This window comes from Mytilus californianus, unplaced genomic scaffold (assembly GCF_021869535.1).
Source record: "Mytilus californianus isolate M0D057914Y unplaced genomic scaffold, xbMytCali1.0.p SCAF_36, whole genome shotgun sequence".
Taxonomy (NCBI): Eukaryota; Metazoa; Mollusca; class Bivalvia; order Mytilida; family Mytilidae; genus Mytilus; species Mytilus californianus.
The window spans coordinates 1,770,221-1,877,071 of NW_026262686.1; the positions used below are offsets into that span (position 1 = coordinate 1,770,221).

At 35.3% G+C, this 106,851-nt stretch overlaps 4 protein-coding genes across 6 annotated transcripts; 2 read left to right on the forward strand and 2 right to left on the reverse strand.

Moving 5' to 3' along the window:
* The first annotated feature begins 10,661 nt into the window (after nucleotides 1-10,661).
* On the forward strand, nucleotides 10,662-13,420 carry LOC127736728 (uncharacterized). Its single transcript, XM_052247311.1, has 3 exons — nucleotides 10,662-10,669; nucleotides 11,135-11,424; nucleotides 12,175-13,420. The coding sequence occupies exons 1-3, from the start codon at nucleotides 10,662-10,664 to the stop codon at nucleotides 12,888-12,890; spliced, it is 1,014 nt and encodes a 337-aa protein (XP_052103271.1). The 3' UTR covers nucleotides 12,891-13,420.
* A 3,961-nt stretch (nucleotides 13,421-17,381) lies between these two features.
* Nucleotides 17,382-20,785, reverse strand: LOC127736730 (uncharacterized). The gene is made up of 3 exons (XM_052247313.1): nucleotides 20,674-20,785; nucleotides 18,662-18,955; nucleotides 17,382-18,250 (listed from the first exon to the last, which is right to left on the reverse strand). Exons 1-3 carry the CDS (start codon nucleotides 20,783-20,785, stop codon nucleotides 17,382-17,384), a joined length of 1,275 nt encoding a protein of 424 aa, XP_052103273.1.
* LOC127736733 (uncharacterized) lies at nucleotides 20,624-22,554 on the forward strand. The gene is made up of 2 exons (XM_052247316.1): nucleotides 20,624-20,903; nucleotides 21,580-22,554. Exons 1-2 carry the CDS (start codon nucleotides 20,867-20,869, stop codon nucleotides 22,293-22,295), a joined length of 753 nt encoding a protein of 250 aa, XP_052103276.1. The 5' UTR covers nucleotides 20,624-20,866; the 3' UTR covers nucleotides 22,296-22,554.
* A 10,695-nt stretch (nucleotides 22,555-33,249) lies between these two features.
* On the reverse strand, nucleotides 33,250-73,530 carry LOC127736783 (sodium/calcium exchanger regulatory protein 1-like). 3 transcript variants are annotated; one of them, XM_052247380.1, is made up of 5 exons: nucleotides 73,493-73,530; nucleotides 73,196-73,300; nucleotides 44,675-44,862; nucleotides 39,086-39,187; nucleotides 33,250-34,384 (listed from the first exon to the last, which is right to left on the reverse strand). In XM_052247380.1, exons 2-5 carry the CDS (start codon nucleotides 73,263-73,265, stop codon nucleotides 34,334-34,336), a joined length of 411 nt encoding a protein of 136 aa, XP_052103340.1. In that variant the 5' UTR covers nucleotides 73,266-73,300; nucleotides 73,493-73,530; the 3' UTR covers nucleotides 33,250-34,333. The 3 variants fall into 3 exon arrangements, with proteins under 3 accessions (XP_052103340.1, XP_052103342.1, XP_052103341.1); XM_052247382.1 differs by lacking the exon at nucleotides 73,493-73,530 and having other exon boundaries at nucleotides 73,196-73,352; XM_052247381.1 differs by lacking the exons at nucleotides 73,196-73,300; nucleotides 73,493-73,530 and adding an exon at nucleotides 58,746-58,858.
* Nucleotides 73,531-106,851: the final 33,321 nt, after the last annotated feature.

Here is a 106,851-nt window from a genome sequence, read left to right on the forward strand (position 1 = left end):
CAGAATAACGACGAATAGACAAACAATAAACGATACAGGCATCACGGCAATACATGTACAGAAGAACGACGAATAGACAAACACCAAACAATACAGACATCATGCCAATACATGTACAGAATAACGACGAATAGACAAACAATAAACAATACAGACATCATGGCAATACATGTACAGAGTAACGACGAATAGACAAACACCAAACAATACAGACATCATGCCAATACATGTACAGAATAACGACGAATAGACAAACAATAAACGATACAGGCATCACGGCAATACATGTACAGAATAACGACGAATAGACAAACACCAAACAATACAGACATCACAGCAATACATGTACAGAATAACGTCGAATAGACAAACAACAAACAATACAGACATCATGGCAATACATGTACAGAATAACGACGAATAGACAAACAATAAACGATACAGACATCATGGCAATACACGTACAGAATAACGACGAATAGACAGACAATTAACGATACAGACATCATGGCAATACATGTACTCAATAACGACGAATAGACAAACAATAAACAATACAGACTTCACGGCAATACATGTACAGAATAACGACGAATAGACAAACACCAAACAATACAGACATCACGGTAATACATATACAGAATAACGACGAATAGACAAACACCAATTAATACAGACATCATGGCAACACATGTACAGAATAACGACGAATAGACAAACACCAAACAATACAGACATCACGGTAATACATGTACAGAATAACGACGAATAGACAAACAATAAACAATACAGACATCACGGCAATACATGTACAGAATAACGACGAATAGATAAACACCAAACAATACAGACATCACGGCAATACATGTACAGAATAACGACGAATAGATAAACACCAAACAATACAGACATCACGGCAATACATGTACAACATAACGACGAATAGATAAACACCAAACAATACAGACATCACGGCAATACATGTACAGAATAACGACGAATAGACAGACAATAAACAATACAGACATCACGGCAATACATGTACAGAATAACGACGAATAGACAAACACCAAACAATACAAACATCATGCCAATACATGTACAGAATAACGACGAATAGACAAACAATAAACGATACAGGCATCACGGCAATACATGTACAGAATAACGACGAATAGACAAACACCAAACAATACAGACATCATGTCAATACATGTACAGAATAACGACGAATAGACAAACAATAAACAATACAGACATCATGGTAATACATGTACAGAATAACGACGAATAGACAAACACCAAACAATACAGACATCATGCCAATACGTGTACAGAATAATGACGAATAGACAAACAATAAACGATACAGGCATCACGGCAATACATGTACAGAATAACGACGAATAGACAAACACCAAACAATACAGACATCACAGCAATACATGTACAGAATAACGTCGAATAGACAAACAACAAACAATACAGACATCATGGCAATACATGTACAGAATAACGACGAATAGACAAACAATAAACGATACAGACATCATGGCAATACATGTACTGAATAACGACGAATAGATAAACAATAAACAATACAGACATCATGGCAATACATGTACAGAATAACGACGAATAGACGCCACCAAATAATACAGACATCATGGCAATACATGTACAGAATAACGACGAATAGACAAACACCAAACAATACAGACATCATGACAATACACGTACAGAATGACGACGAATAGACAGACAATAAATGATACAGACATCATGGCAATACATGTACAGAATAACGACGAATAGACAAACAATAAACGATACAGACATCATGGCAATACACTACAGAATAACGACGAATAGACAGACAATTAACGATACAGACATCATGGCAATACATGTACTCAATAACGACGAATAGACAAACAATAAACAATACAGACTTCACGACAATACATGTACAGAATAACGACGAATAGACAAACACCAAACAATACAGACATCACGGTAATACATGTACAGAATAACGACGAATAGACAAACACCAAACAATACAGACATCACAGCAATACATGTACAGAATAACGACGAATAGACAAACACCAAACAATACAGACATCATGGCAACACATGTACAGAATAACGACGAATAGACAAACAACAGGTCAGAAAATACTAATGGGAGAACTAAATATTAAAACACGAACCCAGTAAAACAAACCCGGGGAGAACTCCAGTTTTCTGGAAGGTGAACAGATCCTGCTCCACAAGCTACACCCGTCGTGTTACTCATTGGAAGTGAAATTTAAGTGGTATCGAACGGCATTCTTTGATACTGAATTTTTCATTTTTGTTTTATTGGTATCTGTACTTTTTATATTTAAGGGTTATCGTATACTACAGTGCTTTACTACACTGGTTTAATTGTATGTACCGTTCGTTGGTACATTAGACTGGTTTTTCGTTAGAACATAAGATTGGTTTTATTTTTGTACCTTTTGTTAGTAAATTAGGCTGATTTTATTGTATGCACCTTTCGTTAATAAATTAAACTGGTTTTATTGTATGTACCTTTCGTTAGTACGTTAGGTTGGTTTTATCGTATGTGCCTTTCATTAGTACATTAGACTGGTCTTATTGTATGAACCTTTCGTTATTACATCACACTGGTTTTATTGTATGTTCCTTTCGTTAGTACATTAGGCTGGTTTTATTGCATGTACCTTTTGTTAGTACTTTAGACTGGTTTTATTGTATGTACCTTTCGTTAGTAAATTAGACTGGTTTTATTGAATGTACCTTTCGTTAATACGTTAGGCTGGTTTTATTGTATGTACCTTTCGTTAGTACGTTAAGCTGGTTTTATTGCATGTACCTTTTGCTAGTACATTAGACTGGTACTTTTCGTTAGTACATTAGACTGGTTTTAGTGTATGTACCTTCCGTTAGTAAACTAGACTGGTTTCATTGTTTGCACCTTTCGTAAGTACATTAGACTGGTTATAGTGTATGTACCTTTTGTTAGTAAATTAGACTGGTTTCATTGTTTTTTACCTTTCGTAAGTACATGAGGCTGGTTTTATTGCATGTGATTTTCATGAGTACATTAGACTGGTCTTATTGTATGAACCTTTCGTTAGTACCTCATACTGGTTTTATTATATGTTCCTTTCGTTAGTACATTAGACTGGTTTTATTGTATGTGCCTTTCGTAAGAACATTAGGCTGGATTAATTGAATACCTTTCGTTAGTACATTAGGCTGGATTTATTGTATGTACCTTTCGTTATTTATTTAGGATGGTTTTATTGTATGTACCTTTCGTTAGTACATTAGGCTGGTTTTATTGTATGTACCTTTCGTTAGTACGTTAGAGTTGTTTAATTGTATGTACCTTTCGTCAGTACATTAGACTTGTTTAATTGTATGTTTTTTTTCGTCAGTACATTAGACTTGTTTATTGTATGTACCTTTCGTTAGTACATTAGGTTGGTTTTATTGTATGTACCTTTCGTTAGTACATTAGACTGGTTTTATTGTATGTACTTTTCAATGGAACATTAAGCTGGTTCAATTGCATGTTCCTTTCGTTAGTACACTAGGCTGGTTTTATTGTATGTACTTTTCAATAGAACATTAGGCTGGTTCAATTGTATGTTCCTTTCGTTAGTACATTAGACTGGTTTTATTGTATGTACCTTTCGTTTGTACATTAGACTGGTTTTACTGTATGAACCTTTCGTTAGTACATTAGGCTGGATTTATTGTATGTTCCTTTCGTTAGTACATTAGACTGGTTTTATTGTATGTACCTTTCGTTAGTACATTAGACTTGTTTTATTGTATGTACCTTTCGTTAGTACATTAGACTGGTTTTATTGTATGTACCTTTCGTTAGTACATTAGACTGGTTTTATTGTATGTTCCTTTCGTTAGCACATTAGACTTGTTTAATTGTTTGTACCTTTCCTTAGTACATTAGACTGGATTTATTGTATGTACCTTTCGTTAGTACATTAGACTTGTTTAATTGTATATACTTTTAATCAGTTCATTAGACTTGTTTTATTGTATGTACCCTTCGTTAGTACATTAGGCTGGTTTTATTGTATGTACCCTTCGTTAGTACATTAGACTGGATTTATTGTATGTACCCTTCGTTAGTACATTAGGCTGGTTTTATTGTATGTACCCTTCGTTAGTACACTAGGCTGGTTTTGATGTATGCACCCTTCGTTAGTACATTAGCCTGGATTTAATGTATGTGCCTTTCGTTAGTACATTAGACTGGTTTTATTATATGAATCTTTCGTTAGTAAATTAAAGTGGTTTTATTGTATGTTCCTTTCGTTAGTACACTAACCTGGTTTTATTGTATGTACTTTTCAATGGAATATTAGGCTAGTTCAATTGTATGTTCCTTTCGTTAGTACGTTAGGCTGGTTTTATTGTATGTACCTTTCGTTAGTACATTAGACTTTTTTAATTGTATGTACTTTTCGTCAGTACATTAGACGGGTTTTATTGTATGTTCCTTTCGTTAACACATTAGGCTGGTTTTATTGTATGAACCTTTCGTTAGTAAATTACAATGGTTTTATTGTATGTTCCTTTCGTTAGTAAACTAACCTGGTTTTATTGTATGTACTTTTCAATGGAATATTAGGCTGGTTCAATTGTATGTTCCTTTCGTTAGTACGTTAGGCTGGTTTTATTGTATGTACCTTTCGTTAGTACATTAGACTGGTTTTATTGTATATTCCTTTCGTTAGTACATTAGACTTTTTTAATTATATGTACTTTTCTTCAGTACATTAGACGGGTTTTATTGTATGTTCCTTTCGTTAGCACATTAGGCTGGTTTTATTGTATGAACTTTTCGTTAGTAAATTACAATGGTTTTATTGTATGTTCCTTTCGTTAGTAAACTAACCTGGTTTTATTGTATGTACTTTTCAATGAAATATTAGGCTGGTTCAATTGTATGTTCCTTTCGTTAGTACGTTAGGCTGGTTTTATTGTATATACCTTTCGTTAGTACATTAGACTGGTTTTATTGTATGTTCCTTATGTTAGTACATTAGACTTTTTTAATTGTATGTACTTTTCTTCAGTACATTAGACGGGTTTTATTGTATGTTCCTTTCGTTAGCACATTAGGCTGGTTTTATTGTATGTTCCTTTCGTTAGTAAATTATAATGATTTTATTGTATGTTCCTTTCGTTAGTACACAATACTGGTTTTATTGTATGTCCTTTTCAATGGAACATTAGGCTGGTTCAATTGTATGTTCCTTTTGTTAGTACACTAGGCTGGTTTTATTTTATGTACTTTTCAATGGAACATTAGGCTGGTTCAATTATATGTTCCTTTCGTTACAATGTAGTACTTTAGGCTGGTTTTATTGTATGTTCCTTTCGTTAGTAACTAGGCTGGTTTTATTGTATGTACTTTTCAATGGGACATTAGGCTGGTTTTATTGTATGTACTTTTCAATAGAACATTAGGCTGGTTCAATTGTATGTTCCTTTCGTTAGTACATTAGACTGGTTTTATTGTATGTACCTTTCGTTAGTACATTAGACTGGTACCTTTCCTTAGTACATTAGACTGTTATCTTTCGTTAGTACATCAGGCTGGTGATTGTTGGTTTACCAATAGTACTAGCATCTTCCCAACTGTAGTTTAACAAAATTATTTTATCAAATACATTTGTATGTATTATCTCTTTAGTTGTGTATATAAATTGTAACAAAAAATATTTATCTTTAACATACCTATGTTTAACCCCTGTATACAAATACACTAACCTATGATATGTTTATCACATAGCCATACATCTCTTAAACACTAGATACATGGATAGGTGGGTAAATATTTAACGTTCTTTAGTTGCTCCGAGTACAGTTTTTTATGAGGCGCGGATTTAGTCAACATTATTGTATTAAAGGAGATCATGAAATATTTCATGACCTCCACAAATCAATTTAAAGATATCCTGAAATATTTCATGACCTCCCTGATTTGATTTAAGGACATCCGGAAATATTTCATGATCTCCACAATTCAATTTCAGGACATTTACAATCTGATTTCTGGATATCCTTTATTCGATTTACAGCCGATTTCAACGAGTGTGTAGCTAAAGGTAGAATCTTTGGTTAGCTTCCTTGCTAGCTCAACCATGAAATCATTAATGGTAAGGCACATCCAGCCTTTGGGTGGAGTCAATAGTTAAGCAGAGAACCAATCAGAATTAAGTGACAGAATATAAACATCGTAAAACTAGTTTTACAAGTCAGTTTAAAAATAAGTTTTCAATCTAAATTTAAAATTTAGTGATACTTATAAGCTCATTCACAAGCATGCATGTTGTAGGTGAGTTTGATTTGCCAAAATGATGAAAAGTTAACTAAAAGCTGAAATTCCTTATTTTTTTCTTCTTCGTCAGAATAAAAGTGAATACGGTCAGCGCTTGTCTGTTGAATTTGTTACATCAAGTTAATAAAATGTAGTTGGATATGATTGACAAGCGCTGACCGTATTCACTTTTACACATACACACAATTAAATATACTCTAAATATTACTTAAAATACACCCGGACAAGTAAAAAAGATTGGAAGGTGTCCAAAAGTACATATGACCTGATCATTCAATCTAGGTCAGATTAAAACTGAAGTAGAGACATAAAAATTGTTCTTCATGGCTGCATTATTTATCTAAAACTAATAAGTAAGGTAATGTTAACGGACCAAGTGGATGTTGATAAACTCTGCAATATTTTCAATTCCAGACTGCAGTTGTTTGCTGTTTTTTTTTTCGTTGCATTTTTAACTAAATAAAAGGTCCACAAATGCAACCGTGCATGATATTAAGTAGTATGATATTTTTTTCTTTTCTGTGTGAATATAAAAGATTTTAGTTCTAAAAACTATGCATATATATGAAGAAAAGACACCAAGACCATAACAAATTGAATGTTTTTTTGTGTGCACCTAAAGACACTTATTAACTATTCACGGCGTAAATATTTAAAAAAAACCAAAACGTTACTCCGCTTCTAATTTATTGTAATAAAAAGATTTTTTAATTCAATCAAAGACTAAGAAATGAAATTTTATTTGCAAAGTAGTCTAGGTAAACCTTTGTATGAAACATACATATATCATAAATAATAAACAGGCCATTGATATAAATGTTTTCATTGGATGATAAAATGGTGCTTTGCTCCTCCCAATTTTAAGGTAATAATCATTTCATGGTTGAGCTAGCAAGGAAGCTAACCAAAGATTCTACCTTTAGCTACACACTCGTTGGAATCGGCTGTAAAGATAGACTGAAGTCGATTTATGAATATCCTGAAATCGAATTGTGGAGTTCATGTGATATTTCAGGATATTTTGGAATCAGTCATGTATATGTCAGTCCGAGATTTACAGTTAGGTTAGAGACTTAAGGTTACATTTAGGTTAGATATTGAGGGTTACAGTTAGTTTGGATACTGAGGGTTACAGTTAGATACTGTGGGTTACAGTTAGGTTAGAGACTGAGGGTTACAGTTAGGTTAGAGACTTAAGATTACAATGAGGTTAGATATTGAGGGTTTCAAATAGGTTAGAGACTGAGAGTTACAGTTAGGACAGAGACTGAGGGTTATGGTTATGTTAAAGACTGATGGTTACAGTTAGGTTAGAGACTGAGGCTTATGGTTAGGTTAGATATTGAGAGTTATGGTTAGGTTAGATATTGAGGGTTTCAGCTAGGTTAAATGCTGAGGGTAACAGTTAGGTTAGATATAGAGGGTAGCATATAGGTTAAAGACTAAGGATTGAAGTTAGGACAGAGACTGAGGGTTACAAATAGGTTAGAGACTGAGGGTTACAGTATTGGCAGAGACTAAGGGTTACAAATAGGTTAGATACTGAGGGTTACTTTAAGGGCAGATACTGAGGGTTATTGTTAGGTTAGATATTGAGGGTTATGGTTAGGTTAGATATTGAGGGTTACAGAAAGGTTAGAGACTTAAGGTTACAGATAAGTTAGAGACTTAAGGTTACACTGAGGAAAGATATTGAGGGTTACAGTTAGGTTAGAGACTGATTGTTACAGATAGGTTAGAGTCTGATTGTTACAGATAGGCTAGAGACTGAGGGTAGCATATAAGTTAGAGACTGAGGGTTACAGTTAGGTTAGAGACTGAGGTCTATGGCAAGGTTAGAGACTGAGGGTAACAGTAAGAGCAGAGACTGAGGCTTATGGTTAGGTTAGATATTGAGAGTTATGGTTAGGTTAGATATTAAGGGTTACAGCTAGGTTAAATATTGAGGCTTACAGTTAAGTTAGATATTGAGGGTTACAGTTAGGTTAGAGATTGAGGTTTACAATTAGGTTAGAGACTGAGGGTTACAGTTAGAGCAAAGAGACTGAGGGTTACAATCAGGTTAGAGACTAATGGTTACAGATAGGTTAGAGACTTAGGGTAGCATATAGGTTAGAGACTAAGGATTGAAGTTAGGATAGAGACTGAAGGTTACAAATAGGTTTGAGACTGAGGGTTATGGTTAGGTTAGAGACTGAGGGTTACAGTAAGGGCAGAGACTGAGGGTTACAGATAGGTTAGAGACTGAGGGTTACAGTAAGGGCAGAGACTGAGGGTTACAGATAGGTTAGAGACTGAGGGTTACAGTAAGGGCAGATACTGAGGGTTACAGATAGGTTAGAGACGGAGGGTTACAATAAGGGCAGATACTGAGGGTTACAAATATGTTAGAGACTGAGGGTTATGATGAGGTTAGAGACTGAGGGTTACAGTAAGGGCAGATACTGAGGGTTATTGTTAGGTTAGATAATGAGGGTTATGGTTAGATTAGATAATGAGGGTTACAGATAGGTTAGAGACTTAAGGTTACACTGAGGTAAGATATTGAGGGTTACAGTTAGGTTAGAGACTGATTGTTACAGATAGGTTAGAGACTAATTGTTACAGATAGGTTAGAGACTGGGGATAGCATATAGGTTAGAGACTGAGGGTTACAGATAGGTTAGAGACTGAGGGTTACAGATAGGTTAGAGACTGAGGGTTACAGATAGGTTAGAGACTGAGGGTTACAGATAGGTTAGAGACTGATTGTTACAGATAGGTTAGAGACTGAGGGTAGCATATAGGTTAGAGACTGACTGTTACAGATAGGTTAGAGACTGATTGTTACAGATAGGTTAGAGACTAACTGTTACAGATAGGTTAGAGACTGACTGTTACAGATAGGTTAGAGACTGATTGTTACAGATAGGTTAGAGACTGATTGTTACAGATAGGTTAGAGACTAACTGTTACAGATAGGTTAGAGACTGACTGTTACAGATAGGTTAGAGACTGATTGTTACAGATAGGTTAGAGACTAACTGTTACAGATAGGTTAGAGACTGACTGTTACAGATAGGTAAGAGACTGATTGTTACAGATAGGTTAGAGACTGATTGTTACAGATAGGTTAGAGACTGAGGGTAGCATATAGTTTAGAGACTGAGGGTAGCATATAGGTTAGAGAATGAGGGTTACAGATAGGTTAGAGACTGAGGTATATGGCAGGTTTAGAGACTGAGGGTTACAGTAAAAGCAGAGACTGAGGATTATGGTTAGGTTAGATATTGAGAGCTATGGTTAGGTTAGATATTGAGTGTTACAGTTATAGGTTAAATACTGAGGGTTACAGTTAAGTTAGATATAGAGGGTTACAGTTAGGTTAGAGACTGAGGGTTACAATTAGGTTAGATACTGAGGGTTAGAGTGAGGTTAGATATAGAGGGTTACAGTTAGGTAAGTGTCTGAGGGTTACAGTTAGGTAATGTATTGAGGCTTAGAGTTAGGTTAGATAGTGAGGATTACAGTTATGTTAGATACTGAGGGTTACAGTTAGGTTAGATACTGAAGGTTACAGATAGGTTAGATACTGAAGGTTACAGTTAAGTTAGATAATGAGGGTTACCGTAAGTAATATATTGAGGCTTAGAGTTAGGTTAGATATTGAGGGTTACAGTTAGGTTAGATACTGAGGGTTACAGTTATAGGTTAAATACTGAGGGTAACAGTTAGGTTAGATATAGAGGGTTACAGTTAGGTTAGAGACTGAGGGTTACAATTAGGTTAGATATTGAAGGTTACAGTTAGGTTAGAGACTGAGGGTTACTGTTAAGTAATATATTGAGGCTTAGAGTTAGGTTAGATATTGAGGGTTACAGTTAGGTTAGATACTGAGGGTTACAGTTAGGTTAGATACTGAAGGTTACAGTTAGGTCAGAGACTGGGGGTTACAGTAGGGTAATATATTGAGGGTTACAGTTAGGTTAGATATTGAGTGATATAGTTAGGTTAGAGATTTAAGGTTACAGTTAAGTTAGATATTGATGCTTATTTTTAGAATAGATATTGAGGGTTAGAGACTTATGGTTACAGATAGGTTAGAGACTGAGGGTATCATATAGGTTAGAAACTGAGGGTTACATTTAGATTTAGGACTGAGGGTTATAGTTATGTTATAACCTGCGAGTTATGGTAAGGTTAGAGACTGAGGGTTACAAATTGGTCAGATATTAAGGGTTACATTTAGGTTAGCGACTGAGCGTTACAGTTCGGTTAAAACCTGAGGGTTATGGCTAGGTAAGAGACTGAGGGTTACAGTTAGAACATAGTCTGAGGGTTGTAGTTTGGTTAGATATGGAGGGTTATAGATAGTTATTCTGAGTGTTATGGTAAGCTAGAGACTGAGGGTAAACTGAGGCTAACCTAACTGTAACCCTCAGTCTCTAACTTATTGTAATCCTCAGTCTGTAACCGATCTGTAACCCTCGGTCTCTAAGCTTAATCTCACGTGCACCCTAAGTCTCTAGCCTTTCCTTAACCGTAAGTCTCTAACCGAATTGTAACCCTTAGTTTCTAATCTTAATGTCACATGCACACACAGTCTCTAACGTAACTGTCACTAGAAAAATAAAAGATGAATCCTGAAAAGCTGAGGTAAGGTATAAATGTAGGAGGCCAAAACTGTCAATCTAATTATGAAGATACAGAACCTATCCACATTTAAAAGTATAATGACTCATCTTAATTCTAATTTTATGTCAGAAAACGAGTGTTGTCAGAGCTTGAAAGCAAAGGCTACAGTATTGTTACCGATATCCTTACCCATGAGGAATGTAACCAGTACATAACGCAATACAAGGAATGGCTCAGCAGATTCGGCGATGAACGTCCTTATCGTGATAAATCGTTGACTCATCAGTTCAGGGTTGCACATGCTGAACCGACATGGAATGTCCGGCTCAAATCCAGACCAATTTTTGCGTCTATTTGGAAGACAGAGAATTTGTTAAGCAGTATGGACGGCGTGGCAATGGAGGAGCCACCAGAACTAGGTAAACAGATTTTGTACATGTAAGCGTAGAACATGTTTCTGAACAGAAAATTAAATAATCTCTTCCGGGACTTGAAACCGTGAACTTTGTGATACTAGACAGCGCTCTATCAGACTGAGCTAGGAACCTCCATAGGGTGGCTAAGTATCCAATCCTCTAAATAAAAAATCCCGTCACATTTCCCACACCCCAAGAGTCATCATATCATTATGACTCTCACAGCATGCAACCTGGATAGATATCATCTCTATTCTGATTTTACCATGGATTTTTTTTACTTCGGTGCCAAATGTAACTTTATTAGAAAATCACCTGAAATCAAACCCGAGACTTCTTTGTTACAAATCAGCGCTCTAATCGACCGAGCTAAAGCTCAACCGCTGTATCTACTACTCAAGGGAAGCACTTCCGTCACACACATCTATTCTCAAAAATAAAATTATCAGTACACCGTAAATGTTGTTCATTGAATCAAAAGGTGGGGATGAACTATATGCTTAGTTTACTGTGGCACATATGTATTAATATATAATTATTATGAATTAATTATAATATAGTTTTCAATTAAACAAAAAGTTTATTTGCTTAACATTCAAATTCATTTTATATGAAGAAAAGATGGTTCGTTCACTTTTGAAAGATAGAATTAACATTAAGATATATGTACTTTCTTATAGAATTGACATAATAATATATGCACTTTCTTATAGAATTGACATAAAGATATATGTACTTTCTTATATTTTACAGGTCGCTCTGCTTTTGGCAATTATGACTACTTTTGGTTACACACTGATCAAGGCTCTTGGAGAGAAGGATTGCATGCCTATCAAGGAGCTGTCTATCTCGAAGAAACGTCAGAATCAGATTTCTGCTTAAGGGTGTTGGAAAATTCAGTTCAGTTTCACAAAGAATTTTATGAAAATTTTCCCACTGCGAAAGAAAAATCTGCAGGCGAAGATTTTTATATTCTCTCAAAAGAAGAAATCGATTGGTTTATATCTAAAGGATGTGAAATTAAGAAAATTCCGGTTCCAAAGGGAGGAATGGTATTATGGGATTCTAGAACAATACACGATAATATTGCTCCGACGAGAGGTCGGCCAAACTCCGATAGATGGCGATTCGTAGTATTGGTGTGCATGGTTCCAGCAAAATGGACTACATCAGAGGACATTGAAATAAAAAAAGAAGCTTATGATAAAATGGCAGCAACAGCACATTGGCCGGCACAAGGCGTATGCCTATTTCCGAAAACCTCCGAAAGAAATAAAACAAATAAGTTTTCTCACCTAGAAATGATTCAAGAACAACCAGATATTGCCAAAAGAAAAGATGTTTTAAGGTTAGTTGGTATAGAGAAGTATGCTGTTGAGGAAAATAAAGAAGTTATATCAAAAAGACCAAAGTGGAACATTTTGTTTGATTCCGATGCATGGAGGAAGAGAGAGACACACCGAAATTGATATCTAAGAGACCAAAATGGAAGACACGTAAATTCCACTTCATTAAGAAAATACTGACTTTTGATACTTAAGGTTGATAACTCTTGTAAGTTATTGACATTTTAAATATATTGTTTACATGAACTATAATATCTATAACTTGAAAACACTGCTGTTGACATGAACTATATAATGTTCAAACATAAAGACACCTATTGTTTTATCAAAGAAACCTATTGTTAATGACTTATTTATGCATAATTGATGAAATAATTTTATTCAGTAAAAGTATAAATGTTCTTTTTTCTTCGAAAGATGATTCAGTATGGTTAATAGTTAAAATTGTCAAAAAACGAGAATTTACTAAGTTTTCAGGCTAGACCACACGATCAATCGTGTATAAATAGTGCCGTAATTGAAATATGTAAAGATATATATGAACTTTTTACCGTAACTGTATTCATGGCTGCCATTTTGCATATCGAGAACAATTACCTTGAAAGTAATCACGGCTGTCATTTGGTATATCGAGAACATTTATCTTGATAGTAATCACTGAAGTGCCAGTGGAATGGCCGTTTGAATATACATATGACTAAATGTAAATAAACTCTTTATTTGTAATACAGCATCAACGTTTCATGGCATACATCGCAATAAAATTACAACGCATTTTCAAACTTTTCCATACAAATACTGTTAACAACCTGAAAACTACAAAAAATAAAAGTAAACAGTTCTTAGTTCCTTATAGAATCGTTAATTACAACAAAATACAATATTCTATTGTTACTCAAATATCAACCTAATTATACAAGAAATTATAACCTCTTTGGGCCGTTGATATTGCAACGCAATTTACGCACATCATTAGTTTCTGAATCAAGTAACAAAAAGTGAAAGATACGAAAGAGATTCTACAGTGCTATGCTATCCGTACCTTTCTCCTACTCTCCGGCGGTAACAATCACGACTGTCATTTGGTTTATCGAGAACAATTATCCTGAAAGTAATCACGGCTGTCATTTAGTATATCGAGAACTATTATCATGAAAGTAATCAAGGCTGTCATTTGGTATATCGAGAACAACTATCTTGAAAGCATTCACAGTTGTCATTTGATATATCGAGAGCAAATATCGTGAAAGTAATCACGGCTGTCATTTGGTATATCGACAACAACTATTGTGAAAGTAATTACGGCTGTCATTTGGTATATAAAGACCAATCACCTTGAAAGTAATCACGACTGTCATTTGTTATTTCGAGAAGGATTATCATGAAATCAATAAAGGCTGTCATTTGTTGTTTTGAAAAGGATTATCGTGAAAGTAATCACGGCTGTCATTTGGAATATCGAGAACAATTATTGTGAAAGTAATCACGACTGTTATTTGGTATATCGAGAACAATTACAATGAAAGTAATCACGGCAGTCATTTGGTATATCGAAAACTATTATCGTGAAAGTAATCACGGCTGTCATTCGGTATATCGAGAACAATTATTGTGAAAGTAATCACGCCCGTCATTTCGTATATCGAGAACAATTACAATGGAAGTAACCACGACAGTCATTTAGTATATCAAGAACTATTATCGTGAAAGTAATCACGGCTGTCATTTGGTATATCGAGAACAATTATTGTGAAAATAATCACGCCTGTCATTTGGTATATCGAGAACAATTACAATGAAAGTAATCACGGCTGTCGTTTGGTATATCGAGAACAATTATTGTGAAAATAATCACGCCTGTCATTTGGTATATCGAGAACAATTATTGTGAAAATAATCACGCCTGTCATTTGGTATATCGAGAACAATTACAATGAAAGTAATCACGGCTGTCGTTTGGTATATCGAGAACAATTTCCATGAAAGTAATCACGGCTGGCATTTGGAATATCAAGAACAACTATCTTGAGAGTAATCACGACTGTCAGTTGGTATATCGAAAACAATTACCTTGAAAGTAATTACGGCTGTCATTTGGTACATAGAGAACAATTATCATGAAAGTTATCACGGCTGTAATTTAGTATATCGAGAACTGTTATCGTGAAAGTAATCACGGCTGTCATTTGGTATATCGAGTACAATTACCATGAAAGTAATCACGGCTGTCATTTGTTATAACCTGAAAGTAATCACGGCTGTCATTTTGGTATATCAAGAACAATTTCCATGAAAGTAATGACAGCTGTCATTTGGAATATCAAGAAGAATTATCTTGAGAGTTATCAAGGCTGTCATTTGGTATATCGAAAACAATTACATTAAAAGCAATCACGGCTGTTATTTTGTTATATCGAGAACAATTATCATGAAAGTTATCACGGCTGTCATTTGGTATATCGAGAACAATTATCTTGAAAGTAAACAGGGCTGTCATTTGATATATCGAGAACATCCATGAATGTTGATATTTTGTATATCGAGAACAATTACCTTGAAAGTAATGACGGCTGTCATTTGGTACATAGAGAACAATTATCATGAAAGTTATCACGGCTGTAATTTAGTATATCGAAAACTGTTATCGTGAAAGTAATCACGGCTGTCATTTGGTATATCGAGTACAATTACCATGAAAGTAATCACGGCTGTCATTTGTTATAAACTGAAAGTAATCACGGCTGTCATTTTGGTATATCAAGAACAATTTCCATGAAAGTAATGACAGCTGTCATTTGGAATATCAAGAAGAATTATCTTGAGAGTTATCAAGGCTGTCATTTGGTATATCGAAAACAATTACATTAAAAGCAATCACGGCTGTTATTTTGTTATATCGAGAACAATTATCATGAAAGTTATCACGGCTGTCATTTGGTATATCGAGAACAATTATCTTGAAAGTAAACAGGGCTGTCATTTGATATATCGAGAACATCCATGAATGTTGATATTTTGTATATCGAGAACAATTACCATGAACGTAATCACGGTTGTCATTTGGTATATCGAGAACAATTGTCTTGAAAGAACAAGTATTTAGATCGGGAAATGAAAGAACTTATCGGATCGTTAAAGCAATTAAAAACCTTTTAACTTCAAGATTTGTTAACAAATTTACATTGTTTCATCGGCACTAATACCACATCTTTTTATATCTATTGTAGATGTACACCTCACATTCCATAATGTTTGTATTAAGATTGAAAATGCATATTTTATAGTCTTATGGTTATAATAGTGACACGTACTAACAGTTTATATAGATCTTAGTTATAATAGTGACACGTACTAACAGTTTATATAGATCTTAGTTATAATAGTGACACGTACTAACAGTTTATATAGATCTTAGTTATAATAGTGACACGTACTAACAGTTTATATAGATCTTAGTTATAATAGTGACACGTACTAACAGTTTATATAGATCTTAGTTATAATAGTGACACGTACTAACAGTTTATATAGATCTTAGTTATAATAGTGACACGTACTAACAGTTTATATAGATCTTAAAGTTAGACAAGACCATTTACCAATTCACTATTTTATGGTGATTCGTCACCGGAAATGTGTTATGAACGAATAACACGACTGTCGTAACAACTGAAACAGGGGCTACTTACTCTCCGGAGCACCAGACTACACAACAGGGTTTTGTGGGGTTCGCGTTGCTCAGTTTCTTGTTTTCTTTCCGTTGTTTGTCTGTTCTTCCCGGAGCACAAGACTATACATCAGGGTTTTGTGGGGTCAATTTTTTGCCAAGTCTTTATGTTTCTGTACTGTTGTAGTCTGTTCGTTCCGGAGCACCAGACTACACCTCAGCGTTTTATGGAGTTCGTAATGTTCAGTCTCTGTGTCTGTACTGTGGTTTGTCTGTTCATCCCGGAGCACCAGACTACACCTCCGGATTTTGTCGGGTTCATGTTTCTTTTGTTCTGTACAGTTGTTTGTTTGTTCGTCCCGGAGCACCAGACTACACTTCAGGGTTTTGTTGGTTTCATGTTTCTCTGCTTTATGTACTGTTGTTTGTCTGGTAGTCCCGGAGCACCAGACTACACCTCCGGGTTTTGTTGGGTTCGTGTTTCTTTCATTTCTTGACTGTTGTTCGTCCCGGAGCACCAGACTACACTTCAGGATTTTTCAATGCTTTGTTAGGTTTATGTTGCTCAGTCTCTAGTGTTTTCTACTGTTGTTTGTTTGTTCGTCCCGGAGCACCAGACTACACCTCAGGGTTTTGTTGGTTTCATGTTTCTCTGCTTTATGTACTGTTGTTTGTCTGGTCGTCCCGGAGCACCAGACTACACCTCAGTGTGTTTATGGACTTCATGTTACTCAATCGCCGGTTTTCTGTCATGTTGTTTGTGTTTCTGGATGTAGGTGGTTGTGTTACTGGGTGTACGTTGGTTGTGTTTCTGGGTGTAGGTTGGTTGTTTTTCTGGGTGTAGGTTGGTTGTTTCTTGTGTTTTTGGGTGAACGTTGTTTGTGTTCTTGTGTAGGTTGATTGTATTGTGGTGTAGGTTGGTTGTGTTTCTGTTTGTATGCTGGTTGTTATTCAGGGCGTAGGTTGGTTGTGTTTCTGGGTGTAGGTTGTTTGTGTTTCTGGGTGTAGGCTGGTTGTGTGTCTGGGTGTATGCTGGTTGTGTTTGTGGTGTAGGTTGATTGTGTTTCAAGGTGTAGGTTGGATGTGTTTCTGGGTGTAAGTTGGTTGCGTTTCTGGGTGTATGTTGGTTGTGTTTCTTTGTGTAGGTCGGTTGTGTTTCTGGGTGTAGGTTGGTTGTGTTTCTGGGTGTAGGTCGGTTGTGTTTCTGGGTGTACAATGGTTGTGTTTCTGGTGTAGGTTGGTTGTGTTTCTGGGTGTAGGTTGTTTGTGTTTCTGGGTGTAGAATGGTTGTGTTTCTGGGTGTAGGTTGGTTGTGTTTCTGGGTGTAGGTTGGTTTTGTTTCTGGGTGTACGTTGGTTGTGTTTCTGGGTGTAGGTTAGTTGTGTTTCTAGGTGTAGGTTGGATGTGTTTCTGGGAGTAGGTGGGTTGTGTTTCTGGGTGTAGGTTGGTTGTGTATTGGTGTTGGTTGTTTGAGTTTCTGGGTGTAGGTTGGTTGTGTTCTGGTGTACGATGGTTGTGTTTGTGGTGTAGGTTGGTTGTGTTTCTGGGTGTAGGTTGATTGTGTTTCTGGGTATAGGCTGGTTGTGTTTCTGGGTGTAGGTTGGTTGTGTTTCTGGGTGTAGTTTGGTCAGGAATCTAGGTATTGGTTGGATGTGTTTATGGGTGAAGGTTGATTGTGTTTCTGGTTGTAGGTTGGTTGTGTTTCTGGGTGTAGGTTGGATGTGTTTCTGGGAGTAGGTGGGTTGTATTACAGGATGTAGGTTGTTTGTGTATTGGTGTAGGTTGTTTGTGTTTCTGGGTGTAGATTGGTTGTGTTCTGGTGTACGATGGTTGTGTTTGTGGTGTAGGTTGGTTGTGTTTCTGGGTGTAGGTTGATTGTGTTTCTGGGTATAGGCTGGTTGTGTTTCTGGGTGTAGGTTGGTTGTGTTTCTGGGTGTAGGTTGGTTGTGTTTCTGGGTGTAGTTTGGTCAGGAATCTAGGTATTGGTTGGATGTGTTTATGGGTGAAGGTTGATTGTGTTTCTTTGTGTAGGTTGGTTGTGTTTCTGGGTGTAGGTTGATTGTGTTTCTGGGTTTAGGTTGGTTGTGTTTCTGGGTGTAGGTTGGTTGTGTTTCTGTTGTAGGTTGGTTGTGTTTCTGTTGTAGGTTGTTTGTGTTTCTGGGTGTAGGTTGGTTGTGTTTCTGGATGTAGGTTGGTTGTGTTTCTGGGTGTAGGTTGGTTGTGTTACTGGATGTAGGTTGTTTATGTTTTTGGGTGTAGGTTGGTTGTGTTTCTGTTGTAGGCTGGTTGTTTTTCTGGGTGTGGGTTTGTTGTGTTACTGGATGTACGTTGGTTGTATTTTTGGTGATTGTTGGTTGTGTTTCTGGGTGTAGGTTGTTTGTGTTTCTGGTGTGGGTTGGTTGTGTTTCTGGGTGTAGGTTGATTGTGTTTCTGGTGTGGGTTGGTTGTGTTATTGGATGTAGGTTGATTGTGTTTCTGGGTGTAGGTTGATTGTGTTTCTGGGTGTAGGTTGGTTGTGTTTCTGGGTGTAGATTGGTTGTGTTTCTGGGTGTAGGTTGGTTGTGTTACTGGATGTAGGTTGGTTGTATTAGATTGTCAAAACTGTCAACAGAATCAAAAGGACCATCAAAAGCATGTAATTTATCTAAAACATCCAAAGAACTTTTTACTCTCCAAATATAGTCATTTCACTATTTTCATGTATTGTATTACAAAAGTTAATGATAAGTTCTTTGATAGAAGTTAAGAAACTACGTTTCTTTTCTAGGCGGGTACCGTTTTATTGTATGTCCCTTTCGTTAGTACACCAGGCTGGTTTATTGTATGTACCTTTCGTTAGTACATCAGGCTGGTTTTATTGTCTGTACCTTTCGTTAGTACATTAGACTGGTTTTGTTGTATGTACTTTTCGTTATTATATTAGACTGGTTTTATTGTATGTACCTATCGTTAGTATGATAGACTGGTGTTATTGTATGTACCTTTCGTTAGTACATTAGGCTGGTGGTGATTGTTGGTTATCAGTTACTAGTATCTTCCAAGCTGTGGTTAAACTAAATTATAATATCAAATACATGTGTAGGTATTATCTCTTTAGCTGTATATAAATATTGCAGATAACTAAAACGTGTTACACGAGACCACTAACAATATTTATCTTTAACATGTGTAACCTATGTGTAACCCCTGTAAACAAATATACTTACCGATGATAGAGTTATCACGTAATAGTCATACATCTTTTGAACACTAGCTACATGGATAGGTGGGTAGATATTTAACGTTCTTTAGTTGCTCCGATAGTACAGTTTTTTTATGAGGCGCGGATTAAGTCAAAATTATTGTTTTAAAGGAGATCATGAAATATTTCAGTACCTCCATAATTCGAGTTCAAGATATCCATAAATCATTATGGACCTTCGTATTGCGATCTCAGGATATCCTGAAATATTTCATGACCTCCCGAATTCGATTTAAAGATATCCTGAAATATTTCATGACCTCCACAATTCGATTTAAAGATATCATGAAATATTTCATGACCTGCACAATTCGATTTAATGATATCCTGAAATATTTCATGACCTCCACAATTTGATTTAAGGACATCCTGAAACATTTCATGACCTGTATAATTCAATTTCAGGACTTCCAAAATCCGATTTCTGGATATCCATTATTCGATTTCAAGACATCCTGAAGTCGATTTAAGAATATCCTGAAATCGAATTGTGGAGTTCATGTAATATTTATGATTTGGCAAGGAACGTCTATAACCTAACTGGGATATTAAGTCTCTAAAAACTTAACTGTAACCATTTTTCTCTAACCTACTTTAACCCTCAGTCTCTAACATAACTGTTACTTCAAATCTCTTACCTAACAATAACCCTAAGTCTCCAACCGAACTGTTACCCTCGGTCTCTGAGCTTAATGTCACGTGCACCATTAGTCTCTAGCCTTTCTGCCACCCTAAATTTTGTAACTCTGTCTCTAGGATTAATGTTACATGCACCCGCAGTCTCTAACGTAACTGTCACTAAAAAAACAATATATAAATCCTGAAAGGCTGAGGTAAGGAATAAATGGAGGACAAAAATGTCAATCTAATTAGGAAGAGACGGAACTTGTCTACATTAAAAAGTATAATGACTCATCTTAATTTTCATTTTATGTCAGACAACGCGTGGTATTAGAGCTTGAAAGCAAAGGCTACAGTATTGTTACCGACATCCTTACCCCTGAGGAATGTAACCAGTACATAACACAATACAAGGAATGGCTCAGCAGATTCGGCGATGAACGTCCTTATCGGGAGGAATCGTTGACTCATCAGTTCAGGGTTGCACATGCTGAACCGACATGGAATGTCCGGCTAAAATCCAAACCAGTTTTTGCGTCTATTTGGCAGACAGAGAATTTGTTGAGTAGTATGGACGGCGTAGCAATGGAGGAGCCACCAGAACTAGGTAAAAAGATTGTGTTGCACATGTAAGCGTAAAACATGTTCTTATCACCAAATCAAATTCCGGGACTTGAAACCGTGACCTCTGTGATACTATACAGCGCTCTATCCGACTGAGCTAAGAACTTCCCTAGGGTGGCTAAGTATCCACTCCTTTAAGAAAGAAATCCCGTCACACTTCCCCCACCCCAAGAGTCATCATATCAATATGACTCTCACAGCACGCACCCTGGATAGATATCATCTCTATCCTGATTTTACCATGGGTTTTTTACTTCGGCGCCAAATGTAACTTTATTAGAAAATCATCTGAAATCAAACCCGAGACTTCTTTGTTACAAGTCAGCGCTCTAATCGACTGAGCTAAATCTCAACAGCTGTATCTACTACTCAAGGGAAGCAATTCCGTCACTAACATCTATTATCACTTTAAAATTATCAGTACACCGAAAATGTTGTTCATTGAATCAAAAGGTGGGGGTGAACTATATGCTTAGTTTACTGTGGCACATGTATATTAATATATTATGAATTAATTATAATATAGTTTTCAATTAAACAAAAAGTTTATTTGCTTAACATCAAACTCATTTTATATGAAGAAAAGATGGTTCGTCCACTTTTGAAACATAGAATTGACATTAAAGATATACTATTATGTACTTTCTCATATTTTACAGGTCGATCTTCTTTTTGCAATTCTGACTACTTTTGGTTACACACTGATCAAGGCTCTTGGAGAGAAGGATTACATGCATATCAAGGAGCCGTCTATCTCGAAGAAACGTCAGAAACAGATTTCTGCTTTAGAGTGCTGGAAAATTCAGTTCAGTTTCACAAAGAATTTTATGAAAATTTTCCCACTGCGAAAGAAAAATCTGCAGGCGAAGATTTTTATATTCTCTCAAAAGAAGAAATCGATTGGTTTATATCTAAAGGATGTAAAATTAAGAAAATTCCGGTTCCAAAGGGAGGAATGGTATTATGGGATTCTAGAACAATACACGATAATATTGCTCCAACGAGAGGTCGGCCAAACTCTGATCGATGGCGCTTCGTAGTATTTGTGTGTATGGTTCCAGCAATATGGACTACATCAGAGGACATTGAGTTAAAAAAGGAAGCTTATGATGAAATGGCAGCAACAGCACATTGGCCGGCACAAGGCGTATGGCTATTTCAGAAAACCTCCGAAAGAAATAAAACAAATAAGTTTTCTCACCTAGAAATGATTCAAGAACAACCAGGTATTGCCAAAAGCAAAGACGTTTTAAGGTTAGTTGGTATAGAGAAGTATGCTGCTGAGGAAAATAACGAAGTTATATCAAAAAGACCAAAGTGGAACATTTTGTTTGATTGTGATGCTTGGAGGAAGAGAGAGACACACCAAAATTGATATCAAAGAGACCAAAGTGGAAGACACGTAAATTCCACCTTATTAACAAAATACTGACTTTTGATACTTAAGGTTGATAACTCTTGTAAGTTATTAACATTTTAAATATATTATTGACATGAACTATTATATCTATAACTTTGAAGACACTGTTAATGACATGAACTATATAATGTTCAAACATAAAGACACCTATTGTTTTATCAAAGAAACCTATTGTTATGCAGAATTGATGAAATAATTTTGTTCAGTAAAAGTATACATGTTCTTATTTCTTCGAAAGATGATCCAGTATAGTTGATGGTTAAAATTAAAAAATACGAGAATTTATTAAGTTTTCAGACTAAACCACACGATCAATCGTGTATGAATAGTGCCGTAATTGAAATATGTAAAGAATATGAACTTTTACCGTAACTGTACTCATGGCTGCCATTTTGCATGTATCGAGAACAATTACCTTGAAAGTATTTACGGCTGTCATTTGGTATATCGAGAACAATTATCTTGATAGTAATCACTGAAGTGCCAGTGGAATGGCCACGTGAATATAAATATGACTAAATGTAAATAAACTGTTTATTTGTAATACAGCATCAACGTTTTTCATGTCATACATCGCAATAAAGTTACAACGCATCTTCAAACTTTTCCATACAAATACTGCGGATAACGTTAAAACTACAAAAAATAAAATAAAAAAGTTCTTAGTTCCTTATAGAATCGTTATTTACAACAAAAATACAATATTCTATCGTTATTCAAATATTAACCTAATTATAAATGAAATTATTATCTGTTTGGGCCATTTATATTGCAACGCATTTTACGCAAATCATTAGTTTTAGGATCAAGTGACAAAAAGGGAAAGAGTTTCTACAGTGCTATGCTATCCGTATCTTTCTACTACTCTACGGCGGTAACAATCATGACTGTCATTTGGTATATCGAGAACAATTATCTTGAAAGTAATCACGGCTGTCATTTGATATATGGAGAACAATTATCATGAAGGTAATCATGCCTGTCATTTGGTATATCGAGAACAATAACCTTGAAAGTAATCACGGCTGTCATTTGATATATCGAGAACAATTACCTTGTAAGTAATCACGCCTGTTATTTGCTATATCGAGAAGGATTTTCGTGAAAGTAATCACGGCTGCCATTTGGTATATCAAGAACGATTATCATGAAGGTAATCGCAGCTGTCATATGGTATATCGAGAACAAGTATCGTGAAAGTAATCACGGCTGTCATTTCGAATATCGAGAACAATTATTTTGAGAGTATTCACGGCTGTCATTTGGTATATCGAGATGGATTATCGTGAAAGTAATTACGACTGTCATTTGGTATACAGAGAACAATTTCCATGAAAGTAATCACGGCTGTCATTTGATATATCGAGAACAATTACCTTGAAAGTAATCACGCCTGTTATTTGTTATATCGAGAAGGATTTTCATGAAAGTAATCATGTCTGTCATTTGGTATATCGAGAACAAGTATCGTTAAAGTAATCACGGCTGTCATTTGGATTATCGAGAACAATTATCTTGAAAGTAATCACGGCTGTCATTTGATATATGGAGAACAATTATCATGAAGGTAATCATGCCTGTCATTTGGTATATCGAGAACAATAACCTTGAAACTAATCATGGCTGTCATTTGATATATCGAGAACAATTACCTTGTAAGTAATCACGCCTGTTATTTGTTATATCGAGAAGGATTTTCGTGAAAGTAATCACGGCTGCCATTTGGTATATCAAGAACAATTATCATGAAGGTAATTGCAGCTGTCATATGGTATATCGAGAACAAGTATCGTGAAAGTAATCACGGCTGTCATTTCGAATATCGAGAACAATTATCTTGAGAGTATTCACGGCTGTCATTTGGTATATCGAGATGGATTATCGTGAAAGTAATTACGACTGTCATTTGGTATACCGAGAACAATTTCCTTGAAAGTAATCACGGCTGTCATTTGATATATCGAGAACAATTACCTTGAAAGTAATCACGCCTGTTATTTGTTATATCGAGAAGGATTTTCGTGAAAGTAATCATGTCTGTCATTTGGTATATCGAGAACAAGTATCGTTAAAGTAATCACGGCTGTCATTTGGATTATCGAGAACAATTATCTTGAGGGTATTCACGGCTGTCATTTGGTATATCGAGATGGATTATCGTGAAAGTTATTACGACTGTCATTTGGTATATCGAGAACAATTTCCATGAAAATAATCACGGCTGTTGTTTTAAGAGAAATCACGGCTGTCATGTGGTATATCGAGAGTAGTTATCTAAAGTAATCACGGCTGTCATTTGGTATATCGAGAACAGCCATGAAAATTATCACGGCTGATATTTCGTTTATCAAGAACAATTATTGTCAAAGTCATCACAGCAGTCATTTGGTATATCGAGGATAATTACCTTGAAAGAACAAGTATTACGATCGGAAAATGAAAGATCTTTATCGGTAATTAAATCAATTAAAAACCTTTTAACTTCAAGAGCTGCGAACAAATATTCATTGTAGATGTACACCTCACATTCCATAATAATTGTATTTAGATTGAAGTTGCATATTTTATTGTCTTATGATAATAAGTAATAGTGACAGGTACTAACGGTTTATATACATCTTAAAGTTAGACAAGACCATTTGTCAATCCACTATTTTATGGTGACTCGTCACCGGAAATGTACTATGAACGACAATACGACTGTTGTAACAACTGGAGCAGGAGCTGCTAACCATTCCGAGCACCAGCCTCAACCACAGGGTTTTGTGGGGTTCGTGTTGCTCAGTTTCTAGTTTTCTTTCCGTTGTTTGTGTGTTCTTCCCGGACCACAAGACTACACATCAGGGTTTTGTGGGGTCTGTTTTGTTCAGTCTTTGGATTTCTGTACTGTTTTAGTCTGTTGGTTCCGGAGCACCAGACTACACCTGAGTATTTTTATGGGGTTAGTTTTGCTAGTCTCTAGTGTCTGTACTGTGGTTTGCATGTTCGTCCACAGCACCAGACTACACCAGCGTGTTTTGTTGGGTTCATGTTTCTCTGGTTTCTATATTGTTGTTTGTCTGTTCGTCCCGGAGCAGCAGACTACACCTCAGGATTTTTCAAAGCTTTGTTAGGTTCGTGTTGCTCAGTCTCTAGTGTGTTTTCTACTGTTGTTTGTCCGTTCGTCCTGGAGAAACAGACTACACCTCAGGGTTTGTTTATTTCGTGTTGCTAAATTTTTTTTTGTACAATTGTTTCCTGTTCGTTCTTAAGCACCAGACAACACTTTAGGGATTTTTGGTTCGAGTTTTCATAATTTGGTTTCTGTGCTGCTGTTTGATGGTCGCCACGGAGCACCAGACTACACCTCAGTGTGTTTTTAAACTCTATGTTACTAAGTCGCCGGTTTTCTGTTATGTTGTTTGTGTGTTAGTCCCGGAGCACCAGACTACACCTCAGTGTGATGTTTGTGTGTTCGTCCCGGAGCACCAGACTACACCTCAGTGTGATGTTTGTGTGTTCGTCCCGGAGCACCAGACTACACCTCAGTGTGTTGTTTCTTTTTTTCGTCCCTGAGCACCAGATTACACCTCAGTGTGTTGTTTGCGTGCTCATCCCGGAGCACCAGACTACACCTCTGTGTGTTGTTTGGGTGTTCGTCCAGGTGCACCAGATTAGACCTCAGTGTGTTGTTTGTGTGTTCGTCCCGAAGCACCATGCTACATCTCAGTGTGTTGTTTGTGTGTTTTGTGTTTGTTGTGCATTTTCAACAAAGGACAGTCTCCAACATTGTAGACGAGAATAGAATTCATGATAAAAATCTCTGTTATGTTGATCTTGTATTGCTGATCATTAAGTCTGTTTAGTTTCTCTCTATATTCAGTAGTTTTTGCTCAAAACACAAAAGAGGGTTAAAAAAAATCCTCATTTAAGGGCAATCACTCCTATAAAGAATGATAGTCTACTAACTATATCGGCAAAATTTGACTTGTTAGTAGATATCTTGCCTTGCTGATCATTTTTGTGATTTAAAGTGTCTATTTATCTATTATAATTTTATCTTATAAGGCTATTATTATTATTATTATTATTACAATTTTTCTATAGCGCTAAATCTAAAACAATATTACTCAAAGCGCTTTACATCACATGTTAAACGAAATATACACACAGACAGTGATAAAAATATAAAACATGAACACACAAAATAAATATTTAAGTGTTAAAACTTTTCTAGATAAAAGGATTAATAATGTGGAAATTTTTACAAAAAAGTGGAATATATATATCAATGAATCAAAATAAAATTATACTGAATAAAGTTGGTAAAATAAATAGCCAAAAAAAGTCTAAAATAAGATTGCTATTAAAAATTATCAAATATTAGTTAAAAATTTGAAAACGTATTCAAAAGATGAAAAAGGAATATTACCATGTAAAAATATAATTACTGAAATGAAAAATATGTGTGCTACTAAAAACATACAATGTACATATTATAAATGAAACATATCTCCAGTTAAAAGAAAGGTTCGATAAATCAAAAGCAGGCTAACGTCTATGGCACAATGTATCACAGAAACGAATTTAAGGGATTAAAAATGCTTGTCGAAAAAAGTGAGTTTTTAAGTTCTTTTTGAATACAGGCACCGACTTTGCATTTTGAAGTTTTTTTGGTAATGCATTCCAAAGGATGGCCGCTGCTTGATCAAATCTTCTATTGCCGTAGGTTTTGGTTCGCACAATAGGAGTTACGAGTGTTAAGTTGTTTTCAGACCTTAATGATCTTGATGGCGTGTATAAATTTACAAGTTCACTAAGATATAATGGCGCTTCATGTTTCACGGACTTGAATACATATAATAATATTTTGTATTGCACCCTGTATTGCACAGGCAGCCAGTGAAGAGACTCAAGTGTCGAAGTAATGTGTTCGTATTTCTTTTTTCTTGTAACCACTCGCGCAGCAGTGTTCTGAACCCTTTGTAGTCTCTGAATCATGTAAGCTGGTAGTCCATAGAGTAAAGCGTTGCCATAATCCAATCTAGAAATGATTAACGAATTGACCAGAGTTTTACATGCATCCTCGTTGATGTACGGACGTATGCGACCTATATTTCGTATTTGATAAAAACATGATCTCGAAACTGAACTGACTTGTTGGTGCATTGACAGAGTCTTATCAAAATGAACACCCAGATTTTTAATACACTCAGAACTTGTAATGATGTTTCCTTTAAAGGTGAGATTGCAATCCTTCAAATCTTTCACTCGGTTTTTCGGAGCAAATAGCATCAGTTCCGTTTTGTCCTCGTTCAGTTTAAGCATGTTTACACACATCCAGGAACTTATATCGGCCAAACAGTCCTCAATTCGATTCGATGTGTTTTTCCAGTTATCAAGAGGTTCGAAAACTAAATAGATCTGCGTATCATCGGCGTAGCATTGATAAGACATGTTGTGACGTCTACAGATTTCGCCGATCGGCTTCGAAAATATAGTATATAGCTTTGGGCCAAGCACGGAGCCCTGCGGCACACCGCAATTAAGACGAAATTCGTTGGAGTGGGCCGAGCCTACTGCTATACGCTGTGTCCTATCTCGGAGGTAAGAGAGTAACCATTTCAGAGCAGAACCTGAGATTCCAAAAGCATATTCTAATCTAGCTTCGATAATGTTATGGTCAATCACATCAAACGCCGCAGAAAGGTCGAGCATCAATAAAACGGCACAACAGTTTTTGTCTAGCGCACTTGCAATGTCATGGTGAACTCGAAGTAACGTTGTTTCGGTTGAGTGTCCCGCACGATAGGCAGATTGAGCAGGGTCATGAAGAGTGTTTGACAATAGATGCTCTTCTAGACGACTTTCAATAACTTTTTCGAGAACTTTAGAATCGAAAGGAAGGTTCGAAACCGGGCGATAGTTTTTCAGTGTGTCTTTATCTAAACCGGGTTTCTTCAACAGAGGTCGCACAATAGCCTCTTTATACGATACTGGTACAGTAGAAGTTGATAATGACTTGTTTATGATCATCGTAATATTGCTGGCAATGCTGTTTACACAAGTTTTCAAAAGCGTAGTCGGGATTGGGTCGAGTTCACAAGATTTACTTGACACTTTTAGATTTATTTTCGACACTTCATCAATTGACGCAGGGTGGAAGTTGGTGAGAGTGTTGCCTTCAAAACGTATATCTGCTCGTAGAGGGTCAATATCGTCGATAGAATTATTCGCCGAAAGTAAACTTGTCCTGATGTTTTCGATTTTCTCAAGAAAAAAATGTCCGAAACGATTTGACAGTTCAAACTCGCTTTGATGTGATGGAAGGATGACGTCATTACTATTTCCCAAAAGTCCGTTGGTTAATTTGAAAAGTTTTTTGTGATCATTTCCAATATCCGAAATTTTGTTTGAATAGTAATTAGTTTTACTTTGTATCAGTATTTTATTTGATGTGACACATAATTCTTTGTATATCAACTTGTGAACCTCGAGCTTTGTTTTCCGCATAGTTCTCTCAGCTTTCCGACGCTCGACCTTTGCTTTGCGGATTTTGTCGCCATACCATTCCGTGTTCGGTCGCATCGTTATGATTTTTGTTTGAACCGGTGCATGTTTGTCTAAAACTGCCTTGAGATCGGAATTATGCGATTTAACCAAATTCTCAATGTCAGGATCATTGTTGTGAATGAAACAATTCGTGTCGATGTCAGCCTTAAAACTTTCAACGTCGATATTGTTTATCTTTCGGATTGTCAATGATTTTTTCAGTCTTGCTGGTTTGCTAAGATTGATTCGGCTATGAACAGCAAAATGATCTAAGGACGCATTGCTTTTATCGTTGTATATTTGCGTGTCTTCGATTGACGGTTCACCCAACAAGATTGAACTGTTTTCTCTACTTATGATAACATCGAGCGTGTGTCCACGGATATGTGTGGGTCCATCAACTTGTTGTACTAGTCCACGATCGCTAAGTGACTCAGTGAACCTTCGCCCACCGCAATCACTAACGTCATCAAGATGGAAATTAAGATCACCTACGATGATGATTTCACCTGAAAATTCCGTAGTATAGTCTAGGAATTCTAACCATTCTTCGAAAAAAGTGGTTGTTTTCAGTTTATTGTTTCGGGATGGCGGGGGACGATACACAACAAATAGTCGGAACAGGTTGGAATTAATGCTACATTCGAGAAGTTCAAATTGCGTGAGCTGTTTTTTGCGCTTGATTGGTTAAACGCTAAACGCAAAAAAAGGTAAAAATCGTCATTAAAGGGCAATAACTCTAATAAGGAGTCGACTGACGATTTCGACCATGCAGAATTATTTGTGGAACTTGTCTTGATGGTTATTTTTGCAATTTAAAGTTTCTCTCTATCTATTATAATTTTCAAGATAATAGGCAAAAATATAAAAAAGGTAAAATTTGTCATTTAAGGGAAATAACTCCTATTAGATTTGGCCCAGTAGTTTCAGAGAAGAAGATTTTTGTAATAGTTAACGACGACGACAGACGAACGGACGCCAAGTGATGAGACCTTTTAGGCCACGTGAGCTAAAAATACTGTTAAAAGTCTAAAAATGAAGCTTTATTGAATCCACCAAGGCCGGTATAAAGTTGAAAATGCCTTAAAATGTTTTTGGAGCACCTTTTAGGAAAAATTTGGGCAGGGGTTCCCCCGACCCCGGCTAACCCGCCAGGTCTGGGGGGCATTCACCTAATATAAGTATGTTGAAAGAAAAGGGCATTCACCAATAATAAGTATATGCTAAAAGAGAAGGGCATTAACCCACTATAAGTATATGCTATTAATTCCATTTGGCCCAGTAGATTTTTTGTAAAAGATTACAAAGATTTGAAAAAAATGTAAAAAAAAATGACTTTAAAGGGCAATAACCCCTTAAGAGGTCAATTGACAACTTTGGTGATGGTGACTTGCTTGTAGATGTTACTTTACTGAACATTCTTGCTGCTTACAGTTATCTCTATCTATAATAATATTCAAGATAATAACCAACAACTGCACAATTTCCTTAGAATTACCAATTCAGGGACAGCAACCCAACAGCGGGTTGTCTAATTCGTCTTAAAATTTCAGGGCAGATAGATGTTGACCTAATGAACATTTTTACACCATGTCAGATTTGCTCTAAATGCTTTAATTTCAGAGATCAAAGCCAAAATCTGCATTTTACCCCTATGTTCTTTTTTTTAGCAATGGCGGCCATCTTGGTTGATGGGCAGGGTCACCAGATACATTTTTTAAAGTAAATATCCTAAGGATGATTTAGGCCAAGTTTGCGTTAACTTGGCCCAGTAGTTTCAGAGGAGAAGATTTTTTGTAAAAGTTAACGGTTGACGACGGACGACGGACGCCAAGTGATGAGGAAAGATCACTTGACCCTTTGGGTCAGGTGGGCTAAAAAGCAATGCGTAGACAGGCCAACTCGATAAAAATATGGTGATGTTCAGGTTGAATTGAGTAAAATGGGCTTGAAAACAGAGAAAAATAAGAATTTAAAATTAAATTCCACAATTAAAACACTTGATTATCACACAGAAACGTCATGTACAACGTTTCAATTTTGTGTGCAAAAGATCAAAGTTTATGCCTTTTTATCGCGTTTTGTTAGATGAACGACGGAAACCAAGGGCATAACGTTTTTTGGTCCTCTAATAAAGTAGCAAAGGTTATGTCAGTTGATGATGGATGCCACGGAAGATGCCTTATTTATCTGCTTTCTAATCTGATGTACTGCTTTTTTTACAGTTGCTCTGTAAAGCCAATGCTCTTTATTGCTGTTGCTCTTAATTACTGTTCAAAGCCGATGTTCATACTTTGCTAATTAAAGCCGATGCTCTTAAATGCACATTGAAATGTGTCAATGCGTCAACTAAAGCCAATGCTCTTAAAATAGGTCAATGATTCAAGCTGAAGGCAATGTTTTCCCTTTAGCTAATGCTTTATGCTACAGCCAAGGCTTAACTCGGATGCCACTGCTTCTTTAGCAGCTACTTCTTTATATAACTAAGCACTGTCCCATATGAAGATTGGAGATACCGTTTGGTTTGTGTAATGGTCTATCGTGATATACCGTATGGTTTGTGTACTGCACTATCAGGGGATACCGCTTGGTTTGTGTACTGGTATATCGTGGAATACTGTATGGTTTGTGTACTGGTTTGTCGAGGGATACCGTATGGTTTGTGAACTGGTCTATCGAGGGATACCGTATGGTTTGTGAACTGGTCTATCGAGGGATACCGTATGGTTTGTGAACTGGTCTATCGAGGGATACCGTATGGTTTGTGTACTGTCTATCGGGGGATACCGTATAGTTTGTGTACTGGTCTATCTAGGGATACCGTATGGTTTGTGAACTGGTCTATCGAGGGATACCGTATGGTTTATGTATTCATTTGGTCTATCGTCATAAACCGTATGGTTTGTGTACTGGTCTATCGTGATATACCGTATGGTTTGTGTACTGGTTATTCGTGGGATAACGTATTGTATGTGTACTGGTCTATCGGGGGATACCGTATCGTTTGTGTACTGGTCTATCGAGGGATACCGTATGGTTTGTGTACTGTACTATCGAGGGATATCGTATGGTTTGTGTACTAGTCTTTCTTGGGATATCGTATGGTTTGTGTACTGCGTTATCGCGGAAAACCGTATTGTTTGTGTACTGCACTATCGGAGGATGACGCATGGTTTGGGTAATGGTCTATCGGGGGATACCGTATGACTTGTGTACTCCACTATCGGGGGATACTGTATGGTTTGTGTAATGGTCTATCGAGGATAACGATGTTTTGTTAACCATTCTATTCGGTGAGTACCGTATTGTTCATGTACTGTACTTCGAGGGATGACGTCTGGTTTGTGTACTGCACTATCGGGGGATACCGTATGGTTTGTGTACTGGACTATCGGGGGTTGCTGTATGGTTTGGGTACTGGTCTTTTAGTGGAATCCGTATGGTTTGTGTACTATTTTATCGGCGGATACCGTATGATTTGTGTATAAACTGGTCTTTCTTGGGGTACCGTATGGTTTGTGTACTGGTTTGTCGAGGGATACCGTATGGTTTATGTACTGGTATTTCGTGAGTTACCGTACGGTGACTTTTAATTCCACTTGGTCGATGCCACTGCAGGTGGACGTTTCGTCACTGAGGGTATCACTAGCCCAGCAGTTAGCCCTCTTGTATCGATATCAAATATCATTGATTTTGTACATTTACAATTTATAAAATGTTGGTTTTAAATTGGTATGATTCAAGCGTGAATGATGAGTCTTATGTTGATGAAACGCGTCTATAACGTACCGAATTATAGCCTGGTATCTTTGGTGATTTCTCTTACGTACCGAATTATAAGCCTGGTATCTTTGGTGATTTCTCTAACGTACCGAATTATAAGCCTGGTATCTTTGATGATTTCTATAACGTACCGAATTATAGCCTGGTATCTTTGATGATTTCTATAACGTACCGAATTATAGCCTGGTATCTTTGGTGATTTCTATAACGTACCGAATTATAGCCTGGTATCTTTGATGATTTCTATAACGTACCGAATTATAGCCTGGTATCTTTGATGATTTTTTTTATACAGTTGCATTATGGCAACAAGAGATGCATCCAAGTCGTAGAAAGCAATCGTCATAGCAACAAGAGAAGCATTCGAGCCGTAGAAAGTAATCGTCATAGCAACAAGAGAAGCATCCAAGTCGTAGAAAGTAATCGTCATAGCAACAAGAGAAGCATCCAAGTCGTAGAAAGTAATCGTCATAGCAACAAGAGAAGCATTCAAGTCGTAGAAAGCAATCGTCATAGCAACAAAGTTGCATTCAAGTCGTAGAATGCAATCGTCATTTTTCAATCCTCATACCAAGAAAAGCAAAAACTAACTGTGTAAGCTTGCTCCCACATTTATTTAACAATTAAAAACTTATATCTGAACATAAATTACTACTCAATTTATTTATCAAACTTATGCATTTATATTATAAAAAAAAGTAAAATAGCAGTTTATCCTGTTTCGTTTAGACCGTTAGGAAATAAATGTAGTCCCACATTGAAGGCTGGAAGAAATTGTAATCTTTAATTCCTGTAAAATTGCAGAAAGAAATACATACAGATATGGCGTAAGTTGAACATTGTACTTTTTAACCGTCCATTGAAGGAACAAAAACATATCCGACAACCCATGGGTATAGAGATGTTGATAAAATGTATCCATCAAATTGCTTTCCGATGTTGATGCTAATTTGGAAATTGTCATAATCGAACCGGTCATAATCGACTAACCATTTTTTTTTTTAATTAACAGGTAACATAGCAACGCCTTTCCACGTACACAATAAAAGATATTTTCACCCGTCAATTACCAATTATTATCATGTAAAATTTATGTTGCAAAAACGCCTAATTTTGTAGGTATGTTCTATTCCCTCATCGTAATAAAAGTCATATCTACGTATGTTTCTAAGCTGAAACGTTGCTATTTGGATGTGTAGTTAAGAAACGAATAATAGTTATGTTCATTCCTAACATTTTTACAATTGCTTAGATCCAGAAACACACAGGTTTGGAAAAGTCGGTGACGGATTTTATACTTTTGGTTCAAAGGTTGTTTCCCCATGTCAAAAAAGCGTCAATTTTTTCATGGTTTATAGGTGTTCCTACCAAAAACGGAGTCACACATTTTAAAAATTCAAGAATAGATGGTCCAAACATGGTAAATATATGTCCTACTTTTTAAACAATGTTATATTTAAACTGTGTAGAATGTTCGACAGAAACGTATGTTCATCAATGACCTACAGGATAATTTATAAATCAGATATTCACTTAAAATAACATAAGAACATTTATTCACTAGTATAATATTACAGTCATAAAAATAATTCTGGTCGAAAACACATTTACGTAACAAAATAAACAAGCACAACATATTTTTGCTTCTTACACACATGCGCATTTAGACAGTTCAGAACTCAATTTTTTTTGTACTTCCGGGTGCAGCTCACTCCATTTCCTGTCATCACCTGTAAAATAAAGATGACAAAATACTACCACGGTCAGTGAAATGTAAACATACGCTTACTAATTACTACCACGGTCAGTGAAATGTAAACATACGCATACCAATTACTACCACGGTCAGTGAAATGTAAACATACGCTTACTAATTACTACCACGGTCAGTGAAATGTAAACATACGCATACCAATTACTACCACGGTCAGTGAAATGTAAACATACGCATACTAATTACTACCACGGCCGGTGAAGTGTAAACATACGCATATTTATTACAACCACGGCAAGTGAAATGTAAACATACGCATACTAATTACTACCACGGTCAGTAAAATGTAAACATACGCATACTAATTACTACCATGACCGGTGAAATGTAAACATAGGCATACTAATTACTACCACGGTCAGTGAAATATAAACATACACATACTAACTACTACCACGGCCAGTGAAAAGTAACATACGCATTCTTATTTCTACCACAGTCAGTGAAATGTAAACATTCGCATCTCTATTACTACCACGGACGGTGACATGTAAACATTCGCATACTAATTACTACTACGGCCAGTGACATGTAAACATACGCATACTAATTACTACCACGGCCATTAAAATGTAAAAATTCGCATACTAAATACTACCACGGCCATTGAAATGTAAACATTTGCATCTGCATTACTACCACGGCCAGTAAAATGTAAACATACGCATACTTATTACTACTACGACCAGTGAAATGTAAACATACGCATACTTATTACTACTACGGCCAGTGAAATATAAACATACGCATCTCTATTACTACCACGGCCAGTGAAATGTAAACATTCGCATACTTATTACTACCACGGCTAGTGAAATGTAAATATTCGCATCTCTATTATACTAATTACTACCACGACCAGTGAAATGTAAACATTCGCATACTAATTACTACCACGGCCAGTGAAATGTAAATATTCGCATCTCTATTATACTAATTACTACCACGACCAGTGAAATGTAAACATTTGCATACTAATTACTACCACGGCCAGTGAAATGTAAATATTCGCATCTCTATTATACTAATTACTACCACGACCAGTGAAATGTAAACATTCGCATACTAATTACTACCACGGCCAGTGAAATGTAAATATTCGCATCTCTATTAAACTAATTACTACCACGATCAGTGAAATGTAAACATTCGCATACTAATTACTACCACAGCCAGTGAAATGTAAATATTCGCATCTCTATTATACTAATTACTACCAAGACCAGTGAAATGTAAACATTCGCATACTAATTACTACTATAGCCAGTGAAATGTAAACATTCGCATCTCTATTACTACCGGTAAACATTCGCATACTTATCACTACCACGGCCAGTGAAATATAAACATACGCATACTACTTACTACCACGGCCAGTGAAATGTAAATATTCGCATCTCTATTATACTAATTACTACCACGTCCAGTGAAATGTAAACATTCGCATACTAATTACTACCACGGCCAGTGAAATGTAAACATTCGCATACTAATTACTACCACGGTCAGTGAAATGTAAACATTCGCATCTCTATTACTACCACGCCCAGTGAAATGAAAAAACAGAATCGGTACCAATTTGTCTGCACCAGATGCGCATTTCGACAATCAATGTCATTTTAGTGATGCTCGAAGCCAAAATATTTGTAAATACAAAGCTTATAAAAAATATGAAGAGCTATAAACATTCGCATACTAATTACTACTCCGGCCAGTTGAATGTAAATATTCGCATCTCTGTTGTACTAATTACTACCACGACCAGTGAATTGTAACATTCGTATCTCTATCACTACCACGACCAGTGAAATGTAAACATTCGCATACTAATTACTACCACGGCCAGTGAAATGTAAACATACGCATACTAATTACTACCACGGCCAGTGAAATGTAAACATACGCATCTCTATTACTACCACGCCCAGTGAAATGTAAAGCTGCGGTCACATCTTAACGGATAGCTCGAACGGACGCCGAACGGATGAAAAAAAGTTTTCCGTTGACAACATTTGTATCCGTTGGGAGTCCGTTGGTGTACTGACCATATAAAACGGACGCATAACGAATGGTTAACGAACACACACCGGATATGTAACGTTCGAGAAACGGAAACGTACCGGACAGAACGGATGTCGAACGTACATCCAACGGACGAGTACCGCATAAAACGGACACCTAACGGAAGCGTACCGGATAAAACGGATGAACAAGATAAGAGGGAAATTAAAGGCGGCAATATTAATACATGTAAATCACATAAACGTGACCTTAAAATAATTAAAAAGTTTTCGTGTAACTGGTTGTAGTTTATAGTCTAGAAGGTTTATATTTGCAACATTTAAGTTCAGTCTGGCCTAAATAAGAGCTGTTTGATAGTGAAGACGAGCCTTACTCAGCGATCCATTAAGAATAATAAACATTCATGACATTCAAGAAATCTGACATACCAATAATTGGCATTTCTAACGCGAAATTTTCAATTGGCATTTATTCGTTTTACATTCGGTACGTATCCGTTTTATCCGTTATCCTCCCGTTCATGTCCGTTTCACATCCGTTTATCATCCGTCTTATCCGTTATACGTTCGTTATACGTCCGGTAGTAGTCCGTTGGTGAATTGGTCTACCGGACCATCAACGGATGTATAACGGACAGGTAACGGATACAAAACGGAAACGAAACGGACGAGTACCGTTAAAAACGGACGACTACCGGACGTTAAACGGACACTTTATCCGTTGGACGTCCGTTCGAAGTTTTGAACATGCTCAAAATTTTCTACCGGACAGAACGGACGTCGACGGATAAAACGGAAGCTGAACGGACATGAAACGGATATTGACGGAAGTCTAACGGATATGAACGGACTTCTAACGGACATGAACGGATTTAAAAAAAAAAGTTATCCTTTCGGCGTCCGTTCGCGCTATCCGGTAAGGTGTGACCGGGGCTTAAACATTCGCATACTAATTACTACCACGGCCAGTGAAATGTAAACATTCGCATACTAATTACTACCACAGTTAGTGAAATGTAAACATTCGCATACTAATTACTACCACGGCCAGTGAAATGTAAACATTCGCATACTAATTACTACCACGGCCAGTGAAATGTTAACATTCGCATACTAATTACTACCACAGCCAGTGAAATGTAAACATTCGCATCTCTATTACTACCACGGCCAGTGAAATGTAAACATTCGCATACTGATTACTACCACGGTCAGTGAAATGTAAACATTCGCATACTTATTACTACTATAGCCAGTGAAATGTAAACATTCGCATACTAATTACTACCACGGTCAGTGAAATGTAAACATTCGCATCTCTATTATACTAATTACTACCACGGTCAGTGAAATATAAACATTCGCATACTTATTACTACTATAGCCAGTGAAATGTAAACATTCGCATACTAATTACTACCACAGCCAGTGAAATGTAAACATTCGTATCTCTTTTACTACCGGTAAACATTCGCATACTAATTACTATAACGGCCAGTGAAATTTAACAGTCGCATACTAATTACTACCATGGCCAGTGAAATGTAAACATACGCATCTCTATTACTACCGGTAAACATTCGCATACTAATTACTACCACAGCCAGTGAATACTTAATAAGAACTAACAAAGATGTTACAATAATTCACAAAATGGTGTTCCCATCCAATCAAGCACAGCATGTTGTGCTTCTTAATTAATGTAGAAGGCTTCAAGTGGAGAAATAACTAAATTATATGTGGTTTATGTGCAGAAGGGAAATCAGTTATTCACAACACATATTTAATGAGTTACATGTTAAAAGCTTTACCTTTAAAACAGTTGAACGCATGTTATACATACGTCATCAAAGTTACAATGACTAGGTGTACTAATGTTATACATACGTCATCAAAGTTACAATGACTAGGTGTACTAATGTTATACATACGTCATCAAAGTTACAATGACTAGGTGTACTAATGTTATACATACGTCATCAAAGTTACAACGACTAGGTGTACTCATGTTATACATACGCCATCAAAGTTACAATGACTAGGTGTACTAATGTTATACATACGTCATCAAAGTTACAATAACTAGGTGTACTAATGTTATACATACGTCATCAAAGTTACAATGACTAGGTGTACTAATGTTATACATACGTCATCAAAGTTACAACGACTAGGTGTACTCATGTTATACATACGCCATCAAAGTTACAATGACTAGGTGTACTAATGTTATACATACGTCATCAAAGTTACAATAACTAGGTGTACTAATGTTATACATACGTCATCAAAGTTACAATGACTAGGTGTACTAATGTTATACATACGTCATCAAAGTTACAATGACTAGGTGTACTAATTTAAGGAGTTCGAAGCGCTTTACTGAATTTACCTCCATCAGAAATCCAAAAGTTGAAAGCTAAGGATGTATAACATCTTGAACTACTGAGGAGCTTATAACAAAAATGGACATGACAAGGAAAGTCATATGAATCTATGGTCAACTTGCCTGATACACGTACTTTACCTTACAAAGTTCGCCTGTTAACTATAAAAGTTAACAGATCGGATTCATATTTTTTTCAGAAGTGGGTATAGGTTCGTTCGAATTTGTTATTTGTATCCGGAATACTTACCATTGTCATTGTATCTCCGTCAACAGTCCGAACATTAACAGATTCAAAATCTGGTCCCGTTTGTTTCTCTGTCAGCTTGTTTCCGTCCAATGTATACAAAGCCTACAATAAGAAGTTTTATTTTAAAATACAGTACTAAATAGCCATTAGCTTTTCAACTACTAAAACATCATATTAAGATGAAGTGATTTACTTAAGGAAGCGAACACGATTTTCACAAAGCATATATGAGATGAAAATGGCACTATATATATTTTGTGCGTCCGAAGTGCTTTTCTGGATTTACCTTCATCAGGAACGATCAAACCCCAAAATATTTGAAACCCAAGGATGAATAAATAGATGAATCCTCAGGGAATTAAAAAGAATAGCCAAATCCACCTAAGGTTAACTTTGCCTGAAAGTATTAGAACCTTATGCTGCGTTCACACGTAACTCGAATTCGATTCGCATTAACTAATTCGAATTAGTTTAATTCGCATTCGAATCGTTTTACGTCCAAACGTTAATTCTAATTCGAATTGCAATACGCGTCAATTTTGCTTTACTGTCCGAACGATGTTAACTTTTAATTCGTATCAACAAAAACGGATTTCTAATGCGAATTGGTTAATGCGAATTAGCCAATTCGAATCAATTCGAATTAAAAAGGAAGAGTGTGTGAACGCGATTAGCGAATTCGATTCGCATTCGATTCGAATTCAATTCGAATTAAATGTACGTGTGAACTAGGCATTAGTTTCCTAATAATTTCTAAATTTGAACCGACGCACTGACTACTGAGTTAATGATACTAGCAGTACACCAACAGCGGTATCGACTCACTTCTATAAAATAAAACAATCTATTAATCTGATGTATCCGAAAAGCTTTCCTAGATATATCTCCATTTCTATAATAATAATTCTGATTCTTAGCAATTGTTTGTCGTATTATTTTGTCGTTGATACATGCAGTATGTATGGAAAGGAGTCTTCATATTCTTACTGAGTTTATTTGTTACTTGACAATACAAATGTAGGTGTGGAGTACAGTTATACAATATGACAACATCAGTAAAGGCTATTCGAAAACATATCTTAATCACACACTTATTTTAATTATATCCTGTTACTATCGGTCGACAATAGGTAACACATATTACCATCTGCTGTACACGATGGTACACTCCATTTTATTGCAAATGGCAACCGTAAACAAAGACAAAAACCTTGTGTACACGCTACCAACAACAGTCGTTTTAATTATCAATCGGGAGCACATATCCTATTGTATCTGCCGTATCGATAGCCGGTAATAGAATGTGTTAATTTTTTTGATAGAAAATGCCTATGAAAAATTGACAACGCCATGACAAAATACGAAAAACGACAAAAAGACAAAAAGACACAACAGTATTTAAAACACAACACTGAGATGTGAATTCGAACATAGCACATGGTAGGTAGGTTCGAATCAAATATTAATTGGCTATGATTGTCAGCTTCCTTGTCGAAGTTCGGTGGTTCTCTCTGGGTACTCCAGGCTCTTCCATCAATAATAACTGACCGCCACGATATAGACAAAAGTGCTGAAAGTGGATTAAAACACCAACAATAAAACAATCAAGTACACAACATTAATTAAAGAGAGACGTGATATACAATAGTGATGTTCAAATTCAATAGTAGATGACAAATAAACAACGCCATGGCAAAAACAAAAAAACAACGAAAAGACACAACAGCATTTAAAACACAACATACATACTAAGTTACACGAACCCCACATGGATACGGGGGTCATCTCAGGTGCTCTGGAGGGGTATGCAGATTTCAAGTTATGAACTGGTATTTTGCAAACAAATGTTTCATTTAAATTATGTCATTCTCGAAGCACAGACTATTGGACGGGTTGTACACTCGGAAACCGATATTCCTCACGCAAGAAGAGAAACCGAGCCATGTGTTGTTTACGACACGTGTTTCTGTAATAATCTTCTACAGGTAAGATTCGGACCAACATTTTTGAATTAATATATAATAAACATTTGAGAGCATAATACGAAAGAAGCTTAACCAGTAAATCCGAAATAGTCTATTGTCAACAGGTTTGATAGACGTATGAACGTAGTTTAAGTATAAATATTTAATTATAAAAGAGAAGCGAAAAACAACAAAGGGACATTCAAACTTATAAGTGGAAAATAAACTGACAACGCCATGGCTAAAAATGAAAGAGACAAAGAGACAAACAACAATACACAAAATACAACATATAAAAACTAAAGACTGAGCGACACAAACCCCACAAAAAACTGGGGGTGATCTCAAGTGCTTTGGAAGGGTAAGCAGATCCTGCTCCACATGTGGCACCTGTCGTGTTGTATATAAACTATACCAAACACAGGTATACAACAAATGCTGGCAGTACTGAAGCATTGTCTAATTGGCTGATGATACAAACCGACGACCTAAGATGCCGACCATCCACATGCAGTAAAACCAAAGTAGTCCACATGTAACGGTACCGTAGCACTAACAAGGGCTGGTGATACCCTTCGACGACGAATACAGTCCACAAGTAAAGGTACCGTAACACTAACAGGGGTAGTGAAACTATTCGACGACGACAGTTCATAAGCAGCGATACCGTAGCACTAACAGGGGGTGATGATAATCTCCAGAGCGACAGTCCATAAGTAACGGTACTGGAGCACTAACAAAGGCTGGTGATACCCTTTGACGCCTACAGTCCACAAGTAAAGGTATCGTAACACTAACAGGGTTAGTGAAACCATTCGTCGACGACAGTTCATAAGTAACGGTACTGTAGCACTAACAATGGCTGGTAAAACCCTAACACGCCGACATTTCATAAGCAGCGGTACCGTAGCACTTTATAGGGGGTGGTGAAACCCTCCCACGCCGACATTTCATAAGAGCGGTACCGTAGCACTATATAGGGGTGGTGAAACCCTTCCACGCCGACACTTCATAAGCAGCGGTACCGTAGCACTTTATAGGGGTGGTGAAACCCTCCCACGCCGACACTTCATAAGCAGCGGTACCGTAGCAATAACACGGGCTGGTGATACCCTTCGACACCGAAATTCAGCAGCGATACCTGTACCGATGCCTTGGCTAGAAGGCGGATGTTTCCCTCCGATGCAGACAGTCAATAAGCAGTGACACCGAAGCACTGACTAATGTGTGGATAAAACATTCCGACACCGCCAAACAACAAGCAGTGATTTCCAAGTACGTACTAGGCGGACCATACCCCGACAAACCACAATCAGCGATACCAACAATGCGGATGATAGCCTCCGACGCCATCGGTTCACAAGCAATTGCGACGAATCACTGACTTGTGAACGGATGATAGCCTCCGACGCAATCGGTTTACAAGCAATGGTGCCGAATCACTGACTTGTGAGCGGATGATACCCTCTGACGCTAATAGTTCAACAGCAGTTGTACCGAAGTACTGCAGTTAATTTGGCGGATAAAAATCTTCGACTCGAGCTCCCACAGTCAACAAAACAGCCGTACCGACGTACAAACAAGTGGGCCGCTTTTACCCTCCAACGCCGAAAGTTTACAAGCAGCGATACATGTACCGAGTCACTGGCTAAAGGGCGAATAATACCATCCGATACCGACAGTCGACAAGCAGTGTTGTCGACTCAGGAGTAAATCGACCCGGTATATTTGAATTTCTATTTGATTGACGTCTCACTTTAATAATGACGAGAAAAAACTGAACATGGGCTCAACATATATATATACCAGGATTGGTCATATTAGACCATAAGCTCTACACAACAGATAGATGGTACCATATCATTTCTCTTACATGTTGAGTCATCATCTGTCAGTGAAAGCCAATACTGTCAGTTTAATTATGAATATGGAAATTGTCTTGTTAATCACAGGATATAAAAAGTATCATGCTTAAAGTATGCATAGATTCCAGTCATTATTGATAAAAACATTCAGTGTGCAATTTGCTAATCAATATATGTCTATATGACAAATTTCTGTGGGACATTATATCATTCAAGATTTTATTGTTTTGCTAACCATGCAAAAAAGAGGCGAAGGATACCAAAGGGACATTCAAAATCATAAGTTAATAAATGTGGATAGTGTCCACATGACAGATGATGCCCCCGCTTGTATATCATATAGTTATAAAGGGACATAACTGAAGAACGGTAAAAGTGACGCTACCCAAATTTGAACTTGATCTGAGTTTTGTGGTAATAAGCATTGTGTGACTAAATTAAGTAGAAAACAGAAACTACAAATTCAGCAATTTTTCTATTTGTAAACACGCATAACTCTAGAACGGTTGTGTATAAGTTTTATTACATTTGGTTGAGACAAACTAAAGTTAGAGAACAGGAAACGAAAAAATCAGCATTTTCTATGTTTATAAAGGGACATAACTCATTACAAGAATGGTAAAAGTGTCGCCACCAAATTTCGTACTTAATCTGTATTATGTAGTAATAAGCATTGTGTATAAGTTTCATAACATTTGGTTGAGGCAAACTAAAGTTAGAAAACGGAAACAAAAAGTTTGTCCTTGATCGTAGTTTTGTGTTAATGAATATTGTGTATAGGTTTCATAATGTTTGGTTGGGGCAAACTTAAGTTACAGAATGGAAACTAAAAATTTAGCAATCTTTCGATTTATAAAGGGGCATAACTCAATAATGGTTAAAGTGACACTGCAAATTCAACTTGATCTGTGTTTTATCAGTGGAAGTCAAAATTAAACATTGCATTGTATAAAGCATTGATTGTAGTTGATTCAACTATAATAATGGACAAAGGAAGATAACTCCGATTTTGAAAATTACTTGATATTTGGAAGAAAATAAAAATTTTGCAATTTTTTCATTTATAAAGGGACATAACTCTAGAACGGTTAAAGTGACGCCACCAAAATTCAAACTTGATCTGTGTTTTGTGGTAATAAGCATTGTGTATAAGTTTCATAACATTTGGTTGAGGCAAACTTAAGTTAGAGAACGGAAACTAAAAAAATTGCAATTTTTCCATTTATAAAGGGGGATAACTCTAGAACGGTTAAAGTGACGGCACCAAAATTCAAACTTGATCTGTTTTTGTGGTAATAAGCATTGTGTTTAAGTTTCATAACATTTGGTTGAGGCAAACCTAAGTTAGAGAACGGAAACTAAAAATTTTGCAATTTTTCCATTTATGAAGGGGGATAACTCTAAAACGGTTAAAGTGACGCCACCAACGTACGTACAGACGGACAAGGGTAAAACTTAATGCCCCACCGCTACGGCGGGGGCATACACATGTTGTTGTTCGATATCTTGACTTTTTATATTGTAAATTTACATTGATATGAAGGAACATAATTTTTTTGTATGATCTTTATTACCCGAAGTATAATTCACGCTACCTGTCCTATATTAGATATCTGAAATTCTCCAATGTCAGTTACTTGCATCTACCATAGATTGTCCTCAGAAAATAATAATAATGGTTTAATTGCTTTCTTTCGAACGTTACAGAGATTCTCTACTTTCCTAGTTACAGTGTAAATACCATTGTATCTCTGATATACCTTAAGTGGTCTTCCATCTAAAGTGGTTGTATCTATTTCTGTTCCCAATGTAAATTTGATATCTCTAGATCCAGCTGACGTTGTCACTCCAAACGTCCAATTATCGCCATCGCTAGATATTTTATATGTCATTTTAGAGGAATCTCCCAAAGTCTGCATGGCCTGCTGTCGCCTGTCATCCGGGACACCTGAAATACATGTATAAGCTTTTTAGAGAAGCTGATCTGACCATGTCAACCATAAATCATTGTTACTGTGTTAGTAATATTCTGATGATTATAGAAACCAAGGTGGTGGATAATTACGAAATTATTTGTTGATCTGTACACTTAATAATTGACCAAAATTTTACAGCTATTGCACGAAAATCGAACACAATTTCCGGTTCATTTTTTTCATCCACCTTTTCTGTGTTTCAATATTTAACAGTACTAGTATCAAAAACGACATAAGAGAATTAATATTAAGAAAAGACTTCTTTATCCACAAAAAGCGTTGTATTTAATCACCAAAACGGCAAATATTGAATCATATAGATATCGAGCTGGTCATTAAGAATTTCCCACGAATTTCTAGTTTCTGTGTCAATTAGCAGAACATTTATCGGATTTAATCGTTTAAAAGGGGATTGAGTTAAATAATTAAAAAAAACATAATCGTTTTAAGCTGCATATCAGCTTTTTAAAAATTAACCTGTATATAGTAAAGTGTAATATGAATTGTATTATTTGACTTCATCAAACTAAAAGCTTGCACACATCAAGGCATCTAGAACACCATGTAGCACAATAACAGAAAGAATCATCATTATGAATTACACAATTACACAATTCATAATTTACAAACCAAAATCTAATTCTTTATGATTTGCATATTATTGATGATGTTGACGAATATTACATGCATATCAGGCCGAGAACATGTTAATGTAATATGAATATGACGAATAGTACATGGCTATCAGGCCGAGAACATGTTAATGTAATATGAATATGACGAATAGTACATGGCTATCAGGCCGAGAACATGTTAATGTAATATGAATATGACGAATAGTACATGGCTATCAGGCCGAGAACATGTTAATGTAATATGGATATGACGAATAGTACATGGCTATCAGGCCGAGAACATGTTAATGTAATATGAATATGACGAATAGTACATGGCTATCAGGCCGAGAACATGTTAATGTAATATGAATATGACGAAAAGTACATGGCTATCAGGCCGAGAACATGTTAACATGTTAATGTAATATGAATATGACGTATAGTACATGGCTATCAGGCCGAGAACATGTTAATGTGATATGAATATGACGAATATTACATGCATATCAGGCCGAGAACATGTTAATGTAATATGAATATGACGAATAGTACATGGCTATCAGGGCGAGACCATGTTAATGTAATATGAATATGACGAATAGTACATGGCTATCAGGCCGAGAACATGTTAATATGTTAATGTAATATGAATATGACGTATAGTACATGGCTATCAGGCCGGGAACATGTTAATGTAATATGAATATGACGAATAGTACATGGCTATCAGGCCGAGAACATGTTAATGTAATATGAATATGACGAATAGTATATATACATGGCTATCAGGCCAAGAACATGTTAATGTGATATGAATATGACGAATATTACATGCATATCAGGCCGAGAACATGTTAATGTAATATGAATATGACGAATAGTACATGGCTATCAGGCCGAGAACATGTTAATGTAATATGAATATGACGAATAGTACATCGCTATCAGGCGGAGAACATGTTAACATGTTAATGTAATATGAATATGACGTATAGTACATGGCTATCAGGCCGAGAACATGTTAATATAATATGAATATGACGAATAGTACATGGCTATCAGGCCGAGAACATGTTAATGTAATATGAATATGACGAATAGTACATGGCTATCAGGATGAGAACATGTTAATGTAATAAGAATATGACGAATAGTACATGGCTATCAGGATGAGAACATGTTAATGTAATATGAACATGACGAATAGTACATGGCTATCAGGCCGAGAACATGTTAATGTAACATTAACATGACGAATAGTACATGGCTATCAGGCCGAGAACATGTTAATGTAATATGAATATGACGAAAAATATGATTTTGATTTGTTATACGGTGACGAATATTACATACCTATCAGGACGAGAACATGTTAATGTAATATGATCTTGTTTTATAATATAGTGACGAATATTACATTCCTATCAGGACGACAACATGGTAATGTAATATGATCTTGATTTGTTATACAGTGACGAATATTACATTCCTATGACGACAACATGGTAATGTAATATGATCTTGATTTGTTATACAGTGACGAATATTACATTCCTATCAGGACGAGAGCATTGTTAGATAATATGATCTTAATTTGTAATACAGTGACGAATATTACATAAAAATAAGGAGATGTGGTATGATTGCCAATGGGACAACTATCCACCAAAGTTCAAATGAAGTGGATGTAATCAATTATAGGCAACTGTACGGCCTTCAACAATGAGAAAAACCCATACCGGATGGTCGGCTATAAAAGGCCCCGACACGAAAAATGTGAAACAATTCAATTGAGAAAACTAACGGTCTAATTTTTACCTATCAGGACGAGAGCATTGTTATATAATATGATCTTGTCGGTAATACAGTGACGAATATAACATGCCTTTCAGGACGAGAACATGTAAATGCAATGTGATCTTAACAGTAATACAGTGACGAATATTACATGCCTATCAGAACGAGAACATGTTAATGTAATATGATCTTGATTGGTAATACAGTGACGAATATAACATGCCTATCAGGACGAGAACAGGTTTATGTAATATAATCTTGATTTGTAATACAGTGACAAATATTACATTCCTATCAGGACGAGAACATATTAATGTTATATGATCTTGATTTGTAATACACTGACGAATATTACATGCCTTTTAGGATGAGAACATGCTAATGTAATATGATCTTGATTTGTAAAACAAATAGCAAAAATACTGAACTCCAATGAAAATTCAAAACGGAAAGTCCCTTATCAAATTCCAAAATTAAAAGCTCAAACACATAAAAAAAAATGGAAAACAACTGTCATATTCCTGACTTGGTACAGTCATTTCTTTATGTAGAAAATGATGAATTAAGCATGGTTTTATAGCTATCTAAATCTTTCACTTGTATGACAGTCTCATAAAATTCCATTATATTGACAACAATGTGTGAACAAAACAAACAGACATAACAGGGAAAAAATGTCAAAAATAGGGGTACTGCAGTCAACTTTGTGTTATACTTTTAATCACTATAAAAACAAACAAAAATGTCAACAAAGAAAAACAAAATGGCATATAGACATAGCACATAAGCAAAAATGAAAGACAAGAATACAACAAATGGGGAATGTGTCCATGGAACACAGATGATGCCCCCGCTTGCATATAAGGTTATAAAGCGACATAACTCAAGAACGGTAATAGTGAGCTACCCAAATTCGTACATGACTTGAGTTTTGTGGTTATAAGCATTGTGTTTAAGTTTCATAACATTTGGTTGAGGCAAACTAAAGTTAGAGAACGGAAACCAATTTTGGGACGTACGGACGTAAGGGTAAAACTTAATGCCCCCTCCGCAACGGCGGGGTCATAAAAGTGACCATAGCTCAATAACATGGTAATGTAATGCAATGTATGATCTTGATTTGTAATACAGTGAGGAATATCGCATTCCTATCAGGACGACAACATGGCAATGTTATAAGATCTTGATTTGTTATACAATGACGAATATTACATGCCTATCAGGATGAGAACATGTTTATGTAATATGATCTTGATTTGTAATACAGTGACAAATATTACATACCTATCAGGACGACAACATGGTAATGTAATATGTAATATGGCTGACAACTTTTGTTCATATTACTAGTTGCCGAGTGCTTTGTGGAGTTAAATTAAAAACCAATTTTAAGAAATTATGTAGATCCGATCGGAAATTGAGCCCACGCCTTCCTTATACCAGTCAAGCACTCTATACCACGAGACCATCGAGTTGGTCCATGCAATAGCACATGCAATACAAGCGCTAGATATTTATATGAGATAAAATGAGATAAACTATATTATGGGCACATTATGAGTCTTCAGTCTGCCAAATCAGATTTGAAGCAACCGCTGTTGCATGCATAATGGTACATTTGTAAGCCAATGAAAGTTAGTTTAAACAAGCATTCTGTGAGTATTGCATGGCAATACATAGTCCCCTACCGGTTAAAATTCATTGCATTGGAACAAAATTCTAACTTGATCTATAACTTGTCATGGTGTAAACTATATAACAAATATCAAGTCAATATCTTCAAGCATGTCGAAAAAAAGTGTTGAAACTGATTATTTAAGTGAATTTTTTAAGTTCAAGGACCATAACTCTGCACTAAATCATCAGACCGAAACAAAATTCGAACTTGATCTGTAACTTGTCATGATAAAAATATATCCCAATTTTCAAATCAATATCTTCAAGCATGACGACAAAAAATGCGGAAAACTTATTATTTGCGTGAATTTTCTAAGTCCAAGTACCATAACACTGCACAAAATCATCAGACCGGAACAAAATTCGAACTTGATCTGTAACTTGTCATGATAAAACATTACACCAAATATCAAATCAATATCTTCAAACATGAAGAAAAAAAGTGTGGAAAACTGATTTGCCGGACTGACGGATGGACGGACAAACGGAGTGCAAACCTAAAGTCCCCTTCGACTTCGTCGGTAGGGGACTAATAAACGCTATTCGTAATCGTTTAAACACAATATTAGTTGGACTCCATTAATTTATAACTGTAATCATGCTAAGGTATCTACAGTTCTATGACCATTTTTCCGATATAAACGCTTTCATGCTTCACATTATCGCACTGATGGCAGATTAGAAATATTTACATAATTACAAGTCTTCATTATTCCTGATCATTGATGTATTTACTGCCCACAATTATATATTCAATATTACTATGAAGTCGATACTTAAGTTAAAACGGAAATATGTGCTTATTTGTTGTACTTGAGCTTGATGGCTTTATTAACATCAGTTTTAATCAATGCCTTTAAAAGAGAAATAATAAAAGCTTCATTACTAGTATTCTGTTACACGTTTATCAAGCTTTCCGAAAGGTTTTTATTCAATAATCCGTACAATCATTTAAAGTAAATCAAAGAAATAATGTTTTCAACAAAATAAGGAGATTTACATAACTAAAATATAATTCTCGAGTTATGATATATCGTTGACAAAGGTTTGGGTGTATATCTGAATACCATCTTACTTCTAGCTATAGGGCCCAGACATTGGGCATGGGTGTATATCTGATTACCATATTACTTCTACCGTAGCTGTAGGGTTCATAAATTCGGCTTCGGTGTATTGCTAATTGCAATTTTAATTCTAGTTGTAGGGTCCAAGAATTGGGCTTCGGTGTATTGATGATTATCATCTTATTTCTAGATGTAGGGTCCAATACTTTTGGTGTGGATGTAATGCTAATTGCCATTCCACTTTTAGCTATAGGGACTAAATTCTGCGCGGTTGTAATGCAGATAGCAATCCTATTTTAATTATAGGGACCAAGAACTGGACGTATGTATACTTCTTAAGACCATCATATTTTTAGTAGTAGGCCAGGGTCAGAAGAATTAGATGTTGGCGTATTTCTAATAACCATCACACTTCTAATTGTAGGGTCCAATTTCTTTGTGTGGGTTGTTTGCTGATAGCTATCCTATTTCTCCAGTTTTAGGATCTAAGAATAAGGCGTGGGTGTATTGTTTTAGGATCTAAGAATAAGGCGTGGGTGTATTGTTTTAGGATCTAAGAATAAGGCGTGGGTGTATTGTTTTAGGATCTAAGAATAAGGCTTGGGTGTATTGTTTTAGGATCTAAGAATAAGGCGTGGGTGTATTGTTTTAGGATCTAAGAATAAGGCTTGGGTGTATTGTTTTAGGATCTAAGAATAAGGCGTGGATGTATTGTTTTAGGATCTAAGAATAAGGCTTGGGTGTATTGTTTTAGGATCTAAGAATAAGGCGTGGGTGTATTGTTTTAGGATCTAAGAATAAGGCTTGGGTGTATTGTTTTAGGATCTAAGAATAAGGCGTGGGTGTATTGTTTTAGGATCTAAGAATAAGGCGTGGGTGTATTGTTTTAGGATTTAAGAATAAGGCGTGTGTGTATTGTTTTAGGTCATACTACTTCTAGTTGAAGGGTCTATAAAAAAAAGGCGTACGGGTATTTTAAATGACCATCATACTTTTAATCATAGGGTCCAACGATTTTGAGACTCAGAGTATGCTTTTTTGCTCATATCCATCCTATTTTTAGTTATAGTGTTGGTATCCTACTTCAAGTATGTCTTGTCATGCTAGTAGCAGGGTCTAAGAAATGCGCGTACTTGTGCATTGCCGATGGCCATCCTACTCATAGTTGAATGGTCTAAAAATTGGACATACTTGTGCATTGACATTGGCCATCGATCACGCGTATTCTTGTATTCTTGATGTTATTTCCTCGGGCTCTAGCGCTCCCGATACGACTATTAAGGGGTTGGTTTTTAGTTCAATTTGGTGTAGCATGTATTCCCCTGTAAACATGCGCTCATTTGATGTTTTTGGTGTTATTTAGTGCTTATTGCATACCAACGTCTGGATCAGCGAACAGAATAAGAAAATTACTAGTTTTGATGGCACAAATCTGCAAATAACACTATCTATAAAGTTATGTCAATTATCTAGACGTAATCATTTATATGCTAATTAAAGATATGCCAGATTTATTTGTAAATGATATGTATTACCACTCCACAACGTGATGTAATCAATGTAATTTGTACTTTGTTCTTTGTATAGTTTATTTGGATTGGGATGAGGATATAAACCATGTGTGTACAGACAATATTTAATAAACATCATGATGAAGATTTGAACCATGCAGACATTTTAAATGTATGAGTGTATACAAACAGACAATACGGATGTTAGGTGAATTACATAGGTTATCGCATTGATATTATTAGAGATCGCGCAAGTCACTTCATTGATTCATTAGAAGAAAAGTCACACGACATGTCTACTATTGTATAATTTTCAGTCACTATGGTGGTAGTCCCATTAAAGCGAAAACGCGAGAACAAACTCGCAAAAAGTCATGATAGTTTCCATTATACGATTTCTCGTTTTCGTTTTATGAAATACCAAAGGCGAAAACAAACGCGTAATGCCAAAAGAAAAGAGAAATGACCGCATCTGGTCACCAAAGGTCATCATCGGTCACAAGAAGTCTACTGTTGAACAATTGTCTGGTCTAGTAGAGGAAATCGATAAAATTCCAGACATTTGAAAACTTAACTTTCACATTAATTCCATGTCACATTTTCTAATTGCATACATTATATTCATTGTTTTCCGATGTTATGAAGCGCAGAAAGCTGTTGCAATTAATTGCTAATACTTCAACATTGTATAGGTGCAAACAAATTAATTCACTATAAATTCTCAATCCTTCTGTTTTGTGCATGCATTCTGCTCGTAAAAAGTGGGAGTGGTAAAATACTTATAAAATGTCTAGCAACTTATAAACAATAATGTGTCTAACAGATCATAGTCATATTCGGCTTTGAGCGTTCGCAATGAAGGTACATCCATAAAAGCGCTTCGGACGCATGAACTTTATAACGTGTTGTTTTCAGTTTTTGGTTGTCAAAAATGATTTATGAAATCCAAGTTTAACTAAAAATAGGAGAGCAAACACCAAGGGATAACCAATAAACTGCTTCGCTGAGTGCAGCTGGATACGCCCGCAGAGGTCCAACCCTGAACAGTTGGGGCAAAAATGGACGCAATATTCAAGCTTGATACAGGTCTGAATTTGGATTGTAATTAAATATTTGACATATTATAGGTTTCTGAATAAATGTAGTCAAAGAACTTGAAATTGGTTATATAAATTGAATTTATATTCAATTAAAGATTTATTGCTGTTGTGCAATACACTGTGCTGCTGCGCAATACTTAGTAAATCTGTTGACAGACTATAAACAAATAAAGTTCAATTTCTTCTCAATGTCATATTTGAAATTTATGAAAATCAATAGGGAGATTACATCAACAGCTATAAACAATTCACCAAAGTTTCATGAGAACTGCTGAAAGCATTTTTGAGTTATTGTCCAAAAACTGGAAAATCCCCCCTTTTTTAATGAATAAAACCTCATAACTCAGAAATGTAAAATCTAAAATTTATAAAATTCTAAAGGGAGTTTACACCAACAGATATAGACAATTCACCAAAGTTTCATGAGAACTGCTGAAAGCATTTTTTAGAAATTGTCGAAATCTAAAATTTATAAAAATCCAAAAGGGAGCTCATGTTAATAGATATAAACAATTCACCAAAATTTCTTGCAAGTTGGTGAAAGCATTCTTGAGTTATTGTCGGAAAACTGGAAAATCCCCCCCCCCCCCCCTTTTAATGAGTGAAACCCCAAAACTCGGAAACGGTAAATCTGAAATTTATAAACTAGAGGCTCTCAAGAGCCTGTGTCGCTCACCTGACTCTACTTTGGTTTTAGAAATCATGTAAAGATAGATAAAAATCATAACAGATACCCAAATAATGATTGAGGCCAAATTTTGATTAATATTGGTCCCATTATTTAATAAAATATCCTGGTGGCCATCTTGAACAGTAAATCGGCAACAAAGTAGCAACACTTGGTCAGCACTTCATAAGGAACATTCATGCCATGTTTGGTTTCATTCCATTCAGTGGTACTCTAAAAGAAGACATTTGTATGTATTTCCCATAGGGTCCTATGTTAAACTAAGCCCCCCCCCCCTAGCGGCCATCTTGGATGATGGATCGACTGCAAAGTAACAACACTTGGTCAGCAACTCATAAGGAACATTCATGTCATGTTTGGTTCAAATCCATTCAGTGGTTCTCTAAAAGAAGACAATTGAATGTATTTCCCATAGGGTCCTATGTTAAACTAAGTCCCCCGCTGTCGGCCATCTTGGATGATGGATCGGCTGCAAAGTAACAACACTTGGTCAACATCTCATAAGGAACATTCATGCCATATTTGGTTCCGTTCCATTTTTTGGTTCTCTAAAAGAAGACATTTTTATGTATTTTCCAAAGGGTCCTATGTTAAACTAAGTCCCCGGCTGGCGGCCATCTTGGATGATGGATCGGCTACAAAGTAACAACACTTGGTCAGCATTTCATAAGGAAGATTCATGCCATGTTTGGTTTCATTCCATTCAGTGGTTCTCTAAAAGAAGACATTTGTATGTATTTCCCATAGGTCCTTTGTTAAACTAAGTCCCCTGCTGTAGGCCATCTTGGATGATGGACAGACTGCAAAGTAACAACACTTGGTCAGCACCTCATAAGGAACATTCATGCCATGTTTGGTTTCATTCCATTCAGTGGTTCTCTAAAAGAAGACATTTGTTTGTATTTCCCATAGGGTCCTATGTTAAACTAAGTCCCCCGCTGTCTGCCATCTTGGATGATGGATCGGCTACAAAGTAACAACACTTGGTCAGCACCTCATGAGGAACATTCATGCCATGTTTGGTTTCATTCCATTCAGTGGTTCTTTAAAAGAAGACATTTGTATGTATTTCCCATAGGGTCCTATGTTAAACTAAGTCCCCCGCTGGCGGCCATCTTGGATGATGGACCGACTGCAAAGTAGCAACACTTGGTCAGCATCTCATAAGGAACATTCATGCCATGTTTGGTTCCATTCCATTCAGTGGTTCTCTAAAAGAAGACATTTTTATGTATTTCCCATAGGGTCCTATGTTAAACTAAGTCCCCCGCTGGAGGCCATCTTGGATGATGGATCGGCTACAAAGTAACAACACTTGGTCAGCACCTCATAAGGAACATTCATGCCATGTTTGGTTTCATTCCATTCAGTGGTTCTCTAAAAGAAGACACTTGTATGTATTTCCCATAGGGTCCTATGTTAAACTAAGTTCCCTGATGGCGGCCATCTTGGATGATGGATCGGCTACAAAGTAACAACACATGGTCAGCACCTCATAAGGAACATTCATGCCATGTTTGGTTTTATTCCATTCAGTGGTTCTCTAAAAGAAGTCATTTGTATGCATTTCCCATAGGGTCCTATGTTAAACTAAGTCCCCCGCTGGCGGCCATCTTGGATGATGGATCGGCTACAAAGTAACAACACTTGGTCAGCACCTCATAAGGAACATTCATGCCATGTTTGGTTTTATTCCATTCAGTGGTTCTCTAAAAGAAGTCATTTGTATGCATTTCCCATAGGGTCCTATGTTAAACTAAGTCCCCCGCTGGCGGCCATCTTGGATGATGGATCGGCTACAAAGTAACAACACTTGGTCAGCACCTCATAAGGAACATTCATGCCATGTTTGGTTTCATTCCATTCAGTGGTTCTCTAGAAGAAGTTCAAAATGTAAAAAGTCAACGCCGACGACGGACGACGACGGACGACGCCGGACGACGCCGGACGACGGACGACGGACGCCAAGTGATGAGAAAAGCTCACTTGGCCCTTCGGGCCAGGTGAGCTAAAAACGAAAGGGAGCTTACGTCAATAGATATAAACAATTCACCAAAGTGTCATGCATATTGGTTAAAGCTTTTTTGAGTTGTTGACGACGAACGGACGGACAGACGGACAGACAGACGGACGGACAGACGGTCAACGGTATACCATAATGCGTCCCGTAAACGGGCGTATAAAAACCATAAGTCTACAAAACTTAGGTCGTGAAGACAGTAAAGGCTTCATTTACAAATTGTTTGGCATCAGAGGTAACAATACGCTTGGAACAGGTAATACCAGATTGAAGATATAGAATCGAATCTTTAAAGGGGACGAGAATAAGTAAATAGTTAGAAGATATAGAGCAGACACCAAGGGGTAACCAAAAACCATAAGTTTACAAAACTTGGGTCGGGAAGACAGTAAAGGCTTCATTTACAAATTGTTTGACATCAGAAGTAACAATACGTTTGAAACAGGTAATACCAGGTTGAAGATATAGAATCAAATCTTTAAAGGGGACGAAAATAAGTAAATGGTTAGAAGATATAGAATCAAATCTTTAAAGGGGGCGAGAATAAGTTAATATTTAGAAGATATAGAATCAAATCTTTAAAGGGGACGAGAATAAGTAAATAGTTAGAAGATATATAATCAAATCTTTAAAGGGGACGAGAATAGGTAAATGGTTAGAAGATATAGAATTAAATTTTTAAAGGGGACGAGAATAAGTAAATAGTTAGAAGATATTGATTCAAATAGTTAGAAGATATAGATTCGAATAGTTAGAAGATATAGATTCGAATAGCTAAAAGATATAGATTCAAATAGTTAGAAGATGTAGAATCAAATCTTTACAGGGGACGAGAATATGTAAATAGTTAGAAGACACAAAGAAGGAAGTCAAATCACATCGGCTTGATAGACCAAGGCCAATAAAGGAAGCTTCTTTCACGGAAATCCCAATAGCAACTTAAGAGCTTTGTGATCGTGTCAACTTGGAGATATAAATTGTGTATGCAGCTCGACTACGGATTCAGAAGGGGGAGGGGGACCGACCAGTTACTTCTTATATCCATCAAACTGAGGCCAAACATATCATTTGCAGGGGCGGGTCCAGGTGAGGGCGTAATTAGGGTACGCCCCCCCCCCCCCTTTCAAAAAAAAAAAAAGAAAAAAAACTATCGTAATCTGCTAATATTGTAATGAATATGGCAATTTATGCATTTCACAATTATTTTATGTTTTTTAGCAAAAAAAAGGTCCAAAAAAATTAAAGAGTTGATTCTACGTCCTCTCTTTCAAATATCCTAGAAACGCCCCTGATTTATATATCTGTCAAACAGAGACCGACCAGTTACTTCTAATATCCATCAAACCGAGGCCAAACATATCATTCTTATATCTGTCAAATAGAGACCGACCAGTTACTTCTGATATCCTTCAATTAACTGAGGCCAAGCATATCATTTTTATGTCTGTCAAACAGACACCGACCAGTTAACCGATATCCATCAAACTGAGGCCAAACATATCATTCGTACATCTGTCAAACAGAGACCGACCAGTTACTTCTGATATCCATCAAACTGAGGCCAAACATATCATCTGATATCAGTCAAATAAATAATTCTGATATCAATCAAACGGATCCTTCTGATATCAGTCAAACATATCCTTATGATACATGTATCAGTCAAACAGATCCTTATGATATCAATCAAACGGATCCTTCTGATATCAGTCAAACATATCCTTATGATATCAATCAAACGGATCTTTCTGATATCAGTCAAATATATCCTTATGATACATGTATCAGTCAAACAGATTATTCTGATATCAATCAAACAGACCCTTCTGATATCAATCTAACAGACCCTTCTGATATCAATCAACCGGATCCTTCTGATATCAGTCAAACATATCCTTATGATACATGTATCAGTCAAACAGATCCTTCTGATATCAATCAAATAGATCCTTCTGATATCAGTCAAACATATCCTTATGATACATGTATCAGTCAAACGGATCCTTATGATATCAGTCAAACAGATCCTTATGATATCAATCAAACGTATCCTTCTGATACATGTATCAGTCAAACAGATTCTTCCGATATCAACCAAACAGATCCTTCTGATATCAATCAAACATGGATCAAAAACATACTTCTAATATATAGGTTTGACAGACACCAGATTGATCCCATATCCGTCAAACAGAGACCAAAGAGACCATTCACCTTTCTGTCAGAATCAAAGAAAACACACGGTCACCATTTTGGTATTGATCAAACATAGATCAAACATACCATACTTATAACTTTAAAACAAAGACCAAACTGATCACTATGAGACCAATCAATTCTTATATCATTCAAGCACAGACCAAAACGATCCTTCTAATATCCGTAAACAGGGAATGAAAACCTCACATTCATTACATGAATCAGTTTAGTGACCTCGACATAGTGACATTTCAACTAACTGTTGTTAATATTGAATCGGTATTACTAGCATTTCTATTCTATTTATAAAAACAAGTGATATGATTAGTTAAACACTACCACATAAAAAGGGTTTGTATTCAGTTCACTTCAAGTTGCGTTCAAGCGTAATGTTGTAGAGAGCGAAAAATGTTCGCGTTAATTAAGAGGAAATTATGAATAAAAGATAGACGTGGTGTATTTGAAATGGGAAGAAAAGTTGAATTTAATGACAAAATTCTCTGAATTGAAACAAAAATCAATCCTAACATAAAATATTACTGGTACAACTCATATCAGGAAAACTTCGGTGGAAAATATATCGAGTATATCACAGTTTCGAATTCACTAAGTAGTTAAAACAAAAATATCTCTACGAAATATAAAACCCAAAAAACTCAGAGGTAGACCAGTACAATCAATCAAAATAATAACATTGTCAAAACTTAATGGAATCTTATTATTATTGAGTTTATACATTATATAATTATACAATTTTACGTATTCTATAACATGCATAAATTTTATATAAATTAGCATTGATGATGAATACAATTTAATACACCATGAAAATCTATCACATTTTTTTTTTAAAATTTGGCATCGAAATATTTCTTGAACCTGTATCTATTCATGAAAATAATCATATACATCTTTGTTTCCAAAATCTTTATTTGATTCAGAACATCCTTATCATATATAACTTTTTTTTTATATAAATACTGCAAATTATAATTTTATGAAAGCATTCTTAATTTGATCGTACGTTTAACATTGACAAAAATACCCAAAGAACTGCAAAGTAGACCGTACTATATTAATTTTAGCACGTTTAGCATTTTTGAAATATCTGTTGAAAATGGCATCAATAAATTAGGGGAAATAATTAGTGTTACCTCTTTTAAAAAATTTAGAAAGACTTACCAATGGCAATCATATATTCATTAAAATTTTCACTAAAAAATATTTCCCAGTTTCCGTTAAATATTGCCATGTTGCTCCTACCAGTGAGAGATTTACATATATATCAGATAGGATTGTAGAGTGATAAATAGTGTGTTTGGTTGTCATAAATCATAGCAGTGATTTTGTTGTCGGATGCCAGTGATATACATATAACATCGCATTATTAATACAATTCCACAACGTACTGCTTGCCATGCCCCTAATTAACTTAATCATTTAACGCGTAAATTCATATTAAGGGGAACTGTTCCTATCTTACATTAAAAAAAGTCTGTCAGTAGAAATTTGATTTTACACTTGGAAATTTGAACTTCGTTGTCGTTCCTTAAAGGTTACTTACTTCTCAATAATGAGACGTTAATAGTTAACATGTCAAATAGGTATTTAAAAAAAAAATAGGGAATGTGTCATGGGACACAGATGATGCCCCCGCTTGCAAATACAATATAAAGGAACATTACTCAAGAACAGTAAAAGTGATGCTACCCAAATTTGTACTTGATCTGAGTTTTGTGGTAATAAGCATTGTGTGTAAGTTTCATAACATTTGGTTGAGGCAAACTTAAGTTAGAGAACGGGAACGAAAATTCAGCATTTTTTTCCTTTTGTAAAGGGGCACAACTCTAGAACAGTAAAAGTGATGCCCCCAAAATTCACATTTGATCTGTGTTTTGTGGTAATCAGCATTGTGCATTAGTTTCATAACGTTTGGTGTAGGCAAACTAAAGTTAGAGAACAGAAACAAAAAATTCAGCAATTTTTCCATTTGTAAAGGAGCATTACTCTAGAACGGTAAAAGTGATGCCACCAACATTCAAACTTGATCTGTGTTTTGTGGTAATAAGCATTGTGTATAAGATTCATAACATTTGGTTGAGGCAAACTAAACTTAGAGAACGGAAACAAAAAATTCAGCAATTATAAAGGGGCATAACTCTAGAACGATAAAAGTGACGCCACCCAAATTCAAATTTGATCTGTGTTTTGCGGTTATAAGCATTGTGTATGGACGGACGGACGTACAGACGGACAAGGGTATAACTTAATGCCCCCTCCGCTACGGCTGGGGCATAAAAAACACTTTTACGATTTAGAAGGCCCTTGCCCCCTCTAGGAATATAAGACGCCACGGTCTCCAAAACACCTAGAAATTGAAAATAGACCGTAGAGTATTACCATGTCATATATATATATATATATATATATATATTATATAAAAATTGCGGTTTTTGTCCAACGCAATCATAGGTTTGAACGTTGTTTTAAATTTAGACTTGTATATATACATGTATATATATATAAGTCTAGAGATTTGCACAACGATACTAATAATATATATATATATGCGAGCATATTTTATACTTTATATACTAGTTATTAAAGTTTGTTTGTAATTTTTCTTTTCTGTACTGGTTAATAACGCGTTCTTTTGTGTAGGCATACTTTTTGTTATTCCAAAGATTAAAGGGGCACTGCTATCAAGTATAGTTCTAAACCTCTCTCATCCTCTACTGTATATAATATTTCTTTATCGAAGGTGCAGTAATTCAGAAATTAGTTCCATCGACTTAAAATGTAATTATAAAAAAGGTTATCAATTACTTACGATATTATAACGTATCTTCATGACTGATAACGATATGATAACTTTTCAACAAAACATAAAAAATACGCACATGTTTATCTTGTTATGATCTGTCTGCTTTATTTCAAAATAATCTGGGTAATAATAGATAGATCAGTATTTTACCAGATGTTGTATTTGTCTGTAAAGTTGGCTTGTAACAGTTTATATATTAGATACACCTTAAGGGTGTTAGCCCGAATAGGTGTATCTAATTTACACCAAGATATATCTGTCAATGCAGAATGATTAAACTTTGAATTTACTAATAAGAGAACATTATCTATATAGCGGAAAGTGAAGGTAAAGTTTATAAATGCGTTCTCATAAAGTAATAACCCCCATATAATGTATGACGAGTAAAAAGTTCTCTTAAATATTGTTGACATACATGTATATTGATACGGTTCCTAAAATAGTATATATGGCATTGCCTTAAATCGGTATCAATAGTAAATAAATTTCCCTCAAAGGAATAACCCCCGCATCACTATAGGGATAACCACCACATCACTATAGGAATAACCACCATATCACTATTGGAATAACCACCATATCATTATACAGTCCTACAACTAAGCCCAAGAAATCACTACAAAATGATGTTGGATTGAAAATCAGATTATCAGCTACACCACTTAGAAAACACAAAGTTTTCAAAAAAATTTGTCACTTCAATTATACGTTTGTTTGTTGATGAATACCACACGTTTCGTATTCTTGATAATAGGTGGTAATTGTTGCATGAAGGAATTAATAGTAAATACACAACACGTTTATGTATATTTATAAATGTGTATATATATTTAGTTAATTACAAACATAAACATGTAATACAAAATTATAAGAAGACAAATTCAAATTTCATTTTTTTAATGTGTAGGGAAACATTACATCACAAACTTTCCTTCGTCCTTTTTAATATTTAATTTCCACGATTAGTTATAAAAATGTTAAAATAATCAAAATTTCAATTTATGTCATTGTTCCCGTCCTGGAGTGGTAATATCAGAAACTGGAGACATTGTGTATTATCATCTCTACTGTTAAGAAACTCAGCTATTTTTGTTTTAAACATCTGTGTGTTAAGTAATATTATCTGTCCTTTTATCAGCGTTAGAAGACAGATTTACAGCTCTAGTTAACCATTTTATAATTGAGAGAAGATATGACATTTTCACTCTGAAGGGCTTGATGCAAAACTGTATAGGAATAACCTCCATATCACTATAGGAATAACCACCATATCACTATAGGAGTAACCACCATATCACAATAGGAGTAACCACCATATCACTATAGGAGAAACCACCATATCACTATAGGAATAACCACCATATCACTATAGGGATAACCACCATATCACTATAGGAATAATCACCATATCACTATAGGGATAACCACCACATCACTATAGGAATAACCACCACATCATTATAGGGATAACCACCACATCACTATAGGAGTAACCACCATATCACTATAGGAATAACCACCACATCGCTATAGGGATAACCACCATATCACTATAGGGATAACCACCATATCACTATAGGTATAACCACCATATCACGATAACCACCATATCACTATAGGAATGACCACTATATCACTATAGGAATAACCGCCATATCACTATAGGGATAACCACCATATCACTATAGGAATGACCACTATATCACTATAGGTATAACCACCATATCACTATAGGGATAACCACCATATCACTATAGGAATAACCAGCATATCACTATAGAAATAACCACTATATCACTATAGGGATAACCACCATATCACTATAGGAATAAACACCATATCATTATAGGGATAACCACCATATCACTATAGGAATGACCACTATATCACTAAAGGAATGACCTCTATATCACTATAGGAATGACCACCATATCACTATAGGGATAACCACCATATCACTATAGGAATAACCACCACATCACTATAGGAATAACCATCACATCACTATAGGAAAAACCACCACATCGCTATAGGGATAACCACCATATCACAATAGGGATAACCACCATAGCACTATAGGAATAACCCCCATATCACGATAACCACCATATCACTATAGGAATGACCACTATATCACTATAGGAATAACCACCATATCACGATAACCACCATATCACTATAGGAATAACCACCATATCACCATAGGAATAACCACCATATCACTATAGGAATAACCACCATATCACCATAGGAATAACCACCATATCACTATAGGGATAACCACCATATCACTATAGGAATAACCACTATATAACTATCTGAAAAACCCCCATATCACTATAGGAATAACCACCACATCACTATAGGGTTAACTACCACATCACTATAGGAATAACCAACATTTCACTATAGGAATAACCAACATATCACTATAGGAATAACCACCATATCACTATAGGAGTAACCACCATATCACTATAGGAGTAACCACCATATCACTACAGGAGTAACCGCCATATCACTATAGGAGTAACCACCACATCACTATAGGGGTAACCAACACATCACTATAGGGGTAACCACCACATCACTATAGGGGTAACCACCACATCACTATAGGAGTAAACACCACACCACTTTAGGAGTAAACACCACACCACTATAGGAGTAACCACCACACCACTATAGGAATAACCACCACATCACTATAGGAATAACCACCACATCACTATAGGAGTAACCACCATATCACTATAGGAATAACCACCATTTCACTATAGGAATAACCACCATATCACTATTGGAATGACCACTATATCACTATAGGTATAACCACCATATCACTATAGGGATAACCACCATATCACTATAGGAATAACCACCATATCACTATAGGGATAACCACCATATCACTATAGGAATGACCACTATATCACTAAAGGAATGACCTCTATATCACTATAGGAATGACCACCATATCACTATAGGAATAACCACCATATCACTATAGGAATAACCACCACATCACTATAGGAATAACCATCACATCACTATAGGAAAAACCACCACATCGCTATAGGGATAACCACCATATCACAATAGGGATAACCACCATAGCACTATAGGAATAACCACCATATCACGATAACCACCATATCACTATAGGAATGACCACTATATCACTATAGGAATAACCACCATATCACGATAACCACCATATCACTATAGGAATAACCACCATATCACCATAGGAATAACCACCATATCACTATAGGAATAACCACCATATCACCATAGGAATAACCACCACATCACTATAGGGTTAACTACCACATCACTATAGGAATAACCAACATTTCACTATAGGAATAACCAACATATCACTATAGGAATAACCACCATATCACTATAGGAGTAACCACCATATCACTATAGGAGTAACCACCATATCACTACAGGAGTAACCGCCATATCACTATAGGAGTAACCACCATATCACTATAGGGGTAACCAACACATCACTATAGGGGTAGCCACCACATCACTATAGGGGTAACCACCACATCACTATAGGAGTAAACACCACACCACTTTAGGAGTAAACACCACACCACTATAGGAGTAACCACCACACCACTATAGGAATAACCACCACATCACTATAGGAATAACCACCACATCACTATAGGAGTAACCACCATATCACTATAGGAATAACCACCATTTCACTATAGGAATAACCACCATTTCACTATAGGAATAACCAACATATCACTATAGGAATAACCACCATATCACTATAGGAGTAACCACCATATCACTATAGGAATAACCACCATATCACTATAGGAGTAACCACCATATCACTATAGGAATAACCACCATATCACTATAGGAGTAACCACCATATCACTTCAGGAATAACCACCATATCACTATAGGAATAACCACCATATCACTATAGGAGTAACCACCATACCACTATAGGAGTATAAGGTGAATGCACCAAACTCAAAATAACGTGGATATAGGCAACTATATGTCACTGACCGTAAGGCCTTTAACAATGAGCAAAAACCATATCGTAAAGTCAGCCGATATAACAAAATATGAAACCATTCAAATTAGAAGACCAACTGATTGGTAAATGACAAAACAAACGAAAAAGAAATGAAACAGACAGCAAGCAACGACAGGCACTGATTTACAGGCTCATGCAGAACTTGGTGAAGTTAAACATGTATTTGAGTGTTCAACCCTTGCCTAACCTTGGACAGTTGTATAACATCTCAGCATAAGAACAAACTGTCAAAATCTGTTGGAAATAGCTTGGCTCATCACGAAGCATAACAAAAAAGAAACAACTAACATTAAGACAAAAGACACAAAGTACTGATCTAAGAGTACTCGCGATTACTGAAAGCTAAACAATTAAAGAACCTTTGTGAACACGCTCACATACCCCACGTCCCCACATTGTCACTGGGCAAACAAAATCTCACCAGATTCCAAAGTTCAAAATCTCATAACTCCTACAAAGTCAACTGATCAAAATTTAGTGTGAATATGCACATCTTCATGTCCTTATTATCTACAAAGTTTCATAAAATTCTGTTTTGTGGTTTCAGAGGAGTTGCGATGACAAAACGTTGCAGTAGCATATTTAGACCAAAGTTCTAAGTTCAAAGGAGCATATCTCCTAGAAAAAAAGTTGAATCATAATTTCCTGTCGATATGCACATCTACATAGTATGTCCTAATTAACTGTAAAATTTATGTTGTGTGGATTCAGATGAATTGCGAAGACAAACTGTTGCAGTAGTATATTTAGGCTAAAATTCTAAGTTCAAAGGGGCATAACTCCTAGAAAAAAGTATACAGTTCTAATACATCCAACGGATTTAATGTACAGGTATCATGCGATAAGTTTGCAAAAGTATGTTCTTACCTCAAGTAATAAATAAATGCAGAATGTGTCCATGGGACACAGATGGCCCCGCTTGTAAATATACGGCAAATTCTGCAATATTTCAAATTTACAAAGGAACATAACTCTAAGAAGAGCAAAAGTGACGCCACCCGCATTCGAACTTGATCTGTGTTTGGTAGTAATTAGAATTGTGTATAAGTTTCGTACCATTTGAAGCAAGCTAAAGTTAGAGTACGGAAACGGCAAATTCAACATTTTTTTTCATTTATAAAGGGACAAAAGACGAGGACGGTGAAAGTGACGCCACCAAAATTCAAACTTGATCTGTGTTGGGTGGTAATAAGCATTGTGTATAAGTTTCATAACATTTAATTGAGATAAACTAAAGTTAGAGAACAGAAATTAATTTTGAGACGTACGGACGGACAAACGGACGGACATACAGATGGACAAGGGTAAAACTTCATGATCCCTCCGGTGGAGGAGGCATAAAAATCTGTTAAATTTGTATAAGATGATAAAAATAAAGACGAGGGAAGTGATTGTCCTAAAACATATTTAGTTTAAGGTTTACATACGAGATGATCAAACAAAGACGAGAGAAGTGATTGTCCTAAATCATATTGTGTTTGAGGTTCAAATACGAGGTAAAATAATACTTTATTGTACCAGTATTATATTTCACAGAGTATTTACTTGATTCTGTATCATTAATCTTGTCATTCTCAAATATAACATTTTTGAAATAACTTATTCAACGTGAAATGTTGTATATGTTTGATAATTGTATCCAAAATACACATCTAGACATTTAATAATTACATAAATAGCTTTATAAAACGAATAATTTCCCTAAGAGGTTCAAAGGTTATAGACATTAACTTATTACATAAATAGCTTTATAAGCCCTAATGATTTCTCTTAGAGGGTCAAAGGTAACAATAATACATGACAATATATACCATTAAATAGAAAAACTTTATAGAACAGCTCCAGCGGATAGTATTTGTTTTTGATGAGTACATATAATATTTTATCCCAAAATCCTTAATATATTTCCTCATACGATATTCTTATAAAAAAAAACAGGAACACAAAAATGTATATATAGGTCGATAAACTAACGCACACTCAACATATTTTCTCAACAATTGAGTGACATGTATATTTGTACTTTTATATGATTTTATCTGATGGTAATTTGGAGGAAATATAATAACTGTGTAAAATTAATTTCCGTAAAGACTTCATTGTATCAGTTTGGATAATGACAGTAAATAAACTGCTTCGCTGAGCGCAGCTGGATACGCCCGCAGAGGTCTAACCCTGAACAGTTGGGGCAAAAATGGACACAATATTCAAGCTTGATACAGGTCTGAATTTGGATTGTAATTAAATATTTGACATACATCTATTATAGGTTTCTGAATAAATGTAGTCAAAGAACTTGAAGTTGGTTATATGAATTGAATTTATATTCAATTAAAGATTTCTTGCTGTTGTGCAATACACTGTGCTGTTGCGCAATACTTAGTAAATCTGTTGTCAAGACTATAAACAAATAAAATTTATAAAATTCTAAAGGGAGCTTACATCAATAGATATAAACAGTTTACCAAAGTTTCATACGAATTGCTGAAAGCATTTTTGAGTTTTTGTCTGAAAACTGGAAAATCCCCCCTTTTTTAATGAATAAACCCCATAATTCGAAAATGTAAAATCTAAAATTTATAAAATTCTAAAGGAAGCTTACATCAATAGATATCAACAATTCATCAAAGTTTCATGAGAACTGCTGAAAGCATTTTTGAGTTATTGTCCGAAAACTGGAAAATCCCCCTTTTTTTTATGAATAAAACCCCATAACTCGGAAACGTAAAATCTAAAATTTATAAAAATCCAAAGGGAGCTCATGTCAATAGATATAAAGAATAAACCAAAATTTCTTGCAAGTTGGTGAAAGCATTCTTGAGTTATTGTCCGAAAACTGGAAAATCCCCCTTTTTTTAAATGAATAAAACCCCATAACTCGGAAACGTAAAATCTAAAATTTATAAAAAACGAAAGGGAGCTCACGTCAATAGATATAAACAATTCACCAAAGTTTTAAGCAAATTGGTTAAAGCGTTTTTGAGTTAATGTCCGACATGTTGACGACGGACGGACGGACAGACGGACGGACAGACGGACAGACGGACGTACAACGGTATACCATAATACGTCCCGTAAACGGGCGTATAAAAACAATGATGTAGCATTAATTCTAATATTACCCGTTTAACATTCTTTTTGCTCTGTGTTTCGTGCTCTAATAAAATAAAAAAAAAAAGGTTCTCTTGGTTGCACCAATCTGATTCCTTCATTTCCTTTCTACTTATACTACTTTTTTTGTTGTATATGTTTTGCTGTTAAAAAATCATTTGTATTGTTATAGTAAGGAGATGAATTGATATAAAATGTGATAATTTATATCCAATCCTATTGCTTAATTACTGCAATCAATATTACTAAAACTAATTTAGAGAGATACACAGAACTACCAGATAAACAGCCCCCATAAATCCTTGAAACGCAAACTTTCATTTAGAGAGGTACACAGAATTACCAGAAAAACATGCAGTCCCCATAAATCCTTGAAAAGTAAACTTACATGCAGAGAGGTACACAGAACTACCAGATAAACAGTCCACACAAATCCTTAAAAAGTAAACTTACATGCAGAGAGGTACACAGAACTACCAGATAAACAGTCCCCACAAATCCTTGAAAAGTAAGCGTACATGTAGAGAGGTACACACAGAACTGCCAGATAAACAGTCCCCACAAATCCATGAACAGCAAACGTATATTTAGAAAGGTGTACTGAACGAAAATACAGGGATGCATCCATGCAGGTCTAGTGGAATCAAGTGACGGGAGTATAATATACGGACCAGTCCCTACTGAGGTCTAGTGGACTCAAGTGACGGGAGTATATATAATATAAGGACCAGTCCCTACTAATTTCTAACGAAAGTAAGTGAAGGGGTATGGTGTACGGACCAGTTCCTACTGATTTCTTGTGAAAGCAAGTGAAGGGGTTTGGTGTACGAGCCAGTCCCCACTGATTTCTAGTGAAAGCAAGCGAAGGGTATAGTGTACGGACCAGTGCCTACTGATTTCTGGCGAAAGCAAGCGAAGGGTAAAAAGTGTACAGACCAATCCCTACTGACATATGGCGGGAGCAAGCGAATGGTTCATAGATGCTTCATAGTGTACGAACCAGTTAGTACTGATATCTGGCGAAAGCAAGGGGCGAAGGGTTTATAGTGTACAGACCAATCCCTACTGAAATATGACGAAAGCAGGCGAAAGGTTTATAGTGTAAGCAAGCGAAGACATTTGGCGTAAGCAAGCGAAGGGTGTATTGTATAAGGACCAATCCCTACTGATTTATGGCGAACTCAATTGAAGGGTATATAGTATACGGAACAATCTTTACTTATTTATGGCTAAAGCAAGCGAAGAGAGCATAGTTTCCAACTTATTTTTATAGTTTATGTTCATATTATGCTGCTACACTACTGTCCCATGTGGTTGAGCGCTCATACACTTGATTATCCCGGCACATTCTTTATGTGCCTGTCCCAAGTCAGGAGCCTGTAATTCAGTGGTTGTCGATGGATGATGTCTGTCATATGTGTTTTTCGTTAATTGTTTGTCATAAATCAGGCCGTTGGTTTCTCGTTTGAATTGTCTCTTATTTTCCGATATCTGACTATGCTGCATGGGTTTTGGTTATTGTTGTAGCCCGTGTATATAGTTGCTTACATTAACGTCTTTATGGTGGATAGTTGCCTCATTGTCAATCATAACACATTGATATAGTATTTCCTACATAGTGTATGAATAAGTCCCTTCTTGTGAAAGTTGAAGAATGAAGTGTAGTGTACGTATTTGCAAGTTAGAGAGTCACCATTGACCACCTCAAAAGTAAGTTAAAGTTTTCCAACAATAAGCATCATTGCTTAGAAAATACAACATAAAACATATTCTTCGAAAGATATCTACATCTCGCTTCTAAATAGATATTATGAGAAAGCAATAGGATTTCAAAAAATGGGACATAATTCTAAATTTAGATAATAATACAAGGAAAAGAGAACAAATGTTGTACTTTATCTTTAACTATATCCAAGATAATAAATTGAGAATGTTAAGATGGAAATTTCTACATTACATTTTACCAAACAAACAATTACTTTTCTCTTGGAAAATAACTAAAACTCCTTTATGTAATATATGTAATGTCATTGAAGATTATGAACATTACTTCCTGACATGCAAATATCTGAAATCATTTTGGGATCAAATAAAACTAATACTAGACAAACTTAAAATAGGACATCATATAATATCACTTGCATCACTTTTGTATGGATACAAGATAAACGATACAAATTATTACAATATCAACGACTTTCTAACAACCATACTTTTTACTATATATAAAGTATATTATATATCCGAGCAGAAAACAAAACAAATTAATGTGTTTGAAATTTTTAAAATGAACTTCTCCAACATTACGAAATATTGACAAATAAACAAGGCAAATATAAAAACTTCTACAATTTGGTTGCAGAAAAAATTAATTTATCTTCTTAACTAAGATTTATAATATATCATATAAATTTCTTTTTATTCTGTTACACATTATTTATTAGCAAAACTGTATATTGTGTACTAACAAGTACTAACCTATATCACTGAAATGCTATATACTAACGTTAACGAGGCCGGGGTAAGGTACCGGTACTTTATGTATCTCTAACAAATGTACATTTCAAATAAAATTATATAGAATTTAATCAAAAAAAAAAAAAAAAAAAAAAAAAAAAAAAACATTATGTGTGTAAGTGTGACATACAAACAATAAGGGGTGTTATTAATTACTTGTATTGACGAGATTGATGTTCTAGTTCTTCAGTTTCCGAGTTAAATATTTAAAAATTGGATAGCTTAAAAAATTGGGTTTATGCCAAAAATCTAAATGATATTAAATGCAAAAAAGTTAACAATTAAAATTAAATTGTACATCATAACCATAAGAGAGTGTTGTTTCCATAGGAACCACAAACTAGCCAGCATTTTATGTCCACAAAACGAACACGAGACTTACTTGTAATCTCTTTAAAACAACAGAGGATAAGAATAGAATCTTCAACATTATATAATGTTGTGCATGTTTCTGTTAACGTTACAGTTCACTTAGAAATTATATGCATCATAGTAGCGGGGAAAAGAAGGGATTCTTGTGGTAGGTATGAACAGGAAAACATTGGGGACGATTCCACCTTCTTTTTCTTTTTTCTAGGGATGAAAAGGAAGGAAATTAGATACCTTTCAGATATCTTGAAAACATTCAATCTCGAAAATGTTGTCTAAATGTTTGTATTATTTGTGTATTTCGGGATGAGATTGTCGGACTACTTATGACAGTATTTGTATCGTATATATTAACTGTCAGTTGTGTTGTGAGATCGCCATCTAGTGGACAAATCTGTTCAGTCCGGTACAAGGAGCGGTCATCATTTTGCAGTGAGAAATGACCTTTCTCCATATTTAAGGCCTCACTCTGAGCTTTAGACGAAGAACATCAATAAAATCACTGCACCTTTGCTTGGATTTGCCAATTGACAATTTGTATGAACCGATGTTGTGTCATGACATATCTTTTCCCACTCATTATTATTATATTTTCTGACCCGGCCCTAAACCAGGGGCGTAGCTACCTTCTTAATGAAGTGGAATCACAAACTACAGGGCGAGGGGTCTGGGGGAAGCCTAAGGCCCCCCAGTAGGTTCAGGGCAAAGCCCTGGTAGGGGGCCAAGGGGGGGGGGCGAAGCCCCCCGGAAGCTCCGCATATATAGCGTTTCAAAACAATCACAACCGAAATAAAACTTGAACATTTTTGTTGTGGTTTTTTGGTCAACTATTTGTTTAACTTCGAGTCGAATGAAGACTTAACATAGTCGCTTGCGTTTTTTGTACGTGAAAGCTTTTAAAATCACGGAGATTTGTTCCATATGCTAGTAGTTGTATTGAGCAAAGTAGATTTAAAAAAACAAACAATAAACATAAACACAATACTATATGCGGAGTTTCTGTTAGCATAAACATCATGGATACCAAATACTTGGTTGACACATTCTCATATATTTTGCTTAACATATGTATTTAGATATTTAAAAATTTTGTGGGTAAACTCTACAAGAGAGAGATGGGAATTTCGAATTTTACGTAGTTAGGAATATTCGAAGTTGAAATTAATGAACTTTTTCAGAGTAAATGGTACTTTGATCACGATCTTTTTCATGATCTGCGTTTTTAATTAGCCAGCTAATTAACGAATGCATATGCATTCGACCAGTTGTATGGCAATATCTAGATGATAACAGTGAAGATACGTGTAATAAAAGTTTGGTGTATCTTTCGAACAAGAATCAGCAGTTTAGTGTCCTACTCGGACAGACAGTTCTTTTTAAAATTAAATGACCTAATAGTCCAGTAAAACGAGTTAGAATTAACAATTTATTTAAATGGTTTTACATTCAACCATTCGTATAGTCGGCCCATATAGAAACGACTTCGAATTATCCGCGGAATCTATTTAAAAGATTTTTTTTTTGTAAAATAGATAAAAACGTAAAACATGTACTTGAAAATGTGTACTTTTTTTTATAATAACAGCAGTTCCAACTTCTCATCTTCTAGTATACAGAAACTATTGATTGATTGAATGGTTATTAATGTCCGGTAGCAAATATTACATGCACACAGGACGAGATACGTTGACGTGATGTGAAAATGAACTACTCGTGTTTTCAAGACCTACATACTTAGTCAATATTGAACTAGTTCACAAGGTAACAGTCATTATTCCCGGATCGATACGAGTTGAAGATTCTTCATTCTAGTAAGATGTGTGCTTTGGGGCGAAGCGGAAAATAATAATTTTCAAGTGTTTTTGTTAAACCTAAAGGGATTATGTTTTTTTTTGCACTCAAAGCGAGTATACCGTATGGTTGTGGTACCAACAACTATGTAGCTGGTATTTTCTAAACAATGCCCGTAATATAAAAAGTTCCTCTAAGTTTACACCAGTTGTATGTATTTATCGTACACATACATGTCTTACAGGATTAAAAATTCCGCTGCATGTGTATTCCTCTTGCTTTTATTCTTTGTGTAGTTTTTAAAATGCATACATAGAAAGACCAATTCCTATATGTTAACTTTGTCCCTCTCTCTCTCTCTCTGTCTCTCTCTCTCTCTCTTTTTTTTTTGTTTTTGTTGTGAAAACGACGTGGATGCACGTGCTGCCGTGCCTCCGGGTAGCTACGCCCCTGTAAACTAACAAATGCTTGAAGCCACATCAATCTAACTTGATCATATAAATGAACGAAATGAAAAATCAAATTGACAAATATTTGATTAATTAATGAGTGTTCACATGTTTCGGTTTATTTATAGAAATATACTTGTAACATCTTTAGCTATGTAAATTATGCGAATCATTTTATATCTGGTTTCAATAAGTACTTTGCACTGAACGTTTTCATAAATAAACGAAATTTAAAAAGTGATCTATCCAATCGGCTCATCCCTAAAATTCAGATGCAGGCAGTGGCTCTCGGGAGCACCCAGTCAATATTTTTACCCGCTACGTATATGTACTATAAACACTTCGAGCATTATATCACAAAAATATTGTTAAATAATAAAAGTGATACAATGATTTAACATTAATACATTTCAGTAAAATAGTTTTCTTTTAATAAAAAATAGAAATGTATCAAAAAGTTAATAAAATAAATGAGTAAAACTTGTCTTACCTATAGCTTTCATGTAATCTTCAAATCCAGTACTGTTATCAATCTGCCAAGTTCCACTAAATTGTGCCATCCTCCTCTCAGAACTTATCCCGTCCTTCTATTAATCTACGGAAAAATTTTATTCATATGACTTAATTCTTAAATGGCATGCCAAAAAATGAGGTATCGATTTTTGACCGACTTTTATTTACAGATGTTGAATGGTCTTATTGATATTTTAAATCATCTGTTTTGAACACAAACATGAGAAATAAATGTACAGGTTAATATTGATTGATAAAAACAGGAAATTCTTACAATTTATTTTTACTACCGGACATTGAACATCATACTGGTTGATAAATCTATCTTTATAGCATGCCATTTATTTGCCAGTCGTCTTAAAATATGTTTACTGTAATAATGCTTCAATGCTACATTCCACCGTTTACTGAATGCCATTTGATATAACGAACATTCTACGAAAACTGCTGATTAAGTATGTACTTATGCTTACATTTGAGTAATACAAAGTGTCGGCAATACATTTACAATCAATTAGCAATTGATATTGAGACCGTACATGTACTCTCGACTTTAATGTAACTTTATTCCTTGCATCAGGAGTTATTGATGCTGAGGAGGGTAGGAATGTCAACTATCATGGGTTGACTGTGGTATATGGTAATACATGGACTTCTCCAGTATCCGGCATTAGAACCCTTGTTAAAGTGGGGCGTCTGTGTGGCTGTTCGGGGAGAATAAAAACACAGCAATGTCCAGACAAAATAGAATCGTTAAATCCTATGGCTCGAGTAGGGTGGGTACCACACACTGGTATGCATGTTAAAGATTTTGTTAAATAATGATGCTAAAATGAAATTTATTCTCTGCCCATCGACACAAAAACAAGTAGAAAATATAGGTACCTTTATAAAGCAGTCATTAGTACTAAGGTAAGGCCTCATAATTACATTATAACCTATTCTATTTTATATAATTGTATTAATTAGTTTGTTTATTATAATTGTACATGCTAATTCCTTCTTGTCATTTATATTATACTATGTTTTGTTTGTTTAAGTCACAAATCATATAAGTTGATTTATATGACAATAAAGTTTGAATTGTTAAAGAACCCTTGTAGTAATTCTCATAGACTTCCGTGTACGGCATATTGCAAGGGAAAACATTTCTGTCCATTTCAAGAATAATTAATAACTCATACCGTATAGTGTCTTGAACCCATGCAGTATAGTGTGTTGAACCCATGCAGTATAGTGTGGTGAACCCATACCGTATAGTGTGGTGAACCCATACCGTATAGTGTGGTGAACCCATACCGTATAGTGTGTTGAACCCATACCATATAGTGTGGTGAACCCATACCGTATAGTCAGCCACAAAAGGCTCCGATTTGAAAAATGCGAAACAATCTTAGAGAACTCTTGAAGAACCTACCTATTGTAATAATAATTAATTTTTCTCGTCCTTACGGATAATGCATGAAATAATTGCTACTGGACGTTAAACCTCCTATAATCAATCAATCAATACTTTTAGGGTTACGTAAAATTAATTATCATAAAAAATACTGTCACTTTTTCATATCCTATAATTTAAGCTATCATAAGCGTCAACAGGAGTATGTTCCCCGTTAATGATCTTTAAACAAAATATCATATTAATATAAACATAATATATAAACTTATCTGATATCCAATTCCCAACCTCGTAAATGTATGTACTCATTGGATAAAGGTGCTGAACAAGTAATTGTGCTTGCTCCTTTTTATTCATCAGCTTCTTGTTCTTTTCCTTGAACGTATGACAGAATCGGACGGCACTTCGTTTACAGAAGTAGCTATTTTTTGTCATTGTCAGTAAACAGAATCAGATGTTATTTCGTGTGGATATAAAAATAAGGAGATATGGTATGATTGCCAATGAGACAACTATTCACCATAGTCAGTCAGTAGTTCTTTCGCATATAAATTCTTTTGTCATTGTCAATAACATAATTAGAGGTTATTCCGCGTTTAAGTTCTTTTGTCATTGTCAGTAACATAATCTGTAGTTCTTTCGCGTATCACTTCTTTTGTCATTGTCAGTAACATAATCAGAGATTATTCCGCGTTTAAGTTCTTTTGTCATTGTCAGTAACACAATCAGTAATTCTTTGGCGTATAAATTCTTTTGTCATTGTCAGTAACATAATTAGAGATTATTCCGCGTATAAGCTCTTTTTGTCATTGTCAGTAACACAATCAGTAGTTCTTTCGCGTATAAATTATTTTGTCATTGTCAATAACATAATCAGAGGTTATTCCGCGTATAAGTTCTTTTTCATTTTCAGATTAGATTTTAATCCTGGTATCTATGACGATTACACATTTATTGGGGAATAATGGCGAGCGAGAATGAGAGAGAGAGAGAGAGAGAGAGAGAGAGAGAGAGAGAGAGAGAGAGAGAGAGAGAGAGACGTAGTCTTTGACGTCCACCCATAAGGACCGGAAAGGAGTATTGCTCATGTGTGACTGAATGAAAGTCGCCATCTTGGAGGGGATGACTGTGCATTCGCGGATTGAAGTCGTGATTTCCCGCCATTTTTGTTTAAAGGAGTGGACTTTCTTTTTCCTGCTATTTTTCGTTCAAACCTCGGGTGGGTAGGTAAGGTGAAATTAGAAAAAAAAAGAGATTGAATTGAACCCTATTTGTTTCTTGACTATGATTGATAATTTTAGATAGGTACATTTTAACTTCTTGAGTTCACGAACTTTTTTCAATTGTCTACAAACTTTATCATATTTCATGAACGTTAAACTGCAATATTACCCAAAGTTTCTCCAGGCTTTATGTTATCAGAAAAGTTGTCGGAAAACATGAAGTAGAACTTTAAAAGGACATAAGCAACGAGTTAGACAAAACTTTTAAATACAATTCTTTTCGCTTCAAGTATTCATGAAAGGGGAATTTTGTAGTAATATTTCGTTATAAGCAGTTAGTTTGGCCCTGATTTGTAATAATAAAGCCCAAAATCATCGCTGATGTATTATTCACTTGCATGTGAATAATTCGACCTTATGTGAATCCGTATTCATGTGAACTTCAATCTAACCCCTTAGCTGGAGCTGGGTTACGCATGTAATAGGCGTGTTCGGGTATTATAAGGAAAAGAATGTCAACATTGAAAGTTAAACAAGTTTAAACATTTCGTTGACTGATGCGATCAACAAAAAATCGTTCTTATACAGGTAAAAACGATGATTAACATATTGTATTAACCTATAACATGACATCAAACAGACCTAGCTGCTGATATATATTTTCGAGTCATTGCATTGTCGATTGTTTTTTTTTGTAGATTTTTGTATTTTTGAAATACGTTTTAGTATGTTATACATCAAATATGAGAATTTTAGTCAAATCGGTGAACATGAATTTGACAGCTAATGTCCCTTTAAACACCTTTTGACAGCTAATGTCCCTTTAGACACATTTTAACAGCTAATGCCCCTTTAAACACCTTTTGACAGCTAATGCCCCTTTAAACACCTTTTGACAGCTAATGCCCCTTTAAACACAGTTTGACAGCTAATGCCCCTTTAAACACCTTTGACAGCTAATGCCCCTTTAAACACCTTTCGACAGCTAATGTCCCTTTAAAAACCTTTTGACAGCTAATGTACCTTTAAACACTTTTTGACAGCTAATGCTCCTTTAAACACCTTTTAACAGCTAATGTCCCTTTAAACACCTTTTGACAGCTAATGTCCCTTTAAACACCTTTTGACAGCTAATGTCCCTTTAATCACCTTTTGACAGCTTATGTCCCTTTAAACACCTTTTGACAGCTAATGCCCCTTTGAACACCTGTGTAAACGTTATAGTTATGCTTGTTATGTAGTTAAGAATAAACGTTTGAAATCCTTTACCATTCAGCGGAAGTCGTTAAGACTTTATTTTTTAACAGTTCCATTTTTAATTCTATAGGAAGTTAATCTAATTGCTTAAAACTTGAGTGGTCACGAATTGAATCTTAAAGTCAATATTGTGTTTGGAATTCAGGATTTGCTATTTATGTTTTAGTATTATTGCGTCAATGAAGACATGTGGCTCTTTAATTCATTATCAGAATTGATTTTTTGATGTTTCATACTGTTTGATTTTTATAAAAATAAGAAGATGAGGTATGATTGCCAATTAGACAACTATCCACTAAAGTTCAAATAAAGTGAATGTAAGCAATTATAGGCAACCGTACGGCCTTCAACAATGAGAAAAACTCATACCGTATAGTCGGCTATAAAAGGCCCCGACATGAATTTGAAAAAATATGAAACAATTCAATTGAGAAAACTAACAGCCTAATGTATAACCAAACAATTAACGAAAAACAAATATGACAGACATGAACCAACGACAACCACTGAACTACAGGCTCCTGACTTGGGACAGGCACATTAAGAATGTGTCGGGGTTAAACATGTTTGTGAGCGCTCAACCCTCCCCCTAACCTGGGACAGTGGTGTAACAGCACAACATAAGAACAAACTATAAAAAATCAGTTGAAAAAGGCTTAGCTCATCAGATCGATGCAAAGCATAAAAACATCAAACATAAACACAGACCGGACGAGGCAGGGTATTTATCCATCCCTCATCCCTAAAAACAAAAAGGACACTTAGTACATATCTGATGGCACTCGCAGTTACTGAGAGCTAGTTCAAAGCCAATAACAACCAATAAAAAGAATCATATGTATCTAAGACTAAAATATCAATCAGTACATATCCAACATCCAATGGATTTAGTTCACTCACCCATTTTTTTTTATAAAGAAAGCCAATTTATCCCCACCCTGAATCGCTCGGCTGATAAAGATATGTCATTATAAAATAATAATTTTTTCTTTTATTGGTATCAGTTATGTTATTTTCGTAGATCTTATAATGGTGATCATTTTTGCAGTGGGTTTGTACTAGTGTTGTCATATTGAACAGTTTTGCCTAACCGGTAATCTGTCGACCGATTAACCGGTTAGCCGGTTTATTAAAGTTGAGGTTGTAAAGATCTACAGTACACTACAAACGGACTGTTTTATGATACGACAAAAGTTTATTCGGGCATTTGAATGCTTGGCTTTGAACATTCGTGGTGACATTTTACTTTAAATAATCTAATACTACCATATTTACTATGACGTTTAATTTGTAACAACTACAGATTGAGGAAACTCTTCTTGATCTCGTTGAATTGACAAAGTCTAAAACCGATGATTGTATCTTTTTCTCTGGTGTCTCGAACAATTTTGTGGAATGTTTCAATTTGAGATGATTAAGCGCGTTACTCGTACCACCCAGTATACATTAATTTCATTCACATGATTTGTATTTCTCTTTTTGAGTCGGCATTTCGTTTATTTTATGACAAATCATTGGGTGATGGAGGTGGCATATTTGCACGTAGATATTCCGAAAAGATAGAGAAAATTTCTGGATAAGGGAACTAGGTACTGCAATGCCATATGGTTGCAATGATAATGTCAAAGGAGTAGGAAATTTGTCAAGTCCAGCCTGCAGTGATGTTAATGTAATGAGTTTATTTAACACTACCTTACGAAACCAACGTAGTCATGGGCAAAAACGTTCCCATCGGCCTAATGTAAAAAAAGTCTTCCAAATCTAGATCGCCCTCTGGGAGCTTTGATGATCTTCTTTCTCATCTTCATCATCCGCTAGGGTTACATTACATTAGAACTATTCTTTTTTCACTGCCTGTTAATTTTCTAAAATGTTTGAGAGATTATGCACTTGACAAAGGATGCATAAATACATTTTCTCCAATATACAGACTTGTCAGTATAATTTGTGATGTAGCTCTTTTCCGTCTTTTTAAACCAGTAAGATCGGAACCTTTACATGAGGAAAAGAGGAAATTCCTTCCTGTTTACTTTACCAATAGAGGAATTGATGCAATCAACATCAGCAACGTTCTACATCACAAGGAGGTAACCTCTAAAATTCCTATTTATTTTCAAAATCAGTCTGTTCCTATTGTATCCTACAGTTACACCAAAACCATTGCACCCAAAATATTTAACTATAAACAAGCATTACAGACCTTGATTTAGAACAATACCTAAAAAACCCTCTGACATGTGACTGTTCCCACTCGCCTTACAATTACAGCCCCTCTGGCCATGTTATTACTGGGGATCTAGACATAATTCACAATGAAAATCTCCGAAAGGTGATTTCTCATGGTCCTAAGTTTAGAGAACCCCAACACATCAATTGGAACCATAACTTCAAAATAATTATGGATTCCATTGAGGACTACGCCAGAGCATGGGCTAAACGAGAAGAAGTTCAACTAGACACTTTGTCAGAATGGGTCAAAACAATCAGGTCTCTGATAAAACGTCGCGTTCATAAGTTGAAAAACTGTGTGAATGATCGACCAAAGTCCGTTTTCAGAGACAAAGAGGCTGTGAAATGTCTATCATCTCTTCAAGATAAGTATGCTGTTGTTCCTGCGGACAAAGCTTCAAATAATATTGTCTTTATATGTAAATCGTATTACTACGAGTGTCTTGTAAAAGAATTAGGAATAAATGAGCACTCAGGTAATCCCACATACAAAAACATATCATTTGACAAGGATGAGATTTTGGCGAATCATAAGTCCTTCATGGCTTCAATGAACATTGCATTGAACAACAAATCGGAGGACTTACCTTGTTTGTATTGGATATCTAAACTTCACAAAATTCCGTACAAACAACGGTACATTGCCGGCTCATCTGCATGTTCCACTAAAGAATTGCCCAATAGATTGACTAAAATTCTGTCCGCAGTGAAAGAGGGTCTTCAGAAATACTGTGAAACTGTTTACTCGCGTAGTGGTATTAACCATATGTGGATTCTTAAAAACTCTAAAGAACTTCTGGATAATTTTAAATCTCGGTCTTTTTCTGAAATTAGTTCTATCAAAACTTTTGATTTTTCAACCTTGTATACCACCATTCCCCGTGTGAAATTGAAAAACCGTCTAAAAGAAATAATCCACAATGCTTTTCATCATAAGAATGGTAGCATACGCTATAAATTTATTACTTTGGGATACCATAAGGCATATTTTGTTAATAGTGAACAAAAGGGTAAAACATGCTACACAGAGGAACAAGTGATCAGCATTCTGCAGTTTCTTATTGACAACATATTTGTTGAATTTGGAGGTAGACTTTTTCAACAAATTATCGGCATTCCTATGGGAACGAACTGTGCGCCTCTCCTTGCCGACCTCTTCTTATTTTCATATGAATCGGAGTTCCTTCAGACACTTGTCAAAAACAAGAAGATCAAAGAAGCCAGGTTATTTAATTTCACTTTCAGATATATTGATGATGTTCTTTCCATTAACAATCCGAACTTTTCTGATTGGGTTCCATTAATATATCCACCAGAACTAGAAATTAAAGAAACAACAGACACGGCTTCCTCCGCCTCATTTTTAGACTTATACATCGAATTTGACATACACAGTCATCTCAGTACTAGAATCTATGACAAACGAGACGATTTTAATTTTGAAATTATCAATTTCCCCCACCTTAGTAGCAATATACCAACTTCGCCTTCATATGGGATATACATTTCCCAATTTATTCGGTATTCAAGAGCTTGCAGCTCCTACTCAGACTTTGTAAAACGTCACCAGTGTCCGAGCAGAAAGTTGAAGAACCAGGGGTATGTCAAAGAACGTCTCGTCATTTAAAAAATAATGTTCATCGGAAGGTACCAAGGTATTAGATAAATATTCCGTATCAACTTCACAAATAATACACGATGGTCTTGAAGTATAGATTCTGCGTACTGACGTTGTTTATCATCTTAATAACGTGTTATAGTATTCTTTTTATTTGTCTTTATTAATATTACTTTTACTGTTAAGTCTGTTTTTTGAGATATCCATTTGACGTGACTCTGTGCTTATGTATCCTGTCATACTTTGAACGACACAATTATTTTATTTATTAATATTACTTTTACTGTTGAGTCTGTTTTTTGTGATATACATTTGACGTGACTCTGTACTTATGTATATCGTCATACTTTGTACCACACTATTATTTTATTTTATTTATTAATATTACTTTTACTGTTAAGTCTGTTTTTTGTTATATCCATTTTACGAGACTCTGTATTTATGTATCCCGTCATACTTTGAACGACAAAATTATTTTATGTCTACCTGTGCGAATTTCAAACGCGCGATTTTACGCCAGTACTTAAAACCTTCCATCCTTTAAAAAACCAAAACAACTCACAAAACCAAGATGGCGGCCTACCAAAATGGCGTCCTCCACCTGTTCCTGACCGATGGCACAAAATTATTTAAACGCTCACCAAACGCCTTCGGGCACCGAGCCGACCGTGCGAGGGATGTATATCCAGTCAAGGTCGTAAAACACTTCCAGTAGTAGTGGGTGGATTTAACATAGATAAATAAAATCGTATAATATAAGCAAAATGAGGATGTTAAATTTGATGTATGCCTTTTTGTGCTTCTTCGTTACATTTGTTTGTTTTTATAATGATTAAGATGATAACACAATGTTGACTGCTGTACCCCTATTTTTGACATTTTTACCTATTGTGTCTGTTTGTTTTGTTCACGCATCGTTGTCAATATAATGGAATTTGATGCGACTGTCATACAAGTGAGAGGTTTAGATAGCTATAAAACCAGGTTCAATCCACCATTTTCTACATAAGAAAATGCCTGTACCAAGTCAGGAATATGACAGTTATTATCCATTCGTTTGATGTGTTTGTTTTTTTGATTTTGCCATTTGATTGGGGACTTTCCTTTTTGAATTTTCCTCGGAGTTCAGTATTTTTGTGATTTTACTTTCTATAAAAAAATAAGATAATGAAGTAAATCGCAAAATTTAATCAGCTGTTCAGAGTACATTTATGCTAATTATGTTTTATACTTTAGATCTTGCCCCGAGCGGATAGACAAATGTGTCTATGTGCTGATTAATTTTGTAAAATTGAAATGCTTTCAAAGTTAACAATTATAGCAATCAATACACTTGACAATTGATTAAGTACCTCGACGATCATTTTAAAATTAAAAAAAAAATGTATTAATGATTTCAATACATATTTATATCAAATCTATTAAAATTGAAAAAAGGTCCGGTTACCTGGTTAGCGTTTTTGGTTCTGTATTCGATATTCGGTCCTTAACCGATTCACCGTTGACAACACTCGTTTGTACCTATCTATTGTTGTTTTCGAGATAAATTAAAACTGACAAAAAAAAAATCGACATTTAAGGACTATAACTTCTTGAGGAGTCATTTAATGGTTTCAGCTATGCGACAATTTTTTAGCTCTTGTATAGCTGTTCAGTTTTTCTATCTACAGTTTCTAACTATCCATTATAGTTTTCAAGATAATTTGCAAAAATAAAAAAAAATTAAAAAATGGTCAAACATTTTTTTAAGGGAAGAAACTCCTATAAAAATGAACTCATCATATGGTTCCGGTTATATTGGCTTTTTGTATTGCTGAGAGGGAGAGAGAGAGATGGTTAATACAGTATTTTTATTTTAACCTTAATTTTTTAGATGGTGTTCGTGCATTTGTTTAGGTGCAGTCTTTTACTATTTACTGAGTTTTCTATTTTGGACAATACTTAGATTATCTTCTTATGACTAATCATTGATAAACCAATTCTTAATGTCAAGTAAATATTTATTCTGCCTGCACAAGTTTTATTAGAGCAAACTTAATTATGTAATTGATATGAATTATATCCCAGGACATTGTCATTGATTTATCTTATTTTAGTCTTTATGATATGCACTGTAATTGATCAGATTATATCAAGTATGTAAAATTATTGGCAATGCTGCATTGTGCAGTCTAGCTAAGGAATATTGGAAACCTTTCACATATTTGACACATTTCGTAGTATATCTTGTTATTCAGGAATTAAAAATTAGATACCATCACATATTGTTATAACATCTTATTTAGTAAAAACATTGAAATTGCACTAGAAGTTTTACAAAACATCCTAATCGATCAATTCCCAAATTTCATAAAGAATGATTTAAAGGTTCGGAAGTAAGTTAAAACATCCGACCTTTCTGTCAAAAATTTGCACTACTATAAAACTTGACTTTTAAAAATGACTGTGCAAACTTTCTGGCTTTCATAATCGACTTTCTACCACTGGTGAATTTGTGGCATTCACATCAGACTGTGTTCACATTGGTGATTTTATGCCATTCACAGCTGACTGTGTTCACATTGGCGACTTTATGGCATTCACAGCTGGCTGTGTTTACATTGGTGACTTTATGAGACAACTGACTGTGTTTTCATTGGTGACGTTATGGCATTTACAGCTGGCTGTGTTTACATTGGTGACTTTATGTCATTCATAGATGACTGTGTTTACATTGGTGACGTTATGGATCCATGTTATCTTATTGTTTGAGTAAACTTATATTAAAAGGTCATCAACACTGTAATAAGATCTCTTTAATTTTTTTTTTATTGGTACTAACATTGATTTTGTTATCTTTGATATTTCTGTTCGTTGTTATTGCGCTTTATATCAATCTGATGATTCAAACCCTTTTCAACTAATTTTCATAGTTTATTTTTATGTTGTGTTGTTACACAACTGTCCCAGGTTCGGGAAGAGTTGCAAAGGCGCTCGCAAAAATGTTTAACCCATCACATTCCGTATGTGTCTGTCCAATGTCAGGAGCCTGTAATTCAGTGGTTGTAGTTTGTTACTGTATATCATATAGATCTGTTTTGTAAAATTTTCAGGCTGGTGATTTTTCTCGTTTGAATAGTTTTACATTTATGATTTTGATATGGGTTGCGATTATTGTTGAAAGTGGTATGATGACCCATAGTTGCTAATATCTAAGTCATTTTGGTCTATGGTGGATAGTTGTCTCATAAACAATCAAACCATATCTCCTTATTTGAAATTGACCACACCAGATTAGCAAGAAAAAACTAACTAAAAGACAAAAGACACAAAATACCGATCAAAGAGTACTCGCAGTTACTGAAGCTTTAAAGCCAATTCTACAACTAGCAAATATATTATGTTCGCATTTTCTCATAGACCTAAATACATCAATCAGTAAACATCCAACGGATTTAGTGTAAAGACGTAATAATCATTCTGAGAAAAGTATAAGCATTTTCAATGCCAAACTTTAAGTACATAGTACCGACAGGATGTAGGACCAAGAGTTTATAACTGTATAGCAATGAAGAATTATTTAGTTATGTCTTATTTTATAAAAAAAAAACAATGAACTACACCACATTTGTTTAGACAGCCGGAAGATTAAGTCACATATACTTAGGTATATGGTGGATTACATCTACATCACTTCTTTTTGGAGAGCTGGTGAACTACTGCATATTTACCAAGGAAAGCTGGCGCAAGGACTACACATTTGGGTAAATATACCTTCTGTAAATATAATATGTAAACAAAAATATCTGTGCAATTTCAAGGAAATGACTGAGCTTTACAATACGTGCTGATTTGAACAGCAGGGGTCTATAAAATATAGGAGTAAAAACTAAGGAGTTATTAAATGTATGCAAAAACTAAATTCCCAAAGAACTTTTTGTGTGAAAATAGGGTTGTTTACCTCGCGAATCGGTATCACACAGGGCTTTTCGGGATATACCAAATTACAGAAAAAATGAATCTGACTTCGTTCCAAGAGAATGTAACCACATATGTGAGAATGTCTCATCTTCGGAGCAATTCAATATAAATATCCAAGTTTACAATATGGACAGGGAATTTTCACACCATCAAATTGAAAAAAAATCTGTATTTCCACCCCAGGTGTTTAATTAAAAAACAGACATCAAAAACGAAAAAAAAAAACTTAGGATTAAAAATCAGACGTTAAAAAAATTAAAAACAGAGGTCAAAAACGAAAACAGACAAAATACAAGAACTAACAGGTGTCGCCACTTCTTCTTTGTTCTTCCCACCGCTATCTGGAGTACCACTACTTTTGTAATACGGATAAGTAGCTTTACTGTAAGCAACTGTGTGCATGTGCAGGAAACAATTTACAGTGAGAATTTCAGTGCAGAAACCAGTATAATTACGCCTATAAATCAATTGTTCCAGATACTGGTATAAAGGATATCAACACTGCCCTGTGTACCCACCACCAAGTTAAAATCGCAACGGCAGATTGTCACATCCAATTATAAGCTAGGGATTCTATCCCAGCAAGGTGCTCAATTCAAAACCCGTAGCATAAAACTATATAGATCACTATTATACGTGCAGGGATCTGCTCCATCACCATACTATATACATTTAAACTGTCCAATTAAGGCACTAATGTTATAACGTTAATGAAACATTAATCTATGTGCATCACTGTAAAAGTCTATGCACTGTGTCATTTACTAAAATCCAAAAGCACCTTTCGTGTCACTAAAATATCAAAGTTACTGTCACAATCTGTTACTTGATACACACATCATTAGGGTATGCATAATATAGGTTCTTCATTCTAAGTCAACAACACATCTCTATATGTACTTTTCATAAGTCGCCTTACAATGCACCAGTAAACTTATAACTCCTATTTAATAAAGAGATACAATAAATTGAATTAAGGGCAAACATTTTGTTAACGTGCAAATACTTTGTGCATAGTTCATAGCATGAGTTGCTTAAATATATACATACTGTCCTAAGTCAGGAATCTGATGTTCAGTAGTTGTCGTTTGTTGATGTGGTTCATAAGTGTTTCTCGTTTCTCGTTTTTTATATAGATTAGACCGTTGGTTTTCCCGTTTGAATGGTTTTACACTAGTAATTTTTGGGGCCCTTTATAGCTTACTGTTCGGTGTGAGCCAAGGCTCCGTGTGGAAGACCGTACTTTGACCTATAATGGTTTAATTTTATAAATTTTGACTTGGATGGTGAGTTGTCTCATTGGCACTCATACCACATCTTCTTATATCAATACACATATATATATATGTGGGCAGAAATATAAAAGTTTAACTTATACCTTATTTAAGACCATTGCAAAGATTAATTTTATTTAAGTGGTCTACTTACTTTACTCAAATTTTAACCATTTAACCATTTACATAAACCATAAGCTTCATCCATATGATCTTAACTATAAGTATTGCAAGAATAAGGAAACAAAGCCTAGTACCCTTAACAGCTGACTGTTAATTTAAAAAGTCTTAAGGTGGTACCAAACACCTTGACTAAAATTAATTTGGCTCGTTTAATTTTCATAAAATTTTGACAAAATATTTACTTTGACCCTTTGACAAAAAAGTAAAAATTTCAAAAAACTTGAACCACAAACTTCATCGGAAAAATTTCATTGGATTTATAGCAGATTGACAAACACAAATTTTGATCATTGAGAAGCTAAATATTTCATTAACAATAAAACGTGATTAAAACGTTCAGGTGATTTTTACAGAGTTATCTCCCTGCAGTGTTATGTACCACATTAACTGTTAAATTAAGTCTTAATTTAGTAAATTTACTTTTAATATATATTATACCGGTATTATATCAAACAGTTTTAAATGACATTGCCACCATAACTGCTAGCTAAATCCAGTATGGCACATCTTCTATGATGTAAGGCATATACCATTCCTTTTGAGATGGCCCCTATTTTCCCAATCAATAAGATAGTCTGTTTTAAATATTGGAATTTATGGACTTGACACATCCAAAATCTCTTTCAATAGCACTGACTTGTTCGAAAAGACTAAATTTTCTATTTCATGATCAATGTCACATAGCAGATTTCTCAGCTTTTTGATAGACGGTCTCCTCACGATATCTGTATTGCTGCACTGTTGCGGAAAATGTTCAGTATCTTCAATGTCAGCCATACAAAAGCGGGCATATCGCACTTACTTCATACTTATTAAATCTACTACGATTTGATTGCAGTGTATACTCTCCTGCCAGTAATCTAGCTTTAACATAAGCTTTCATAATAGAAGTAGAATCAAGTCCTGTATTGGCCCATACATCGTGAATAGTGCCAGATTTCATTGACATTGGATGTAAAACACAGAGTAGATTATCCTTCTGCCATAATCATTATTTTCTGTCTTCAAAATGTTCATATTTTATTTTTCGCACCATTGTCCGTTTGTTTTAATTTATTTTATATCTGTTTTCGTTTTTGATGTCTGTTTTTTTATTTTAACGTCTGTTTTTTAATTGTATGTTTGTTTTCGTCTTTGACCTCTGTTTTTCATTGTATGTCTGTCTTCGTTTTTGACCTCTGTTTTTCATTGTATGTTTGTTTTCGTTTTTGACCTCTGTTTTTCATTGTATGTCTGTCTTCTTTTTTTACCTCTGTTTTTATTGTATGTCTGTTTTCGTTTTTTATGTCTGTTTTTAATTTTATGTCTATTTTCGCTTTTGATGTCTATTTTTTTATAACGTCTGTTTTTAAAACTTTGTTCATTTTTGCCCGAATGGATGCCCATAGGAGTACTGTGCTTCCCAGGGACTAATAGTCCACCGGGAAACTTGAAAATGTTGTCTGTGATGTCCCATAAAGAATTGTTTGCTGAACAGAAATGTTGTCTGTGATGTCCAATAAGGAATTGTTAGCTGAACAGAAATGTTGTATGTGATGTCCCATAAAGAATTGTTTGCTGAACTTGTGATCTTGACCTTTTCATTTCCATATTTCCATTAAAATATTTGTTGATTTCTCGAGAGGAAATAAATTGGTTTTAACATGTATGATTTTATCAGTTTTGAATGTCAACACTATGTATATTAACTCTTTTGGGACAAATCAATATAGAATATGTCTAACATTACTAGTAATTATATAAAACGACCATCAAATACCAATATCATATAAATGAACATAATTGTATCTCTCGTATTATTTGTAATACATCTAAATGCAGTTTGGATAAAACCACCATTACGCTAATCAAATTTAGCTTGAATCTAATGAAATGCAGCACACATAAACCTGTCTTTAGCCCAACATATTCGGAGTAACATGATAAAACAGCTGTAGGTGTGCAGTCTGAACTGAAAAGGAGTCGTCGGAGAACATGATAAAACAGCTGTAGGTGTGCAGTCTGAACTGAAAAGGAGTCGTCGGAGTAACATGATAAAACAGCTGTAGGTGCAGACTGAACTGAAAAGGATTCGTCGGAGTAACATGATAAAACAGCTGTAGGCGCAGACTGAACTGAAAAGGATTCGTCGGAGTAACATGATAAAACAGCTGTAGGTGCAGACTGAACTGAAAAGGAATCGTCGGAGTAACATGATAAAACAGCTGTAGGTGCAGACTGAACTGAAAAGGAATCGTCGGAGTAACATGATAAAACAGCTGTAGGTGCAGACTGAACTGAAAAGGAATCGTCGGAGTAACATGATAAAACAGCTGTAGGTGCAGACTGAACTGAAAAGGAATCGTCGGAGTAACATGATAAAACAGCTGTAGGTGCAGACTGAACTGAAAAGGAGTCGACGGAGTAACATGATAAAACAGCTGTAGGTGCAGACTGAACTGAAAAGGAATCGTCGGAGTAACATGATAAAACAGCTGTAGGTGCAGACTGAACTGAAAAGGAATCGTCGGAGTAACATGATAAAACAGCTGTAGGTGCAGACTGAACTGAAAAGGAGTCGACGGAGTAACATGATAAAACAGCTGTAGGTGCAGACTGAACTGAAAAGGAATCGTCGGAGTAACATGATAAAACAGCTGTAGGTGCAGACTGAACTGAAAAGGAATCGTCGGAGTAACATGATAAAACAGCTGTAGGTGCAGACTGAACTGAAAAGGAATCGTCGGAGTAACATGATAAAACAGCTGTAGGTGCAGATTGAACTGAAAAGGAATCGTCGGAGTAACATGATAAAACAGCTGTAGGTGCAGATTGAACTGAAAAGGAGTCGTCGGAGTAACGTATATGAATCAAATACCATGTCTGTGTCCTTGTATTGCAAAGGTGTAGGTTCGTGTCAAAATTAATCGATCAATAATCGATTTCTTTAAGGATTACAATCGATTACTATATCAAAAATAATTGCATTACTAATCAATTACGTTCAATTTAAAGCTACAAAATAAAAACAAATAACTCAAGAAGGTTGAACACAACTAGGCTGCTTAAGGTAATCTATAGCGACAATTTATAACTTTACAAACACATCATCTAAAGCATTCCAAATGTTATCCGTTGATAGTTGTTCTAGCTGGAAGCTTGTACTGAGGATTCAAATGTAATTACAAAATTCTCGAAATATGTGATTTGAACAAGAGATATTGGTAAAAGTTCTTACAATGAGGTTGACCAATAATCATCAGTCACTTCTATTCCGGTTGTATATGTTGTATATGTTCCGGACCATATGAGTATACGTCCGGTTAATTAACACGATTAAATGGTGTCCCATAAATTAAGAGTTTCTAAAAATGAAATGTTTACTTATTCAATCATATTGTAATCATTGTTACATGATTAATGAAATAAAGAGAATTTTACTTAGAAGTAAGGTTTATAGTAAAATCATTGTTACATGATTAGTGAAATATAGTGAATTTTACTTACAAGTAAGAATTATAATAAAACCATTGTTAAATGGTCATTATTGATTTGTCCTTACATTTGTACGAAACACAATATGTCGACTTATAATCAAAGTACTGAAGTACTGAACATCGCTTTATGTCGACTTGTAAAAATAACTTCAAGAAATATCTAAATGAACTGTAAAACAAGAAGTCTGCTGCTTAACTCACAGGAATTTTGTTCATCGAACCCTCTTTCTTTCCTTTTTAAAAAATTTATTTTGGTGTTTTTATTAAATTGAAATTTCTTAAATATTTCAAATTGTTTTTAGTTAATGTGTTCTTGGTCCTATTCATACGATCATACAATAACAGAAAATCGTATGAAAACGAGAAAGAACACAACAATTAAATGAAAATAAGTTGAGATTAGAAGGAGTTTTGTTTCTGAAATAATAATTTAAACACTAAGAAAAAAGAAAAAAAGGAGCATGCCCAAAACGCCTGTTTCAGTTACGGACGAAAAAGTCGACAAGATAAAACGCTCTAAATTCATTCTAGAGAAAGCAAGATAACAAATACACCAAGATTCAGACAATATGTAAAGATAAAGGAATCAGTTAGAAACTCGTGCCGGTTTGGGTTCGGAGAATGAGTTGTGTTCTCCTGCGAAGAAATACCTATATGGTCTAAATACTCATATGGTCTTGCCCGTTGATGACCAAACGAGTATAATACTCATATGGTCCGACCATACCCGTATGATCGGATCATATGAGTATACGCATATATATGGTCATGACCATACGCGTATGGTTCAAATACTCATATGGTCCGGAACATATACATGTATTTTCCATATTTTGCACATTTAGCTAACATGCTGACGACTTAGCTTTTTATATTTTTTATTCATTATTGACAGATGTATTTGAATATTATCATAGTTTATCATGAAAATGAAAATGTCTTAATGAAGTTTCCTCTAAAAAAAATAATAAAAAAGTTCAATAATTAAATTTTTCAATCTAGTTTTATAGATGAAAATATCAAATTTACAATTAAATCCATGAATTTATATTTTAGTTTGGATTATCGCCTAAATAACAGGATATAAAACTGTCGATGATGTAAAATGTATATCCTTTGCAATATAATATAAATCTCACACATAATTAGACCTGACAATATAATATAAATCTCGCACATAATGAGACCTAATTGAAATCAAAACAAAGTCTGTATGTCATTGATTACACGTTTTTCTTATCATCTAACTAGTGTAAACAAGAAGCAGTTAAGAATTATTTATTGTCTATAATCTTAATTTATTAATAATAAATAGATTAAGACAGATTAACAATACCCTATACTTAGTCTTACCCTTAGATAGATTAGCATGGCCCTATACTTAGTCTTACCCTAAGACAGATTAACATGGCCCTATACTTAGTCTTACCCTAAGACAGATTAACAATGCCCTATACTTAGTCTTACCCTAAGACAGATTAGCATGGACCTATACTTAGTCTTACCCTAAGACAGATTAACAATGCCCTATACTTAGTCTTACCCTGAGACAGATTAACAATACCCTATACTTAGTCTTACCCTAAGATAGATTAACAATGTCCTATACTTAGTCTTACCCTAAGATAGATTAGCATGGCCCTATACTTAGTCTTACCCTGAGACAGATTAACATAGCCCTATACTTAGTTTTACCCTAAGACAGATTAACATGGCCCTATACTTAGTCTTACCCTAAAACAGATTAACATTGACCTATACTTAGTCTTACCCTAAAACAGATTTTAATTGCCCTATACTTAGTCTTATCATAAGAAAGATTTTAATTGCCCTATACTTAGTCTTATCATAAGACAGATTTTAATTGCCCTATACTTAGTCTTATCATAAGAAAGATTTTAATTGCCCTATACTTAGTCTTATCATAAGACAGATTTTAATTGCCCTATACTTAGTCTTACCCTAAAACAGATTAACATGGCCCTATACTTAGTCTTACCCTAAGACAGATTAACAATGCCCTATACTTAGTCTTACCCTAAGACAGATTAACAATGCCCTATACTTAGTCTTACCTTAAGACAGATTAACAATGCCCTATACTTAGTCTTACCCTAAGACAGATTAACAATTCCCTATACTTAGTCTTACCCTAAAACAGATTAACAATGCCCTATACTTAGTCTTACCCTAAGACAGATTAACAATGCCCTATACTTAGTCTTACCCTAAGACAGATTAACAAATGCCCTATACTTAGTCTTACCCTAAGACAGATTAACAACGCCCTATACTTAGTCTTACCCTAAAACAGATTAACAATGCCCTATACTTAGTCTTACCCTAAGACAGATTAACAATGCCCTTTCCTTAGTCTTACCCTAAGACAGATTAACAATGCCCTATACTTAGTCTTACCCTAAAACAGATTAGAATTGCCCTATACTTAGTCTTACCCTAAGACAGATTAACAATGCCCTATACTTAGTCTTACCCTAAGACAGATTAACAATGCCCTATACTTAGTCTTACCCTAAAACAGATTAACAATGCCCTATACTTAGTCTTACCCTAAGACAGATTAGAATTGCCCTATACTTAGTTTTACCCTAAGACAAATTAACAATGCCCTATACTTAGTCTTATCCTTAGACAGATTAACAATGACCTATACTTAGTCTTACCCTAAGACAGATTAACAATGCCCTATACTTAGTCTTATCCTAAGACAGATTAACAATGCCCAATACTTAGTCTTACCCTAAAACAGCCTAAGACAGATTAACAAATAATGTCCTATACTTAGTCTTATCCTTAGACAGATTAACAACGCCCTATACTTAGTCTTACCCTAAGACAGATTAACAATGACCTATACTTAGTCTTACCCTAAAACAGCCTAAGACAGATTAACAATGTCCTATACTTAGTCTTATCCTTAGACAGATTAACAACGCCCTAAACTTAGTCTTACCCTAAGACAGATTAACATTGACCTATAATTAGTCTTACCCTAAAACAGATTAACAATGCCCTATACTTAGTCTTACCCTAAGACAGATTAACAATGCCCTATACTTAGTCTTACCCTAAGACAGATTAACATGGCCCTATACTTAGCCTTGCCCTAAAACAGATTAACAATGCCCTATACTTAGTCTTACCCTAAAACAGATTTACAATGCCCTATACTTAGTCTTACCCTAAGACAGATTAACAATGCCCTATACTTAGTCTTACCCTAAGACAGATTAACAATGCCCTATACTTAGTCTTACCCTAAGACAGATTAACATGGCCCTATACTTAGTCTTACCCTAAAACAGATTAACATTGACCTATACTTAGTCTTACCCTAAAACAGATTAACAATGCCCTATACTTAGTCTTACCCTAAGACAGATTAACAATGCCCTATACTTAGTCTTACCCTAAAACAGATTAACAATGCCCTATACTTAGTCTTACCCTAAAACAGATTAACAATGCCCTATACTTAGTCTTACCCTAAAACAGATTAGAATTGCCCTATACTTAGTCTTACCCTAAAACAGATTAACAACGCCCTATACTTAGTTTTACCCTAAGACAGATTAACAATGCCCTATACTTAGTCTTATCCTAAGACAGATTAACAATGCCCAATACTTAGTCTTACCCTAAAACAGCCTAAGACAGATTAACAATGTCCTATACTTAGTCTTATCCTTAGACAGATTAACAACGCCCTATACTTAGTCTTACCCTAAGACAGATTAACAATGACCTATACTTAGTCTTACCCTAAGACAGATTAACAATGCCCTATACTTAGTCTTATCCTAAGACAGATTAACAATGCCCAATACTTAGTCTTACCCTAAAACAGCCTAAGACAGATTAACAATGTCCTATACTTAGTCTTATCCTTAGACAGACTAACAACGCCCTATACTTAGTCTTACCCTAAGACAGATTAACAACGCCCTATACTTAGTCTTACCCTAAGACAGATTAACAAATGCCCTATACTTAGTCTTACCCTAAGACAGATTAACAATGCCCAATACTTAGTCTTACCCTAAAACAGCCCAAGACAGATTAACAATGTCCTATACTTAGTCTTATCCTTAGACAGATTAATAACGCCCTATACTTAGTCTTAACCTAAGACAGATTAATAAATGCCCTATACTTAGTCTTACCCTAAGATAGATTAGCATGGCCCTATACTTAGTCTTACCCTAAGACAGATTAACAAATGCCCTATACTTAGTCTTACCCTAAGACAGATTAACAAATGTCCTATACTTAGTCTTACCCTAAGACAGATTAACAACGCCCTATACTTAGTCTTACCCTAAGACAGTTTAACAAATGCCCTATACTTAGTCTTACCCTAAGACAGATTAACAATGCCCAATACTTAGTCTTACCCTAAAACAGCCTAAGACAGATTAACAATGTCCTATACTTAGTCTTATCCTTAGACAGATTAACAACGCCCTATACTTAGTCTTACCCTAAGACAGATTAGCAAATTCCCTATACTTAGTCTTACCCTAAGACAGATTAACAACGCCCTATACTTAGTCTTACCCTAAGACAGATTAACATGGACCTATACTTAGTCTTACCCTGAGACAGATTAACAATGCCCTATACTTAGTCTTACCCTAAGACAGATTAACAATGCCCTATACTTAGTCTTACCCTAAGACAGATTAGCATGGACCTATACTTAGTCTTACCCTAAGACAGATTAGAATTGCCCTATACTTAGTCTTACCCTAAAACACATTAACAATGCCCTATACTTAGTCTTACCCTGAGACTGATTAACAACGCCCTATACTTAGTCTTACCCTAAGACAGATTAACAACGCCCTATACTTAGTCTTACCCTAAGACAGATTAGCATGGCCCTATACTTAGTCTTACCCTGAGACAGATTAACAATGCCCTATACTTAGTCTTACCCTGAGACAGATTAACAATGCCCTATACTTAGTCTTACCCTAAGACAGATTAGCATGGCCCTATACTTAGTCTTACCCTAAGACAGATTAACATGGCCCTATACTTAGTCTTACCCTAAGACACATTAACAATGCCCTATACTTAGTCTTACCCTAAGACAGATTAACAAATGCCCTATACTTAGGCTTACCCTAAGACAGATTAACAATGCCCTATACTTAGTCTTACCCTAAGACAGATTAACAACGCCCTATACTTAGTCTTACCCTAAGACTGATTAACAATGCCCTATACTTAGTCTTATCCTAAGATAGATTAGAATTGACCTATATGGAGATAATAGATGACAGTAAATATCAGAGGCGTAGCCAGACATTAAATGAACTGTAGGCACAATTTACGACAGGGGGTCTGGGGATGAAGTCCTCCGACGAAAAGCGGTTTTCAGAATTTCTAGATGCAAAATTTTCGATTTTGGTGTACACAAAACATAAAATTTACTGGTCATTTTATCGTGAAATAAATTCATGAAAAAGGTTCTAAGTATAATAATTCCATAATTTCATAATTACATCTGAATGATGAAAGACTGTCCAAAAATGATTTTCAATATTTACATAATATGTTTTAATTTTTAATAGATTAGTTGATTAAAACTTTCTTAAAGAAAAAAAAACAAAATGGAAAGTGAAAAAAATTGTTTTGTCCCGAGAAAAATAGCAAACCCCAACTCAAATTTGGTTGTTTGTTCATACTATCAAAGTAAACACAATTTACAAAATTATATATTTTCTGCTTTTATGTACTTACCTGCTTGGGAATTTGAACAAATGAGGGTCATTCTACTATGTAGATTACAGTTTTTGTTTTATTGTGTCATCCATATCATGTCAGGGTATCGGACTTAGCTGTCCCTGCATCACTTAAGTCAGTATGGCTCTCATCTATTTCAACTGTTTCGTCCTTTTCATCACTAGTACGTATTTGATTTGATATCGTTTAACTTTCCGAAGATTCACTTTGTTTTACTTTTTTAAACATCTATTTTTTAGTTTATGTTTTACTTAAGGTTCGAACGTGGAAAGAATCTAAAAGTTAGATGATTAAGGACATAATGATCAAGTTCATGAAAAGTAAAAAAAAAATCTCAGAGGGACACAAATTGCGTTTAAAAATAATGCGTAGGTACGTGCCTATAGTACCTAACGGCAGCTACCCCCTGATTGCCAATGAGACAACTATCCAATGAAGTGGATGTAAGCAATTATAGGCAACTGTACGGCCTTCAACAATGAGAAACCCCTTACAGTATAGTCAGCTATAAAAGGCACCGACATGAAAAATATGAAATAATTCAATTGAGAAAACTTACGGTCTTATTTATAACAAAACAATTAACGAAAAACAAATATGAAAGACATGAACCAACGACTACTGAACTTGGGACAGGCATATATTATTATATGTATTTAGAAGCTAAGGCAGTAAGCATGAGCCACCCGCATAATCTACATTATATGTAATTAGAAGGCAGTGAGCATGAGCCACATGACCTATATTATATGCAATTAGAAGGCATTAAGCATGAGTCACATGACCTATATTATATGTAATTAGAAGGCAGTGAGCACGAGCCACATGACCTATATTATATGCAATTAGAAGGCAGTAAGCATGAGTCACTTGACCTATATTAGATGTAATTAGAAGGCAGTAACCATGAGCCGCATGACCTATATTATATATAATCAGAAAGCAGTAACAATGAGCCTCCCGAATGGCCTATTTTATATGTAATAAGAAAGCAGTAAGTATGAGTCGCATGACCTATATTGTATGTAACTAGAAGGTAGTAACCATGAGTCGTCCGCATGACCTTAATATTATATGTAATTAGAAAGCAGTAAGCATGAGTCGCATGACCTATACTATATGTAATTAGAAGGTAGTAAGAAATTAGAAAAGTTAGGAAAATAACAGCCGTATTTTACGTGCTAAATGATCTATTTCAAGCATAAAAAATGCCAAAAGGTTTACAATTAAAATTCTAATATATCACCACCGATATATAACATAAATCCGACCATAGTAATTAGTATGTCTTAACGGAAGTGCTCGCGGAGATATTGTTTTTTTTTTAGATACATACATTTGATATAACTACCAGTAAATTTCACATATATACGTCAATAAGAATTTATATTTAGAAATTTCAATGTATCTAAGTAATGTTTTCTTGGTTTTGTGCACTGAACAGAAAAAAAGCACACACATTTATCAGAAAACATAGCAAAATTATCTGGTATATTTTTTGTCATCCCATGATCGAGAGAAAACATCTACGTCATTTGGGATATGGATGATAGTTGTCTCATTGACAATCGTACCACATCTTTTTATTTTATTTGATATAAGTAAAGGAGATGCCAGGTAAAAGGCAGTAGGGCCGTAAACAAATGACACACATCTACAGGTCTTCAACCATAAATAGGTGTTATGTCAAGTTCTTATTCGTCCCAGAGACATATGTGTATATATGTCTCTGTTCGTCCCTAGAATAAAAAAAAATCTTGAATAGGTTCAACATAGACTAACAAAGATCTGTAATCAACATCCGATCCATAAAATGAAACAAAACCTGATGATCCTGAGTTGGGACGGACCGATAGGATTGGTACTTTAGTCTGGTAGAACATGATGATCCTGACTTGGGACGGACCGATAGGATTGGTACTTTAGTCTGGTAGAACATGATGATCCTGACTTGGACGGACCGATAGGATTGGTACTTTCGTCTGGCAGAACATGAAAATCCTGACTTGGGATGGACCAATAGCATTAGTACTTTAGTCTGGCAGAACATGATGATCCTGACTTGGGACGGACCAATAGCATTGGTACTTTAGTCTGGCAGAACATGATGATGATCCTGACTTGGGATGGACCGATAGGATTGGTACTTTAGTCTGGCAGAACATGATGATCCTGACTTGGGATGGACCGATAGGATTGGTACTTTAGTCTGGCAGAACATGATGATCCTGACTTGGGATAGACCGATAGGATTGGTACTTTCTGGCACAACATGATGATCCTGACTTGGGACGGACCAATAGGATTGGTACTTTCTGGCAGAACACGATGATCCTGACTTGGGATGGACCGATAGGATTGGTACTTTAGTCTGGCAGAACATGATGATCCTGACTTGGGACGGACCGATAGGATTGGTACTTTAGTCTGGCAGAACATGATGATCCTGACTTGGGATGGACCGATAGGATTGGTACTTTAGTCTGGCAGAACATGAGGATCCTGACTTGGGACAGACCGATAGGATTGGTACTTTAGTCTGGCAGAACATGATGATCCTGACTTGGGATGGACCGATAGGATTGGTACTTTCTGTCAGAACACGATGATCCTGACTTGGGACGGACCAATAGGATTGGTACTTTAGTCTTGCAGAACATGATGATCCTGACTTGGGACGGACCGATAGGATTGGTACTTTCTGTCAGAACACGATGATCCTGACTTGGGACGGACCAATAGGATTGGTACTTTAGTCTGGCAGAACATGATGATCCTGACTTGGGACGGACCAATAGGATTGATACTTTAGTCTGGCAGAACATGATGATCCTGACTTGGACGGACCGATAGGATTGGTACTTTAGTCTGGCAGAACCTAATGATCCTGACTTGGGACGGACCAATAGGATTGGTACTTTAGTCTGGCAGAACATGATCATCCTGACTTGGACGGACCGATAGAATTGGTACTTTAGTCTGGCAGAACATGATCATCCTTACTTGGACGGACCGATAGGATTGGTACTTTAGTCTGGCAGAACATGATAACCCTGACTTGGACGGAACGATAGGATTGGTACTTTCTGGCACAATATGATGATCCTGACTTGGGACGGACCGATAGGATTGGTACTTTAGTCTGGCAGAACATGAGGATCCTGACTTGGGATGGACCGATAGGATTGGTACTTTAGTCTGGCAGAACATGATGATCCTGACTTGGGACGGACCAATAGGATTGGTACTTTAGTCTGGCAGAACATGATAACCCTGACTTGGACGGACCGATAGGATTGGTACTTTCTGGCACAACATGATGATCCTGACTTGGGACGGACCGATAGGATTGGTACTTTAGTCTGGCAGAACATGAGGATCCTGACTTGGGACGGACCGATAGGATTGGTACTTTAGTCTGGCAGAACATGATTTATTTATTAGTTGGTTTTGAACTAGCTTTCAATAACTGCGAGTACTCTTAGATCGGTATTTTCTGTCTTTTACCTTTTAGTTTTAGTGATGAGTTGATATGAACAAAGTGTAGTTGTCAGCCGAGAACCAGCTTACACCGTTCTATAGTATCGAATTTTCATACAACAACGTTCTAAATAGTATAGCGTTTTCATACAACAACGTTCTAAATAGTATAGCGTTTTCATACAACAACGTTCTTAATAGTATAGCGTTTTCATACAACAACGTTCTAAATGGTATAGCGTTTTCATACAACAACGTTCTAAATAGTATAATAGCGTTTTCATACAACAACGTTCTAAATACTATAGAGTTTTCATACAACAACGTTCTAAATAGTAGAGTTTTCACTCAGTAACTTCCTCGTTGAAATGTTTCTTTGCAGAGGATATTGTGAAACTATTTTTTTCCTAGTCCATGGTGATGTCAATACTATTGAAACAATTGGTTCTTCCAATCTTTTCACAAGTATTCCTCATTCCGGCAAACTGAAAGAATGAAGGATACATCGAACAGAAGGGACAATTCTTTGTTATAGTCTAGTCAATTTAGTGAACAACCTGCAACTAATTGCAACACAAAGTTTTTCTCTGAAAAACAAGTCTGTTACTATCTATGAACAACATACTAAAACTATACTAAAATATATGTTGCGGAAAGTGGTGTAATTCATGTAATTATTTTGTAGTAAAAGTAAGGTTGTATGAGTTGCTTCCCCTTATTTGCCAAAGTTGAAAAAAATAAATTTATACAAAAAATGTTCTGTATTTTTTAAAACAGTTGTAGTAATACAATACAATACATAATCATCTCAATTCAAAAGAATAATATTACAAATGCATCACTTTCCTGTCTCAAAATTTGTATATTTGAATAAAGATATAGACCGAGATTGTGTTCTGCTATTTTACAATCCAAGAATCTAATTCTCCTTCACAGTGTTGGTATGAAACCTATAAATGGATAACTGTACTGAGTTAGATTAGACAACTTAGTCACAATCCTATTCGGTATTTGAAAGAATTCTGCCCCTGTGTTAAAGGCTGCCAGACAGTTAATTTTTAGATGGCGGAGGGTTCTCGAAACACATGTTTTGTCCTTTATAATAAAACATTTTTTATTCATTTTCCTTCTTGAACAAACATGTTAAGATTTAGAATCCAACAATTTTGTTCATAAAGAAAAATAAGATTGATAAGTGTTTAATGATTGTATGTTAAATACTTTTTCACAAATGAAAATTTCAGGCTCCTCGAAGCAAATAGCTACTCGTGTAATTAGCGACGATCTCAGTACTCACACACCAGCGCTGTAACACTGAATCCACTTCCCATTGGTTGCTAATCGGATGTGTAATGATTTATATTTAAGTCGGTGCCAACAGTATTTATTCATCAACTGTAGTGTAATTTGCTTTGAACTAGCTATTAGAACTCAATGTCATTTTGTTAATTGGTTATATACTCCATGCTGATCTTTTTGAGTCGAACCCTTTCCTTCTGAGTTTTACAATTTGTTCTTATGTTGTTTGCTATTTCAAAACTGTTCCTGATTATGGGAGGGCTGAGTACTCACAAACATGGTTAACCCTGCACACTATGAATATTATTATCACAAGTAAGTGGCCCTTTATTACTTGGTAGTTAGTGTTTGCTGTTGGTCATATTTGTTTTTCCATTTATTGTCTTAAAAGAGGGACTAAAGATACCAGAGGGACAGTCAAACTCATAGATCGAAAACAAACTGACAACGCCATGGCTAAAAATAAAAAGACAAACAGACAAATAAAAGTACAGATGACACAACATAGAAAACTAAAGACTAAGCAACACGAACCCCACCAAAAAAATGGGGGTGATCTCAGGTGCTCCGGAAGGGGGGAGATTTTACAATAAATTATGGTTTCACTGGCAAGTGATCAAACATACTACCAAGAGATCACTGAAAGAGTTTAGTGGACCTTAAAAGCTAAACATTAATATTCTTTAGGCAGGAGGTGTAGTTCTTTAAATATTTTTTTAGTTTTGTTCAAATGAGTTGAATACAGGCAGAGACATATATACACATATATATATATATCTGATACAGGTCAGCACATTCCGGAAGCAGAAAACCGCGTTTTTAACATTGATATTAATTTCTGTAATAGAATATAATTATGAATAAAGAGAGATTTGAGGTTTTTAAAGTCAATGAGAAAGCAACCCAAACGACTAACAAAAACCAACAGACATAATTTCAGATTAGACATGACTATCTAATCGCTATCTCTGACCATAAGTCACCCACTTTTTTACAGTTCTTAGGCTAAAGCTGATTACCTTTTATTAAATTAATTCAATGAGATATCTTAAAGAAGGAACTTGGTAATGCTTTTCTTTATATATATGGAAGACTCTGAACCGCGATGGTACTCCGAACCGTGATGGTCACGCTAAAGTGTGATGGTTTGACGCTGAAGTGCGTTTTTCATCACGCTGAAGTGCGATGGTGGCATGTTGACGCTATCTTGTTGATAGCTACGCCGAAGTGCGATGGTGGAAACGCTGAAGTGCGATGGTCTACACAAACTACATTTTCATTTCTTTTCATGTCGATGTAGAAGTCAATTTGTATGTTAGCAGCAGTTTTCCAGGGTTTTAAGTTGATAAGGGGCTTATACACTTTAAATACTACGAGAAACGGGGAGGGTTGGTGGATATGGGAAATTTTTCCCTGTGTAGCGATTTTTTTTTTCGAAATCTTCAAAAGGTTCATTTTTACGTACGATGGAGCGTGACATTCTCTAAATACACACGGGTCCGCAGACAGACTCTGTGTTATAATATTAAGGTAAACGAGGAACTCATGAGAGGATCAACGTAAAGATAAAATGTTAAAATACCTGTACAGAATAACGCAGAATTATGTCCACATGTAGAAAATCAAAGAGGACGATCTCTCATTTAGTATGTAGACCATAATGAATGTAAATTAATTTATTAAATATTAAGAAAATCTACTTCTCATAATAATTGCACATCTGTAGATTTTAAACTAGTCATCACGCGTCAATTAGATCATCGCACATCAGCGAATGGACCATCACACTTCAGCGTAGACCATCGCACTTCAGCGTGACCATCGCACTTCAGCGTCCCCATCGCACCTCCGAGTCCTACATATATATATATCTTTGACCATAATATTTTTATACAGCAGACAACCCATGTAAGTTATTGGTCATTATCATTTGATTAATGTTTCAGACCACCACATACAGGTTTACCGGGTACACACATAAGGCGCTGTAACTATTAACACTTCCTCCGGGAAATGATCCCATCAATTCATTCAACAGTGCTTATCTCATTTTCAACATCCTAAATATGACCACTTTGGTACAATTACTATTTAAATTCAAGCTCTTGAGGTAACTTATAAATATATTGACAAAGCTTCCCTTGAAATTGCCTTAAAAATACCAGATCTACATTTCATTCTTATTCAGTGAACTAGTATATGTTCCTGAATTTAAAAAAAATTATATAATGAAATAAAACGTGGATATTGATAAAGCTTGCTAAATAAAATTGGTCTGTGTTTAACTGTGACTTTATGCAATTCAAATGTTGAAAAAGAAGCTAATGAAAAAATACACAGTAAAAGGACTACAATCAATGACGATGCAAGGACACTAGAAAAATAACTCTTCCAGCAATTAACATGACAAAATCAAAGTCAGTAACCAAACTGATTAACAGTTATTTTTGAACACAATCATTTTTTTGTTTATTATACCTACACGTATAATTATAAATACATAACAGAAACATAAGATAAAAATTTCAAACTTCCACAAAATGCACTTTTTTAAAACTGAGTTTTACTGTGTGTTTATTTATTCTACATTGTCTAGAGAAACTAGGGGAGGGTTGAGTTCTCACACAACATGTTTTACCCCAGCCACATAATTATTGCACCTATCCCAAGTCAGGAACCTCTAGCTTTTGTTTATCTTGTGTTTTTTTTTTATAATTTTGATTCATTTGTATGTATTGGGGTTTCAAGCGTGATGTCCATTTCGCTGAACTAGCGTGCACAATAATTAAGGGGTCAGCTGAAGCCCACCTCATTGTGCCGGATTTACTTGCTATGTTAAAGACCCATTATAGTGGTCTTGTTTTCTCTTTGACACATTCCCTGTTTCCATTCTCCATTTTCGTTTTAAAAATCAAACTGGAAATAACCAAGATTTTAAAATTTTCATTTTTTATACCCCTCACATAGGGGTATTAATTATGTTTTTAGGTCTGTGCGTCCGTTTGTTCGTCCGTCTGTCCCGCTTCGATGATAGTTTTGTTAAAGTTTTTGGTCAAGGTAGTTTTTGATGAAGTTGAAGTCCAATCAACTTGAAACGTAGTACACATGTTCCCTATGATATTAACTTTCTAATTTTAATGCCAAATTAGAGTTTTGACCCCAATTTCACGGTCCACTGTACATAGAAAATGATACTGCGGGTGGGGCATCCGTGTACTATGGACACATTCTTATTTTGTAATTAGTTCGTAAAACAAAATTATATTTCACACAACAAATTGATTATTTTTGATATCGATAACAAGAGGAATACATATGCATATAAACATAAGATAATCAACAAATTGATTATTATTGATATCGATAACAAGAGGAATACATATGCATATAAACATAAGATAATATAGTCTGTCTATAAAGATCCTCTGTTAAAAGTTTTAACCATGAATAACCAAGCTTTTTATTTCCATTTTTCACAATTTTTAAACTACAAATTACATTTTACACAAGAATTACATTTTCTTTAAAATACTAATTACTATAGGACTCCTTAAGATAAACATCAGATAGTATTTTCTATTTAGATCCCAATTCGAAAGTTTTAACCATCAATAACCGAGATTTTGTTCATTTCCAGTTAGTGGGTTTTCTGTCTTAAAACATATATTCAACCAAAATTACCTAAATATTAATATTGATAACTAAAGGACTTCACAAAATAAACATAAAATAGTATGTTTTTTTTTCTATATACTATATAGATCAAATTTCTAAAATATTAACCATTAACAACGGAGATTTTTCTACGTTTCCAGTTTTTGACATTTTTTCACTAAAAATCACTCATTTCACCTCAAAATTACTTCAATATGAATAATAATTACTAGAGGACTACATAATATTCTATTAAGATCAGGTTCCCTGTCTTCAACAATCTTTAGGTCTAAAAATGTAACCATAAATAACAATTTTTCTTCTTTTCCAGTTTTCAGCATTTTTTATCTAAAAACCACATATTTCACCCCAAAATAACCTTTTCCGCAAATTATATCAATGTATAATTTTAGTATGTTGTTAGTACAGGTCTCTATTATAATTTGCACTAAAAAAACCTTGTGTTGCAATTAGTTGGAGGTTGAGTGATTTTAGAGCTAAATTGACTAGGCTATTAGAAACACACACATTCAAACAAAACGTTATTTAATTTGTAACACACAGGCTTGATTTTATTTTGACGACATATAGTAATTATATTTGGTGGACGTCAGCAGCCTGTCATGTTCTTCTTTTCGTCAGGTACATGTACTTCTGATCTGAGCAACAAGGCAAATATGCCCTCCTATCATAATTTCATATATATTTTTTTTATTATTCAAGAGAAACTTTCAACAAGGGTTCTACAGTGACCCAAATTCCTTACACTTTCATTTAATACCAATTTAACCCAAATGTTTTACTTTTTGACAGAGATACAGATATGCGTTTGGACTATTTTGTTTAAAATATGTACTACTTCTTGTATGTTCTTTCCAACTGGGCCCAAAAATCAGTGGTTCTATACCTTAAACAGGAAGTAGGAAGTTATTAAAATTCTGGGCATTTTTATTCATGTCGGATTTTCTTTGTCTATGAATTATATTTTTCGAGATACAAGACGTTTAGTGCATATTACTCTTATGTTCTATTTTTAGCAATGACTGCCATGTTTGTTGACTGACTGGAAAAAAAAACTCAACTTCATACTACATACCCTATACTACCCTAATACTAAGGATCATTCACTCAAAGCTTGGCTGAAATTGGTTCAGTAGTTTTAGAGAAGATCTTTGAAAAAGTTAATGACGAATACGACGGACAACAATGAGGACACCAAGTGATGGCAATAGCTCACATGGCCCTTTCAGCCAGGTGAGATACATGTAAAAATGACACTATGATCAAGAACGTTACAAAGACTAATGAAACTAGGCAAACAGGGGCGTTTCTAGGATATTTGAAAGAGGGGGCGTAGAATCAAATCTTTCGCCGAGCGGAGCTTTTTTGCTAAAAAACATTAAATAATGTTAAATTGCCATATTCAATACAATATTAGCAGATTACGATATTTTTATTTTTTTTTTAAAAAGGGGGGGGGGGGGGGGGGTTACGCCCATTACGCCCTCACGTGGACCCGCCCCTGACTCTAATAAAAAATTATGAGCTAACCTGAGAAAAATTGTTAAAGGCATGTTTTTACATCTCAAAACTTGAGAATTTTTGTGGGATTGTAACTAGAGGCTCTAAAGAGCCTGTGTCGCTCACCTTGGTCTAAGTGCATATTAAACAAAGGACACAGATGGATTCATGACAAAATTGTGTTTTGGTGATGGTGATGTGTTTGTAGATCTTACTTTACTGAACATTCTTTCTCCTTACTATTATCTCTATCTATAATGAACTTGGCCCGGTAGTTACAGTGGAAAATATATTGTAAAAATTTACAAAAATTTACAAAATTTATGAAAATTGTAAAAAATTTACTATAAAGGGCAATAACTCCTTAAGGGGTCAATTGACAATTTTAGTCATGTTGACTTATTTGTAGATCTAACTTTGCTGTACATTATTGCTGTTTACAGTTTATCTCTATCTATAATAATATTCAAGATAATAACCAAAAACGGCAAAATTTTCTTAAAATTACCAATTCAGGGGCAGCAACCCAACAACTTGTTGCCTGATTGGTCTGAAAATTTCAGGGCATATAGATCTTGACCTAATGAACAATTTTATCCTCATCAGATTTGCTCTAAATGCTTTGGTTTCAGAAATATGAGCCCAAAACTGCATTTTACCCTATGTATTATTTTTTAGCCATGTCGGCCATCTTGGTTCGCGGGCGGGGTCATCGGACACATTTTTTAAACTAGATACCCTAATGACGATTGGGGACAAGTTTGGTTAAATTTGTCTTAGTAGTTTCAGAGGAGAAGATTTTTGTAAAGGATTACAAAATTTTACGAAAAATGGTTAAAAACTGACTATAAAGGGCAATAACTCCTTAAGGGGTCAACTGACCATTTTGGTCAAGTTGACTTATTTGTAGATCTTACTTTGCTGAACATTATTGCTGTTTACAGTTTATCTCTTATCTATAATAATATTCAAGATAATAACCAAAAACGGCAAAATTTCCTTAAAATTACCAATTCAGGGGCAGCAACCCAACAACAGGTTGTCCGATTCATCTGAAAATTTTGGGGCAGATAGATCTTGACCTAATAAACAATTTTACCCCCATGTCAGATTTGCTCTAAATGCTTTGGTTTCAGAGATATAAGCCAAATTCTACATTTTACCCCTATGTTCTATTTTTAGCCATGGCGGCCATCTTGGTTGGTTGGCCGGGTCACCGGACACATTTTTTAAACTAGATACCCCAATGATGATTGTGGCCAAGTTTGGTCAAATTTGGCCCAGTAGT

Excerpts from the sequence above, each read along its gene's own strand:
- LOC127736728 (XM_052247311.1), top strand. Across the intron at positions 11,425-12,174 it reads GGAGGAGCCACCAGAACTAG|GTCGCTCTGCTTTTGGCAAT; the intron begins GTAAACAGATTT and ends TATATTTTACAG.
- LOC127736730 (XM_052247313.1), bottom strand. The coding sequence starts at position 20,785 with ATGTGCAACCCTGAACTGATGAGTCAACGATTCCTCCCGATAAGGACG. Across the intron at positions 18,956-20,673 it reads ACTGGTTACATTCCTCAGGG|AAACACAACCAACCTACACC; the intron begins GTAAGGATGTCG and ends ATCTACACCCAG. Across the intron at positions 18,251-18,661 it reads ACATAAACAACCTACATCCA|AACACAACCAATCTACACCC; the intron begins GTAACACAACCA and ends ATCGTACACCAG.
- LOC127736733 (XM_052247316.1), top strand. The coding sequence starts at position 20,867 with ATGGACGGCGTAGCAATGGAGGAGCCACCAGAACTAG. Across the intron at positions 20,904-21,579 it reads GGAGGAGCCACCAGAACTAG|GTCGATCTTCTTTTTGCAAT; the intron begins GTAAAAAGATTG and ends CATATTTTACAG.
- LOC127736783 (XM_052247380.1), bottom strand. The coding sequence starts at position 73,265 with ATGGCACAATTTAGTGGAACTTGGCAGATTGATAACAGTACTGGATTT. Across the intron at positions 44,863-73,195 it reads AGATTACATGAAAGCTATAG|GTGTCCCGGATGACAGGCGA; the intron begins GTAAGACAAGTT and ends CATGTATTTCAG. Across the intron at positions 39,188-44,674 it reads TAGATGGAAGACCACTTAAG|GCTTTGTATACATTGGACGG; the intron begins GTATATCAGAGA and ends TTCTTATTGTAG.